This window comes from Tasmannia lanceolata, unplaced genomic scaffold, assembly GCF_043159265.1.
Source record: "Tasmannia lanceolata isolate RefF3 unplaced genomic scaffold, GAP_Taslan_0.1 ptg000012l, whole genome shotgun sequence".
Lineage (NCBI taxonomy): Eukaryota > Viridiplantae > Streptophyta > Magnoliopsida > Canellales > Winteraceae > Tasmannia > Tasmannia lanceolata.
The window spans coordinates 56,863,087-57,007,265 of record NW_027518689.1 but is presented as its reverse complement, the minus strand read 5'-3'; the positions used below and the strand labels follow the sequence as shown (position 1 = coordinate 57,007,265).

General features: G+C 39.8%; 2 protein-coding genes across 6 annotated transcripts; one reads left to right on the top strand and one right to left on the bottom strand.

The window, feature by feature from the left end:
* Positions 1–63,260: 63,260 nt before the first annotated feature.
* LOC143888469 (COP9 signalosome complex subunit 2-like) lies at positions 63,261–124,389 on the top strand. 5 transcript variants are annotated; one of them, XM_077392934.1, is made up of 13 exons: positions 63,262–63,474; positions 63,949–64,041; positions 73,576–73,654; positions 74,469–74,709; positions 74,819–74,893; positions 74,993–75,127; positions 121,767–121,954; positions 122,046–122,114; positions 122,455–122,545; positions 122,648–122,782; positions 123,221–123,333; positions 123,423–123,529; positions 124,085–124,389. In XM_077392934.1, the coding sequence occupies exons 1-12, from the start codon at positions 63,465–63,467 to the stop codon at positions 123,511–123,513; spliced, it is 1,320 nt and encodes a 439-aa protein (XP_077249049.1). In that variant the 5' UTR covers positions 63,262–63,464; the 3' UTR covers positions 123,514–123,529; positions 124,085–124,389. The 5 variants fall into 5 exon arrangements, with proteins under 5 accessions (XP_077249052.1, XP_077249051.1, XP_077249049.1 ...); XM_077392935.1 differs by lacking the exon at positions 124,085–124,389 and adding an exon at positions 123,637–123,930; XM_077392933.1 differs by lacking the exon at positions 124,085–124,389 and having other exon boundaries at positions 63,263–63,474; positions 123,423–123,930.
* Positions 124,390–133,400: 9,011 nt separating this feature from the next.
* Positions 133,401–134,617, bottom strand: LOC143888977 (uncharacterized). Its single transcript, XM_077393354.1, has 2 exons — positions 133,711–134,617; positions 133,401–133,627 (listed from the first exon to the last, which is right to left on the bottom strand). Exons 1-2 carry the CDS (start codon positions 134,615–134,617, stop codon positions 133,401–133,403), a joined length of 1,134 nt encoding a protein of 377 aa, XP_077249469.1.
* Between the last annotated feature and the right edge of the window lie 9,562 nt (positions 134,618–144,179).

The following is a 144,179-nucleotide window of genomic DNA, read 5'->3' as shown; positions in this document are numbered from 1 at the left end:
TCACAGCTATTGAGTGTAGAAATATGTAGGACAGAAGCTGTTTTTTTTAGATTTTTAGGGTTTCCTTCATTTTGACCCATTTTTGCACTACAGGGGTATTTTGGTTATTTTTGATGTGTCCCATTTGACCCCCGAGTTGTGTATGAGAAATCTTGAGCGATTCCATAAATTTTGAAAAAGCTGCTAAAAATAGAATTTCTTAGGAGTTTGACTTAAATTGAAAATTTTGTGAAACGACGGTGTTTCGGGCATTTCCATGGGATCCCATCTGACCCTGTTCAATTTCCCTTATCCAATGGAGCAAACTTAAAAAAGTTTCTATTTTCGAAGTTTGACCGCGAAGACTATCCATTTTTAACAATTCCCCCTTAAAGGCGATCCAATTTGAGAGTATTTTGGTCACTTTTCTGGTGCGAATTGGTCAAAAAGGTCATTTTGGTCCGAAAAATTATTAATTCCTAATGGGTATGGTTCAACCACATGCTAGGGATGCACCATAGAGGCTACATGGGTTTGGTACATTTATAAAAGTGTGAATTTAAAAGCATTTTTCTGAAGTCTTATCAAAAACCGTGTGAAAAGGCCCATTGGGCTAAAGTCCATGAAGCGGGGGGGCCCATGTGGGTCGACCACCATGGTGGGCGCCCCACATGAGTTGGGCTCCCATCCCTTTGGATAAGGTGGTGACATCATATTTGAAATATAAATAAATAAAAAGAAAAGAAGGAAAGAAGGAAAAGATGAATGGTTGCTTAAAAAGGGTTTTCCAAAGAAGAAATGTGGAATGGGAATAGCATGTCTTGTTTGACAAGAAATTAAGATTGGAATCAAATCCAATTTGGAAATAAGAAAAAAAGAAAGCAAGAAGGAAAAATTGGAAACAAGCCAAAGATGGGAGCTCTCACATTGGAAACTACTATTTCTCTCTTAATCCTAGCTTTTTGTATAAAAATCAAAACAAACAACCCTAGGAAGGATCCCAAAAAAATTCGTCCACCCCTCTCTCCTCTCTCTCCAAGAAAAGAAAAAACTCTCATCTCTCTTCAAGTGTGTTCATCTCTCTCTCAAGTGTTCTTCACAAAAGGGGTTCTTGAACTTCTTCTTCTTCTCCAAGGCATCATATAATCAAGGATTATGGGAGGACTCTTTGGGTCTTCTTGAGTGTATAAAAGGGTTGGACAAAGTGTATATCTCAGATCACCAACCCTAGAGACAAGGATCGCGATCAACGGTAAGGATTTCTCTTCTTTGCGAATTAGAAAAAGCATGCTACGGTTTTACTTTTGATAGATCAAATCAATGAGTTTTCTTTTGAAATTCCAGTATGTTATAGTATAGATTTTAAGTTTTCAAAATCTAAAATTAAAACAACAAATTAATTTTCCTCCATATAAATATTAATTTTCTTTCTTTTTCCTCCGATATGGATTTAAATTGGGTTTTCAAGGCAAGTATTTGAAAACATGGTCTTTTTCAAAAACCAAATTTTTTTTAGGTTAATAAAAATTTGAAAACTACTGGAAAATAAGATCTTGGACCATCAATTTTTGTTTTACTTTTCGAAAGATAACCCGACAAAGGGTTATTTCCTGAAGAATAAAATAGAAAATGGGTCAAATCAAGCCCAAATTTCATGAAAATTTGTTTCTAAGCCGCTATTTGGATTTTCAGTTCTCCCTAAAAAGTTTGGATTTTTTTGATTTTTTTATCCAAATTTAAATTATTTTAAATTCGGACTATTTTTAATAAATACCAAAAGGTTTTGAAAATTGATGGAAACTTCCCAGAATTAAAGTTTAAATATTAAGTGAATTTTTCATGGAAAAAAATTTAGAAAAAGATGTTCACTTTACTGTTTTCTAATCGATTCTCTGTTTTACGTGCCGTAATTCTTTTTCGTTTTAAATTAGTGAATTTTCAAAACTTTTCTTTACAAACCAGTAACTTGGATTACTAGAAGGTTAGAAAAAAAATTTCAATTGGTTTTGCAAAGTTTTAATATAGTTTTGTAATTTATTTTAATAAACGGGTTTCAATTCCTAGGAAACAAATTCACCTTTTTTATTTACAAATCGATTTTATGGAGGAGTTTTAATTTTTAGGTTTTAAAATTTTGATGGAAAATTTATTATATATCTGCTGGAATTTTTTTTTGATTTTTGGATACCATTAGGTTTGCCTTTTAATTAATTCTTTGATTTCATCCGATTTTTGTGTGAATTTTAATTGGCATCAAATCGTAATAAAAATCTTTGAAATTTTTACAGTAGCCTAATATCATTGAGGAGTCTTACGGCTTTTCCATGAAGGACTTCATCAACAATGTAAGGACCAGACCAGTTTGGCCTGAACTTTCCTCTGGGATCAAACACCGGTGCCCAGTAGGACTTCAAGACGAGATCTCCTGGCTTCAGGTCTCGGACCTTGACTTTCTTGTTGAATGCCCTTTCGATTCTTCTCTGATACCCTTGGATGTGGTATAAGACTCTCAACCTCTTTTCATCTATCATCTGTAATTCCTGATGTCTGGCTCTGGCCCACTCAGACTCTGGCATATTCGCTTCCATCATAACTCTTAAAGATAGGATTCTCAGCTCAACAGGCAGGACTGCTTCCATTCCATACACCAAAGAGTACTGAGTTACACCTGTAGAAGGCCGGATCGATGTCCTGTAAGCCCATAAAGCAAAAGGAAGCTTGTTCGACCAGCCCTTATAAGTCTCGGTCATCTCACTGATTATGACCTTGTTGTTCTTATTTGTTGTCTCTACAACCTCGTTTGTCTGAGGTCTGTAAGGAGATGACTTGTGATGCTTGATTTTGAACTCTTCACATAGGTGTACTACCTCTTTCTTGAAGTGAGATCCATTGTCAGAAATCAGTTCATGAGGTACTCCGTATCTACAAATGATATTTGCACGGATGAACTTCGCAATTGTATTCGAAGTTATGGAACCATATGAAGCAGCTTCTATCCACTTCGTGAAGTAGTCAATGGCTACTAGAATATACTCATGTCCACTTGACGACTTTGGATAAACTTTGCCAATGATATCAATCCCCCATACTGAAAATGGCCATTGTGAGGTCATAGAGTGTAACTCTGACGGAGGCAAATGAATGAGATTCGCATAGACTTGGCACTTATGACATTTCTTCACGAATGCAAAGCTGAAATAAACAAGAGGGGGGGTGAATTGATTTTAACAATAAATTATGCCTTTTGAAAATTTAAGTATTGAACTTAATTTGATTTATCTTCTCTTGATTAGATTTTTTGGTTAGTGCAAATAAGATTAAACAAAATGAAATGCCAAACCAAAAAAAAATTAAAATGCAAGAACAAGAAAGAACACACCGATATATAGTGGTTCGGGCAAAGCTCTACTCCACTCTTCTTAAGATCGTCCTTACCACTATTGGAGACCTCCACGATGCCCGGCTCCGAGGCGATTACACTTCCAAGGGATATTAAATAAGGATAGCCTTACACCTTTACACCGACTCTCCTTCTTCGCCGAGTTCTAAGCGAATGCTCTCTAGGGGATTAAGAAATGATGCCCTAGCCACCTTTACAATAATAGAAGATAAATAGCTTGGCTTCTTCTTGAAACTTGATGCTCTTTGAAGTCCCTTGCTTGCTCTTCAATAGTGATTGCAAGTGAAAGCTCTAAATCCAAACTTAATAGATTTGCAAGTGCAAGGCAAGTTTGGGAAAAATAAAATCTTAAGCTTGAAAGGGTTGCAAGTTTACTTGAATGCTTAAGGGGGTTTTTCAAATGTTCAAGAGAGAGGAAATAATCCTTTAGTATATGTATATATAGCCTCTTGCCAAAATATGACCGTTTGGGGGTGTTGTTATCAAAAACCAAGTTTTAATTTAAATCCCAACGGCTATATTCTCAGCTGTCGCGAGGTTCTCGGAGTTCCAAGAACCATTCTCGGAGTTCCGAGAAATATTCTCGGAGTTCCGAGAGAACGACCAGAAGATGAAAATTTCTACTGGACCATTTCTCGGAGTTTCGAGAAGCCTAAAAATCAGCAGATTTTGTGTTTTTATTGCTTGTTTTATTTTTGACTTTTGGAACTCAACTCCTATGATAATTTTGGAATGTTTATGAGGGTCCCAACATGTTGGTCCACCACACAACCATTCACTAAACCATTTTAAGTTCTTAAGTGTTTTTGAAAAATTCTTTTGAAAAACCTTGCCTTGACTTCTAAATCTAAAGAGAGATGATGTACAATGAGTTCTAGGTAAACCTCAACTTCTCTTTAGCCTTGGTCTTCAATTGGTCTTCCATCTTGTGTATGCTTGCTTGAGAGATGATGTGAGCTCCACTTAGCTCCTTTGACTCTTGTTGGGTACATCTTCAAGCACGACCATGTAGTGTGTTGGTTTCTTCAATGATCAATCCTATCTTAAACACAACACTTCAAGGCAAATTGATTAGTATTCAATAACATAATCAATTATGTTTAGAATCATCAAAATAAGATAGGAGAGTAGACCCTTGGGCTTACAATCTCCCCCTTTTTTATGATGAGAAACAAAATTGATTATGAGGGTGTGTGTGGAGTGACATAGTAAGCAAGTCAATGCAGGAACTCCCCCTCAATATATGCACAATGATAAATGATAACAATTAAAAGCATATGGTGCATATAGGCAATTGAATAGATAATCAATTTCAAACTTCTCCCCCTTTTGTCATCGACAGAAAGGGTGAACTAAAATGTAATGCAATTTAGGAGTAAATGAAGATTGAGTTAGGTACTCCCCCTAAATCAATGCTTATGGTATAAAAATATTTAGCCAAGTAATGCACATATACCTGTTCATGATCAAGATGTTGACATATGTCAAATTGTTAGGTATTTTAATTAAAGTGAAGGTACCTCTCCATCTTAGAGAACTAAGAAGGCTAAGAGTACCAATTGAGTGATTTTTAATATTAGTATTTGACATCTCATTCATTCAAGATACAACCAAACAATGATGATATATATATATACTATATAAATAAGCAGGTGAAAGGCACAAAGTATTTATTTGGCAATTTCTTTGACTTGATCCACACTCCAAATGTTCAAGGCACTTCGGATATAACATATTCTATCATCACTAAGGGGTTTTGTAAAGATATCCGGCAATTGATCCTCAGTATTGATATATTTTAAGCAAATATCATCTTTTTTGTGAGTGATCTCTAATGAAGTGGTGCCTAATCTCAATATGTTTTGTTCTTGAGTATTGTGTGGGGTTCTTTGTTAAGCTTATAGCACTAGTATTGTAACATTGGATGCGAATATTTTCCATTTTAATTCCATAGTCCATCAATGTGCTTTTCATCCATAGGATTTGTGCACAGCAAGCTCCAGCTGTCACATATTCTGCTTCTGTTGTGGACAGAGCTACTGAATTTTGTTTCTTGCTAAACCAAGAAATAAGTGATTTGCCCAAGAATTGACAAGTCCCACTAGTGCATTTCCTATCCACTCTACATCCAGCAAAGTCTGCATCTGAATATCCAATGAGAGTGAAGGCAATAGATCTTTCATACCATAGTCCCAGACTTTGGGTTCCTCTTAAGTATTTGAAGATTTTCTTGACTGCCGATAGGTGAGACTCTTTTGGATCCGATTGAAATCGAGCACAGAGACAGACAGTAAACATAATGTCTGGTCTGCTGGCTGTCAGATAGAGTAAGCTACCTATCATACCCCTATACATCTTTTGATCTATAGATTTGGCAAATTCATCATTTTCTAGCTTAGCAGTTATACTCATGGGAATTCTTGATGTCTTACTGCTATCCATGCCATACTTCTTTAATAACTCCTTTGTATATTTTTCTTGATTTAAAAATATCCCATTTTGGTATTGTTTAATTTGGAGTCCTAAGAAGTAGGTTAACTCACCCATCATGCTCATTTCAAATTCATTTTTCATTAGAGTTGCAAATTCATCACACATTCTTTGATTAGTTGAGCCACAGATGGTGTCATCCACATAGATCTGGACAAGGAGGATATCTTGATTTTCTCTTTTGATAAATAATGTTTTATCCACATTTCCCATCTCAAATCCTTTTTCCACTAGGAAAGTGCAAAGCCTCTCATACCAAGCTCTAGGAGCTTGCTTTAATCCATATAAAGCTTTATCAAGCCTGAAGACATGATTTGGATGTTTGAAGTCTTCAAAACCTGGAGGTTGCTCAACATACACTTCCTCTTGGATATAGCCATTTAGGAAGGCAATTTTGACATCCATTTGGTATAGTTTAAATCCTTTATGAGATGCATATGCCAAGAGTATCCTAATAGCTTCCATACGGGCAACAGGAGCAAATGTCTCATCATAGTCTATTCCCTCCTCCTGATTATACCCTTGGGCTACAAGCCTAGCTTTATTTCTAGTGATAATTCTATTTTCATCCAATTTATTTCTATACACCCATCTCGTGCCAATAACTCGATGATCACTAGGTCTAGGTACTAGCCTCCACACTTTGTTCCTTTCGAATTGACTCAACTCTTCTTGCATGGCCATCAACCAATATTCATCCTTTTCGGCTTCCTTGATGGATTTTGATTCTAATTCGGATAGGAACGCCAAGTTGTTACTCACACTACGATAGTATGATCTAGTTCTTACTGGCGATGTGGCATCACCCAAGATTTGGGATTCAGGATGATCTACCAATATTCTCCTATCCCTAGGTAATGAGTCATCATCTTCATTTTCTACTTCCTCACTAGGTGATGTATTACTTGTAGATGCATGGGGAGGAGCATTTGACTTAGGTAAGAGGTATTCAATAGGTCCATCCTCATCATGTGGCATTTCTTGAGGTGTTGGCTCTCTCATATCAAATGTCACATGCATGGATTCTTCTACAACTAGGGTTCTTCTATTAAATACTTGAAATTCCACTTAGCAACCCAAGAGGGGGTGAATTGGGTTTCTTTTCAAATTTTAAGAATTTTGAAAACTTAGATTGCACTAGTTTTAGATTGAATAGGAAATCAAAAATAGTATTCAAAGCAATAGTGAAAACTTACCACACAAGAAGAGGTGAAGAGGCAAAGAAGCTTTGACACAAAGATTTTTATAGTGGTTCGATCTTATCTCAAGACCTACTCCACTCTTCTCAAGTTACTCTCCTTGAGGATTCCACTATCTTCTCCAAGGAACTTAAATACGGCGTTCCTTCCGCCTTGTACAAATTGAGCTCTACGCTCCAAGGGTCTTCTACGGCGCCCTTTGTGCCAAATACAAAGAAGATGAAATGAAAAAGCTTGCTTGCCTCTAGATAGGCTAATTTAAGGTAAAGCTCACTCACTCTCACAAGAACAAGATTGAACAAATGAAGGTCCTAAGGTCTCTCAAGAATAATCTAAGGTAAATGGCACAAGAGAGAGATTAAGAGTGAAGATCTTCAAGAGAGGGAGAATAAATAGCTTTTAGTGCTCTTGAAATATTTGTAAAATCCTTAGGTAAAAAGCCCAAGAGTTCCTAGGTTCATATATATAGGGAGGGCAAGGAAAACATAAAATTTCGCTCCCCAACGGTCGTCTTGGACTCCGGGCTCGGAGCTCCGAGCGGCTATTATTTTTTAACCTGGAACCATTCTCGGAGCTCCGAGAATTTTCTCGGAGTTCCGAGCTCGGAGCTCCGAGAATTTTCTCGGAGTTCCGAGCTCGGAGCTCCGAGAATATTCTCGGAGTTCCGAGAAGCCTACGAACAGCAGAGTTTCCTTATATTTTTGCTGTTTTTGTTTGGGCTTTTGGAACTTTGATTTTTCAAGTGAAATGGAATGTCATGAGGGTCCAACAATGTTAGGACACCACTATGATCATTCACAAACCCATTAAGTTCAAATTTGTTTGGTTTTAGATCTCTTTTGTGCCATGGACCTAGATTAAACATAAGGACCATTTACATTCTAAATTTACTTGATCTTCGATCTTGTTGGCACCTTGTAGAGGCTTTGACATGTCTTCACTCAATTCCATCGATGCTTGAGCCAAGCTTTAACTTTTAAGATGATTTGCCATTCTTGTGCTTGAGTTGAGTTGCCATTCTTGTGCTTGAGTTCACCCTTGTCATGCACTCTTGAGGATGGTACACTGTGAACATCATAACTTTGCCAATGGAAATCATTAGTGTAAAAAGCCTTTCTTTTATAACAAATTTAGTTTGTTAATCATCAAAACAATTCAATGGGAGTACTTGTTGAACCCTTGGGCTAACAATCTCCCCCTTTTTGATGATGACAAACATAATTTGTTTTAGGGTAGGAGCTCCCCCTTTAGGGATGAATAAAACAATTTTGGGCTCCCCCTAAGAGTTTGATTTAATTGAACATGTAAGGCATTACTTTTAATGATTAAAATTTGATTGCAAAATTTTAAGCATAGAGCTTTGCTCCCCCTTAATATATGCATTGGGAGCTCAAATATTCTCCCCCTTTTGTCATCACCAAAAAGGTGGAACAAAAGAAGTGAGGGTAGGTGAGAGCAAAGGAACAAGTAACGTGTACTGCACAAAAAGAATGGAATATTAAAGCACACCGCACAGAAAACAAAAGAGATATATATATATAGAGAGAGGATGTGAAATGACATACAGAAAAGTGCATACAACCAGTCAGCGTATGACATATCATAATAGTGACAGATGGAGATAAACCTAATACATCCCAAAAAAAATCCATACAACCAACGTATAGTCCAAAGACTATTGATACAAAATAGAACAGATAGATATGTCGAATAGAAAGAGAAATCTGAGCAAAAACAAGAGTCAACATCAGAGAACGAGAGCCATCTAATGCTCCGGAGGAGGCGGTGGCTGATGAGAAAAGCTGCCCGGCGCTTGGCCCCACTTGTCACCGGAGAGATAGCGATAATAGGCGGCCCACTGCTCATCAACGTGGGTAGTCATGGTCTGGAAGCGAGCAGAAATCTCAGTGTCGACATGGGTAGACAGCTGTGCAAACTGTGAGGCCATGGATCGCTCAATAGCCTCCTGCATCTGAGCCAAATCCTGGCGGGTGCAGAATGGAGATGTATCCTGTGACGGCTGCGGTGCCGGTGCAGCCTGAGCCTCGGCTTCGTAGCCGCCTTCAGGGTCAGGAACAACGTCAACTGCTACTTGATTCAGAGCCATGCGGTTAAAGGTCTGCTCATCAAACGGGGCAATGGGTGTCATGGTCATTTCACCATCCAAGGTGATGCCAAAGTGGCGGAAGACACGAGTGAGAATCATGCCATAGGGCAACGAAGAGCGGTAGCGGCCAGGGGTCTGAAACATGTAGCGAAACATGATGTACGGCAGACAAAGCTGGCGGCCCTCGAGAATGCTGTAGATAAGATAGGCCTCTAAGGGTCTGAGGGCTTCACGCATCCCACCACGAGGGATGAAGATGTGGTACATAAAGTTGTGAAGCATACGCGCTACCGGAATGAGGTCGGCGGATTGGACGGGCATACCTGAGTGGTAGTGCCGCGTAATCCTACCATAGACCGTGTCATGATCGATATCATCAAGTGAATGGGTCCCATCTTCCGGCCAGAAATAGTGGGTGAGGCCATCAGAGCTAATCTCAAGAAGAGTGGCAAAGGTGTGATAGTTGAGTTTGATCACTGTTTTCTTGATTTTGGATTCAATTTTGAAGAAGGAAGGAGAAATTGTGAGATTGGCGTAGAAGAGACGCACCAATCGAGGGTATACTGGTTCATTGAGGTGTAGGATGGATGTCCAGTGAAGGGCATCAAATTGGGCCCGTAAGTCAAAATTTTGAAGGACAGGGGGATCAATGTACCTGCCGGTGAGGATGCCCCGAGTGCCGATGTCGGCCCAGAGTTTCTTGGCTTTATCCCCAGTAAAAAATGAGTTGGGCACAACCTCAGCCGCTACAGCCTTTGCCTTTGCCTTCTTCCGAGAAAGCCCTTCTTCCTCGGGAACTTCTTCAGGAAAGTATTCAGGGTCTGCAGCTTGGGAGGAGCCTCCAATGTTGAGATTTTTGGTTTTGGGAGGCATTGTGAGAAGAAATGGGAGTGGAGAGATAGCCCTAAAATGAAGGGAAATAAGAGAAATAGAGAGAAATAGAGAAAAATAGAGAAGGAGAATGGTGTAAAAAACAAGGAAATAGCCCTAGAATGGAAGAGAATAGAAGAAGGGGAGAAAGGAAGAAAGAAAAAAAACGAAAAAGGGAGAAATTCTAGGGTTTGAAGGAAAAGAAGGAAAAAAAAAAAGGTTTGTTAGGAAGAAGAGAGTGATTTTGAAGGGTGAAAAGGGTTGTGGAAGGAGAAAAAAGGAAGAAAAACAACGAAAATGGAGGTAGGGTTTTAGGAGAAAGGGAAGGAAGAGGGAAGGAGGAGAGAAAAAGAAGTAGAAATGAACCGGATCCAGGGGTTTTAACGCTCCTGGACCGATTCTCGTAGCTCCGAGAAATATTCTCGGAGTTCCGAGAACACACGCACTTTTTTATTTTTCTACTGTCCGATTCTCGGAGTTCCGAGAAATTTTCTCGGAGTTCCGAGAAGCCTGGAAGAAATCTCGGAGTTCCGAGAAACGCTCCAGAGCCCTCTGTTCATTTCCTCGGAGTTCCGAGACAAAATCTCGGAGTTCCCAGATTTTTTTTTTTTTTTTTTTTTGAATTGAATGGGAGGAGAACATAGTTACATGTGATATTTTGAATTGCAACTTAACCATGATCCAATGCATGAACACACAGATGACTTTCCGAGGGTTTTGATGATGGCGCAAGGCCAAAGTTTTAAGTATCTTAATTTAGGGTGATGGTACCGACTCCCCCTTGAAATGAAGTGGGCTATGGGTACCAATTGAGTGATTTTTAGAGTTAGGGTTGGATCATCTAAAACCATGTAGTCACAATTAAAATATGAGATATATATAGACATATACAAAGATAATTATGTCTTCTATTCATGCTTCATGTGCAAACTCTTTCATTTGATCTAGACTCCAAATGTTGAGTCCACTCCTAAGGTCACAAAATCGATCCTCATTAAGGGGTTTTGTGAAGATATCCGCCAATTGTTCATTGGTGTGGATGTACTTAATTTCAATATCCCCTTTTTGAGAATGATCTCTTAAGAAATGATGCCTTACCTCTATGTGCTTAGTCCTAGAATGTTGAATTGGATTTTTTGTCAAGTTGATGGCACTTGTATTATCACAATGGATTGGAACATTACTAAATGCAAGATTATAGTCCATGAGAGTGTTCTTCATCCATAGGATTTGTGCACAACAAGCGCCGGCCGCAATGTATTCTGCTTCGGTTGTAGACAAGGCAACCGAGTTTTGTTTTTTGCTAAACCAAGACACTAGAGACCTTCCTAGAAATTGACAAGTGCCACTTGTGCTTTTTCTATCAATTCTACAACCGGCAAAGTCGGCATCCGAAAATCCTACTAGATTGAATTCATTCGATCGTTCATACCATAATCCTAAAGAAGGAGTTCCTTTGAGATATTTGAATATCCTCTTAACGGCACTCAAATGAGACTCTTTAGGACCCGATTGAAACCTAGCACAAATGCACACGCTAAACATTATATCCGGCCGACTAACGGTCAAATATAATAGACTTCCTATCATTCCTCTAAACTTTTTCTCATCAACCGGTTTCCCACTTTCATCCTTTTCTAATTTGGTGGAAGTGCTCATAGGAGTTGGCTTGATTTGAGAGCTATCCATGCCAAATTTCTTAAGGAGTTCCTTAGTATACTTCTCTTGGTTGATGAAAATTCCATTTTGACATTGTTTGATTTGAAGTCCTAGGAAATAGGTAAGCTCTCCCATCATACTCATCTCAAACTCTTTTTGCATGGATTGTGCGAATTCTTCACACATCTTATCATTGGTAGCACCAAATATTGTATCATCTACATAGACTTGAACAATAAGCATATCTTTTCCTTTTCTTTTAATGAACAAGGTTTTGACAACCGTGCCCATTTGAAAGCAACTCTCTAATAGGAATGAGCTAAGCCTCTCATACCAAGCTCTAGGAGCTTGCTTTAGACCATACAAGGCTTTGTCCAACCTATATACGTGATTAGGGTATTTGAAATCCTCAAAACCGGGAGGTTGTTCAACATAAACTTCCTCCATAATATACCCATTTAGGAATGCACTCTTCACATCCATTTGATACAACTTAAAGTTTTTATGGGATGCAAATGCAAGTAGCATCCTTATGGCTTCCAATCTAGCAACCGGAGCAAAGGTCTCATCATAATCGATACCTTCCTCTTGGTTGTAACCTTGGGCTACCAATCTAGCTTTATTCCTTTGAATATCTCCATGCTCATCGAGTTTGTTTCTAAACATCCATTTAGTCCCAATAACCGGGTGATCACTAGGCCTAGGAACTAACCTCCATACTTGGTTTCTCTCAAATTGGTTTAGTTCCTCATTCATAGCAATCATCCAAAATTCATCCTTTTCAGCTTCTTTTATGGACTTGGGTTCTATTTGGGAGATAAAGGCCATGTTGGCACAAACATTCTTATAGTGAGATCTTGTCTTAACTCCTTGTGAGGTTTCACCTATGATTTGAGTAGAGGGGTGACTAGACATGATTCTACTATGTTTAGGAAGACTTTCTACTTCAAGTTCTTCTATAGGTTGACCTTCTAAATTAAGATTTTCTAAGGGTTGGACAATGGACTCTACTTGACTAAGAGGCTCTAGAAGATTGACACCATCATCATCTTCATTAATGACATTAGGAGGTTCAAATGACTCGTCAAATTTGACATGCACGGATTCTTCCACAATTTGAGTTCTTTTGTTATAGACTCTATAAGCTTTACTATGGGTTGAATAGCCTAAGAAGATACCTTCATCGGATTTTGAATCAAACTTATGCAAGGTGTCTTTCATGTTTAATATAAAACATTTACAACCAAAAACTTTAAAATAGCTAACTTTGGGGGGGGGTTCCACTCCATAGTTCATAAGGTGTTTTGTTAAGGTGAGGTCTAATGAGCACTCTATTTAAAATATAGCAAGCCGAGTGAACGGCTTCCGCCCAAAAGTTTCTTGGAACATTGTGCTCATTTAACATGGTTCTAGCTATTTCAATAATAGATCTATTTTTCCTTTCAACTACCCCATTTTGTTGGAGAGTTCTTGGAGCCGAGAAATTGTGCTTGATTCCATTTTCATTGCAAAAGGTATCAAACTCAAAGTTCTCAAACTCGGTTCCATGATCACTTCTAATTTCATTTATGAAAACCCCTTGTTCATTTTGAATTCGCTTGCACAAGTTGACAAATTTCTTGAAGGTTTCATCTTTACTAGTTAAAAATAACACCCAAGTGAATCTAGAGTAGTCATCAACAATCACATATACATATCTACTTCCTCCTCTACTACTAGTCTTCATGGGACCAAATAGGTCCATGTGAAGGAGTTGGAGAGGACAAGAGGTAGATAATACACTTATAGGTTTAAAAGAGTTTTTAGCATGTTTTCCATGAATGCAAGCACTACAAACTTTATCTCTAATGTATTTGAGTTTAGGTAACTCTCTCACAAGATTCTTAGAAGATAATCTTGAAATTAAATCCATATGAGCATGACCAAGTCTCCTATGCCATAACCAAGGGTTATCATCCATGGCGGAGAGACATTGGATGTTTTGATTTTCAAGGTCTTCTAATGCTAATGAATACATATTGCCATCTCTATATGCAACAAATTCAACTTCATTATTCTTGGAATTCAAAATTTTACATCTATCTTTTTCAAAAAGAACTTTGTGACCAAGATCACATAGTTGACTAATGCTTATCAAATTAAATGAAAGACCGTCAACGAGCAAAACATGTTCAACCTTAATGTCCTTAATTTTAATGGTACCTTCACCGAGGATTTTGCTTCTTGTATCATCCCCAAAGGTGACATTTCCTTGATGACTCATGGTGACAAAGGCGAACTTGCTTACATCTCCCGTCATGTGCCTTGAGCAACCGCTATCCAAAAATCATTTGTCCTTTGAGGGTTTTCCTTTCAAGCACACCTACAAGAATCAAAGCTCATGTTGAAGTTTTAGGTACCCACTTTTTCTTGGGTCCTTCAAGGTTAGCAACATCATAAAGCTCATTCTTTTTAACCCACATAAATTTTGTTGCTTTTGATTTCTTAACATTGCATGCAAACCTTAAGTGTCCTATTCTACCACAATAGTGACAAGTGGGAATAAAGGCACTAGTGTTAGCATGGATGTAGGAGAAATTTCCTATAGCTTTATTTTTGAATGAGGCTTTTCCTTTAGAAAAGGGTTGGTAACCAAGACCATTTTTTTCTAGAGAGACAAGCTTATTTTCAAGAATTTCATCTAGTTTATTTTTGCCACATGAGAATTTTTTAAATGTCAAATCAAGTTCTTTGCATTTCAAAATAAGTTTCTCATTTTCTTCTTTTAAGCTTTTGTTTTCAAAGATTAATTTGTCTACTTCTTCATTCAAAGCTTTGTTTTCCAAAAATAATTTTTCACTTGTATTGGTTTGCAAATCGAATTCCTTTTTCATGAACCCAAAATCCCTAGTGACATTTTGTAAGGACTTTTTCATTGTTTTGTTTTTGGCGAGTTGTAAATCCAAATTTTCATGAAGTTTTTCACAAGCAAAAATTAGTTCATCATTAGAGAATTCATGAGATATATCATCAACATCATTTACCTCGGATAAGGAGATGTCTTGTGTTACATCGGCGAGTCCCATGAAGCAATGGTCATCTTCATCCTTTCCGTTTGATTCATTTCCGGATGAAGCACTCCCTTCATCCCAAGCCGCCGCACACAAGGCCTTTTTGCCATGTCTTCTATTCTTCCTATCCTTGTCATTGTTGTTGATGAGTGGGCAATTTGGCCGAATATGACCAACCTTGTTGCACTTATAGCATCTCATCTCCTCTTTGTTTGAAGGCCTATTTCTTCCTTGGCTAGAGTTGCCTCCTTTCTTGAATTTTAGAAATTTCTTGAATCTCTTGGTGAAGAGAGCAAGATCATCTTGTGTGTCTTCTTCACTCTCTTCCTCTTCACTCTCAACTCTTGCTTTGAAAGCTATTCCTTTCATTTTTGTATCTTCCTTTTGTTTGTTTAAGGTTTCTCTTCCTTTTATAACCATTTCAAAAGTTATTAAGGAACCTATTAAGTCTTCTAAGCCCCTTTTTTATACGTCTTTTGCTTCTTCAATGGCGGTGACCTTGGGATCCCAATCTTTAGGTAAAGACCTAAGTATTTTGGTAACTAAGTCCTTGCTAGACAATTGTTTACCTAAGGATCTTAACCCATTTGTTATGTTTGTGAACCTAGTATGCATTTCGGCAATGGTTTCATTTGGGTCCATCATGAATAGCTCATACTCTCTAAAGAGAAGATTCATCTTGGACTCTTTCACTTGATTTGTCCCTTCATGAGCTATCTCTAGCATATCCCAAATCTCCTTAGCGGTTTCAAGAGTAGAAACTCGATTGAACTCCTCGGGAGATAAGGCACAAATCAAGGCATTCATTGCTTTTGCATTGATAGTGGATTCTCTTCTTTCATTTTCATCCCATAGTTCCATATCAATATTAGGTTCATTATATCCATTTTGGATGCTTCTCCAAACATCAAAATCCAAAGATTTTAAAAACACTCTCATTCTAGCTTTCCAATATGGATAGTTTGAGCCATTGAAGAAGGGAGGTCTAGTGGTGGATTGCCCCTCATTGCTATGAGAAAAGGTTGCCATTTGAATCTTTCCCTTGTAGGTTTTCAAAGAGAATTCCTATGTAAGAGCCTATGCTCTGATACCAAGTGAAATTCCACTTAGCAACCCAAGAGGGGGTGAATTGGGTTTCTTTTCAAATTTTAAGAATTTTGAAAACTTAGATTGCACTAGTTTTAGATTGAATAGGAAATCAAAAATAGTATTCAAAGCAATAGTGAAAACTTACCACACAAGAAGAGGTGAAGAGGCAAAGAAGCTTTGACACAAAGATTTTTATAGTAGTTCGGTCTTATCTCAAGACCTACTCCACTCTTCTCAAGTTACTCTCCTTGAGGATTCCACTATCTTCTCCAAGGAACTTAAATACGGCGTTCCTTCCGCCTTGTACAAATTGAGCTCTACGCTCCAAGGGTCTTCTACGGCGCCCTTTGTGCCAAATACAAAGAAGATGAAATGAAAAAGCTTGCTTGCCTCTAGATAGGCTAATTTAAGGTAAAGCTCACTCACTCTCACAAGAACAAGATTGAACAAATGAAGGTCCTAAGGTCTCTCAAGAATAATCTAAGGTAAATGGCACAAGAGAGAGATTAAGAGTGAAGATCTTCAAGAGAGGGAGAATAAATAGCTTTTAGTGCTCTTGAAATATTTGTAAAATCCTTAGGTAAAAAGCCCAAGAGTTCCTAGGTTCATATATATAGGGAGGGCAAGGAAAACATAAAATTTCGCTCCCCAACGGTCGTCTCGGACTCCGGGCTCGGAGCTCCGAGCGGCTATTATTTTTGAACCTGGAACCATTCTCGGAGTTCCGAGAAGCCTACGAACAGCAGAGTTTCCTTATATTTTTGCTGTTTTTGTTTGGGCTTTTGGAACTTTGATTTTTCAAGTGAAATGGAATGTCATGAGGGTCCAACAATGTTAGGACACCACTATGATCATTCACAAACTCATTAAGTTCAAATTTGTTTGGTTTTAGATCTCTTTTGTGCCATGGACCTAGATTAAACATAAGGACCATTTACATTCTAAATTTACTTGATCTTCGATCTTGTTGGCACCTTGTAGAGGCTTTGACATGTCTTCACTCAATTCCATCGATGCTTGAGCCAAGCTTTAACTTTTAAGATGATTTGCCATTCTTGTGCTTGAGTTGAGTTGCCATTCTTGTGCTTGAGTTCACCCTTGTCATGCACTCTTGAGGATGGTACACTGTGAACATCATAACTTTGCCAATGGAAATCATTAGTGTAAAAAGCCTTTCTTTTATAACAAATTTAGTTTGTTAATCATCAAAACAATTCAATGGGAGTACTTGTTGAACCCTTGGGCTAACAATACTCTATATGCCTTGCTATGTGTAGAATACCCTAAGAATATCCCATCATCCGACTTCTTATCAAATTTGTGTAGGTTATCTTTAATGTTCAAGATATAGCATTTACAACCAAACACTCTAAAATAGCTTATATTTGGTTTCAAGTTTTTCCAAAGCTCATAAGGTGTTTTCTTAGAAATTGGCCTTATATATACCCTATTTATGATATAGCAAGCGGTGCTAACCGCCTTTGCCCAAAAGTATTTAGGGAGATCATTTTCATGCAACATAGTTCTAGCCATTTCTTGGAGGGTTCGATTCTTTCTTTCTACAACCCCATTTTGTTGAGGTGTCCTAGGTGCCGAAAAATTGTGTTTGATGCCATGTTCATTACAGTAAGTGTCAAAATGTATATTTTCAAATTCCGTTCCATGGTCACTCTTAATGTAAGATATGGCAATACCTTTTTCATTTTGTATTTGATTACACAATTTAAGGAAATTTTCATAGGTTTCATCTTTATGTGCTAAAAATATGACCCATGTAAATCGTGAGTAGTCATCCACAACTACAAACACGTACCTCTTTCCACCTAGGCTACTTGTCTTCATTGGTCCAAAAAGATCCATATGAAGTAGTTGCAAGGGGTAAGTGGTAGAGATCATATTTTTAGGGGCAAATGAGCTCTTCAATTGTTTGCCTAATTGACAAGTTCTACAAATGTGATCTTTGGTGTATTTGAACTTAGGCAATCCTCTAACAATGTCTTTTGAGGAGAGGGTTGAAATGAGATCTATTCCGGCATGACCCAACCTCCTATGCCACAACCAAGAATCTTCACCAATGGCATTAAGCCAAGTCACATTTTGGAGTCTAAGGTCATCTAGTCCAATAGTGTATATATTATTGTCTCTAGAACCTATGGATTTTACTTTTCCATCTATCTTATTTTTAACAATGCATTTTTCAGGGTTGAAGACTACTTCAAAACCATTGTCACACAATTGACTAATGCTAATAAGATTATGGGATAAGCCATCAACAAAAAATACATCATGAATGGGAGAGGTAGAGTTACCTATGGTGCCTTCTCCTTTGACTTTTCCTTTCTTGTCATCTCCAAAGGTAACATCTCCACCATCCTTGACTGATAGGGATGCAAATTGAGTGAGGTCTCCGGTCATGTGTCTAGAGCATCCACTATCAAGGTACCATGTGTTCTTCTTGTTATGGCTTTTAAGGCATACCTACATATGAATAGGCAAATGAGATCCCTTAGGTACTCAAATCTTCCTAGTCTTGCTATGTTCATTTATTTTCACTTTAGAGTTCAATTTGATTTTATCTTGTTTAGCATGCATGCAAGCAACTTTATAATGACCTTCTAAACCACAATAAAAGCAAGTTTTGGTACTACTAGAAGAAGCCTTTAAAACTTTGTTTTTATAGTTGGATATTGTAGTATTCCATTTATGTCCAAGTCCACTTTTATCATGTGACATTCTTTTGAATATTAACAAGCCTATCCAATTTCAATGAACTATGTTCAAATTTTTCAAAAAGTTTCTTTAATTCATCATATTCAAAAGATAGTTTACTATTTTCATGCTTTAGCTTATTGTTTTCAATAGATAGTTCTTGTCGATTTTCATTTAAGATTTTGATAGTAGCATTTAAATCATGAATTTCAACTTTATATTTTTCATTTTCACCATCTAGAAATTCATGGTCTTTCTTTAGCCAACCAAATTCTTTTGTCATGTTAGCAAGAGAATTTTCAAGTGATGCATTTTTATCAAATTCAATCTCAAGTTCATCATGTGCATTTTCAAGGAATCTAAAACTTCTTTTAAAAAAATGACATCATTTAAAGTATTTACCTCTTTATTGTCGTTTGTTGAGGCCATGAAGCAAATGTTTTTTGCAATCAAGCAATCTTCGCCATCATTTTGTTCGCCTTCGCTTTCAATTTCTTCATCCCATGTGGCGGTCATTCCTTTCTTGCCTTCTCTTCTCTTGAAGCGATTATTTGAGGTAGGCTCATTGTTGAGTGGACAATCCGAGCGAATATGTCCAAGCTTCTTACAACCATAGCATCGGGGTTGAGAAGATCCGTCACCGAGCTCCTCTTTCTTCTTGAATGGAGGATTGGTTCTTCTATTTTTCATGCCTCCCATATTCCTTTGCAAGAACTTGATCCTTCTTGTTAGGAGGGCAACTTCATCTTCCATGTCTTCCTTCGCATCTTCATTCTCACCTACATTACAAGCAAAAGCAACACCTTTTCCTTTTTCAATTTTAGTTTCAATTTCGGGTGCTTTTGTTTGGAAAATCATCTCATGGGTTATCAAGGACCCTATTAGTTCATCTGGGTTCAATGTATTCATGTCCTTGGCTTCGGTGATTGCGAAGGTTTTGGATTCCCATGACAAAGGTAGGGATCTAAGGATTTTGGTCACTAAATCTCTATTTGAAAATTATTTTCCAAGTCCCCTTAGTCCATTTACAAGGTTAGTGAATCTAGTGTACATGTCGGCAATTGTTTCATCGGGTGTCATTTGAAAGAGTTCATATTGCCTAAATAGATGATTCATTTTAGATTCTTTGACTTGGTTGGTTCCCTCATGGGTGACTTCTAAGGTGTCCCAAATTTCCTTAGCCGAATTCAAATTTGACACTCTATTGAATTCTCCGGGAGACAAAGCACAAATTAGAGAATTCATGGCTTTGGCATTGTAGTTTGAGGCTTGTTGTTCGGCTTCGGTCCAATCATTTAGATTTCTAGTGGGTAATATATATTCATTATTAATGGCTCTCCACATTTGGTAATCTTGGGTTAAAAAGATTTTCATTTTGGTTTTCCAAAATCCATAGTTTGTTCCATCAAAGTAGGGTGGCCTAGTGTTTTAGTAACCTTCATGGTGTTGAGGGTAGTTTGCCATTTTTAGAATCTTTACTCTAGACCGGTTAGGGTTTAAAAATAAATTAGAGACTAGGCTCTGATACCAATTGAAATAAACAAGAGGGGGGTGAATTGATTTTAACAATAAATTATGCCTTTTGAAAATTTAAGTATTGAACTTAATTTGATTTATCTTCTCTTGATTAGATTTTTTGATTAGTGCAAATAAGATTAAACAAAATGAAATGCCAAACCAAAAAGAAATTAAAATGCAAGAACAAGAAAGAACACACCGATATATACTGGTTCGAACAAAGCCCTACTCCACTCTTCTTAAGATCGTCCTTAAGGTTTTCCACTATTGGAGACCTCCACGATGCCCGGCTCCGAGGCGATTACACTTCCAAGGGATATTAAATAAGAATGCCTTTACACCTTTACACCGACTCTCTTTCTTCGCCGAGTTCTAAGCGAATGCTCTCTAAGGGATTAAGAAAGGATGCCCTAGCCACCTTTACAATAGTAGAAGATAAATAGCTTGGCTTCTTCTTGAAAGCTTGATGCTCTTTGAAGTCCCTTGCTTGCTCTTCAATAGTGATTGCAAGTGAAAGCTCTAAATCCAAAGGGTTGCAAGTTTACTTGAATGCTTAAGGGGGTTTTTCAAATGTTCAAGAGAGAGGAAATAATCCTTTAGTATATGTATATATAGCCTCTTGCCAAAATATGACCGTTTGGGGGTGTTGTTATCAAAAACCAAGTTTTAATTTAAATCCCAACGGCTATATTCTCAGCTGTCGCGAGGTTCTCGGAGCTCCGAGAAATTCTCGGAGTTCCGAGAAATATTCTCGGAATTCCGAGAGAACGGCCAGAAGATGAAAATTTCTACTGGACCATTTCTCGGAGTTCCGAGAAAATGGCCAGAGTCTACTGGACCATTTCTCGGAGTTCCGAGGGAACTGTCGGAGTTCCGAGAAGCCTAAAAATCAGCAGATTTTGTGTTTTTATTGCTTGTTTGATTTTTGGCTTTTGGAACTCAACTCCTATGATAATTTTGGAATGTTTATGAGGGTCCCAACATGTTGGTCCACCACACAACCATTAACTAAACCATTTTAAGTTCTTAAGTGTTTTTGAAAAATTCTTTTGAAAAATCTTGCCTTGACTTATAAATCTAAAGAGAGAGGATGTACAATGAGTTCTAGGTAAACCTCAACTTCTCTTTAGCCTTGGTCTTCAATTGGTCTTCCATCTTGTGTATGCTTGCTTGAGAGATGATGTGAGCTCCACTTAGCTCCTTTGACTCTTGTTGGGTACATCTTCAAGCACGACCATGTAGTGTGTTGGTTTCTTCAATGATCAATCCTATCTTAAACACAACACTTCAAGGCAAATTGATTAGTATTCAATAACATAATCAATTATGTTTAGAATCATCAAAACAAGATAGGAGAGTAGACCCTTGGGCTTACAAAAGCAGTCTGCTTCCATTGTGGCCAATAGAATCTAAGTCTTAGGATTTTCCTTGACAGCATCTTACCATTCATGTGAGGGCCAGAAACACCTTCATGTGTTTGCTCTATGAGCTCTGCAGCCTTATCTTCATCCACACACAAAAGTTGTATCCCGTCAAATGACCTTCTGTACAATTCTTCACCACAAATGATGAAGTTGGCAGCAAACCTCTGAAGAGTTTTTCTCTCTTTGCTGGAAGCCTCAGGCGGATGCCCCTTGCCTGAAATGAGATTTCTAATGTCTGCGTACCACGGCTTTCCATCTGGACATCTAGCTGATATCTCAATTGCATTCACATATGCTGGAGCCCATTGCAACTTCACAGCTAAAGGTTGAACCTCCATTGTCGCAGAAATGTCTAACATTAAAGCCAGAGTAGCCAGAGCGTCAGCAAAGTGATTCCTTATCCTCGACAGATGAGTGAAGGTGACACTCCTGAACTTCTTGACCAGAGATTCTAAATATGTGTGATATGAGATCAACCTCGCCTCTTTTGTTTTCCAATCCCCATTTATTTGAAAAATGATCAGAATTGAATCTCTGAACACGTCTATGTCTTGAATTCGCAAAGCCAAAGCTGCCTCAAGTCCTGCGATGCATGCTTCATATTCAGCCATATTATTGGTGCATTCAAACTGCAACTTGATGGATATAGGGATATACTCCTTTGGAGATACCAAAACTGCCCCTATTCCTTGGCCATGGTTATTGACGGCTCCGTCAAAATACATTAACCACTTGGTACTCAGAATCTCTTCTTCGACATCCATGATCTCTTCATCAGAAAAGTCAGCCTTCAGAAAAGCATTCTCCTCAACAGGAGCATCAGCCAATTGCTCAGCGATAACCTGTCCCTTAATTGATTTCTGGGTGACATAAGTGATGTCAAACTCAGACAACAGTAAAAACCATCTGGCTGTTCTTCCTGTAAGAGCGAGTTTTTCGAACAAATACTTCAACGAATCCATCCGTGAGAGCAAAAGTATTTTATTCGATAACAATAATGTCTAAGCCTCTGAGTCGCCCAAACCAATGCTAGACAAGTCTTCTCTAAGATGGTGTACTTGATTTCATATTCTAGCATTTTCTTGCTAATATAATAGATAGGCTTTTCTTTCTTAGACCCTGCATCCTGCTGAGCAAGCATACAACCCATTGCCTATCTATGATAGATAAGTACAACAACAGCGGTTGGCCAGGAATGATTGGTGATAAGACAGGAGGCAAAGACAAACATTGCTTAACCTTTTCAAATGCTTCTTGACATTCATCATTCCACTTCGTGGAAGAATTCTTCTTTAATAACTTGAAGATGGGTTCACACGTCATAGTTAAATGAGATATGAATCTCCTCAAGTATAGCACTTTGCCAAGGAATCCACGAATTTGCTTTTCTGTCTTCGGTGGTTGCATTTCTTGGATAGCCTTGATCTTTTGAGGATCCACTTCGATTCCTCTCTCGCTGACCATGAATTCAAGCAAATTCCCTTATGTGACCCCAAATACACATTTATTAGGGTTCCAGCGAAGCTGATATTTTCGGATTCGCTCGAAGAACTTTTTCTCAAGGCGATTGTATGCTCTGGTCGAGTCTTTCCCTTGACAATCATGTCATCTACATAGACTTCGACCTCTTTATGAATCATGTCATGAAGAAGAGTAGTTGCAGCCCTTTGATAGGTGGCACCAGCATTCTTGAGTCCAAACAGCATCACTCTGTAGCAATATGTCCCCCACTGAGTAATAAATGCCGTCTTCATCATGTCTTCAGGCGCCATTTTAATTTGGTTGTACCCTGAGAATCCATCCATGAAAGATAAGAGTGCATGTCTCGCTGTATTGTCAACCAGGAGATCAATGTTCGGAAGCGGAAAATTGTCTTTCGGACTTGCTTTGTTCAAATCTCTGAAATCGACACACATCCTGACTTTTTCGTCCTTCTTGGGCACCGATACGATATTTTCAAGCCATTCGGGGTATTCAAGTACTTCGATGAATTTCACTTCCAGTAGTTTCTTAACTTCATCATGAACTTTCAACTCCCATTCTGTTTTAAGTTTCCGGAGTTTTTGCTTCTTCGGCTTGATGCCAGGGATTAGAGGTAATTTGTGTTGGACAATGTCCTCACTCAATCCTGGCATGTCATCGTAAGACCAAGCAAAAACCTCCTTAAATTCTTTTAGCAAGGTGATTAATTCTTCGCGCTCCTCAGGAGATAAAATTTTGCCAATCCGTATTTCCCGAATTAAGGCTTCATCACCTATATTTACGGTTTCAATTTCCTCTTCGAGTGGTTTTGCTCGGCGACTCTCATCTTGTTGAATCATGTGTTTGATTTCAAGGGGAGTTTCGTTGGCTTCCTCATTAGAGGGGGAGTCTTGATTATCATTATTAGTTACTTTGTCAGGTTTAGAAGCAGAATCAGTAGAAGAGACAGGTACAGGAATATACACAAAAGAGTCTTTTATTTTATCGGAATCAATGATTACATCAGATGACTCGCCCACATCAGGCTTTACAGACTCTGAAACTGAATGAAAAGACAAGTCGGCATCAATATCGACACAATCAGAAATATGTACAGGCGGAACATCAATGAGAACGTCCTCAAACTTGGACTCGACGCCACCAGGGACAGACTCGTCACCCATTCCAGAAGTAGACTCGACCTCTATAGTACCTGCATCAAAAGAAAAGTTAGAAATGACAGACTCTGGGACGGACTTAGAAACTGACACAAATTTTGAAACGACTGACTCTTTTGAAGGAACTGGACTATGCTGAAAGACTACTTGGGGTATAACCTGTGAGGTCCAGTTATCCAGAGGTCCCTCGGCTGGGGTAATGGAGTTTCTTAGGTTCATAAAGGGTGTGTCTCCTCCAATCATTGCCACGACTGGTGCCTCAACTTGGAACAAGGAGTCTAGGAGTTCAGATTCAAAGTTCTCAACCCAATCTGTCTCTGGCTCAGCTATCTCTGTAATCTGCTCAAAGAAAAAGTCCTCTGGCAGCTCATCAGCAAAGAAAATCTCAAGACCCGGCAGCTTCTTTCCAGTCCCATCATACCAAGGCTCAGAAAAACCATAAAACGGACAATCAGCCCCTTCCTTTCTGAATCTGCCATTCATCACCATGCTGAATGGTCCCATCGGAAACTCTAAGCCTCTGCGGCGGCAGTCAGCCCATTTCAGCATGTAGGCTTTCATTTCTTGGATTTCTTTTCGAGTCGGCTGATACCCTAACCCGAATAATCCATTCACCATCTTCATTTCTGGCCATTCAGTCAAGCCTTGCAGATTTCTTCCCAGGCCAGCTCCCGGGACATACCCATGTCGTCGCATTATTCTTGCTACATGGACATTAGTGCATGTTAAGAACATGATCTCCTCATTCATGGCCTCCTCCATAGTAATAGTTGAGACCTCCAGTGAAAACCCGGTCAAGCTAACATCCTTAACATTTTCGACAACTGATTCTGCAGTTATCTATCCAATTTCAGGCTCTGGATCTCCTCGCACTGTAATCACTCTGTTATTCCGGATGAATTTCAATTTCTGGAGTAGCGTTAAAGGAATAACTCCGACCTTATGCACCCAAGGTCGGCCTAGGAGAAGAAAGAAAGAGGTTTTGATATCGAGCACTTGGAATTCGACTTCAAAAGTCTCTCCCCCAATCTCGACTTCTGTGGCTAATGTCCCAATCACACCTCTTCTAGTGCCATCATACGCCAATATACCCTGTTCAGATGGTATGAAATCTTATGGTCCGAACCCTAGAGTAGTGGCAGTATTTAACGGCGAAACGTTCAAAGCTGACCCATTATCTATTAAGACTTCTGGCACTCTCTTTTTGTTGCAGATTATGGTGATCCGGAGAGGGCGAGCATGGTCTCTTCCTTCTGGAGGGAGGTCCTCATCAGTAAAAGACAGTTCCCGGGAAGCTCTTGTCACGGCCACTAAACTGACCAGCTCGTCAGGAGTGATTTCAACTGACACTTGAGACGCATTCAATTCACGGAGTACTACTTGTCTATGTTTCGGCGATGCCATTAGTAGACCCCATATGGAAACATTGGCTTGCGTCTTCTTCAATTATTTTAGCAAATTGTCTTCTTCTTCATCCAGACTCTGTTTCTGTTTTTGGTTCTCTGCAGCTCTTGCAACTTCGGCAGGATTTTCAACCCTCAGCTCTGCCGGTTTAAAGACTCGTCCACCACGTGTAACATGGCGGAGTTCATCACACTGGTTATTCAAGAGTAGCAAATCTTCATCTTCCAACCTTAAAATATAGGGGACTTCCTCGTCCACCTCTTCTTTTTCATCCTTGAAGACATATGAACATTCAGGAGATTCTGCAAATCCCTCATCTCGGGCAGACAGTACATAAGGCTTCTGGTTTTCGATATCTTCATCTCCTTCTTCCCATCTCAGAACATACGGTTCTTCAGAGATAACAGCACAGATACAGGAATGATCCAAAATGACTTCCTCTGTAAGGATTGCATAAACATTTGGCAGAGGGATTGCATGCGTCGGCAAAGGATTGCGAGTGACGTTTGGAGCTTCAATGGTAATTTTCTTCGCCTCGTTCATGTCCTGGATCTTATGCTTTAATGCCATACATCTAACAGTCAAATGTCTGACACTTTGATGATATTCACAATAGTAATCCTTCCTCCAGTACCTTGGGAGAGGATTCGGAATCTCTCTAGGCTCTAGCAGCTCAATCTTCTTGTCTCTCAACAGTTTCTTCTATGCCACTGAAAGGGAATATGGCAAAGGATCGAATCGTCTTTGATCTTTCCTCTCTGGGCGACCTTCACCAAAATTTACCCTCCTTGCCGGCGGAGCAGTATTCACATTGTGAAGCTCCTTAGGTGCTATCATAGGTCTTTTTCCTTCTCTTGAATCAGAAGAAATCATCGATCTCAGGCCCTTGGACAATGCATCTTCTATTTGAGTTCCCGTCTTGATGAGGTGATTGAAATCAAGAAAGCATTGGATAGCCATGTGATGATAATATTGTGGTGACAGATTCTTCACCACAATTTTAATTTGGTCTTCATCCAATAGACGATGAGTCATCTGTACAGCTTTCCTTCTCCATCTGCGAATGAAGGAAGTGAAGGTTTCATTATGGCCCTGTTTCAATGCTTTCAGATCTCTTTTAGTTACGTCGATTCCCTCCTCCATGGAGAACTGTTCGACGAACCTATTGGCGATATCGTCTAGGGTTCAGATCTCTTCAGACTTCAAGCTCAAGAACCACTTCTTAGCCACTCCAATCAGGGATCGAGGAAATAAGAGAGCAATCTGCTCTGGAGATAGACCGTGCTGCTGTAGAAGTGGAAGAACAGACATCAAATGACTTCTAGGACACCCTGTCCCATCGTATTTATCCATGTCTGGAACTTTGAATCTCGGAGGCAATGTGACTCCTGGATAAATCATAAAATTTGCCATGTTCAACTTTTTCGGGCCTTGGAATATTATGTTTTCCATCTTCTGGGTCAGCCTGTCCAGTCTGCCTGTTATCACTTTGCCCTTATTGGCTCTATCTAGATGAGGGTGACAATTCTCTTCTGCATAGTGCTCATCCTCAAAGTCATCCTCAACAGCGAACATTGCTGGTCTGTTCATCATAGGAGGTGGAGGAGGTATGACTGAAGGATGCTGGGGTGCATGCTCTTTAGAAGTAGAACTCCTATCATTTTTCAGGCGAGCAATTTCTTCATTGATGGTGCCCAATTGTGCTAGGATAGCCTTCATCATCTCATTGGTGTCAAGGGTATTATGTCCATTTTCCGCCATTGGTTCAGGTGCGGGTAAAATGGGTGAAAGAGCTTCCTGAAAGTTTGAAAGGGGTAACAGCGGGGAAGTAAAAGATGGTGGTGACAAAGACTGTCGACTCAGCCTGGAATCAGATGTCTGACGGGACCAGGTTGGTTTTGAAATATGAGTTTTCTGAGAAGCTATGATTGCTCTATATCAGAATCCTGAAATAGAAGTATAAAAACTAGATTAAAATGAATGATAAATGAGATAAGATATTCAATCAAATAGTGACGAGAGAAACGTAAACACACTTTCATTAATAGATTTCAAATTGTGATTACAACGGATGAAAATATTAATCTCTGATCACAACTGGATAAGCAGACTGACAATAAAGAGAAATGCAGAAATCATTATAATAAAACATAATATAGATCTTCAAGGCTCCTCAATTCGAGCTCTCCTGCTTGCGGGCTCTTCCGCTCCTGCTTGCGGGCTCTTCCGATATTTCTCCACGTCGGATTTTAGATACTAAAGAAAATCTCCTCTCCATATTTTTATTTCCCCAAGCAGCCATAATGGATCGAACAAGATCAGGAGTGAGATCTTCACAAAGAGGAGGGAGGGACTATGATTTCGAGAGAACATGAAATTCCCGTAATCTGATGGAGAAATCGCATGGGTGCATAAAAGGAAGATTTCTCGGTACCCATGAGGTATACAAACGGATGTGGGTAAGTGCTAGTGAAAACTTGAAAACATGAATGACTCACCCAACGAAACTGGCTCTCCTCTACATGCTGCAACCAATTGCGCCATTCATCAATGGACTGAGGTTGATTAGCCATTGGTTGCCATGCATGAAAATTCTTCAGGGTATACGAATTTTGGTTTTGTCGCTAAAGAACCTGAAGTTTTTCACCAAGCCAGACATATAACAATTTAACACACCCGCAGAAATTGTTTTTGACCTGTTGGGAAGCAATAAGGTCTAGTCCCAAGAATGTCTCTGCTAACATGGTGGGGACTGGATTCCTCCCTTCGTTAATTTGGTCTACCACGGCTAACAAGGTTAACGGGGCAACACGAGGGTTTTTCCGAATGACATATCGCGCAAAGACACTAAAAATCAAAGCGTTGCGTCGACAACTCTGAAAACGGGAGTTAGTAGGATCGACGTTTTCGGAAAAAAGTGTAATGAGGCTTTGAACTTGCACACATGTATCTATTAAGCATGGAAGAGCATCAACGGTTTGATTTTTGAATAGCTTGCAAAAAAGAGAATGAGAGGAATTTATATTCGAAGATTGTATCCAAAGTCCCTCTGTTGGGAGCTCTAATAATGCACACCAATCTTCAAATATAGAACAAAGTTCGAAGGATCCAAATCGGAAAACGTGAAGATTAAGATCCCAAATCCAGCAGCTGCTTAGAGAAACTTTCAATTTATATCAGAGACACTCAGGTGATTGAAGGTACATATGAACTGATCGGCCATACTCCTTTCTGAAGGTTCCCGCGGAAGAGCCCTAATAGTCTCACTTATCCAGCCTTTCAACACATTATTCGCCATGATTTGACCTAAACACAGAGAATATGATGGGATAATCAGGGAATGAAGATAATCTAGAATAGACAAAGAATAAGGATAAACTTAGCAATAAATCACAAAAAGGATACAATAGGCAACACTGAATGTTCCACTGATGATCAAAGATGATCAGAAACTCAGAAAAGAGACCACGGTCACAAAATGATGAAAGTAGATCTTAGACCAGGTCTAAATCTAGAAGATGGACATAAAAAATGTATGATCAAAAGATCGATAATGATAGACTATGACCATATAGACAGCGAACAAGCTATCAACCATATCTAAGACAAGACAAACAAAATAGAAGTATATGCAATAAGAATCTACGACACAACAAAAGAATGGATGAATGAGGTTTGAATTTGACGGATAACAACAAGCAGAATTTATCATCCCTGAATCAAGGAATAAACCACAGCTATGAGTGTGCCAAGTGGAAGTCACCAACTGGGTTTAACTTTGAATGATGAATTTACACGATTGATTGATTCAGACTACAAATTCCCACTAGAAAGTAGGTCCCGATCTTATAATCAAGGAAGGATACAGACGGATTTTCTAAGAACAAATCAAAATAGACCACGACCATGAGAGGGGCAAGTAAAGCCACTGATCGGGTCTAAATCTCGAAGATGGATTGATGGAATTGATCAAATTAGATAAGGAAGCATCACTAATGAGTAGGCCCTAATCTGATAATCAATATATATATATATATATATATACATATATATCCTAACCAGGGGCACTAGCCCTAAATATAATCCCGCAGAGTCAAGAAACTTGACTCAAAACAGACATGTGAGTGTACTGGGACCGCGTTGTAGCCAAATAAAGTGAACTACAATAATCTATAGACAGGACAAGGCTCCTAAATCTAGGCTCCACATGTGTAAGCAACACATGTTCGTCCCTATATGAATGCAATACATATATAAGCACATACGACTCCTAATTGGGTTTTACTAAGTCAACAAATATATCCATGTACATAATATATGTAAAATGAAAGTAGAGCTCCGGACTCAATATATCGGGCACTATGCATATGATCCATACTTTAAGTGTATAACACAAGTACACCGAGTGTTATACACAGTATGCTTCATTGCTCACCGGCTACTGTAAACACAAGTACATCGAGTGTTTACGACTGCAGCACTTGCGCATAGCTTGGAAATAGATACAATAGCACCATCAGGGTAATGACATCCCATCTAGCACGCACTGTATCTATCCCGTGGAGCCAATAATAATAAAATCAATAAAAGAAAATAAAAACATAATGATGTATGATGTGTAGTGTGTGAATCCCTTGTTTTAAACACCTATTTGGTGCCCCTGGATTCTAAACGACTAAGTTCCCATTTATAATGATTTTTGCTCAAAATTATTTAAAATTAATTTAAATGACATTATAACAGAGTTAGGCAATGTTCCAAGAACTCCCCAGCAGAGTCGCCAGCCTGTGGACTCCGATCCGAGAGAGACGGGGGACGAGCCCCCTGAAAGTCTCTGGATCATCCACGTGAATGGAGAGATCTACCAAGGAACTCTCAAAAGAATGCCGCGATGTAAGGTGAGATACCTCTCGATTCGGGGACTAGCCCGGATTCGAAACGTACCTTAAACAAAGAAGAGTCGTCATCCAAGGAAGTGGGCCCTGGATCCCATACTATGCTCTGTTGCAATGGATAACCAGAGATATGAAAGAAGGTTCGTGCCTGGTTACGAATTTGGAAGGTCCAAAGAGCACCTCATCCGCCCAAGTCCAAACACCTGGCCTCTTATGCCATTTACTTAATGATTTTGAAGAGTTTTGGGCAAAATTCATATGAAATGGGAACATATATCTCTAAGAAGACGTCTACCTAATCATGCATATCTCGGAGATGAAAATAATAATCACCTGTAAAAGAAATAAAATAAGTGTCACCTAAAAGTAGCTAGGTTATAAGTGTCATGCTTAATTGGTGTCTAAGTTCTGATGGGCAAACACATGCATACTACAGCTAAAGGTATAAGGTCTGTACATGAAAGTAAGAAAACATGTCAAAACACATAGCACAACTTGACTCGACATACAACTCGACACGACGAACCCTAAAACTCTAATGCAATACTTGACTCGGACCAAAATGGCCATCCATCCTCGCTGCTCTACGTATCCCGGCCTCGAGAAGAATCAGAATCAACGTAGTTCGATGACCTATTCTAAACTACGATGCCTAACCATCTAGAACCGCTATCCTGGGCTCGATCCACTAGACTTGACTGATTTTTAAAGCTTTTTAGCAATCAGCTTAAGTTCAAGTGCATTGTAATTTTTAGGACTCTCTATATGCCCTAACTAATGCAAGTTGATTAACCTTAAGCTAATGCAGGTGGGCCCTACATCCTATTTGTAACTAGGCTGTGCATCCTAAAGAAAACCATGGGCTGACTATATGCTTCCTAGTATAGCCATCGATTCGACTAAATGTCTAACCGACCAGGACTCGAGGCCTCCTAACTCTAGGGACACTCACACGACAAGACACAGCATATCAAGACGAACATGACAGACTCCTAACTCTAAAACATCACAAACATCTAGGACAGACTCCTAACTCTAAGGGAAGATCTTTTTGAAAAGATTTTGAAGAATTTTTATATTTTTTGAAGATTTGAAATGTTTATTTTGAAAGATTTTGCTGGACTTGGGATAAAGATCCCAAGCTGCACTACGTACCCTTTGGAAAGGGATCAAGCCAACGTAGTTCGGAACAGACTTTCCTAACTACTCGCCTGAGACTCAATTTTTAAAATTTTTAGTTTTTCAGATATTTTTTGAGTTTTGACTCAAGAGGACAGAATCCTATCATCATAAAGGTAGGACAGACTCCTGATATCCCGCAAAGGTTGGACAGCATCCTATGCTCTGCGGGGGAATTGGACAGAATCACGACTCTGCAAGGGTTGGACAGCATCCTATACTTTACAGGAGTGGATAAAATCACATGACTTGATGAGAGGATGGACAGAATCCTAACCCTTGTGATAATAGGACTGACTCCTGAAAGAATGACTGACTCTCTAGCTAAGGACAGACCCCTATGCTAATGGAAAAGACTTTGAGAAGGGCTCTAATGAGACATGACATGTCTCCTAAAACAAAAGGATAACTAGGGCCAATGAGACAAAGCCTGTCTCCAAAGGGTTTGAATTTTCCTACATGAGACACGGCCTGTCTCCTCAAAGGGGTGGGCTCAAGATGACTCTTTTATTACCTTTATAATGAAAAGGCTCATAATGCTTAAAGGTATCCAAAAGACTGGACAAGTCTTAAAAATAAACGAGGGGACGGCTACTTGGACTGTGCAAGTCCCCTAAGGATGGGCTTGGGCTATCACTTTCATCGCCTTTGCAATGAATGGAAAAAAAAAGGCAACTAATAAACCTAGTTGGTCTTCTACTAAATAGAGGAGTTCTAATAATGTTCAACTCTGATAAGTCAAACTTAGGATGGACAAGGTTATGATACTTCTCAATTGAACATAATAGACTATACAACCAAAGGTAGCCAAAACAAATGTCACATCACAACAATATGCTTTTAGACAAGGGTAATTATCTAAGTAAATAAGGTATACTGAGATAAATGTTAAGTTTTTTTTCATTTCACCAACAGTACTAGCACATACACTATATAGCATTTCATTTATCTTAATTATCTAATCAACAAAGGAATTAAAATTTAAGCATGTACCATCATCCAATCATCTCGGAAATATGTAGGTGAAACTATTTAAGAGTACTCATTAATTCAGATTCCATTATATATATATATATATATATATATATATATTCAAAGACCGGAAGAAATATATAAACTCTTGTACAAATGTCAAAACATGAGTGATATTGACAATGTCTTGTTCCAACCTTTGCATTATATCTATATTACTCCCCAAACTAAATGTACATACATGTGCTTTAATCATTCTTTATCTGACATTAAATGCTTCTATCATGTAACATGTATCCCATATCTACAGGCATTTAGACAAACAATTTATGCTCATTGAATGAAAACATTTGTCTGTTCATAATTCCTTTGACTAATAGCAAAGCCATTGAAAGATAAATATGTTCTATTACGAAGACATGGTGATAGGAACATTACATTTCTATGCTTCATTAAGATGGGCACTCACATGCAAACTATTTCTTTAGCTAATATATATATATATATATATATATATATATATATATATATATATATATAAATGATCATTTACAGCAGCCCACATACCAATTAAGCAAGTGATGGTAATAATGAAAATTCAGCACGATTCACTATTTCTCATTACATCATTTCCTTCTTCATTTCCTTTCCTGATGCGTAATCACTCCCAAGCAATTATGTACACATTAAGAGTGAATAGTTCAATTCCACCCAATCATCTACTCACCAATATGTGATCAGTTTTGTTATCATATATTTATAACACAGAGTTACTCAGATTATCCACTAAAATTTATTTTCACCTAGTATTAGTTATGTTAATCAAAGGATAATGACATTTCTAACCTTTTAGCAATCACAGAATTATGAAGGAATAAAAAAAAACTTTCATAAATAGGATAAAGAGACAATATGTCTACCCTTCCATGTTTTCTACAGTTCAATTCAAATGTCCTACTTTTTAAAATTTGAGGATCTTTTTTTAAAAAAAATGTGACTAAAGTCACAAAAGAATCTTATAACTTGAAAAAAAACAGAATAAGGGACATGCTAAAAAAATGAGGGCTGCCAATATCTAGTCAAGGATTGAAACAAAAATGCCCAAAATCTATCACTTTTCTATTTAGATTCATATATTAGAAACTACAAAATTTAACATAAATCCCTCTCTTTTAATCATTTGGATACACATTATAAGGCTAAAAGGATTCAAATAAGATTGAAACAAGAAACCAAGTTTTGTTCTGACTTCTTATATTACAAAATTCAACTTTATGATTAAAAAGACAGAATCATCTCTGCATAGGGAATGAGTGAGGGAAATGACGACAAATGTCTATCAAAACAACTAATTAACGAATTCAGTTTTGATCAAAATTTAATCCAGGTTGATTTAAAGAATCCACTTCTATAGGATGGAAATTGATAAAATATACAATTTGGTGCCTCTTCTAAAAAAATCTGCTGGGGACGATAAAGCCTACTAAAGCAAAATCAAATTAACTTAGTAAACACACAAGATGAGAAAATTCATCCCTCCCTGTGAAGGACGACTCATACAGAAGTGGATCTAAATAAATTCTATGATATAAACAAGCAGGCTTTATCGTCATGGATCTAGATGTAAACAAACAGGTCATGTTATTCCTGCTCAAATATTAATCTAAATGAGGTTAAAGTGAAACTAATTTGATAAAAAAATGCCATTAATTTCCACATGAGATAACTGGATTTAAGCATTGTCAATTCAAACAATAATGTTCGGGACATTGTTCATCAGTTTGTATATGAAAACAGCATTTTAAAGCATTATACAACAATTTTCATATAAAATACTAAATCTGTGACATTTTTCAACAAATTCCTTATTCATAACAAGATCTAACACATTATTCCTCAATTTCCATACAAACAAACAGATTCAAAGATATATCTTGAGATGTCAAAATTAAATTCATGAAGTAAAATAATAAAATACCTGAAACGAAGCTTCTATTCTTAACCTGGCGGCAAAAACTTGAGTAGATCTGAAACTTAGACAAGTTATTGATGAATAGACTTGATCGGAGCTTGATTCCTAACTCTTCCTTCTTCTTTGCACTGCTGAATGCTATTGCTTACTCGATCTCTCAGATTATGAGGAGCTTAAAAAAATCAGCTCAAATCTAACCTAATAAAGCCTAAAAATAACCTAAAATTGATAAGATCTAAGGAGAATATGATAGAGCGAAAGCTAGGGTTCAAGAAGTAAAAAAAAATATGACAGTAGGCTTATGATGATCAAAGCTTCAATAGATGATCGGAGAAGAGAAATTTCATGAGAAAGTTAGGGTTCCTGTTAAGGGAAACTAAAAAAATTCAAGGTTTCGAAATCAAATCTGAGGAAGCAAACTAAATCAATAGCTTGTGGAGAGGAAAATCTAAGAAAAGATTTCGGTCAGAGCTCCGGCAATCTCGCCGGAGAAGATGACCGAGATAGGGTTTGGATTGGGAATTTGGGGAGAAAATCTCTCTTGCTCTCTTTCTCTCTCTAAAAGGGGAAAAAGAAAAAAAAATTTTTAAAAGGCAGATCTGATTTGATATTTATAGGGAAATATGGATGTTGATAACGGCACTACTAAGTGGATAAGGGGCGCGGTTGATTGATAAAGCGTGCTCGCAACTTTTGTCTTATTAGACCCGGGCACGCCCTTCGCAAGATAAAATCGCCCCCCTTCCATTTACACTACAAATCTTATTCGCCTCGTCTTATTAGGCATTTTAGCTCGGATTTCGATGAAATTTTACGGGGACCTTGGGGGGACACTAAACTACCTTAGGGTGAAGTTTGGGGTCCTACCTCAATGATTTGATAGGCTTTTGCAAAAAAAATGAGGGATTAGGGCACGATCAAAATGGGGTGTCTACACTCTCCATACCTTCCATTCTCGTAATCAGGTAGCGAATCTAGATTTCTAGTCATTTACGGGTCCTAGATCCCTCATCTAGGTGGCGACTCTGTCATTCTCTTTTACGTGGAGTTCAGATTGCTTTAGTAATCCGAAGTTCACGGAAAAGATGAATTAAATCAATAGTAAAAAGCACATGTCAACCGCGTGGGTACGAGAGACCAAAAGAGAGGGAGGCGGCTCGCGGGTCATTCCCCTCTCGCGGGATCGGGTCCCACACATACACTTCATCTTGGATATAGCCATTTAGGAAGGCACTTTTGACATCCATTTGATACAATTTAAACCCTTTACGACATGCATATGCTAAAAATATCCTAATAACTTCCATACGGGCAACAGGAGTAAATGTCTCATCATAATCTATCATTTCCTCTTGATTGTACCCTTGGGCTACAAGCCTAGCCTTATTCCTAGTGATTATTCCATTTTCATCCATTTTATTTCTATACACCCATCTTGTGCCAATGACTAGGTGATCACTAGGCCTAGGCACTAGCCTCCACACCTTGTTCCTTTCGAATTGGCTCAACTCTTTTTGCATAATCATCAACCAATATTCAACCTTTTCGGCTTTCTTAATGGACTTAGGTTCCAATTCGGATAGGAATGCTAAATTGTTACTCACACTTCTATAGGATGATCTAGTTCTTACTAGCGATGTGGCATCACCTAAGATTTGGAATTCTGGATGATCAACCAATATTCTCTTATCCCTTGGTAATGAATTGTCCTCTACTTTTTCAACTTCCACAATAGGTAATGTATCACTTGTAGACTCTTGGGGAGGAACATTTGTCTTAGATGGAGGCCTTTCAATGTGTTCATCCTCACATGAGCATATCTTGAAGTATTGGCTCTCTTTCATCAAATGTAATATGCATAGATTCTTCTATAATTAGGGTTCTTCTATTAAACACTCTAAATGCTTTGCTATGTGTAGAATACCCAAAGAATATGCCATCATCCGATTTCTTATCAAATTTATGCAAATTATCTTTGATATTCAAGATGTAGCATCTACTACCAAACACCCTAGTAGCTTATATTGGGTTTCAAGTTTTTCCAAAGCTCATAAGGTATTTTCTTAGAAATTTGCCTCATATACACCCTATTTATGATATAGCAAGTATTGCTAACCGCCTCAGCCCAAAAATATCTAGGGAGATCATTCTCATGCAACATTGTTCTAGCAATTTCTTGGAGGGTTCGGTTCTTTCTTTCTACAACCCCATTTTATTGAGGTGTTCTAGGTGCTGAGAAGTTGTGTTTTATGCCATGATCATTACAATAAGTGTTAAAGTGTATATTTTCAAATTATGTTCCATGGTCACTTCTAATGTAAGATATGACTATACCCTTTTCATTTTGGACTTGATTACACAACTTAAAGAAATTTTCATAGGTTTCATCTTTATGTGCTAAAAATATGACCCATGTAAATCGTGTGTAGTCATCCACAACAACAAACATATACCTCTTTCCACCTAAACTACTTGTCTTCATTGGTCTAAAAAGATTCATTTGAAGTAGTTGCAAGGGGTAAGTGATAGAGATCATATTTTTATGGGAAAATGAACTCTTTAATTGTTTGCCTAATTGGCAAGTTCTACAAATGTGATCTTTAGTGTACTTAAGCTTAGGCAAACCTCTCACTATGTCTTTTGAGGAGAGGGTTGAAATGAGTTCCATTCCGGCATTACCCAACCTCCTATGCCATAACCAAGAATCTTCACTAATGGTATTGATACATGTTACATTTTAGAGTCTAAGATCATCTAGCCAAATTGTGTAAATGTTATTGTCTCTAGAACCTATGAATTTCACATTTCCATCTACCTTATTTTTAATAATGCATTTGTCAGGGTTGAAGACTACTTCAAACCCATTATCACATAGTTGACTAATGCTAATGAGATTATCAGATAAGTCATCAACATAAAATACATTATGAATTAGAGAGGTGGAGTTTCCTACGGTGCCTTCTTCTTTAACCTTTCCCTTCTTGTCATCTCCAAAGGTAACTTCTCTACCATCCTTGAGTGAGAGGGATGCAAATTGAGTGAGGTCTCCGGTCATGTGCCTAGAGCATCCACTATCAAGGTACCATGTGTTCTTCTTGTTGTGGCTTCTAAGACATACCTACGTATGGATAGACAAGTGATATCCTTTAAGTACCCAAATCTTCCTAATCTTGCTAAGTCCATTTGTTTTCACTTTTGCATTTAATTTAATTTTGTCTTGTTTAGCATACATGCAAGCAACCTTATAATGTCTTTCTAGTCAACAATAAAAATAAGTTTTAGTACCACTAGAAGAAGTTTTCACAAATTTATTTTTATAATTTGACATTATAGTATCCCATTTATATTCAAGTCCACTCTTATCATGTGACATTCTTTGAATCTTAAAAAGTTTATCCAATTTTAGTGAATCATTCTCAAACCTTTCAAATAGTTTCCTTAAATCATTATACTCGTGAGATAATTCACTATTTTCATGCTTTAGTTTGTTGTTTTCAATGGATAGCTCTTGTCTACTTTCATTCAAACTCTTGATGGTAGCATTCAATCCATGAATTTCAAGTTTAAATTTCTCATTTTCTTCTTCTAGAAAATCATGAATAACCTACCAAATTCTTTTGTCAATCTAGAAAGAGAGTTTTCAAGAGATGCATTTTTATCAAGTTCAATTTCTAGTTGATCATGTGCATTTTGTAAAGAATCAAGAACTTCTTTTAAAGTAATAGCATCATTTAAAGTATTCACCTCTTGATTGTCACTTATTGAAATCATGAAGCACACATTTCTTGCGATCATGCAATCTTCTCCATCATCCGGCTCACATTCGCTTTCATTATGTTCATCCCATGTGGCGGTTATTCTTTTCTTGCCTTCTCTCCTCTTGAATCGATTGTTTTGAGTAGGCTCATTGTTGAATGGGCAATCCGGACGAATGTGTCCAATTTTCTTGCATCCGTAGCATCGAGGTTGAGAGGATCTGTCACCAAGCTCTTCTTTCTTCTTGAATGGAGTAGTGGCCTTTCTATTTTTCATGTTTGTCATATTCCTTTGCAAGAACTTGATTCTTCTTGATAAGAAAGCTACCTCATCTTCCATTTCTCCTCTTACTTCTTCATCATCACCTACATTAGAAGTAAAAGCAACACATTTTCTTTTTTTCATTTTATTTTCAATTTCGAGTGCTTTTATTTTGAAAATTATTTCATGAGTTATCAATAACCCTATTAGTTCATCTAGATTTAATGTGTTCATGTCCTTGACTTTGGTGATTGTGGAGGTTTTGGATTCCCATGATAGAGGTAGGGATCTAAGGATTTTGGACACTAAATCTCGGTTTGAAAATTGTTTCCCAAGTCCCCTTAGCCCATTAACTAAGTTAGTGAATCTAGTGTACATATCGGCAATGGTTTCATCGGGTGTCATTTGAAAATGTTCAAATTGCCTAAATAGATTATTCATTTTAGATTCTTTAACTTGGTTAGTTCCCTCATGGGTAATTTCTAAGGTGTCCCAAATTTCTTTAGCCGAATTTAAATTTGAAACTCTATTGAATTATCCGGGAGACAAAGCACAAATTAAAGAGTTCATGGCTTTCGCATTATAGTTTGAAGCTTGTTGTTCGGCTTCGGTCCATTCGTTTAGATTTCTACTGGGCAAGGTATATCCATTTTGAACGGCTCTCCAAATTTGGTAGTCTTGAGTTAAAAAGATTTTGATTTTGGTTTTTTAATTTTCAAAATTTGTTCCATCAAAATAAGGTGGCCTAGTGTTTGAGTGACCTTCTTGGTGTTGAGGGTAGTTTACCATTTTAGGCTATTTTCTCTAGACCGATTAGGGTTTTGAAAAATAGAGACGGGGCTCTGAAACCAATTGAAATAAAGGTCTAGGGAAACAAGAGGGGGGTGAATTGGTTTTCTCAAAAATATTGCCCTTTTTTAAATCAAATTTTTAAACCTAATTCTAATTTTCTTTTCTTGCTTAGTTTTTGGTTAGCTCAAATAATATCAAAATACAAATGCTCAACCAAACACAAAAATGAAAGTGTTAAAGTAAGAAAAGAACACATCGATGTATAGTGGTTCGGGCAAAGCCCTTGCCACCTTTACACCGACTCTCCTACTCTGCCAAGTTTTAAGCGCTTCGCTCCAGGGTATTAAGAATAGGATGCCCTAGCCACCTTTACAAAAAAGAAAGCGAAGATTGCTATCCCTTCCTCCAAGGCTTGATGCACAATAAAGTTCCTTTGAATGCTCTCCAAGATAATACAAGTTGATATCCTAAATTCAAACTCAAAGATTTGCAAGTACAAGGCAAGTTTCGAGGAGAGAATAAAAGCTTAAGCCAAATGGGTTTTGCAAGTGTTAATGAATGCTTAGGAACGTTGGTAAATCATTCAAGAGTGTTAAATGAACCCCTTGAATGTGTATTTATAAGCCCAAAACAAGATATGACCGTTTGGGGGTAGTGGTAACAAAAACATCACAAAAAACAACTAGCCGTTTGAATTACAACGGATAAATTTTTTGTTGTCGCGACGTTCTTGGAGTTCCAAGAACCATTCTCGAAGTTCCGAGAAAACGACCAGAGTATAGAACTACTCCCTGGACCATTTCTCGGAGTTACGTGGGATTTCTCGGAGTTCCGAGCTCGGAGCTCCGAGAAAACTCTCAGAGTTCCGAGAAGCCTACTTTCTGCAGTTTTTTTTTATTTTTTGTTGCTGATTAATTTTAGGCTTTTTGGAACTCAATTTTAACAAGATAAATGGAATGTCATGAGGGTCCAAATATGTTGGTCCACCTCACGAACATTCACTTAACCATTTAAGTTCTTAAGGGGTTTTGGAAGCTGTTTTGAAAACCTTGCCTTGACTAAGAAATCCAAAGAGAGATGATGTACAAAAAGTCTAAGTATAGCTACTCCTTTCTTTGGTCTTGGTCTTCATTGATCTTTCATTGTGTGCTTGCTTGCTTGAGAGATAATGTGATCTCCACCTAGCTGTTTTGACTCTTGTGTGGTACATCTTCAAGCATCACCATGTGGTGTGTTGGTTCCTTCAATGATCAACATATCTTAACACAACACTTCAAGGCAAATTGATTAGTATAAAAAATGCATAATCAATTTAGTTTGAGAATCATCAAAACATAAGAGGATGGACCCTTGGGCTTACATCTTCTTTTGCTCCCTAATCAACCCCTTGCTAATGCATTTATGCCCATTATCTTTTATCGACCATGCAGAATTTTTTTTTAACACTTGTATGTAGGTTACCAACCAAAGCGAAAAGATATCTGGTGGGTAAAATTTTAGACCATTCAAGTGGATGCCAACCACTTAACTAGTTCCATCATCGTACACATAAATTCTATAAATGCAGATTGGGGTAACTGCTAAACCAAGTCTCTTTAAGTCAACAACTACACAAATTTTTACCTTATAAAATCAGTCTTTACAATCGCTTAGCAAACAAGTGTGGCAAAAAAACATGAAAACCTAATTCATACAACCTAACGAAAGAAACTTCTTAAAATCTCTTGAACATCCCAACACTTAAAAATACATTTAGATAAGGGAAAAAGATGTACAGATCTTATAATTTCAGGTTTAAATGGCATCAAATTGATCATAATTATATATTTTTCTTTCACACGCTTATACTTATAACCAAATTCAATCAATTGAAACAAGAGATAAAGCCACAACTACACATCACAAATCTACAAAAACTTCACACAAAATCAAAACTACATACAACATTTTTCAAAGAAAATCATAAAAAAAATCGAAATAGATCCTTCCCTGTATTGAAAATCCTTTGCTTCTTTGGTGCTATGTTGATCATAATTCCGATCTTTACAATCGGAGCTTGATTGACATGGTTTCAGTGATCGAAGCTCAGAAGAAGACGAAGTGTTAAATCAGATCTATATCTTAAGGTTTAGATAGAGTTAAACTAGGAAACAAGGAAGAAAATATAAGGAGCTTGACGATCAGAGAAGAAGATTGCTAGCCGGAGTTTGGCCGGAAATCTACCAGAGTTTAGTCGGAATTTGGCAATCCGATCAAGGAAGATGAAGAGAAAGCGTTTGGGTTTTTTTCGCTCTCTCTCTCTCTCTCTCTCTCTCTGTAAAAAATGAGAAAAATGAGATCCCCCCTTTTGATGCCATGTTCGGCTCCTTATATAGGGAGATAATAAATCCGCACCCCCTTTTTACAAGGACAACCCACTTAGTTTATTTTATGACTACTCTTTTCATTGTACAGGACGGTGGTCTTGGAAACAACATGGGTGAATGAAAAGACTAATACAATTATCTCCCTTTTCTCTCTATAGACGGCCCTTTGTAGATGATTCAGCCCCCTTCTTCTACACTAAACAGCCACACTCTAATGCCTTCTTCGGATGGGTTTTATTAATGAGGGGTGTGCTGATTTAACACTCCATAGCTTTAGTAGTTACACACCACTTGGCTAGATGATGGCTAGATGATCCACCCCCTACTACTTTGTACTATTCAAGAGATGGCACATGTCCTATTTCATCCAAATTCTCTACTCAGTTAAGGTTAAGGGTAAGGTGCCATTATCGAAAACAATTTTTTTTTCTAATTTTCACAAAAATGAAGGAGGGGACCGAGACAACTTAAATGAAGGGTTCTATTAGGAATCTAAGGTTTTCCTGGGCTTTGAGATTTTAAGCAAAGGCTATATGACAAGGAATCATCGGGTTTTTGGGCTCTTTTACACTCAGGATTTGGTTCTTCTGAGATTTCAAAATTATTTTGAGATTTTATTCGTCTTTGGGACTCTAATTATGAAATTCCAAGGGTGGTCCCGAGTACTTAGTCTAACGGCAACTTATGAGGAGTGAATACTTAGGTTCCTAACAAGTTTTAAACTTTTGAAAACTCCAACCCAAATTTGAAGATTAAGAGATCAAGAATGAAAAATAAGCACACAAGTCAAATCCTAAGTGCAATTTAAAATATAGAGCAAGAGATAAGAGAGAGTGCACCCGAGATTTAAAGTGGTTCGGTCCTCAAAACGCGAGGCCTTCTCCACTCCACCAACCAAAACCCGTTGATGGCTTCACTATTTGATCTTCTTAACTTCGGCGAAGATCGGTGCCGATTACAATTCCAATTGCTTTAACCTTGGTGCCAATCCTCACCACGGAGAGTGGGCTCCGCTTCTCCGAACACTCGCTCGAATATAATCTTCTTGATAAAGAAAGAAAGATCAAAAATCCCCCACAAGGGTTTACAAACTTTGTAGAAGATGTACAATTTGAGCCTAATGATCCAAATCCTAATTCTAGAAGATGAGAGGCATAAACAAGCTTTGATTCACTCTTAGGATTTTCCAATAGGTTTTTAGAGTGTTAGGATTGATAATTGGGAAGTTGGGAATACCCATATATATAGAAAGACCTAATATGACCGTTTGGTGGCATAGTGGTAATTCTAGCAAAAACACCAACGGCTCTTTTTTCTTACCGAAGTAGTAGTCTCGGAGTTCTGAGAATTTCTCTCGGAGTTCCGGGAATACAAACAGAAGTTGGAAAAATGCTACTAGACCATTTCTCGGAGCTCCGAGGAATCTCTCGGAGTTCCGAGCTCGGAGCTCCAAGAATTCTCTCGGAGTTCCGAGAAGCCTATGTCAAGCAGATTTTCAATTCTATTTTTGGGCTTCCAACTCTACACCAAGTTGGGATTGTTATGAGGGTTCCAAAGTGTTGGAACACCACAAGGTCAATCACTTAAACATTTAGGGTGTGTGAGATTACTTTAATTATGCCTCCAAACACCTAAACTAGGATTGGATCTTATACACTCTAAAATGACTTTGATCTTCATTTGATGCTTCAAGTCTTCATGCGTCTTGAATCTTCGATGTCTTTGGCCTTCTGAATGTGGTCCAATGAGAGCTTCTTGGCCTCAATCCAAGCAATCTTGTCTTAGCACAATTAAGATCTACAACTTAGACATTCAAACACATTAGTGATATAAAATCACTTGTGTATTGGAATCATCAAAAGAAGATAGGAATGCCAAGGTGGGAACCATTGGGCTTACAATCTCCCCCTTTTTTATGATGACAAGCACAAGAGATTTTCCAATAAAAGCACACATATATTTCCTTACACTAGATTTCTCTCCCCCCTTTGGCATCAATCAAAAAGATGGGGTAAAAGAAAATCAAAGGAATAAAAATTTTCAATTTTAAGCTTCCCCTTTTTCAAGGAAAAAGACAAACATAGAACTCCCCCTATTTAGAGTTTTTATTCAACACAAGAGGGGATATTTAAATAACCATAAAAAGATATTCAATTTTAAGAGATAACCCCCATATGAATAGAATCATATGGGGGCTTTGGGAACCCAAGATTTCTTGGTTCCACCACAATCCCTAATTTTAAATGTACATTGGAATTGGTAATGACCATTGATTCCACAATAATGGCATCTAACATGAGGGTTTGATAGACTAGTCCTATCATAAAATGCATGATTAGGTCTATGACTAGCCTTCTTCAAGATTATATCAATTATTTTATCACCATTTAAGAATCCATGGAGACATAATCTTAACCTTTCATTTTCATTATGAAGATGGGTTATTTGATTTAGAAAATCATTAGTGTCATCTTCATAAGATTTGGAAGAGCTTGCCACATCTTGAAGTTTAACAATTTGGCAAGTTTTCTCATCCAAACTACCCTTAAGGGTTTTAATCTCAAGTTTAAAATTTTCAAGTTGTGCTTGAGATTTAGATATGGAAGAAGATGACTCATTTTTCAAAGTATCAAGTTCATTTTCTAATTTTGAAATAGATTTTTTAAGAACTTTATTTTTTGAAATTTGAGAATGCAAGGTTATGCACAATTCATCATAAGATATGTTTCCACAATCACTACTTGATGAATTACAAGAGGGGTTAGAATTTACCTCATCTTCATGGGTGAGTGCCATGAAGCAAAGATCATCCTTATTAGCTTCCCCTTCACTTGGGTTCTTTCCCGAGGTGCTAGACGCATCCCAAGCGGCTACAAGACCATTGTTCTTCTTCCAATCCTTCTTTTCCTTGTACTTCGAGGAGGATGACTTGAGAAGTGGACACTCCGGCCTCTTGTGTCCCGTCTTCTTGCAATTGTAACACCTTAATCCTCCTTCTACTTCATTTTCTTCTTTCTTCTTCTTAGAGCTAAAGATCGACTTTCTTTTTCATTCTCTTTCGGCTTCTTCTCTTCTTGACGGCTAGTAAGGAGCATATCATGAGTGATAAGAGATCCTACAAGCTCCACCATAGTTAGTGTCTTGAGATCTTTTGATTCTTGGATGGCAGTGACCTTTGGATCCCAATAAGGAGGAAGTGACCTAAGCAACTTACCCACAAGCGCATCAGTAGGATAAGATTTACCAAGATTAGCTAATTCATTTGAAATTTTAGAAAATCGGGTATACATTTCGAAAATACTTTCATTTTGACCCATTCTAAACATTTCATATTTGCACTTTAACAAGTTTATTTTGGAATCCTTGACTTGTGATGTTCCCTCATGGGTAACGGCAAGAGTATCCCAAATAACCTTGGCGGAATAAAAAAGAGCTACTCTATTAAACTCCTCCGTAGATAAGGCACAAAACAAAGAGTTTATAGCTTTGTAATTTAAATTTGCATGCCTTTTCTCTACAACATTCCATTCTTCAAATGGCTTGGAAGGCAAAGTGTATCCATTTTCTACAATATGCCAAAGCTCCACATCTATCGAAAGAAGATAGAAGCGCATCCTTGTCTTCCAATGTCCATAGTTGGACCCATCAAAGAACTAGTTGTGGAATGGCCTTCCGGAAGTCCGGTTCCATTTATGTTTGTCATTTCACAATTAGAAAGTTGCCAATGATCTTATGATCTTTCCCTTGTTAAAATTTATAAAAATTTACCAAAGATTTTTAGAAAATAAAATCTTTTAAGAGCCAAGGCTCTGATACCAAGTGAAATTCCAAGGGTAGGCCCGAATACTATTCTAATGGCAACAAATGATGAGGTAAACTTAGGTTCCTAACAAGTTTTAATCTTTTGAAAACTTCTGACCCAATTTTGAAGATTAAGAGATCAACAATGAAAATTAAGCGCAAGCAAGTTAAATCTAAAGTACAATGCAAGAAAGGGGCAAGAGACAAGAAAGAGTGCACCCGAGATTTAAAGTGGTTCGGTCCTCCAACGTGAGGCCTACTCCACTCCACCAACCAAACCCGTTGATGGCTTCACTAAGGATTCCTTTAATGGCGAGGAATCAACCCAATTACAACTTGGTTCGGCTCCGCCTCGCAAGACTTGCCACGAACCGGAGAAAGCTCCACGTCTCCTCGCACTCGCTCTTGGGATGGCTCCGCGTCCCTTCGCACTCGCCCAAATACAATCTTCTTTGAATAAGAAAGAAAGAACAAAAAAATCCCTCACAAGGGTTTACAAACTTTGAATAAGATGTACAAATTTGAGCCTATGATCCAAATCCTAATTCTAGAGGATGAGAGGCATAAACAAGCTTGATTCACTCTTAGGGTATTCCAATAGGATTTTAGAGTGTTAGGATTGATAATTGGGAAGTTGGGAATACCTATATATATAGAAAAACCCAAATATGACCGTTTGGTGGCATAGTGGTAATTCTGGCAAAAACACCAAAGGCTCTTTTTTCTTCCCGAAGTAGTGGTCTCGGAGTTCCGAGAATTTCTCTCGGAGTTCCGGGAATACAAACAGAAGTTGGAAAAATGCTACTGGACCATTTCTCGAAGCTCGGAGGAATCTCTCGGAGTTCCGAGCTCGGAGCTCCGAGAATTCTCTCGGAGTTCCGAGAAGCCTATGTCAAGCAGATTTTCAATTCTGTTTTTGGGCTTCCAACTCTACACCAAGTTGGGATTGTTATGAGGGTTCCAAAGTGTTGGAACACCACAAGGTCAATCACTTAAACATTTAGGGTGTGTGAGATTACTTTAATTATGCCTCTAAACACCTAAACTAGGATTGGATCTTATACATTCTAAAATGACTTTGATCTTCAATTGATGCTTCAAGTCTTCATGTGTCTTGGATCTTCGATGTCTTTGGCCTTCCGAATGTGGTCCAATGAGAGATTCTTGGCCTCAATCCAAGCAATCTTGTCTTAGCACAATTAAGATCTATAACTTAGACATTCAAACACATTAGTGATATAAAATCACTTGTGTATTGGAATCATCAAAAGAAGATGGTAATGCCAAGGTGGGAACCATTGGGCTTACAAATTATTTTAATTTTGGGATTTTTACTCAAACAAGGCTTGTTTAGGGTTCGGTCAAAATGGCGTGTCTACAGATGCCTCTCTTTGGAAGAGTTTGCTTGTCATACGAATGGCAAAGCTCACAAGACAACACATTTTGACCGACCCGAGATTCCAGGTGAAACGAAAGGATATAGTGAAAGCGGTTCAAAGGAAAGGGTTACGGATGGCATTATTCTAGAGTCTAATTGGGAAGCTTTGGAGGGACATTGCTCTGGCATCCCTTGCAAAAATATCAAAGGGTTGATTTGGCTGCGAACGAGTTGGAATTATTGAAAGCATTGTTTTAGCTATGAGCGAGCTTGGAAATTGAAGAGAAATAGGCTGACTACGAGCGAGTCGAGGTTGAAAGGTAGTTTGGCTACGAGAGAGCTGGGAAGGATATTGGCTTGGTTTCGATTGAACCAGAATGCGGGAAATTGACTTGATTGCGAATGAACCAAAGAGTAGGAAGTTGGCCTAGCTGCGAATGAACTAGAATACCGGATAATTGACTTGACTGCGATTGAGTTGAAAAAGTCAGAAATTTGATTTTAGCTGCTAATGAGCTAAGAATTGGAAGATTGACTCGACTGCGAATGAGTCAAAGTCGAGGAGATTACCTTGATTACAAATGAATCAAGAAATAGACGAGAGACTTGGCAGTGAATGAGCCAAAGAGTCTAAGATTTTGGACCCGTTGTGAATGAACCAGAAAGGCCAGAATTATGATTTGGTTGCGAATGAACTGAAGAGGTAATAGTCTGACAGAATCAGAAGTTGAAAGATTGACTCGGTTACAGATTAACCGATAAGGTCAAGAGTAAAAGCTTGACTACAAATGAGTCAAAAGCTCAAAGATCAACTCGGTTACGAATGAACCAAAGAGTCGAGGATACGAGCTAGACAGCGAATGAGTCGAAGGCTCAAAGGATCGACCCGGTTGCGAATGAACCGAAAAGGTCGGAACGATGACTTGGTTGCGAATGAACCAAAGAGTCTAAGATTTTGAGTATAATAGATGTAATGAAATGATAAGATGGATTGGTGAAACAAGTTTTCACCGGGTTAATTGGGTGAATTGGAGAGACATACTCTCGACGGAATGCCGAGACACTCTCGACAGGATAGCAAGACAGACTCTCGATGAGATGGCGAGACAGACTCTCAATAGAATGGCGAGACAGACTCTCAATGGGATGGTGAGACAGACTCTCGATGGGATGGTGAGACAGACTCTCAATGGGATAGTGAGACAAACTCTCAATGGAATGGTGAGACAGACTCTCAATGGAATGGTAAGACAGACTCTCAATAGGATGTTGAGACAAACTTTCAATGGAAAGGAGAGACATACTCTCAATGGGATGTTGAGACAGACTCGCAATTGAATAGTGAGACAGACTCTCAAGGGATAGTGAGACAGACTATCAAAGGGATAATGAGATAGACTCTCGATGGAATAGTTACCTCTTGCCGAGAACAATGGGAGTGTAAGTTCTCTGCTGAGAACCGGACTCAGGTAACTTGCTGGGATTTGGGCATTTACCCTTTTATTTATTTTGTACCAAGAGAACTGTATTCGACTGAGGATTGAAGTCTGCGGGAGCAAATTCTAGACTCCACTAGGAAAATTAATTTTCTTAGAAAAATTGTCTCTTTTGAAGAGTGAACTCAACTGAGGAGTTTGGAGGTTTCGCTCGAGATGTACTCGTGCCTCTCTTATCTCAACTTGCTATAGACATTGGCACTGATTGCCTTTTGTGTGCTTGACATCTTTTATGACGCAAGTCATAAAAAATGCTCCTGGTATGTTATGCTTCATGACAGGAGTCTCAAGAAAGCGGAATGATGGTGATTTGGAAAAAGGTGATTCGCTTTGTGGAGGCTTAAGGTTGCACAGGTTCTTTTCTCTGGTTTTTGTTTTTTTGGTCACTGCTTGAGGCTTTGATGTCTCTGGCAGGTCTGAACAATATGTCCCATGCCCTCCTTTGATTCCTAAATCAGAATTTACTTTGAATTTTCTTCACATTTCAAAAGGTGTACTCTCGTTCTTTCCAGTGCCAAACAACTCTTAACTTTGAAATAAACGAATAAGAATGAGGAACAGACTTCCAAGGACTCAATCGAAGAAGATTTACATTATTCAAGAGACTTGACTCAATTTTGATTCAGCCTTAGATCAAATGTGTTATTTTTTATGGTAAGGCTAGCCGCCCTCAGAGTAATTTCGAAAACCATGTCAAGAGGTTCTAATTTTCTCCATCGGTATTTCCGTCATGGTTACTACCCCCTTCAAATTGTTCAGTTTTAATGCCCCTAATTTAAAAAGGCGTCAAAGTAAGTATTGCCGACACTACTCGGATTCCAGGATCCTACCCTGTTTGAAGACTGCTTCTCCATCTCGTTAACTTCTCTCTTTGCAGGGAATCAAAACCCTCATGACTATTGCTCTTTCAGGTTTTCGGTCTAGCGGACCACTTGTCTTAACTCTTACTTGGATTTCTCACTCTAAACTCAATTTCTAGAATTTTTCATAACTGAGGAGCTATCTCACCAACTTTATGTCAATGGGAAGTCTTTGCCCCTGACTCGATTTACTCTTCAGGTTTTTCAACCCAGTAGACCGCTACCCTCTCTTTGTATAAGCTAACTCTTGACTTAGCAAATACATGAATCACTTTTCTCTGGGCCGCCCTTTCGAGTTTTCAACCTAGCGGGTCTTCATACTCTCGTTCTTTTCTTTTATTTCTATTTTTATTTTTGTTTACTTTGAACCTTTGCTTGTTTTACCAGAAGGACTTTCTAAGTAGGCTTGGGTTCAAAGGGGTAAGATGTTTCTTAGGTTCAAACGATTTGGACCGAATCTAGTCTAGCGTATGTACCCAAGAAATGGAGGATCAGATCCGCATAGTTCACTTTTTGGGGTTTGATAAAGAATGGTTTAGCTTTTAGCTTCAAAATTTTGAAAAGGAATAATGTGACCTTTTCCCAAAGGTTGGTCGAACTCGAATTGATCAGGTTGCTTACGTACCCCTGAAGAACTGGGGATCAGGCCCGAAGTAGTTCGGGTACAAAAATGCCCCTAGTTTATTATGTGTTTGAAAGAAATGTTTGGCTTTAACTTTGTGGCTCAAAAGTTTGCAAATCGTTTTTGCCGGCATTAGGATTTTGGCTATAAAGGCTCAAACCTCCAAGGATGGCCTCCTGGTGTTTTAATGTACAAGCTTTTGACAAATAAGGTTACACGGCATTGAATGTTTTTGTCGAGTAGTCTGGCGGCTTTTGTAGGCAAGACTTAAACCATGATGCTCCACTCAAACTTATACTTTTCTCAAAGATCTTGACATTATGCTCAAAACTCTACAGCTCTCGTTAGTCTCCAAATGTTAAAGACAATTCTGATATTCAATCTATCTCATAGACTCCATCCTTGTGCCTTTGACATTCTTAAAGAATTGCCTTAGGGACACATTCCCTTCCCCTTGTTGTCTCTTTTTTGTCACGCTCTTTCCCTTCTTCCAAATGCTTTAGTCTCCAAATGCTAAAGACAATTCTGATATTCAATCTATCTCATAGACTCCATCCTTGGGCCTTTGACATTCTTAAAGAATTGTCTTACGGACACATTCCCTTCCCCTTGTTGTCTCTTTTTTTTCACGCTCTTTCCCTTCTTCCAAATGCTCCTTTTGAACCATGAAAATGTCCTCAATCTTGAAGTATTCCATCTCGGAATCACTTCGAAAATATGTAGCCCAAGTGTTCATTTTAGGGCTCAAATCTATGAATTTATTTTATGAAAGTCTTCTCTAAAATTCTCATCAACTCGACTGGATGTATGATCCTCACTCGCATTTCGGCAATGGTTTCATTAGGATCCATCATGAATAGTTCATACTCTCTAAAGAGAAGATTCATCTTGGACTCTTTCACTTGATTTGTCCCTTCATGAGCTATCTCTAACATATCCCAAATCTCCTTAGCGGTTTCAAGAGTAGAAACTCGATTGAACTCCTCGGGAGATAAGGCACAAATCAAAGCATTCATTGCTTTTGCATTGATAGTGGACTCTTTTCTTTCATTTTCATCCCATAGTTCCATATCAACACTAGGTTCTTTATATCCATTTTGGATACTTCTCCAAACATCAAAATCTAAAGATTTCAAAAACACTTTCATTTTAGCTTTCCAATATGGATAGTTTGAGCCATTGAAGAAGGGAGGTCTAGTAGTGGATCGCCCCTCATTGCTATGAGAAAATGTTGCCATTTGGATCTTTCCCTTGTAGGTTTTCAAAGAGAAATCCTATGTAAGAGCCTATGCTCTAATACCAAGTGAAATTCCACTTATCAACCCAAGAGGGGGTGAATTGGGTTTCTTTTCAAATTTTAAGGATTTTGAAAACTTAGATTGCACTAGTTTTAGATTGAATAGGAAATCAAAAATAGTATTTAAAGCAATAGTAAAAAGCTTACCACAAGAGAAGAGGTGAAGAGACAATGAAGCTTTGACACAAGGATTTTTATAGTGGTTCGGTCTTTGCTCAAGGCCTACTCCACTCTTCTCAAGTTACTCTCCTTGAGGATTCCACTATCTTCCAAGGAACTTAAATACGGCGTTCCTTTCGCCTTGTACAAATCGAGCATCAAGCTCCAAGGGTCTACTACGGCGCCCTTTGTGCCAAATACAAAGAAGATGAAAGGTTTTAGCTTGCTTGCCTCTAGATAGGCTAATTACAAGTAAAGCTCACTCACTCTCATAAGAAAATGATCAACAAATGAAAACCCAAAAGTCTCTCAAGAATAATCTAAGGTAAAGGCACAAGAGAGAGATGGAGAGTGAAGATCTTGAGGAGAAGGAGAATGAATGCCTTTTAGTACTCTTAAAATATTTATAAACTCCTTTGTTGCTTCCCCAAGAGTCCCAAGGTTCATATATATAGAGGGGAGAAAAATACACAATTTTTAAGCTCCCCAACGGTCTTCTCGGACTCCGGGCTCAGAGCTCCGAGTCCTTTTTTTTTAACCTGGAACCATTCTCGGAGCTCTGAGAATTTTCTCGGAGTTCCGAGAAGCCTACGAACAGCAGTTTTTTTTCTTATATTTTTGCTGTCTTTGTTTGGGCTTTTAGAACTTTAATTTATCAAGTTAAATGGAATGTCATGAAGGTCCAACAATGTTGGGACACCACTATGAACATTCACAAACCCAATAAGTTCTACTTAGGTTGATTTTAACTCTCCTTTGTGCCATAGACCTAGATTATACATGAAGGACCATTTACATTCTAAATTTACTTGGTCTTCAATCTTGTTGGCACCTTGTAGAGGCTTTGACATGTCTTCACTCAGCTCCATTGATGCTTGAGCCAAGCTTGAACTTTTGAGTTGATTACCATTCTTGTTAGGCTAGAGTTCAACCTTGTCTTTGAATACCTTTGAGATGGTGATGCCTTCTTCATGCCTTTGATATCACTTTGAGCTTGAATAATTTGCCATTTGTCATGCACTCTTGAGGATGCTACACTATCAACACCATAACTTTGCCAATGGAAATCATTAGTGTATAAAACATTTATTTTATAACAAATTGAGTTTGTTAATCATCAAAATATTTCAATGGGAGTACTTGTTGAACCTTTGGGCTAACAAAGACCAAGTTGGACGTTTTTTTCAGCCCTTTTCTAAGGTTGAATTGATTTTCTTTATACAAAAAGCTAGGGTTTGCAAAGAATAGGTAGTTTCCTTTGTGGGGAGTCTCACATTAGCTAGTTTCTTATTTTTCTTCCTTATCTTTCCTTCTTTTTAGTTTCCAAATCAACTTGAATTCTAATTGTGATTACTTGCAAACCAAGGCATACTATTTTGCAGAAGGTAGATCTTTCAAGACTCTTCTAGAAGCTCTCATACAATGGAAATAACATATATATGAAAGATTCCAGTCCAAAAAAGACTGCTTAATGTTAGAGCTCATTTTTACCTATTTAGGAGCAGAATTAAGAAAAGTCGTAAACTAAAAAGTTGTATATCTTTTCGAGACGTTCGAAACAAGTATAATTATAAAATTTTTAAACGAGAAAGTAAAAAGTTATGGCCATTTTACTAACATGACCATACTAGCACTTTCTAATTATAACTCTTCCTTCTTTTCATTCTTTTTTTTTCAAACACATCAAATATGACATCACAATCCGACCTCATCTATGTTGGATGCCCAACTAAGTGGGCCACCCATGTGGGGCGCCCACTTATGTGGCCGACCCCATGAGTGGGTCCACTTGGGCCCCTTCCTATGTGAGCTTGCCCAATGGGCCTTCTCACATGGGTTTTGGGTTTTTTTCATAAAAATTTGATAAAGTTCTTTTAAATTCAATATTTTATGGATGGACCTAATCCATGTGACCTTTATGGTGCACCTCTAACATATGGTTGAGCCATCTCTTTTGGAAAAAATAATTTATTGGACCAAACGCTCTCATTTGACCAATATGCACTCGAAAAGGGACCAAAGTGCATTCAAATCAAGTTGCCCTTAAAGGAGGAGTTAAAAATGAAAAGTCTTCGTGGTCAAACTTCAAAAATAGAAACTTTTTAAGATGGCTCTTTTTGATGGGTGATATCAAACATGATTACTTGGGATTCCCTGAAAATGCCCAAAATGCCCTCGTTTTACAAAATTTCCAATTCAAGTCAAACCCCTAAGAGTTTCTAAATTTAGCAGGTTTTCAAAAACTCATGAAATCATTTAAGACTCCTTAGACACATTCTAAAGGTCAAGTAAAACACATTGGAAATGACCAAATTACCCCCGAGGTGCAAAATAGGTGAAAATAGGGAAAATCTTGAGAAATTCTAAAAATAACAGGTGTTTTCACTTGATTGGAAACTTAAATTCTCATCTTTCGGAGACCATTGGAACATCCTAGAAATCTTTAGGATTGCGAATCAAATTCAAAACACCTAAAATGAGATGAAATCTACCATAAAATGCATGGATGCCTAATCTAATGCGGAATACAGACTCGAGACTTGACAAATCAACTAAATCTTTCGCTCTTTAAAGTGTAGCAAAATGGGGGGTGTCTACGCGTACCGGTGTCGTTCCCGGTAGCGTAAATTTAGATTCCAGTGGCACATTGAACTTCTAGATAGCTTCTGTTGAAGCTCCGCATTATATTTCTTTGTGGTTGCATTGGCTCTTTACCCTATTCCCGTGTAACAAGCTAAAGAGGGAATTTGTTGAATTTGCGTTCGAAATTTTCCATCACCTCTTTGCAATGAATTCTACCCAACAACCTACCAATGTAAAATGGAGTGAAATTTACTAACTTAATTGACATGTGCCTTTTCATTAGGGTTGGTGAGATTGGTGGGGAATATACTGCTAATCTATAGGAGTCATAGTTGTCTGCAATGTGGTTACTCTATAGCAATTTATTTCCCTCTATAGTATCGCAGCAAGAAGCGACTAATATCTTCTGGACCCGTAACATTAATCAATATCTTATTTAAATGAATTCGTAGGAAGAAAGGGGTGGGGAAACATGAGTCTAAATTAGTAGGAAGAAGGGATTATAATATAATCAGTAGTTTAAATTATCAACCATTACATCTTACAATGTCATTTCTCACTAATATTTTCCCCACAGTTACATTGTCATTCCCTCGAATTGTTTGTTGTTAGTATAACGATATTGGGAGTGAGGAGGCGAGTCGATTCCCTTCGGGCAGAGAGGCAATACCATTTACTCTAAAGGTGCAGCTTTAGTTTTTGGTTGACCTAAAGTTGGGCGGTTGAAAGAATTAGTAGGAAGAAGGGATGAGGAAGCAGTAGTAGAGAGTGTATAGCTACTTATAACGTTAGTCATAACTCGCTTCAAACAAGTGGAAATAGTAACCTTATAAGGAGCCGTACAGATTCTACTACTACTTCTCCACCCCCTCTTCCTACTAATACTTTCAACCCTCCAACAGTACGCCACCAAAAACTTCGTCTGCACATTAGGAGTAAATGATACTACTTCCCTGCCTGGAGGGAATCACCATGCCTCCTCACCCCGACATCACTTATACTAACAACAAATTTGCTACAATAAGTGATAACAACACTAGAAGAAGCAGCGCCAGAAGAGTAATGACAGATGTAGGTGTAGGTTGGACGTTCACATGATCCTCTACTTCCCCTCTTTCTGACAATGGCACTTGCCGAAGCGTGTACTCACTTAATTGTTCTTCAGCCTCCTCCAGCGCGGTATAAGAATAATGTACGACGCCACTGTAGCCTATACATGGCGCTCACACTCAGGCCATGAAGTGAAGATTTCTTGTTGCCTTCCCCTGAAAACTACATTGTACTTCTTCCTCTCCATAATTTTCCAAGGTTTTTGGTGAGAATGTATGTAAGCCCAAGGGTTCCCATGGGTTCAATCATTCACCTTACCTTCTTATTTTGATTCTAGTAAACCCAAATTGATTAGCATTTATGGACTAACGTGTTGCTTTGAGACGTGCTTTATACAGGAATTAGATGTCATATCACCATTACACAACTCAACACAACACATGGCATGCGGATCCACGTACACAATGATCAAGGAGCTTGCACTCACATTGGAGACATCGCCATTTGGAGATGTTCAAGTCAAGAAGATCGAGATGAAGATCCCACAAGTTACCTAGCAAGTGTCAAGAAGAAGCTTGGAGATGAACCAACATGGTGACACATCATGCACCTTTCAACATGCATTGAAGATTGGAGGAAGTCACAAGAGCCAAATCAAGTTCAAGATGTTCACTCGCAAGTTGAAGAAGTCCAACGAAGTGCGAAGGAGCCGATACATTCCAAGAAGACTCAATGGTAGTATTTTTAGAATGTATTTAGAGTTCTCTTGATTTTATGTTAAATTCACTTTCAAAGGTTTTGTAAGCCCAATGGTTTCCACCTTGGCATTCCCATCTTATTTTGATGATTCCATTACACAAGTGATTTATGATCACTAATGTGTTTGAGTGTCTAAGTTGTAGATCGCATTGGTGCTAAGTCAAGATTGCTTGGATAAAGGTCAAAGAAGCTCTCATTGGACCACATCATGACGGCCAAAGACATCGAAGTCCAAGACAAATGAAGACTTGAAGAATCCATTGAAGACCAAAGTCATATTTAGATTGTAAAAGATCCAATCTTAGTTTTAGATTTTAGAGGCATAATTAAGTAAATAAACAAACACCCTAAATATATAAGTGATTGTCTTTGTGGAGTTCCAACACCTTGGAACCCTCATAGCAATCCCAACTTAGTGTTAAGTTGGAAGCCTAAAAACAAGAAATGAAAATCTGCATGAAATAGGCTTCTCGGAACTCCGAGAGAAATTCTCGAAACTCCGAGAAATATTCTCGGAACTCCGAGAAATGGTCCAGTAGACTTTTTTCCAACTTGTGTTTGTATTCCCGGAACTTCGAGATTTTTTCTCGGAACTCCGAGAATACTACAACAGTCGGATTTTTAGCCGTTGCGAATTTTCCAGGAATTACAACAATGCCATTGAACGGTCATATTTGGCTTTTCCTATATATATGGGCATTTCAAACATTCCAATGATCAATCCTAACACTCCTAAAACTTCATTTGAACATCCAAAGAGTGAATCAAACTTGATTATGTCTCTCATCCTCTAAAGCTTAGGATTTGGATCATAGGCTAAATTTGTACATCTTCTACAATTCCTGTAAACCCTTGTGAGGGATTTTTTGTTCTTTCTTTCTTATCAAGAATGTTGTATCGGGCGAGTGTTCGGAGAAGCATAGCCTACTCTCTGTGGTGAAGATTGCCACCAAGGTTAAAGGTAATCGGAATTTGTAATCGGCACCGATCTTCGCCGAAGTTAAGAAGATCACATAGTGAAGCCATCAACGGGTTTGGTTGGTGGAGTGGAATAGGCCTCGTGTTTAGAGGACCGAACCACTTTAAATCTTGGGTGCAATCTCTCTTACTCTTGCTCTTTATTTGCATTTGCACTTTAGATTTAACTTGTGTGCTTGAATTTCTTGTTGATCTCTTAATTTCCAAAATTGAGTTTGAGTTTTCAAAAGAGTTAAAACTTGTTAGAAACCTAATTCTTCCCTCCTCATTTGTTGCCAATTCGGGACCACCCTTGGAATTTCACTTGGTATCAAAGCAAAGGCTCTTAAAAGATTTTATTTTCTATAAATCTTTGGTAAATTTTTCTTTAAAAATTTCAAAAAGGGAAAGATCATAAGATCTTTGGCAACTTTCTAATTGTGAAATGGCGGATAGAAATGGAACCGGACTTCCGGAGGGCCATTCCACAACTAGACCTCCCTTCTTTGATGGGTCCAACTATGGACATTGGAAGACAAGGATGCGCATCTATCTTCTTTCGATAGATGTGGAACTTTGGCACATTGTTGAAAATGGATACATGTTGCCTTCCAAACCATTTGAAGAATGGAATGTCGTAGAAAAAATGCATGCAAATTTAAATTACAAAGCCATAAATTCTTTGTTTTGCGCCCTATCTACTGAGGAGTTTAATCGAGTTGCTCTTTTTGATTCCGCCAAGGTTATTTGGGATACACTTGCCGTTACCCATGAGGGAACATCTCAAGTTAAGGATTCCAAAATAAACTTGTTAAAGAGCAAATATGAAATGTTTAGAATTGATCAAAACGAAAGCATTTTCAAAATGTATACCCGCTTTTCTAAAATTTCTAATGAACTAGCAAATCTTGGTAAATCTTATCCTACTGATGAGCTTGTGAGTAAGTTGCTTAGGTCTCTTCCTCCATATTGGGATCCAAAGGTAACCGCCATACAAGAATCAAAGAATCTCAAGACGCTAACCATGGAGGAGCTTGTAGGATCTCTCATCACCCATGAGATGCTCCTCACTAGCCGACAAGAGGAGAAGAAGCCGAAAGAGAAAGCAAAAGAGAGTCGATCTCTAGCTCTAAAAGCCTCCAAAGCGAACTCATCATCCTCTAGCGAGGCGGATAGCGATGAAGAGAAGCTTTAAGAAAATTTAAAAGCTTATGGAGAAAGAAGCATAAAAAGGATAAAAAAAAAGAAGAAAGAAGAAGGTGATGTTGAGGGAGCCTTAAGATGCTTCAATTGTAAGAAGATTGGACACAAAAGACCGGATTGTCCACTTCTCAAGTCATCTTCCTCAAAATACAAGGAAAAGAAGGAATGGAAGAAGCACAAGGCTCTTGCCGCCGGTTGGGATGCTTTGAGCACCTCGGGCAAAAGCTCAAGCGAAGGGGAAGAAAATAAAAAGGATGATCTTTGCTTCATGGCACTCACCCATGAAGATGAGGTAAATTCAAACCCCTCTTGTAATTCATCAAGTAGTGATAGTGAAAAAATATCTTATGATGAATTGTGCAATACCTTGCATTCTCAAATTTCTAAAAATAAAGTTCAAAAGAAATCTATTTCAAAATTAGAAAGTGAACTTAATTTTTTGAGGAATGAATCTTCTTCCAAATCTCAAGTTCAACTTGAAAATTTTAAACTTGAGATTGAAACCCTTAAGGGTTGTTTGGATGAGAAAACTTGCCAAATTGCAAAACTCCAAGATGTGGCAAGCTCTTCCAAATCTTATGAAGATGAATTTAATGATTTTCTAAATCAAATAATCCATCTTCATAATGAAAATAAAAGGTTAAGATTATGTCTCCATGGATTCTTAAATGGTGACAAAATTATTGACATAATCTTAAAGAAGACTAGTCAAAGACCTAAACATGCATATGATAGGACTAGCGTATCTAACCCTCATGTTAGATGCCATTATTGTGGAATAAATGGTCATTATCAATTCCAATGTGCATCTAAAATTAGGGATAGTGTTGGAACCAAGAAATCTTGGGTTCCCAAAGCCCCCATATAATTTTCATCGTATGTGCTTAGATTAGGGGCTTGCTCTAAAATTGAATATCTTTTTATGGTTAAATACACCCTCTTGTATTGAATTTGTTTTACAAATAGGGGGAGTTCTAGGTTTGTCTTTAAATTAAATATTGCATCCCTCTGTTTCTCTTTTACCTCAATCTTTTTGATTGATGCCAAAGGGGGAGAGAATTCTAGTGTAAGGAAAATATGAATGCTTTTATTGGAAAATCCCTTGTGCTTGTCATCATAAAAAAGGGGGAGATTGTAAGCCCAATGGTTTCCACCTTGGCATTCCCATCTTATATTGATGATTCCATTACACAAGTGATTTATGATCACTAATGTGTTTGAGTGTCTAAGTTGCAGATCGCATTGGTGCTAAGTCAAGATTGCTTGGATAAAGGTCAAAGAAGCTCTCATTGGACCACATCATGAAGGCCAAAGACATCGAAGTCCAAGACAAATGAAGACTTGAAGAATCCATTGGAGACCAAAGTCATATTTAGATTGTAAAAGATCCAATCTTAGTTTTAGATTTTAGAGGCATAATTAAGTAAATAAACAAACACCCTAAATATATAAGTGATTGTCTTTGTGGAGTTCCAACACCTTGGAACCCTCATAGCATTCCCAACTTGGTGTTAAGTTGGAAGCCTAAAAACAAGAAATGAAAATCTGCATGAAATAAGCTTCTCGGAACTCCGAGAAATATTCTCGGAACTCCGAGAAATTGTCCAGTAGACTTTTTTCCAACTTGTGTTTGTATTCCCGGAACTCCGAGATTTTTTCTCAGAACTCCGAGAATTTTTCTCGGAACTCCGAGAATACTACAACAGTCGGATTTTTAGCCGTTGCGAATTTTCCAGGAATTACAACAATGCCATTGAACGGTCATATTTGGCTTTTCCTATATATATGGGCATTTCAAACATTCCAATGATCAATCCTAACACTCCTAAAACTTCATTTGAACATCCAAAGAGTGAATCAAACTTGATTATGCCTCTCATCCTCTAAAGCTTAGGATTTGGATCATAGGCTAAATTTGTACATCTTCTACAATTCCTGTAAACCCTTGTGAGGAATTTTTTGTTCTTTCTTTCTTATCAAGAACGTTGTATCGGGCGAGTGTTCGGAGAAGCATAGCCCACTCTCCGTGGTGAAGATTGCCACCAAGGTTAAAGGTAATCGGAATTTGTAATCGGCACCGATCTTCGCCGAAGTTAAGAAGATCACATAGTGAAGCCATCAACGGGTTTGGTTGGTGGAGTGGAGTAGGCCTCGCGTTTGGAGGACCGAACCACTTTAAATCTCGGGTGCAATCTCTCTTAGTCTTGCTCTTTATTTGCATTTGCACTTTAGATTTAACTTGTGTGCTTGAATTTCTTGTTGATCTCTTAATTTCCAAAATTGGGTTTGAGTTTTCAAGAGTTAAAACTTGTTAGAAACCTAATTCTTCCCTCCTCATTTGTTGCCAATTCGGGATCACCCTTGGAATTTCAGGTTTTCAAATGGTTTTCACACTTAATTTTTATATCCTTGAAAACCATACACAGACCCAAAAATGTGTTTGAAAACCTAGGACTAAAGACCAAAGACCATGGCCCAAAGCCCATGAATTTTAAATGTTAAAAAGGAATTTCAAGTAGAGCCGGTCTACCGAGGTGTCCCAGGCGACCGCGGAAGCAAGGTTGGAAATCCAACACGTGGTTTCAAATAGCGGGTCAGTCGACCGGGGTGATCCGGGCGACCGCGAAAATTTCCAGCATGGTTTGGGCGGGCGACCGCCATGGGCCGATCGACTGTGGATAGGTTTTTAAGCGAAAATTTTAATCGAACAGGTAGCCCGATAAGGACGGGCGACCGTATAGCTCGCTCGACCGTGCCAGTCTGAAAAACTAGCTGTTGGAGCTTGCGGGGCTTGACTTTTTCAACCCAGTTATTTACAGTTTTACCCCCTAACAGTCATATTTTCAAATGCGCTATATATACACTATCAAAACCTATCTAAACAACCTTTTGCAAGATAAAATCCTATCCTTTTGAGCTTAAAATTTCATAACAAAGGTTTTACCTCTTTGAACTTGTATTTTTACATTCTATCAAAAGGAACTCCATAGGCTTTACATTTGTATCTTTTCTTGGAGTGTTTGTGAGCTTAAGAGTTTGTAATCCGTCTATCAAGAAGCAAAACGAGAGTTTTATTTTTTGTTCTTCATTTGTATTGAGAGTCTTCGATTCGGCCCGGTAATAAAGGTGAATTCGTTGTAAGAGGGAGTGTACCCTAATAAGGCTTCGTGCAGAAAGGGTTTGTTCCCTTTGGAGTTGGAAAAGGAGTTTTTACGGCGTGGAGATTCGCCATTGAAGAATCTCAACTTTAGTGGAGCACCCAAGGAGAAAAACTTGGAAGAGTGGAGTAGGTCTTATGATAGACCGAATCACTATAAAAATTGTGTGTTCTTGTGGTGTGCTTTCTCTCCTTCTTCTCTTGCACTTGTGGTGATTGGTAATCTCTAACCCTAGCTTGTATTTATGTTTTAATAGAACAGGGGTTAGTGAATACATGATAAAGTAATGTGTAAGCCCTAGCCTTCATTATTATGGTTATTTGAGCAAGGTTTAGACTAATAATTGCTTAATTAGTAAACCAACTTTAATAATCCACCCAATTAAGCCAAGAATTTTTAAATAGCCAATTCACCCCATCTTGGGTTGTCACACTTGCATTTCAATGTATTTGTGCAAAAAAATCAACAAAGAAAAAGAAGATCGAACAAACCCTAAATGCAACGCATATCTTAGTGATCGAGAAGAAGGAGATCAGTTACCCATGTACTATTGACAATATAACGAAATCAGGATAGGAAGAGCTGCGGTAGCAATACTGCGCTAGGGTTTCCTTAAGGAGTGATATATATATATATATGGAGAGAGAGAGAGAGAGAGAGAGAGAGAGAGAACGAACCGACAAAGGGTTAGGGTTACGGGTTGAATACAAAATGACATCGCCATTTCTATAATAAGTCACCGACACATTATGTACAAACTTCAGCAACATCATCCAAAAAAAAAAACCACGCCTAGCCGGTACGCCACCAATTCTCCACCGGATTTACCCACTTTGTGTTCGGTGGGTGTTTTTAGCCCAACTACGTGAGAGCGCAATTTTGAGAATAACCCACCTGACGTACCAAGGAAAGGCACCAGAATTCTTACTGAAATTTACCCAGTTACCAAGTTGGGAATCCTGAAGTTATACATCTGGATAGAATTCATTGCTTCTCTTGGATGAATTACGAGGAAGAAAACTGACAATGAAATGAGTATTGTACATACTCACGAATAAAAAGGTGGTTGCCCAACTATTCTTGACATGGAATCAACCAGAGAAAGGATATCACATTATTGGATTACAAGCAATACTAAGTTATACTGTTTTCAAAAATTCATGGTGTAGATTTTACCTACCTAACGGCCGTGAATGTAGGAGGCGGTTAACATCAACTGTAGGTCTCCTGATCGGATCATTCGCGCACCTTCGTTTGTTGTGGCCAAGTTGACCACAATTACTACATCTATTATGTACTCCAGAACTAAAGGCTGATTCTTTTCTCTTTTTCTTTGGCCTTCCAAGAAGTCTTTCAAATTTTGGCGGATCGATGGGATCAATTGAGCTTCAGGTTGTTGCCACTGCAACATGTCTAGTGTTGTGTCAATCACTTCTCTATACGTATCACGCAGAGTTTCCGACCGGTACCATTCCTCAGTGAAGTCAAACACATCGACTTTTCTGAAACCAATGGCTGCCATTGCATGAGCACATGGTATTCCGAAAGTTTGAAACGCACGACATGAATATGTCTTCTCTCGTAAGTCAACTTTGTCTTGGTGATACTTCGAGGACACCTGAAAGAGAAGCGAATCGAGAGTACTAACATTCATTCTCACTCCCTTCTCATTATCCAATTATGTAAGCCCAAGGGTGCAACCCATTCATATTTTGATGGTAGATTACTAATGGTTGCTCTAGTGTTGTGATTAAGATAGGAATCATTGAAGTCATCACTAGAAGCAAAGGGAAGAAGGGCTCAACTTGGAGCTAGTCAAGCCGTGGTGGTCATCCTACAAGTATTGAAGACTTAAGGAAATCACATGCACCCCTGTTTACATGTTTAGATCCCGTTCATTAATGTTCGGATTCGGACGCTCCATCAGAAGGTCTGATCCATTGACACCCCTAAACATCAGCCTACATTCCGTACTTTTCTCTAAGTGAGGGAGTAGTGCGGAGGAATTTGCTAGGGAATTTCTCGAAAACGTATTTTGCAGCTGACTGTCTCACGCCAGAACTGCCACCTCAAATGAACAACAAATAAGACAAAATCTGCTGACAAAGTGAGCCTATGTAGGCTGTTCTCTCATGCAACAGTCAGCCGCAAAATGCCATTTGGAGAATTCTCTAGCAAATCCCTTCCAAGAAACAACTCGCTCTATTCCGAACCTTCTCATGTTGTGCATTTTCTGGCTCTCACCCTCTCTCCATCCTTCCTTGAGAGAGTGAAGGGAGAGTGGGGCTTTCTTCTCAAACCCTCGCGAAAGAAACCCTAGAAAGCTTTAATCCACTCTGTACCATCTTCAACTGTTTCCGCACATCGAGTTCTTCAAAGCTCGTAACCTCCTCTGCTGTTGCTTGGAAATCATGGGTTCAGGTAATAGTTTCTCGTAGTCTCCATGTTTTTCTCCAATTTTTTCGTCGAATTTAGGGTTTTTAGGTTATTCTGTATGTTGTTTTTGTGCTGATTTATGCGAGTGGAAAGGGCCTTTTAGGTCGATTTATCATACTTTGGATTCTCTTTTTTCTTTTTTCAGGAGTGGATGAATCCTTTTTGTTGTTCTACGATTACACTGTTTTGCTTTTGTTTGAATTCTGGTTTAACATGTCTCAAACCTTTTTCGTCTTTTAATGAATGATTGATGGTTGTTTGGCATTAAGCGTGCAATATACCTAGTTTTTTTTCTTCTAGATATTTACTTTCAGGAATGCTTAGAGCGTTTGGCTTATAGGAAAATACCTTTGGTTAATCTGTGAGAAAATACAATGGTTTCAGCATCTAGGTTTTTAATTTCTCGATATCAATTCAAATGTTTGTTCTTGATTTGGAAATTTGTTGACGGTATCTTAGATGCGGACATGGAGGATTATGGATTTGAGTACTCTGATGAGGAACCTGAGGAGCAGGATGTGGATATTGAGAATCAGTACTACAACTCAAAAGGTACCTACTGAAATAGCAAAAAAAAAACATTTATTCTGTGGCATTGTTTGGGCTTTAGTAATTTTTGCTTTCTCCCACTTCAAGTGAAGGCATTATTGATATACATTATAAGCACAACGAGAAGGCGTTCTGTACTAATTGATCCTTGCATGGATTCGCTCTTGTATGCTAATTGTTCACATTTTACTAATGAGCAATACAATTACAAGAATGGTTGCATGCTAGGAGCCTTAGACAATGCCAGTCGTTGTTATACGTTAGACATGTAATGCTGTCAGTACTGGTGCTAAAAGATTGGTCCTTCACTTGTTGATCATTTGCCAGTCAAAATTGCTCTCTTTGATGGCTTTCACTTAATCACACATTATATGCAAATGCTTTGTATAGGGTTCTTTGGATCTTGGTGGTTGATATAGTGATATGTTCTCGAAGTAAAAGCAAATTTATTTTGAGCTTTCATAGGTAGTATGAGTTATGTTGGAATCATAGCGTATTGATTACGATCTATGAGTCGGGATCTTTCCATCGTATTCCTGATATGCATATCTTTTGTTGTGTGCATGATATAACAGATCTGTTAGGTGCGGAGGTAGTTGACAGGGTTGGTTTGTACCTTGGGCTGGTGTTTTCTCTTATATATATATGAGGAAAAAGAATGCCCTCGAGTGCATATCACTTATATGCGCTTGAGTTATAAGTCCTATTCCTATTGGCTTCTATATGTGGGCCCAAACGTCATATGAGGAAATGAAAAAGTTATCGAAACGCGTCTTGAAAGGAGAAAAAAGTTATCGAGGTGCATCTTCTTCCACATACCTCGCGAGGAAAAAACCCTAGAATTTCTCTCCTCTCTGCCTCGAGCTCTCTCTTCTCTAGCGCATTCGAAGGGGAGAAATACACTTTCTAGCCTCTCTCTCTCTCTCTCTCTCTCTCTCTCTCCTTTGACTCTCTCAGTTTCAACTATCTGTCTCTCTTTCGAATCTCTCACTTTCGAATCTCTCTCTCCTTCGACATCAGAGAAGCCCTAAATCAAATCTTGAGGATCTCTCCCTCGCGCTCGACATTCTCTCGAGGGTTTGAAAGTAAATGTTAGTTTTTTTCCCTTTTCTTTCTTTCATTTACATCGAGGGTTTGAATCAGATTCTTCGATTTATATTTAGGGCAGCCATTGTCTATGTTTTTTCCTTTTTTTGTATTAATTCATCTATTGTCCAGTCCACACACAAAAAGTGGAATAGTTCTCTCCAGTTCTGTCTCAAGCCCTAATCATTGTTCTGTCCAACTATTCATTTTTTTTTGTATTCCACAACCCTTAATACAGATTAACTTATCTATTCATCAATATGTTTTAGAACTCATAGTTCTATCCAATTTTGTTCAGTTTTAATCTGCATTAAAGCAAATCAGATTCTCATATTTTAGAACACATCAAAGTAAACTATTAAGTCCACTTTGATGAACTGGACATAATTATTCTTTTTTTTTTTGTATTGAAAAACCCTTAATACAGATTAATTCATCAATATATTTTAGAACAATGGTTAGGGCTTGAGATAGAACTGGAAGCATATTTCTGCACTTGAATTTGATTTTGGGTGCAATTTCTTTGTGGACCGGCAATCTAAATTTATTTTGTAGAAAGTGAAGACAACTGCTATAAGATCATCCCCTAAGATTGTTGTTGATTTCAAATCAGCATTTGTTGGTTGTGGAATCAATGATTTGTCAAAATTTTAAAGATCTATCTTATTTTTAATGATCTGTCAAATTTTTAATCCTGATTCTTGTTTTCTAGATTAATTAACGATCTGTCAAATTTTTATTCCAGACAATTTGTTCTTACGTGGTATTTGTAGTATTGAAGCTGGTTAAAAAGGTAGAGGCATGCTCATATTTTGGGTAGTAAACTACAATAGTAATACTTATAGTGTATAGATTTGAATTTGTCTTTGTTGGACCCTTTGTGATGAATCTAATGATATTGGTTGCACCTGTTTTGGTGTTCAAGAATTTCGATTCAGTTATCTTGCAGTTCATATTGAAACGTAATGACATGCTGAAGCAATAATAGTGCTACCTCACGCGTACGACCAAACTCGAAGTTCTGTTTTTGTGACCATCTAGCAGTTCGGAGAATTACTCTGGGCGACATAAACAATAACCAAGGGCGGTCGTATTGGGCGTGCGCTGGTTACAATGTGAGTAAACGTTCGATACTTGTTATCTTTTTTTCTTTTTTTTTTTGCAAACTTGTAAGAATCTAATGTTATAAAACATGCAGTGCTACACTTGAAAATATTTTTGTTGGGGTGACGAGGCCGACACAGGCAGGGAGGTAAGTTTTCACAACGGATGCGCAGATAGTGGCGAGAAGGGGACAATCGAAGAACGCATCAAAGCACTTGAGAATGTGATCACCTTGCTAAAGAATGAAAACATGTTGGTTAAAGTCTTAGGAATTATAGGGTTTTTGTTTTTGTTTTATTTTGTTCATGTTGGAAAATAATTTTTTTTTTTTTGAATGGTAATGTTGGAAAATAATTGGCAACAGAAAAATTATATCTTTTGAATTTGAAAGAAACTCTCCCCTTTTCCTCCAAATTTGTATTTCTTTACCTAGTATCAGATATAGAGAAACAACTCAGAGAAACAACTCACTTCATTTAAGTAATCTCAATCAATAAATCCTTCTTATGTTACAAGAAAAGAACCAAAAAAAAAAAAGTGTGTGTGTGTGTGTGTATATATATCCAAGAGTGATGAAATTTTTGTTCACGTTCCTTTCTCTATGTTTGTGTTACTTCAATTATCAAGGGGTGGCCCGGAGATGTGCTGTAAGGTATTGTGATCTAGACGAAGGATTATCAGCATATGATGAAGCCAATGGCTTAAATGAAAGAGATAAGCTTGATTCCACATTTCCTGGTTCTAGACCTGAACATAGGGCAATGGACTTGTTAGAAACTGTTGGGACAACCCTCTCTAGTGTAAAAGAGAAGTCATATATAAATACACTAAAGGAGGCGGTCGCAAGTAAAAAAGTGGGGTGACTATATCACTTCCCATAGATAAAATGTTAATTTGTGGCCCACCCCTTAGATTTAAAAGAGTAGTAATTAATGCCTTATAACTTGCATGTCTCAAGCCCAACTAGGTCTATACGTCATGTGACACTGTTATGGTGGATCTCTCAAAGCAATTGTATGCTGAATTCGAGAACAAAACAAAATGACATGTAATTGTATGCGAAGGTTTTGCTAGAGGTTAGTGCATCAAGGGGAAATCATGTAGGTTTTTTCATCAAAAAGTTGGTGTAGACATTGATAGCCAGTCGAGTGAAGCAGACATGGCTGTGGCAACCGGGAAACAAGAACTCAAGGGTGTTACAGGTACATCAAGAACTTCTCTTGTGGAGCATGCATGTCGAAGAACACTTCTACAATAAAAGTTTCTTACAGGTCCGTTGCCTTATATTCAGGTCTAGAACTAGGAAATGTGGGATCAACCTTGTCTGCTTCATTTGAGCCATTGGCTTCATCATATGCTGATAATCCTTCGTCTAAATTACAATACCTTGCAGCACATGTAGGGGCCACCCCTTGATCATTGAAGTAACACAAACTTAGAGAAAAGAACATGAACATAACTTTCATGACTCTTTGATATATATTTTTTTGTTTCTTTTCTTATAAAATAAGAAGGTTTTATTGATTAAGATCACTTAAATGAACTGAGTTGTTTCTCTATTTCTGATACTAGGTAAAGAAATACAAGTTTGAAGGAAAAGATGATAGGTTCTTTCAAATTCAAAAGATACAATTTTTCCATAGCGATTGTTTTCCAACATGAACAAGATACAAGAGAAACAAAAACCCTATAATTCATACGACTTTAACCAACATGTTTTCATTCTTTAGCAAGGTGATCCTATTCTCAAGTGCATTGATGCGTTCTTCGATTGTCCCCTGCTCGCCACTATTTGCGCATCCGTTGTGAAACTTTACCTCCCTGCCTGCCTCGGCCTCGTCATCCCCATGAAAATATTTGCAAGTGTAGCCCTGCATGTTTTATAAACATTAAAGTCTACAAGTTTGCAAATAAAAAAAATAGATAACAAGTATGGAACGTTTACTCACATTGTAACTAGCGCACGCCCAATACGACCGGCCTTGGTTATTGTTTCTGTTGCTCAGAGTAATTCTCCGAACTGCTGGGTGGTCACAAAAACAGAACTTGAAGTTTGATTGTACGTGCGAGGTAGCACTATTATTGCTTGAGGATGCCATTACGTTTGAATAGGAACTGCAAGATAACTGAATCAAAATTCTTGAATACCAAAACAGGTGCAACCAATAGCATTAGATTTATCACAAAGGGTCCAACAAAGACAATTCAAATCTATACACTATAAGCATTTCTACTGTAGTTTACTACCCAAAACATGAGCATGCCTCTACCTCTTTAACCAGCTTCAATGCTACGAACACCACGTAAGAACAAATTCTTTGGAATAAAAATTTGACAGATCATTAAAAATAAGACAAATCATTAAAAATTTGATAGATCCTTAATTTCACAACCAACATAAGCTTATTTAAAATCAACAACAATCTTAGGGAATGATCTTATAACAGTTGCCTTCACTTTCTACAACACAAATTTAGATTGCCAGTCCACACAGAAATTGCACCCAAAATCAAATTCAAGCGCATAAATGTGGCTGCCACTTCTGTCCCAAGCCCTAACTATTGTTCTTAAATATATTAATGAATGGATGAGTTAATCTATATTAAGGGTTGTGAAATACAAAAAAAAGGAATAGTTGGACAGTTCATCAAACTGGACTTAATAGTTCACTTTGATGAGTTCTAAGAATCTGATTTGCTTTAATACAGATTAAAACTGGACAGAACTATGAGTTCTAAAATATATTGATGAATGGATGAGTTAATCTGTATTAAGGATTGCAGAATACAAAAAAAGGAATAGTTGGACAGAACAATGGTTAGGGCTTGGGTCAGAACTGGAGATAACTATTCCACTTTTTGTGTGTGTACTGAGGATGAATTAATACAAAAAGGAAAAAAACATAGACAATGGATTCCCTAAACATAAATCGAAGAATCTGATTCAAACCCTAGATGTAAATGAAAGAAAGAGAAGGAAAAACCATCGAGAGAATGTCGAGCGAGAGGGAGAGATCGTTAGGGGTGTGCATTACTCGGGTAAAACCGAAATAACCAAACCGACCGAACCGAAATGGTTAATTCGGTTCGGGTGTTTTTCTATTCGGTTCAGTTTTGGTCTTTGGTTGACAGAAATTTCGGTTTTTGGCTTTGGTTTCGGTTAGCTCGAACAAAAAATTCGGTTTACCCGAAAACCGAACTTTGTGTTCATTTATCACCATTTCTGTTTTGTACATCGGTTTTGTAGAACCAATTTATTTAGAGAAGTGATATTTACGCCCCTTTTCATTACTAGGGACACCCTTTGTCAGTGTATCAATGACTAAAGAGGGACTGATGTACTTTCTTTTTTTGGGTAGGTAGGGCTGATGTACTTTAGTCAAGAAGAACCCAGTGGATTTGATTGCCAGGATTGACTAAAGAGGGGCTGATGTACTCTTTTCTTTGGGTAGGTAGGGCTGATGTACTTTAGTCAGGAGAACCCAGTGGATTTGATTGCCACGATGGGTGTCCCTATTAATGAAAACATTGAAAAGGGGCGTAAATATATATATCACTTCCCTTTATTAAGTGGGAAAAGGTAAGACGTTAAATGCATATTTACCTGTTCTTTTTACTTGGGACAACCCTCATTCAATCAGTTAATCGAGTAAGACTAAAAGTAGGTTCTCATGGGTAAAAGAAGGGGGTGAATAATATATGAGGAAGTAAATAAGTAATGACAAAAATCAATTAAAAGAAAGTTAGGGTTCTCTTTTCTACAGTGGTCTTTGCCCTTTGCTCATTTGCTGTGAAGTGTGAACTTGGAGAAGAGAGGAAGAAGACCGCCGACTAGCGATCACCGTCACTGGCCACCCTGACTCCATGACCCTCCGTAAATCATGCCGAGGTATGCCACTATGCCATATGCCTGCTGCCGACATGAAAGGAACCCATTCTCTCTGAAATTTCTGGAATTTTAAGGGTTTTTTTTTAAGCCCTTTCAGTTTCAGCCTTTCTCTTCTGAAATTTCACGAATTTAGGGTTTGATTCTTCTATAATGTTCCGTTCTTTCACTTCTTTGTGTTCAATTTGAGAAGATAAAGGGTTTCATTGTTGGGGAATGATATTTCCCCCCCTTGATGGATAAAATCCCACCATTTGTTTTTCTGGTTTAGATTTGTGCTTCCCATTTTCAGTTATAACCGAAGTAACTGAAAACCCGAAATAGAAATTTGGTTTTGGTTATTTCAGATATCAAAATATTCGGTTGTGGTTTCGGTTAGTGTGTCCACATAACTGAAATATTTCGGTTCGGTTTAAACCGAATGAACACCCCTAGAGATCGTCAAGATTTGATCTAAGGCTTCTCTGATGTCGAAGGAGAGAGAGCGAGATTCAGAACTGAGAGAGTCGGAGGAGGGAGCGATAGTGGAAACTGAGAGAGTCGAAGGAGAGAGATTAGCTCGAAAGTTTATTTCTCCCCTTCGAATACGCTTCAGGCAGAGAAGAGAGAGCTCGAGGTAGAGAGGAGAGAACTTCTAGTGTTTTTTCCTCGCGAGGTATGTGGAAGAAGACGCACCTCGATAACTTTTTTCTCCTTTCAAGAGACGTTGCGATAACTTTTTCATTTCCTCAAATGACGTTTGGGCCCACATACACAATCCAATAGGAAGAGGACTTATAACTCGAGCGCATAAAATTGATATGCGCTCGAGCGCACTCTTTTTCCTCTAGATATAATTAAATATATATTTACTTTTCGCCTATCCACTCCCACTTTTTGTATCTTTTCTTTATATCTTGAATGTTATTTTTGTGTTTGTTCTTTTTCTATTGAATTCCATTATTATTTCTCAAATAAATACATAAAAGCCTATAACTCTAACTTTCAGTTCCACATTTTGTAATTTACCCACGGGGGATATACCTCAAGGTTATCTCATTAGATGTCTATTCAGCTGGCAGAGAAAGCAAGGGTGCAGAAATCAACCATCATGGAGTGTGAGTGTTTCCATTAGGCTACCTAATGATGAATCTTTTCTCGGCATAAATACAGCACTTCGAGAAATACATTGATCAAATTTTACAATGCCAAATCCCTTGCCTCAATTGCATTTCTGCCCTTAATCGTTCAATAAAAGTGATTGTTGAGGCCTTCAAAATCAGCTTTCCTTGGATTTCCTTACTGCATAGTTAGAAAGACGGTTTTGGGGGAAAAAATAGGGAGGCAATTATCTGTTATTTGGCAAATGTGGAATATAATTTGGGAAAAATGGCGTGATTTAGGATAAAATAATAAAAGTTAGGAAAATATAAGAAAAGTTATGGTGCAAACCTGGGGTTCACGATTAATTTCTAAAACTCTAGGAGCTCAATGGGGAGTATTCTTCTCGATGAAATTAGTTAATCCATATCCCAAACAGAGAGACAAACCAGATTTAAATAAAAGTCAGTAGAGAAAATTCTTTCACCTTAGTCAATTTGAGCCGGGTAGATTCTTTCACCTTCTTCATGAGAATTTTCTAAAGGATTCATTAGCTGACCCCAACTAGTTTGGGACAAAGGCTTAGCTGAGTTGAGTTGAGAGAAAATTCATGGGGTTAGTTTTTAAAGATAATCCATCAAAGAAAGATTCAACATGAGGCAGCCAATGCATAAAATCAATCCCCAATAAGAAAAGACATAATCTAGTAGGTCCCATTTAATAAAATAAACTCTGCATACAATCTGTCCGGAAATAAAAGATTATATCGAGGGCCCAAAAACCTAATCTAATGTGAGGAAAATAATCCTAAACAGGTGGAACAAGATGGGGATCAATCCTAGGATGAATGGGTGGCTAAAACATGAGAATAGGGCTGAAAATAACAAGGGGAAATCTCACCCAATGGCGCAACAGTCCCTATGCCTCGGATATGCATGAATGAGGTCCCAAGAGTATGTTGGAGAAGCTCGTCGGCGCTAACATGCGAAATAGAGGGGGAAAAGAAGGGAAGAGCAAGAAAGAGAGAAGGCGAATATAGTGCGAGCGAAAGAATAAGAAATTAATAATCCAAAAACCAAATATAATTTTCCACCTTTGATCTATGGTTCTTATAAAACCATAACCCAAAAGAGAAGAAGAATGGCTCACAGCCTATTTTGCAAAGCAATAATTCTTTATTCCATAAAAAAAACGTCTCTCCCATCTTCACACATTCACATATAAAAAGATAAAAGCCCTACTCCTTCAAGACTCTAGAAAATAGAAAGCATCCAATAATAAACTACCTTATCAAAATTCCTAACAAAAGAAAACTCTCAAGAGATAACTTCTAGGATTTCTAACTATGAGATAAGAGGATAATTAGAAATAAATCTCTAAGATAAGTTTGTTTCCTAAGATATCTCTTAGGCTTTATTTTCAAATCCGAACTGTCCAACAATGCGCCTGCATCTGACTCCCCTGGTTGGAGAAAATCCGTCCTCGGATTTGAATCTTCGAAGAGCGCACGTCTTGACTAATTTTCATCCCATGATTCAGAAAAACTCGCCCACGAGTTTTGAAGTGTTGAAGAATGCTAAACATCTGAAACTTTAGAGTATCAAACTCTTCTGCATAATCTCTAGGACAAAAAGATAATTTTTCTCGATCTTGATCCGGCTTGAATTCATAAAGATCCAGTGGAGGCTTCAATGTATAATCTCATAAAAATGGATCGACATAATTTGATGAAGAAATCAAATTAATATTTCGCCATCTACCTTCCACTTGGATCTCCACGCCGACAGATCCAATTTCATATGCTCCTTCATTCGTCGTTTCATAGCACACAATAGCCATCTCATCCTCGGAACTCCCACTTTCAATGATAGAAAATCCTTTTAACTCAATGTGTGATAGCTGGGGTAGGCCATTTGGGTTGTGGCTTTGTTTTGGAGGCTTACTCAAAGCTATAGATTCCTAGTTACAAAGAAAGAGATTGATGGGGCTGCCTTCAGAGTCAAGTTTATTTAATGCACAACAAGTTATGTTGATTTTAGTTTCGGATATTCTTTTGCCTATTCGTTAGAATTAGTTGGTTATTAAGTGTACAATATTATTTTGTAAATTCTTTTTTTTTTCAATTGTTTATATTCTTCAGCAATTACTTGCTAAATATTGGATTGCAGGGCTACTGATTTTAATATTGCTGGATTCTTTTTGTTGTTTTTTGTGTCAAAATTGTCATGTTTGTTGTACCAGTAAGTATAAATCCATCTTTAACATTATCCTTTTGTCAAGTTTACCTGGATACTGTGATGTTTTTCATTTGCAAATTCCATATACATGATTAATCCTTGATTTCAATTCCTTGTATTGACACTAGAACACAATTTTTTACAGGTTTGGTGGAAACTGATCCAGAGGAAGCACTTGCTGGTTTTGCTGAAGTTGTTTGCATGGAACCTGAAAAGGCAGAGTGGTGCGTCGCTTAGATTGATCTACTTTGTCATAGAGTGAGGCAAAGCCTTGAATGGCTTGAAAGGAAGTCTGAAATTGTATATCAATGGTTTATTTACTTTTGCAGTGGTTGCCTCTTTTTTTTTGCTTGTTCATTCTTAACAGTTTTTGTTCATATGACTTCCTTTGAGGGTGAGGTAATTTATGTTCGACAAGTGAAACATGAAGTTGATTTTTCTTTATCAAGTCTTTTAGTTTTTTGTTTCAATGGAACTTCTATAATCTATTGGACTTCTAAATCTTGTGCACATCTAAGTTCTAAGGTTAATCATGGGCCTTTTTGTGAGTTATCAAACAAAAGTTCCTTTTTATTAACTGAACCTTTTAATGCTAATTAGATTAAATTTGTCTGGTTTGAGAAACCCTCGTGTTATTGTTAGAAACATGGAGCAAACTTTATTCTGGACCAAAGGCAATGAATTTTGCGCATGTACATATTTTTACTGTGCATGTATGTACATGTGTATGCACAATTACTACCATTCATTCATACATGCACATAAACTACATGCTGTACCCAAACATGACCACGACAGTCTGGTTGGGATTATATGGTACAAATTTTAACCTGAAAAATTTCTGTATTTTATTGCTTCAATTGTCCTGCTTAAAATTTAGACCTCATTTTTCTTTAAACCAATTTCCTTTTAGATTCATCATTCTTCCAATTTTTCTTCGGGGCACTTACTGTACAAGCAATCTGGCCTAAAAAATTCAATTTGTTTGGTATTTGTTGTCATTTGCCTAAACGATCGCCATTTTTTCCTTTTATTCAGGGGATTCAAAGCTCTAAAGCAAACTGTTAAGATTTATTATCGGTTAGGGAAGTATAAAGAGATGATGGATGCTTATAGAGTGATGTTGACTTACATTAAGTCAGCTGTAACACGAAATTACAGTGAGAAATGTTTAAACAACATAATGGATTATGTTTCTGGGTCTGCAAGTCAGAACTTTGGCCTCCTGCAAGAGTTCTATCAGACAACACTACAGGCCCTTGAAGAGGCAAATAATGAGGTTAGAAGTTAGATTCAGTACTTAAAAAAAAAGTAGATTCAGTATCCAATGGTAGCGCCTCTAATGTCAAGGGTGGATGTATTAACAACCTTTCTTTTATTTTCTGCAGAGACTGTGGTTTAAGACAAATCTTAAGCTTTGCAAGATTTTGTTTGACATGGCGGAATACGGTTGTATGAATAAGGTATATTGTACGATCAGATAATTAAGTTCCGGTTAATTCTTGAATTATTGTATGCCTTTAGTTAGTGTAAATGTTTATTTATTCCTTTGGGCTCTTCAGATCTTGAAGGAACTTCACAAATCTTGTCGAAGAGAAGATGGTACCGATGATCAGAAGAAAGGGACACAACTTTTAGAGGTCTACGCAATTGAAATCCAAATGTACACAGTAACCAAGAATAACAAAAAGCTCAAGGTTCGGCACCTCTTACTAGTTGCTGCATATTATCACTTGTAAATTAGGTTGACACATTGCTTCTCATCATGGCACAATAAGTGACTGGAATTCAGTTAGTATTGTAGTATTTGTTTTTTTTTTTTTGAACGGTGAAATTTATCAAAAACAATCAAAAGCTCCCTGACTCAGATGGTCAAGCTACACCAAAACAAACAAAGGGAAAAAAAGAGACCTTCAAGGGGGAAGATGATCAAACATCTATAGTGTTACTCTCTCCATTCCCAAATGAGTGAGATGATCTGCCTCACTATTAGCCGATCGCAGAACATGCTGAAAAACTGTGTTATGATCATCGACCAAGTCCAAGATGTCCTCATTAGCATCGACGAATCTCGGAGCATATGTAACTCCATCTGTTATCCATCAAGTAACATTTTGGGAGTCCTCTCAACAATGATGAAGTCTAACTGAGACTGATCCATAAGTCTGATCCTACTCCGTATAGCCTCAACCTCTACCTCATTATCCGTCTTGCCAATTGGCTCGGAGTAAGTCATTTGATCTCATTCTTTGCATTGCAGAGAATGCCACATGTTCATGTCAGCACCAGATTTCCTATGCTCAAGCCATCAAATTTGCTTTAGAAATCCCGGGATGCGCTCCAGTAATCCTACTTAGCCCAATCTCCTCCCAAGATCTCCTCAATAGCATCAACAAACCATTGCTGTAGTTCTTCTCTCAATTCGTTCTTGTGACTCCCTAAGAGTGTTCATTTCGTCCCCTAATGATTTAACGCGGTCTTCCATTTTGGTTTGTGAACGTGTTTGTATGCTCATGAACTACGAGTAAGGAAAGAATGGGATTTTGGCTGATATACCACGCAAATAACTAAAAGTAATGCAACTAAACTATGCTAATGTAATGCAAGGAAACAGGTATGTAATAAAGGAAACTACTTAAGGTTGGTATAAAAATAGGGTTCGAAAAATCAAGGTAAAAGGGGTTTTTACGTGGAGGAAATAAGGGTTTGATGAAAACAAGGTGAATATGGGCCCTATGTGCAAATTTAACGACTATCTATTGATAGGAATATTAAGTCTTGATTTCAGTAAAGAAGATGCGTACCTCGGAAGCCTACGAATAGCCTAAGAAGTCCGGGTGGTCTTCTTGACAGCAGATCTGTCACGGATCGTCGATCGGATGTGTGAAAACTGATGATCGGATGAAGGAACGTGATCGACGGCTGTGATTGCTTCTGAAACTGTGCTGAAAATCACTGTGCTGCTGAAAATAGGCTGGATGTATTCTAGAAGTTGTCACGAAAAACTTCTGTGTTGAGGTCGAGGGCCAATTTTGAGCGGAAATAGCTCGGGTGAGGAGAGAAAATGCGATGGGGTAGAGAGAGAAAGTAGAGAGAGGGAGCGAGAAAAGAAAATTCTATTTTTTTTTTCTTTTTTTTTTGAGGGGGGTGCCTAAAGATAAACTAGGGGGTCAAATTGGGTTGAAAAAAGGAGTGGGGGTGCCCAAGGGAAGAATGTAGGGGATAGGAAATTAACTTTAAAAGTAACTAAGATAGGGGTGTCCCGGAGGAAAAGGCGTAAAACTTATCTTAGTGTATAAGATAAGTAATGATTTAAATAAAGGGGTGTCCAAGGAGAAAGTGGGGTTGGGAAATATGTATTTGTTAATGGAAGGGGAGTGTGCAAGGGAAAGAGGGGTATAAGGTATTAGGTAGCTTATCTTTTGCTAGAAGAAACCAAGTTACGTGGGAACAACAACAATAAAGTGTTGTATGAATGATAACTTGCTTCACAAGTTATTGTGGAATCGGTGGATTGAAATGGGCAATAGAAAAGTGGGTTGCCTTTATTGGTTGGCAACAGCTGGACCCACTTTGTTGCTTCCTTACATGAGAAGGTAACTTTCCTTTTACTGATCCTTTCCTTCTTTATAGTTCTCAGGCTATTGAAAATAACTTCCAAACCCTTTTTATTTCAGATTTGGGGATCTCCTCCTGCCCAAAATATAAGTTCAATAGAAGAAACTTACCAGTTCAATGGACACGACAAGAGAGGGTTCCTCTTGTATCCTGGTGGAATACGGCAACGGAAACTCCCCAAAATCTGGTTCTTGCGGAAATTGGCCGTGGCTTGCGGCTGGGTTGCGTGTTGCAATCGGAAAATCCAAGAGGATGTTGACTCAAACTCAATGATGGTCGGTTAGTTATGCAGGTTTTGTGAAAGGGCAGTTTTGGATTAATGGCATATGCAGGTTTTGAACAACAAGGGTGGTGGCTGGGAGATGAAGTAAGGGTTAGGTTGGGTATTGGGTTAAAGAGATGAAGGTTAGGGTTTTAAGAGGTTGAAGACAACCGAGTTGATTGGGTGAGTCAACTCAGCAGCACGAAAAACACCTTCGCAGATTTTCTTTGCAGATTTTCGGTGAAACACGAGAATCTTTGGATTGAGAAGACTTGGAAAAAAAAAATCGCTAGAACTCTTGGATCTTTTGGCTTTGATACCAAATTGATGTGGGCTGTAAAGAGAAAATTAGAAGAAGAAGAAGAAAGAAGAATTAGGGGGAGAATAGAGAGAAGAATAGGGGAAGAGAAAGAGACGAACACAAGAGGGGAAGAAGAATTCCCAATACTTAATCAATATTCATCCAAAATACCAATAACGTTGGTTTATGGCTTTAAATAGCCAAATACAACCCACAAAAATAGAATCATACTAAAACTAGAACTTTAATAATTAGAAACCTACTAAAATAGAACTCTAAGAGATAAAAGACTAAAATATCCCTAACAAAACTAATAATAACAAAAAGGTCCATGTGGGGCCTAAATAATAACAAAAACAACTCTATGGGCATTTCGGAGGGCGGGCCCGTCTCGAATAGACGCGCAAAGGGCGCCGATCTTCATCACTAGGCTCCCTGGGTTGTTCGTGGTGCAAAGAAATTCCTGATCCCTCATGTGCTTCCGTTCTTCCTTTTTGTACTACTCGGTTCTATAAGAACTTCCTTACCCCTTCGCTGAGGCAATGGTGTGCCAATGTCTTCTTCATCATCCTGCTTTTCTTTTTCGTCTGGTGTGCCATAAAAACCTCCAACCTCTGCTCTGGATACGCTCATCCTAGCCCTTTCTTTTCTCTTTGCATCTAAAAGTTGCTTCATTCGATATTTTACATCTTCAGTCACTTTTTTGCATGATGCTACTTCACCAGGAACAGTCGCTAAATGTTCTTTCAAGCGGGTTATACCTCCATCCAATATGACTTTGCCACAGAATATGCAAGTTACTTAATTTTTTTTACCAGGAACCAATGTACCGTAAGCCCATGCCGGGTCATCCGATCTAGCGGGTGCCGAACCAGTAGAGGATACTCCTGCAGAAGGTCCCGACCCACTCATTCTGAAATGAAGAAGAAGAAAGGGAAAAATGAATTAGAAGAAAGGAAATGGAAACAAATTACAAAAAAAATGAAGTAGAAGGTTGAACTTGAGGTTGAACTTGAGTTGAAGAGAACCTTGAGGTTGAACTTGAGTTGAAGAGAATGAGATAATATTAGCCTTTACTCACTTGAAATTTGTAGTGTAACTTGTAATCCTTCACTTGAAATTTGTAGTGTAACTTGTAATTTGCAAGCCTTTGGAAATAGTTCTTGTAGTTGTAAGTTGAAGGTAGGCCTTCCCTTTGCTCCAAAATGGACTTGGATTGAGTTGAAGAAGAGTGTAGACTTGTAGGAAATTTAATAGAATAGATAGTGTAAGTGAAAGTAGAAAAGAGAAGGAGAATCACTTATGTGAAGGTGGATGAGAAGAAGGTAGGGGAAAGGTTATTTATAGAGTTTTTTATTGTTTGTGCAAGTAAAAATGACTAAAATACCCTTCCCAACAGCTATAAACGGTCACATTTTGAGGCTAAAATGGTTAAAAATCCAAAAGAGCCGTTACAGGGGCATTGAGGTAATTTCTGTGAAAAACAGTCAAACTAGCCGTTATAGGCTATTTAGGACGAAATTCAAAATTTCGTCCATTTCGGACGAAATCCAAAATTTCGGACGAAATGATCGAAATTTCGGTAAATTTCAGACAAAACGAAATTTTGAGGATTTCGTTCCGTTTTCGGAATGAAAACGAAACGTTTCATCCATTTCGGACGAAACGAAACGTATTTTATAACATTGGTTGTGCGTGAAAAAAGGCCAAGAAAAATGATAGGAAAAAAAATACAGATGAAAAAGGAAAGGTCACCGTCAAGTGGAGAAATTGCAGAGGCTTACCTAGACCTTCAGTGGAAATTTTTTTTGGAGGAGGCAAAGGGTAAATAGGCCAAAATAGAAACCCTGACAGGCAAAAGAAACATAACAGATATATGTGTTCCAATGCACCATATTCCGTTCTTCAGAAAGCAGCTAGAGGAGGAAAAGAAAGTTTTGGAGGAGGAATATGAGTCGACATCGGAGGGCGAGGAGGGCATGGCTGAATCCAACGTGGTTCCTCCACGAGAACCGGCTTTTTCTTGAAACTCCATGGATGCTGAACTCAGTGGGAATATAAAAGAATGCATGGAAAGGGCTGTTGGCAAAGAACCTGTCGAAGGGGATGAAGAGGCTTCTGTGGAGGAAGACAAGGTTTTTTCTGAGGAATTTGAGAGGATGCCAAAGATGGGGACTGCTTTCGGGATCGGCTTTGAGGAAAATGTGGAAAAGACAAAGGAAATGCTGTTGGAATTTGAGAGGCGGGATAGGGCGGAGAAGGTGAAAACTCTAGGCAGGGGACTTAGAGAGCTCAAAGCTCTACAAAATTCCAAAAATGATGAGGGGTTCCTCATTCTGTGAAAAGTTTTTTGGGAAAGAGTTCTTGGTTATGGGATTGGGTATAATCTTTTTGGATGTAATGGAGTCAGACATTGAGACTCTGGATGGGAAGGTTTCTTTTCAAGATCTATGAGGAAGATCGCAAAAGGTTGTTCTTATGTTTTGAAGTTGTTCTTATGCTTTGAGGAAGATCGCAAAAGTCTCTGGGGAGTTTTCTTATGGGTGTTCTATTCAAGATCTCCGAGGAAGATCGCAAAGTTCATTTGGAAGTTTCATATGTTTTTTTTTTTGGTTTGGATTGGGAATGTAAATGGAGATAGTTTTTGGATAGTTTTTTTCTTATCTTTTAGGGCTATGGAGTTCTCTCCTTAGCCGCCTTACGATGTAATAATGGGGGACTCCTGGTCCCTTCTTCATGTATCTTTCGTATGAATTATCAATATAAATGACAAATATATATATATATATATATATATATATATATATATATATATTTGTCATTTTTCAAAAAAGAAAAGAAAAAAGAAACCCCCGATTTGGCTAGATGATCAGCTAGATCATTGGCTCTTCTAGGAATAAGCGAAAACGATATAGCTCTAAACAAACTCAGGTCTCTAGTCTCATCAATGAACTTGGCAAGTCTCCATGGGCCGTTGCTACTCCCTTTTTGCCCACCGTAAAGAATAGGACGAGTCACTAGCCATTTCTAGGTTATGCCTCATCTGACTAATGAAAATGCACAAATCGTATTGTAGAGCACATATCTCCATTTTAGTGCAATCATTATAACCTATTGGTCCAGCAAAAGAGTTGGATGTTTTCGCTATCATAGTTCCTAAAAACGCCTCCAATCCCTTCCATGCCTGGCTTGACAGGGGAGACACCACCGGCATTGAGTTTGAAGACATTCCTAGGAGGGGGTTTCCACCTAGCTACCACTTTTGTTTTGGGGATGCTTCCAGTAAAAATCGAATCCCAATTCCAAATGATGCTTTCCGTTGAATAACCCTTGGAGAGCTGATGAACAGCCCAAGATGCCTCTGTCAATCTAACTTTCCATACCAACCATCTTAAGCTACAGTCTTTATCATCAAATATTCGAGAATTCCTATCCATCCAAATGATCCATGAAACTGCAAAAGGTGTGAGTTGCTTAAGTATCAGACCCAAGGAGCCCAAACTTATTACTCTCCAATTTGAAATCATATCTTGGATCATATTGTGAAAAACCTAGCTCACCCATACCATGAAACTGCAAAAGGTGTGAGTTGCTTGAGTATCAGACCCAAGGAGCCCAAACTTATTACTCTCCAATTTGAAATCATATCTTGGATCATATTGTGAAAAACCTAGCTCACCCATACCATATGAGCACCTGTTTCCAAATAAAGGTCATATGGCAATGAATGAAGAGATGAGAGATGGATTCTTCCTCCGTTGTGCAAAGATAGCATTTGTTTGTCAAATGAAAATGTAGATATTGTAGCATGTCCCAAGTGTTAATCTTGCTGAGAGTTGTCATCCAGCAAAAATACTTTTTAACTGTAGGGGGGACTAAGGGTCTCAATTCTCTGCCAAGGAAAAGTAGCCGTGGGGTGGCCCAAGAATATGAAAAATAATTTGACAGAGAAGATGCCACTAATTCGGAGTCCATACCCTCCTATCTAGTTGATCTCTTGGGATGTAATATACCTCCAATCTACAAAGAAGCTTAGTATAGCTAATGGATTCAGGGTCTGATAGATACCTATACAACTCTACATCCCCAAACCATCCTTTCCCCACTCTTGGAAACACTATGAGTCACACACATTTATTCTTGGCAATACTAAAGAGGCTCGGGAATTTGTAGGATAATGAGACAATACCTGACAGTCTTGCTAAAAAAACCTACTCTCTTCCCATCCCTGACCCTAAATATAATCCCTTGGGTAAAACTCTCAGAAAAAGAAAATGGATTTCCTCGCACCCGGGCCTCGACTCCTACCTAACGCACCTGCCTCTCACCCATCCCTTGCTTCCCCAGATAACTTTTCTCCAAAGGGCATCATTTTCGTTTCCGAAAGACTAAAGCCATTTTCCCAAATGGCCATTGTTCGTCTAACCAAATTTCCTATTCTCAAACCCCCTTCTTTCCTTGACCAGCACACCTAATCCCCATTTACGATGTGCCTCAGCTTCTTACCTTCTTCCTTGCCTTCCCATAGAAAATTCCTTCGAAGTTTCTCCACTTTCTTCGCAACTGATGCCAAAATCCCAAATAAAAGCATGAACTAGTCTAGAAGATTGGTTAGGGCTGCTCTTATAAGAGTGATGTGTCCTCTCAAGGAAAGAAAGATTTTTCCCAACTGGTCAGCCTTTTCTCCATTCTCTGTCTAATAGGATTCCTTAATGTTATTGAGGGAATGCCCAATCCTAACGGTAAACCTAGGTAAACAAGGAGAAGAGAAATGAAGCTGTCAATCAACCCTAGACTTCATCCCATATTTGCCCACGACTTTGATCCACATTGCACCTTGCTATGGGGCTTTCTCCAAATTAACTTTCTATCCTGAAGCCACTTCAAATCATCTCAAGACGATCTATATGTTCTCAATCTATTCTTGAGATGCTTTGCAAGAAATGATCATGTCATCTGCAAATTGGAGGTGGGAGACAGCTCCCAAGGCTGACTAGATTCCTAACCACTTCAATCTGATTAGATTCCTTAGCTTTCACTAACATCCTGAGTTAAGTCTTTTTGAACAATCGTGAACAAGAAGGGGTAGAGCGGATCTCCTTGTCTTAAGCCTCTTAAGATATGAAAAAGTCTCATTTGGGCTTCCATTGATGATCACCGAGAAAGATGGATTTGAGATGTGTTCTTTCATCCACTTCTTCCAAGTAAACCCAAAGCCCAATCTTTCCAATATATGGTATGTTAAAACCCAATTTATGTGATCGTAGGCTTTTTCATATCAATTTTACAACCAACCCCGGGAGTTTTGTCCTTGTGTCACAACTCGAAACATTCGTTTGCGATAGCACCCCATGTAGAATCTGTATGCATTCCAGAAAATTTCTTGATACGAGGAGATGATACAAGCCACAACATCTTTGAGCCGGTCTGCTAAAACTTTGGCTAAAATCTTCTAAATGCTATTGATGAGGCTAATGATTTTAAAATCGTTTATCTCCTTCGCCTCCATCCTTCTTGGGTATAAGGGAAATGAAGGTAGACTTGAAATAGTAATTCTGTTTGCACCTCATGTGGAATTCTTCAAACATCATCATTATATCTCCCTTTAAACTATCCCACATTCTGGAAAAGGCCATACTGAATCCTTCTGGTCTAGGCTTTTTATCACCATTCACAACAAAGATCTAATGGAGACCATCCTAGGATACATATTCTAATTTTTAAAGTATCCTTTATGTTTTTTTTAAATCCTTTTAAGTTATAGGAGGGGTAGAGCAGTATTTTCCCACCAATATCACTTGGTCTCTTTAAGTTGTAGGTGCTTAAAATAGGGTCCACATTTTTATAACAAAAACCCTAATTTATATGGGCATTTAAGTCATTTGTAATTGATAACTTAAGTTATTAAGTGACCACAAGGGCCTGCATGATAAAATAGGTGAGTCCTTGTAAATTGTTGGACTTGAAATGGGTTACATTAAATGATGAGTTAGGAGTGCTAGTGGGTTGGAAGCATAGTTGCCAAAGTGGAAGCAAGTGTGATAAGCTATGCTGGAAGCAAAAGCAGGAACCGAGAGGTTTAGAAAAGAGAAAATGCAGAAAGCGAAAAGTTTTAAAGAAAATTTAGAGAAAATGTGTGGGAGGCGTCATTGAAAGTCAACATGAAGCATATAATTAGCCTCATTGGAAGCATGGTTTTAAATTTCAGTTTTAGCTGCGACCGAAACGAAATTTACATGAAGTCGTTTCTTTACAAGATTTCGGCGAAATTTCACTGAAATTTCGAAATTTCGCCAATGAAATTTCATTTTTAGCCTTTTTTACAAAATTTCCACCGAAATTTTAAATAGATCCACCGAAATGTTATAATTCCCATCGAAATTTATGAAATTTCCGAAATAGCTGAAATTTCTATTGAAATCGCCGAAATTTACACCAAAATTTTAGACATTTCGGTTGAAATTATAAAAAAAAAAAAAAAATGAAATCATAACCATATTTTTACATGATTTCGGCCGAAATTTCGGCCCGAAACCGAAACGTTTCGGTTTTGGTGGCGACTGAAACCGACACCGAAACCGAAATTTAAAACCTTGTTGGAAGCAAACAAGAAGTACATAGAAAGAGTATGATTGTAGAAGATTAGGGAAGAATGGTTAATATAAGTAAGGATTACTAGAATTAATGATTGCAGGGGTCAGTCTCTGCGTTAGGTAACTCCAAATCCTAAATGAGTTGATAAAAGATTTAGCTCCTCAATAGCTTGAGAGACCATGGTCTTTCGCTAGCCTAGGCACTTTGGTCTGGGAGTCCTTCTTACTATGATTAGTCAAGAAAGGAGTAGACAAAGGAATAGAGGAAAGGATTATGTGCAGATTAGAATTAGGTGTAGTTCAAGAACTGTGTGCAGTACAATAGAGGAAAGGAATAGTTGGTTTTTTGTAATTTGTTCTGCCTACTTTTGCTAGAATGAATGATTGCAGGATTACTAGGTTGGGTGTAAGGTAATTTGCTAGAATGAATGATTGCAGGGGTCAATCTCTGCGCTAGGTAACTCCAGATCCTAGATGAGTGGAGAAAAGATTTCCTCAATAGCTTGAGAGACCATGGTCTTTCGCTAGCCGTGGCAGTTTGGTCTGGGAGTCCTTACTGTGATTAGTCAAGAAAGGAGTAGACAAAGGAATAGAGGAAAGGATTATGTGCAGATTAGAATTAGGTGTAGTTCAAGAACTATGTGCAGCACAAAAGAGGAAAGAAATAGCTGGTTTTTTGTAATTTATTCTGCCTACTTTTAAAATGGCTTCGGGTATGATTGTGCCAATTCATCTTAATATTTTGTATTGCAGGATGGGACTCCTAGTCCCGAATGCTTTTTGAATATTAATGAAATTTGTCATCTTTCAAAAAAAGAAGTAAGGATTACAAGTAGAAAAGAGAACTTCTTGACTAATTATTATTATTATTTTTAGGAATTTACAACTTAACATGTTTTATTCATATTTATCTAATGATAAATTTTTAGAAAAAGATCCACATAATTTTCATTTGAAACTTAAGATGAGTTTTCAAGTTTTAAATGCGCTCAATTTTAATATGATCCTTCATCATTACCAAAAGGAGAAAATATCCATCCATCTCCGTTTCAGCCGTACACAGCGACTTTCATCACAATTTCAGAAGCAATCTCAGCCGTCGATCACGTTCCATCTTCTGATCAGCAGCTTCCCGACTTTCGATTGACGATCTGTGACAGAGCAGTTGTCAGGAAGACCACAAGGACTTCTTCGGCTATTAGTTGGCTGTTAAATTTGCAAAAGGGCCTACATCAACCTTGCTTTCATCAAACCCTTATTAGCATACCCTTTTATCTTGAATCCTTTTTTGCAAACCCTTTTTTGTTGCACCATCTTTAAGTAGTTACTTTTACTACTTTCTTGTTCCCTCGCATTACATTAGCATAGTTTAGTTGCATTACTTTTAGTAATTTGCGTCATATATCAGCAAAAACCCCATTCTTTCTTTACCCGTAGTCCATGAGCATACAAGCACATTCACAAACCAAAATGGAAGAAAGAGTCAACACCTTGGAAGATGTTGTGAACACTCTTAGGGGAACAGTACAACAAATGGTGGGACAAATAGAACAACTCGAAGAGAACCTTAGGCAATTTTCCACATCGATGGGCAAACGCCCTGTTGAGAGTCAATTGGGTGACAGGTCTACCACTCACGTGGATGGACTTGGGCTACAGGCAGGCCGATCTGGTAATGCTCTTGGACATCCTGTCGGTCCAGGAGGCCTTCTCCCCACGCCTCAGAGACTTCGTCCCATTGCTAGAGAAACCCCTGCTAGGGAAAGTCATATGCAGGGCAATGATAGGAGAAATAACCATGTTGGCCAACCCTATCACGAGGGTTTTGTTGACAAGGAACAATTTCAGGAAGACGACCCAGAGAATTATGTCCAGTCACCTACGCATGATAGGTAGCCAGAGAGGTGTTTTGCTACTCGACCTCAGAGACAGGGTCCAGATCGTCACCATACTGGTCATATGGATATAACTAAAAGGTCAAACTTGAGGTTCCTAGTTTTGATGGAAAGTTGGATTCTAATGCTTTCCTCGATTGGTTAGCAGACTTGGAAGCCTACTTTGCGTGATATAAAATGGATGATTTTCATCGGGTGCAGTTTTCTAGGTTAAGTTAGTGGGATCTGCCAAGCGGCATTGGCAAACTGTTCAAAAGAACTTAGTGTGTTTAGGACAGCCATACGAATTCACCTGGGATGAGATGAAGATCAGGTTAACGAATAAGTACGTGGCCACCTTATATAAACATCTGAAAATCCAAGGGTAGGCCCGAGTACTTATCCTAATGGCAACATATGAGGAGGGAAAATTAGGTTACTAACAAGTTTTAAGCTTTTGAAAACTCTAACCCAATTTTGAAGATTTAAGAGATCAAAATGGCAATCAAGCACACAAGTTAAATCCTAAGTGCAATGCAAATATAAAGCAAGAGATAAGAGAGAGTGCACCCGAGATTTAAAGTGGTTCGGTCATCAAAACGCGAGGCCTACTCCACTCCACCAACCAAACCCGTTGATTGCTTCACTACGTTGATCTTCTTAACTTCGGCGAAGATCAGTGCCAATTACAATTCCAATTGTCTTTAACCTTGGTGGCAATCCTCACCACGGAGAGTGGGCTCCGCTTCTCCGAACACTCGCAATACAATCTTTTGAATAAGAAAGAAAGAACAAAAAATCCTTCACAAGGGTTTACAAGGTTTGTAGAAGATGTACAAATTTGAGCCTAATGATCCAAATCCTAATTCTAGAGGATGAGAGGCATAAACAAGCTTTATTCACTCTTAGGATGTTCAAATAGAGTTTTAGAGTGTTAGGATTGATAATTGGGAACTTTAGAATACCCACATATATAGAAAAACCAAATATGACCGTTTGAGGGGCATAGTGGTAAATATGGCAAAATCCCCAACGGTCCTAATTTCTTCCCGAACAAGTGGTCTCGGAGTTCCGAGAGATTTTCTCGGAGTTTCGAGAAATTCTCGAAGTTCCGAGAATTTCTCCCGGAGTTCCGGGAATACAAACAGAAGTTGGAAAAATGTTACTGAACCATTTCTCGGAGCTCCAAGGAATCTCTCGGAGTTCCGAGCTCGGAGTTCCGAGAAGCCTATTTCCAGCAGATTTTCAATTCATGTTTCTTATTTATTTGGGCTTCCAACTCTACACCAAGTTGGGATTGTTATGAGGGTTCCAAAGTGTTGGAACACCACAAGGACAATCTCTTAAACATTTTAGGGTGTGAGATTACTTTATTTATGCCTCTAAACACCTAAACTAGGATTGGATCTTTACATTCTAAAACGACTTCGATCTTCAATTGCGATGCTTCAAGTCTTCATGCGTCTTGGATCTCCGATGTCTTGGCCTTCCGAATGTGGTCCAATGAGAGCTTCTTGGCCTCAATCCAAGCAATCTTGTCCTTATACAATCATGATCTACAACTTAGACAATCAAACACATTAGTGATATAAAATCACTTGTGTATTGGAATCATCAAAAGAAGATGGGAATGCCAAGGTGGGAACCATTGGCTTACAATCTCCCCCTTTTTTATGATGACAAGCACAAGAGATTTTCCAATAAAAGCATACATATATTTCCTTACACTAGGTTTTTCTCGCCCTTTGGCATCAATAAAAAAGATGGGGTAATAGAAAATCAAAGGGATAAAATTTTCAATTTTAAGCTCCCCATTTTTCAAGGAAAAAGACAAACATAGAACTCCCCCTATTTAGAGTTTTTATTCAACACAAGAGGGGATATTTAAATAACCATACAAAGATATTCAATTTTTAAGTGCAAGCCCCTAATCTAAAAACACATATGAAGAAAATCATATGAGGGCTTTAAGAACCCAAGATTTCTTGGTTCCACCACAATCCCTAATCTTAGATGCACATTGGAATTGGTAGTGACCATTGATTCCACAATAATGGCATCTAACATGAGGGTTAGATAGACTAGTCCTATCATAAAATACATGATTAGGTCTATGACTAGCATTCTTGAAGATTATGTAAATAATTTTATCACCATTTAGGAATCCATGAAGACATAATCTTAACCTTTCATTTTCATTATGAAGATGGGTTATTTGATTTAGAAAATCATTAGTGTCATCTTCATAAGATTTGGGAGAGCTTGCCACATTTTGGAGTTTAGCAATTTGGCAAGATTTCTCATCCAAACAACCCTTAAGGGTTTCAATCTCAAGTTTAAAATTTTCAATTTTTACTTTAGCTTGAGATTTGGAAGAAGATTCATTTATCAAAACATCAAGTTCATTTTCTAATTTTGAAATAGATTTTTTTTAACTTTATTTTTTGAAATTTGAGAATGCAAGGTAATGCACAATTCATCATAAGATATGTTTCCACTATCACTACTTGATGAATTACAAGAGGGGTTAGAATTTGCCTCATCTTAATAGGTGAGTGTCATGAAGCAAAGATCATCCTTATTAGCTTCCCCTTCACTTTGAGCTTTTTCCCGAGGTGCTAAAAGCATCCCAAGCGGCTACAAGACCCTTGTTCTTCTTCCAATCCTTCTTCTTTCCCTTGTACTTTGAGGAAGATGAGTTGAGAAGAGGGCACTCCGGTCTTTTGTGTCCCGTCTTCTTACAATTATAGCATCTTATTCCTCCTTCTATTTCACTTTCTTTTTTCTTCTTCTTTTTATCCTTTTTGTGCTTCTTTCTGCATAAGCTTTTGAATTTTCTCAAGGCTTCTTCTTCATCACTATCCGCCTCACTTGAGGAAGATGAGTCCGCTTTCACCATGAGTGCTAAGGATCTACTCTCTTTCTCTTTCTCTTTTGGCTTCTTCTCCTCTTGTCGGCTAGTGAGGAGTATCTCATGAGTGATAAGAGATCCTACAAGCTCCTCTATAGTTAGCGTCTTGAGATCCTTTGATTCTTGTATGGCGGTGATCTTTGGATCCCAATGTGGAGAAAGTGACCTAAGCAACTTACCCACAAGCTCATCAGTAGGATAAGATTTACCAAGATTAGCTAATTTATTTGATATTTTAGAAAATCGGGTATACATTTCGGAAATACTTTCATTTTGACCCATTCTAAACATTTCATATTTGCTCTTTAACAAGTTTATTTTGGAATCCTTGACTTGTGATGTTCCCTCATGGGTAACGGCAAGAGTATCCCAAATAACCTTGGCGGAATAAAAAAGAGTTACTCTATTAAACTCCTCTGCAGATAAGGCGCAAAACAAAGAGTTTATAACTTTGTAATTTAAATTTGCATGCCTTTTCTCTACAACATTCCATTCTTCAAATGGCTTGGAAGGCAAAGTGTATCCATTTTCTACAATATGCCAAAGCTCCACATCTATCGAAAGAAGATAGAAGCGCATCCTTGTCTTCCAATGTCCATAGTTGGACCCATCAAAGAAAGGAGGTCTAGTTGTGGAATGGCCTTCCGGAAGTCCGGTTCCATTTATGTTTGCCATTTCACAATTAGAAAGTTCCCAATGATCTTATGATCTTTCCCTTGTTAAAATTTAAAACAATTTACCAAAGATTTTAAGAAAAGAAAATCTTTTAAGAGCCAAGGCTCTGATACCAAGTGAAAATCCAAGGGTAGGCCCGAGTACTTATCCTAATGGCAACATATGAGGAGGAAAAATTAGGTTACTAACAAGTTTTAAGCTTTTGAAAACTCTAACCCAATTTTGAAGATTTAAGATATCAAAATGGCAATAAAGCACACAAGTTAAATCCTAAGCGCAATGCAAATATAAAGCAAGAGATAAGAGAGAGTGCACCCGAGATTTAAAGTGGTTCAGTCCTCAAAACGCGAGGCCTACTCCACTCCACCAACCAAACCCGTTGATGGCTTCACTATGTTGATCTTCTTAACTTCGGCGAAGATCGGTGCCAATTACAATTCCAATTGCCTTTAACCTTGGTGGCAATCCTCACCACGGAGAGTGGGCTCCGCTTCTCCGAACACTCGCCCGAATACAATCTTTTGAATAAGAAAGAAAGAACAAAAAATCCCTCACAAGGGTTTACAAGGTTTGTAGAAGATGTACAAATTTGAGCCTAATGATCCAAATCCTAATTCTAGAGGATGAGAGGCATAAACAAGCTTTATTCACTCTTAGGATGTTCAAATAGAGTTTTAGAGTGTTAGGATTGATAATTGGGAAGTTTGGAATACCCATATATATAGAAAAACCAAATATGACCGTTTGAGGGGCATAGTGGTAAATCTGGCAAAATCTCCAACGGTCATAATTTCTTCCCGAACAAGTGGTCTCGGAGTTCCGAGAGATTTTCTCGGAGTTCCGAGAATTTCTCTCGGAGTTCTGGGAATACAAACAGAAGTTGGAAAAATGTTACTGGACCATTTCTCGGAGCTCCGAGGAATCTTTCGGAGTTCCGAGAAGCCTATTTTCAGCAGATTTTCAATTCATATTTCTTATTCATTTGGGCTTCCAACTCTACACCAAGTTGGGATTGTTATGAGGGTTCCAAAGTGTTGGAACACCACAAGGACAATCTCTTAAACATTTTAGGGTGTGTGAGATTACTTTATTTATGCCTCTAAACACCTAAACTAGGATTTGATCTTTACATTCTAAAACGACTTCGATCTTCAATTGCGATGCTTCAAGTCTTCATGCGTCTTGGATCTCCGATGTCTTGGCCTTCCGAATGTGGTCCAATGAGAGCTTCTTGGCCTCAATCCAAGCAATCTTATCTTTATACAATCATGATCTACAACTTAGACAATCAAACACATTAGTGATATAAAATCACTTGTGTATTGGAATCATCAAAAGAAGATGGGAATGCCAAGGTGGGAACCATTGGACTTACAACATCAACTGCGGGAAGAATTGCTAAATTTGACGCAGTCGAACTTTACGGTCACTCAGTACTTGTCCAAGTTTGAAGAGCTTTCGCTGAGATGTGATGTAACCGAAGAGCTTTCCATGACTATCCAGAAGTTCATACATGGGTTGCGACCTGAGATTAAGGGAGAAGTTGAACCCCATTCTCCTGAGACCATGGAGGAAGCCTATCATAAGGCTCTTGCATTTGAAAAATATCTCAAGTACCCCAACCGTAGAGGTGGAACGTCCCAAATGAGAGAGACCCAAACGACTAGATCGTGGTCATCACAGCAGACTGGTAAAGTTCTCCAGTCAGGCCCAGTTGCTTCATGAAACACCACCAATGTTTCTAGTAGAAGCAACAACTTTGGTCCAGCAGTTAGCACTAATCGGGGTAAATGACCAATAACTTCTTGTCAAGGACCGTTAACTTCAAATTAGGTCCGGAGTGTTTTAACTGCCACCGGAAAGGTCACATTGCCTCACGTTGTCCACATCGCACCCTTACTATAGAAGAGGAGCATGGTGATCCCTTCGAGGACCAAGATGACGAGCAAGAAGTCGAGTCGCTTGATCCTGTCGACTTTGCAGATGAAGATGACTTCGATGGAGCACTTGATGGCACGCGTGTTGGTGTAGTGCATTGCATTTTGTTTACACCTGCAGCAAAAGATGATTGTCAGCGCACTAACATTTTTCACACTTATCTTGACTGCGGAGGCACAGTGTGCAAAATTGTCATCGACGGTGGGAGTTCTATGAATGTTGTCTCCCAAGCGGGTGTTTCTAAAATGAAGCTTAAACCCGAACCACACTTGCAAACGTACAAGGTCACTTGGGTTGATAAGACATCCCTCGTTTCACAAAGGTGTCTTGTCCCCATAAAAAATGGGAGATTACTCAGATAAGATATGGTGTGATGTCCTCATGTTTTACTTGGTCGCCCTTGAATTTATGATATGGACGTAGTTCATTATGGGCGAGAAAATACCTATGTTTTTAAACATCGTGGTAAAACAATTAAGTTGAAGCTTGCACAGCCTACGGATAAAGCTAAGGGTTCCAAGCTTAATTCATCTTCAAAGCCAACTAAACAAAAGGGTCGTCATATCCTGAATCGCAAAGAAATTGAAGGAGCCAGTCAAGGGACAGGCCATATGTTGGCATTAGTGGATGAAGGAGCTCTTCAGCTCTCATCGGAGCAGCCAGTTGACCTACCACCTAAGGTCATCAGTTATTACAGGAATTTAACGATGTGATTCCTGATGAACTTCCTGCAGAATTACCACCCATGAGGATGTTCAACGTGCGATTGACCTGATCCCAGGTTCTCAATCGCCCAACCTTCCACACTACCGCATGAATCCTCTTGAGCGCACTGAGTTACGCCTACAGGTCGAGGAATTACTACAGTGGGGTGTGATCCGAGACAGTCTTAGCCCTTGTGTTGTACCCGCGTTGTTACAATCAAAGAAAGACAGGTCATGGAGAATGTGTGTTGACAGTCGCGCCATAAATAAACTCACAATCAAGTATAGATTTCCAATACCCTGTCTTAAGGATATGTTAGATCTTTTAGCAGGGTCTCGTTGGTACAGTATGATCGGCTTACGAAGTGGATACCACCAGATACGAATTTGTCCAGGTGACGAATGGAAAACCGCCTTTAAAACATCGGACGGTTTGTTCGAATGGTTAGTCATGCCCTTCGGGTTATCTAACGCGCCGAGCACATTCATGAGGGTAATGGCTCAAATCCTACGTCTGTTTTTAGGCAAATTTGTGGTGGTATACTTTGACGATATTTTGATCTTTAGTCGCTCAAAGGGAGTACATCTGGATCACCTTAGGCAAGTTCTTGAGATCCTTTGAGAAGCCAAATTTTATGCCAATCTCAAGAAGTGCTCGTTTATGCAGACATAGGTGATATTCCTTGGTTTTATTGTCTCGGAAAAGGGTGTTTCTGTTGACCCTGAAAATGTAAGAGCGATTCATGAGTGGCCGATTCCTAAGACACTTTCTGAGGTTTGAAGTTTTCATGGATTTGTCACATTTTATCGCCGTTTTGTTAAGGGTTTCGCTACCCTTATGGCTCCAATAACGGAATTGATGAAAAAAGGAGAGTTCCATTGGAAACCTGCTGCCACTCGAGCTTTCCATAATATCAAGCAGAAGATGATTGAGGCTCCTGTCCTAGTTCACCCTGACTTTTCTAAAGTCTTTGAGGTTTCCTGCAATGCGTCAGGAGTGGGGATAGGAGGTGTATTAAGTCAAGAAGGAGACCCTATAGCCTATTTTAGCGAGAAACTTAATGAGGCTAAACAATGATATTCTACATATGATATAGAGTTGTACGCTGTTATACAAACGTTGTTCCATTGGAGGTATTACTTATTACCGAAGGAGTTTGTCTTGTATTCTGACCACGAAGAGTTGAAATACGTTCATTCCCAAAAGAAATTAAATCAAAGGCACGCTAAGTGGATAGAATTTCTACAAGAATATACGTTCGTCCTCAATCATCGGATCGGAGTCGAAAATAAAGTTGCTGATGCCCTTAGTCGTGTGGTTATGGTGTTACAGTCTGTGAGTGTTAAGGTCAGAGGATTTGATAGACTGAAGAATGAGTATGCCACGTGTCCCGATTTTGGCCTCATCTTTCAAGATGTTCATGAGGGTAACCGTCGAGACCATGTTGATTTTTTAATACAAGACGGTTATCTATTTCGAGGAACTAGGCTATGTATTCCCTGTACTTCACTTCATGATTTCTTAGTTTGGGAATTGCATGCTGAAGGCCTAGCAGGACACTTTGGCAGGGATAAGACAATCACGTTAGTCGAGGATCGCTTTTACTGGCCATCTTTAAAGAAAGAAGTAGCGTGAATTGTGTCCCAATTTCGTACCTATCAATTGGGAAAGGCTAAGAAGCAAAACACTAGCTTTATACACGCCATTGCATATTCCCCACTCTCCATGGCAAGATGTCAGCATGGATATTGTCCTTGGACTGCCTAGGACAGCTAAAGGAAATGACTGTCCTCGTTGTGGTAGATTGATTCTCACGGATGGCTCACTTTATTCCGTGTAGCAAGACAGCTGACACCGTGCAGGTTGCTAAGCTGTTCTTTAAGGAGGTTGTCAAACTTCACGGGCTACCAATTTCCATTGTGTTTGATAGAGATGTTGAGTTCGTTGGCTATTTTTGGAGGACACTTTGGAAACTCTTTGGAGCACAATTGAAGTTTTCATCAGCATTTCATCCACAGACTGATGGTCAGACTGAGGTCGTTAATCGTAGTTTGGGTGATTTGTTAAGATATTTGGTCGGAGACCGTCCAGGTACATGGGATCTTTTGTTACCGACTGCCGAGTTCGCGTACAATAGTTCCGTTAATAGGACCACTGGAAAGAGCCCCTTTGAGAGTGTTCATGGCGTCAACCCTCGTCAGCCTGTTGATCTTATACCATTACCCCCTGATGCCCGTCCCTCTCAGTTAACCGATTCTTTTGCCCAGCACATCCGTGACCTACATGCTGATATACGCCGTAGGATTGCTACGAGTAATGTTGACTACAAACTAGCCGCTGATGTATATCGTTGGAATCTTGAATTTAATGAAGGCGACTATGTAATGGTTCGTGTTAGTCCTGAGCGTTTCCCTCATCATTCTTTCAAAAAATTACATGCTCGAGTCATTGGACCTTTTCGTATCCTTCGTAAGTATGGCCCTAATGTATATTTAATAGACTTACCTGCTGATATGAATATTAGTCCTGTATTCAATATTGAAAATCTTATGACATATCGAGGTACCTTCGAGCCTCCTACTATGCCGACAGATGTTTCTACAGGTTGGACTGCCAGCTCTTCTATTCCGGCCCCAGTACCAGTGGTTCCACCAGTTCCACCACTTCCTGCCGACCAGATTGATGCTGTACTTGCCAATGAGATCGTTTCCTCACACTGTGGTGGTTTTCAACGCTATCTTGTCAAGTGGCGTCGTCGACCAGATTCTGATGCCGGGATATTTTTGAGATTATTTGACATTAGTTGGGTTATTTTAGAATTTATTGCTTTTAAGGTAGTTTACTCTTTTAGGGATTCTTAATTTAGCAAATTTCTTTCTTTTAGGGTTGTTAAAAGCCTATATATAGGCTAAGCTACAACTCTTTTAGTTACCTTTGATGAATTATTGAATAATTAAGTGAGATTTCTTTCCCCTCTTGAATTCTTCGTCTTCTACTTCACCCTAAATCCTTCCCTTTTACTTCTTCTAATTTCTCCTCCCAGCCTACATCACCTCCCCTCTCCAGTACGTAACTCCCCCTCCTCCCCTCTTCCGTCCGTACACCCCCCTCTCCAGTACGTATCCCCCCTCCCCACTCTGTATCTACGTACACCCCCCTCCCGTACGTAGATCCCCCCTCTCCAGTCCGTATCCCCCCCGCCTCTCCAGTATGTAAACCCCCCTCGCCCCCCTCCGTACGTACGGCCCTCCCTCCCCCCCTCCCGTCCGTATATCCCCTCTGTCCCGTCGGTATCCTCTGCCCCCCTCCATACGTATATCCCTCCCCCCTCCATACGTATATCCCTCCCCTTAAAAGGAGAATTTATTGCTTTTAAGGTAGTTTACTCTTTTAGGGATTCTTAATTTAGCAAGTTTCTTTCTTTTAGGGTTGTTAAAAGCCTATATATAGGCTAAGCTACAGCTCTTTTAGTTACCTTTGATGAATTATTGAATAATTAAGTGAGATTTCTTTCCCCTCTTGAATTCTTCTTCTTCTACTTCACCCTAAATCCTTCCCTTTTACTTCTTCTTCTAATTTCTCCTCTCAGCCTACATCACCTCCCCTCTCCAGTACGTAACTCCCCCTCCTCCCCTCTTCCGTCCGTACACCCCCCTCTCCAGTACGTATCCCCACTCCCCACTCTGTATCTACGTACACCCCCCTCCCGTACGTATATCCCCCCTCTCCAGTCCGTATCCCCCGCCCCCGCCTCTCCAGTACGTAAACCCCCCTCGCCCCCCTCCGTACGTATGGCCCTCCCTCCCCCCCTCCTGTTCGTATATCCCCTCTGTCCCGTCGGTATCCTCTGCCCCCCTCCATACGTATATCCCTCCCCTTCCCATCTCCCGTAATCTCTCTCCACCATAAACTCTGCAACCCCCTTCCGTACCCCATCTACCCACGCCCCCCCCCCCCCGAGCACTCTTTCTCTTTCCCTCCCTCCAATACCTATTCTTAGTCTCATACCTCTAGTTCCCTCTCTCTACTACTACTCTTCGTCTTTTTATTTTTTTTGAAAAATGACAGCTTCATTAATATTAAGATAGCAATCGGGACCAGTAGTCCCATCTCGCTTTACAGAATATTAATGGATAAGGGAACGGGCATCCCCGAGACCGAATCGAAGATGTACAAAGTAAGAGACGCACAATAAGCAAAAATAGGCCTTACTACCATTGAGCGATCTAATTTCCTGTCATTTCCTGTATCATTCTTGATGCACCTCTCAAAACACCGGTCAAACTTGCATTCTAAAATTCTAGAACTTTGGAGAGTGTAACACTTATATTAAACAATATCTAATTTGGGCAGCGTCAACTGGATTTATGACAATAAACCTGCCACCAGAAAACTATTCTTCCCAAAACAAACTACTAAAATTCAACTGAAATTCAATCGGCTAAAGCCTCCAAACTTATAGTGACAAAATTCTTCATTATGTCGTCCAGACGGATTCTTCGATTCTTCCCCAGGAATACTCCGTCTTCCCCAAGAATACTTACAGAACCAGGTCTGATTAGAACATAGCAAATCCTTGGGTGCAACTCGGGTCGGGTTGGCCTCAACCCGAACCCGACCTGACCCGACCCGAGTTCCAACCCGATGAGGTTCGACCCGACCCGACCCGAGGAACCCTTTTTGCCAACCCGACCCGAGTTCAACCCTACCCAACCCTAGATTTTAAGCTTAAAAACTAAAAAAATTATTAAAAATATCGGGTTGAACTCGGGTCGGGTTGCCCAAGCCCTCAACTCGAACCCGAACTCAACCCAATCCGTCTTTTTCCCAGGTTGAACCTGACGGGTTCGGGTTGAGCCCGCCCAAGTTGCACCCCTAAAGAGGATTGGCAAATGTGTCCCATATGGCGAATAGCTCTATCGAGCTTATCAAATTTCTTTCATGCTAAATTGTTCCTATGATCTCTGATACGGGTTTTAAAAAAGACTCGTTGAACTACCAGCTAATTAACAAGAATTCCTCCTCCAGTCATTCCTCAGCCCGTCTCAGAGGAGCGTACGGGCTAATTGCTTAAATCCCTTCCCCAATCTTCTTATCGGCTTCTTTTTTTCTTGCCTCCTCTATCTTATCTCTTGCCGCCATTGCAAGAATCATGTCTTTGGTTGCCCCCAAGTCTTCCTCGTATTCAATACCAAATACATCCCCTATTGTTAACAAATCATCAAACTCTTCGGAAAACATTCCAGGACTCCTTAATTCTTTTGACCTATTATCAACCCATTTTGCCTTACCTTTAAGGTCTTCATTAGGCCCTTGGGGCTCCTCGGCATGCATAATCCGGATTGTCCCGATTGTTCTCCAAATCCCTAATAACATTCTTCCTTTCGTCTTCCCTAAGGCGCCGCCTGGTACGTCTTTCCTTTTCTAGAATTTTGCTGAACATGGGAAGTTCAAGGAGAGGTAGATGCAATTCCTTGTCACTCATCGATTCGTAGGAATTAAGTACGATGCTGGTATTATTAGTAGAAGCTTTCCCTAACTGAGCCCAGCGCTTCTTTAGCGGGCTGAGTGAAGCCTCACAAGGGGTGGGTGACTCCTTCCTAGCTAGCTTTTCATTGTATCGAAGGTCTTTTAATAGCTCGATGTCTCCAGCCACAAACGAAAAGTCTTGGGTGGCCAATGAGTTTCCACCCTGAGCCGCTTCCTTTCCTGACATGTCCGTTGGAGAGGAGCTGTCAAAGTTTCGAAGGAATTTCTTGGAATCAACTGCCAATCTCCTCCTGCAATCCTCTTTCCTAAATATACCTTTAAGTTTTCTTGTAAAGACTGAGAGACCACCCCGAGTAGTTAATACCCGTACTTCCAAATTTCTACGGGGTATATTACCTCTTCCTGTACGAGGGAGCTTTTCCTTTGGCCCTTTACTTTCGTTATTATTAAATCTGTTTTTCATTTTTAGGGCTTTTTCTCCTTAGCTGAATTCAATACACAACTGTCAGCAATATCTCTACGGAAGGCTTTCCTTTTTTCACCTCGTGCTGCAGCAATTAATGATTTCCAGGTCAATCCAACAAAGGTTGCCAGAGCGGGAATCGAAGGCTCCCGGAATAGTCGGAAGCGGGAATCGTGAAGTCACCGGAGAGTCGCCGGGAAGTCACTGGGAAGTCGCTGGGGAATTGTCTGGGAATCGCTGGAGAGTTGGACATCGCCAGGGAATCGCCGCGAAATCGCGTTTCACATAATATTAAACCGCAGTTCCCAAAAGTAGGAATCGGGTTTCCGGAGAATCATAAACCGCAATTCCCAAAAGTGAGAATCGGGTTACCGGCGAATTTGAACCGGATTCCCAGTTTTTTGGGGATTCGAGAAGATTCCCGTTTCGGATTCGAGAACCCGGGAATCGAGGTTCTCCACTCATAAGGAAGAATCCTGCTTCCTTGGATCCAACTCCAGTCTGACCCCGCTTCCCAAGCATGACAGCTTTTCCGTCTTCTGACTTTCTAGGTGGGTGGTGGCGGTAGGGCCAGCTAAAGACATGGAAGATTCAAAATTCAAACAAGGGCCCACCAACGGCTCCCTAGCGCTTACATAGACCTCGGGATTAGCGTCTGTCCCTCTCTCTGGAGGACCAGCCATCGTCGGCGAGTGTTTGTCAGATTTCTGCTCAGGGCCCTCACAAGCAGCCAAAATATTCTTACTGCTTGATTCACCCATTATCGACATCTCCAAACTTTTAATACTGTCCTCAGAGATCATCTTAACTCCAACGGAGTAAATGATGTAGTCTACTCTTAAATTGATGGATGAGGGGATAGATTTCCAAAATGGAGTTATAACCAAGGCTGAAGCGAAGGTCATACAGTGGTCATGATTTCCAAAAAGCTGAGTCTGGACCACCTGGCCCCTAGAAAGCACGGGTACTCTCCCGGGCCTCCCGTACCCGTACCTGACACGTATGGGGTGCGGGTACGCCCTGGGTACGTCCCGGGTACGTACCCCTATAATTGAAAAAATAAAAAGCCTTTTCCTTGTACTGGGTGCATGTCGGGTGCGTTAGGGGTCGCACCCACGCGTACCCGACACGTCCTGCTTCTCTTACATGGTTTGTAAACCCTTCTTGCTTCTTCTCTTTCCTCTCATGTACTTAGTATTTACATGTAAACCATTTAGGTAAATGAGTTTCAAGACCCAAATCTAAAAAAAAAAGAGTCAACTCTCCTGTTCTAGGACAAAATTCGCAGAAAAATGGTCATGTCAAAATTTTAACTTTCTTAACTTCCAAACGGTGGGGTATTTTTCAAATTTTAAAAATTCATAAAATCTATCATGTCCAGACACTATTAAATCCCAAAAGTCCAGTAAAAAAAATCTCATAATTTGGTCTCTAAAAATTATTTATCTTGTCAGGCACTGGTCAACACATTGGCGACAGACTTTTTTTCAAATGAATAAAGTATTGATGCCTCATGTTATGAAATATGGAACTTAATCACTTATGAAATGAAGAGTAATATTAGAATTTTCCATTTTGGTGATATTATTGTTATTTGATTGCTCTCCAATTATTATTTTTAATTTTTATAAATAGATAATAAAATATTAAAATATATTATTATATTCGGCGTGCCCGAACGTACCCGTGCTTCATAGCCTGGCCCAGGTGTTGCCCAAGGGCCTCCACTGTTGACGTTGACCATACATGGAGGGGGATATCATAAAATCTGAGCCTGTTGGTTCTAGCACCTGTGTTATATGCTGGAAACCACGGCTTAAGGGAAGAGAGATATCCACCCAAAGCCTCACCCCCTCGCCTGAGAGTAGCAGTCGCTTGGGATTCTGATTCAAAGCGAAATAGAACGTCCGTTGAGTTAATGGAGTTAGGCTTTTGCAATTCCGGCAGGCCCAGCACCTTTTAACCCACTCCCATACGTCCTCCAGCAGACTCCCGATGGGGCAGCTCTTCAAGCTCTTCTTTCTTTCCTCCACCAAGGAAATCGGAACCTCAAGGGCCATGGGATCAGCAGGAAGTCGGCCTGACGGGGACCAACTTTAGGCCTCCAGACCCTGGGTGGGGCCATCTTGGTCTTCATCTCGGAACATTTTCTGCAGACGCTACACGCTCCAAAATTTTTGTAGTGACATTTTGAGCACATCCAATCGCTGCGATTAGAGGCCAATCGTCGGTTGGCTTCAGTGGCTCTTCGACCAGGGATTCTTCTGGCACCAAACTCCAATCGTCTTGCTCTAGTGTCTCGATCCTCAATACTTCCCAAGGACTCCGAATGGGATCTGGGAGGAGCCCACTGAGGCTTAACTAGGTTGTCACCTTGCCCGAACAATCTTAGAGTCCTGCGGCAACAAATATTAAGGACCCCCAAGGATTCAAAAACTTCCAGAGCATGGTATCCTGCTTAAAGGAAGTTTTGGAAGTGATCTACAGTATGATCGAGATTAAATCCGCACGAGCAGATAAAAGGGTCCATCGGGAAGCCCGAGACGGTGGCCACCGGGGCAAGAGTTCGACGACTTCTGAAAACATCCCTAATAGTCATCTTTTTTACTTATGTGGTATTTCTGAAACTAACCCATTATCAGTTTCTTGTAAGCCGATTAGGTTGAAAGGTGAACTGTACTCTTCGTTTTTTCCCTGACCTTTATTTGGAGACCCTACATCTTCGGTCCAACCCCGTCGTTTCTCAGCCACATGTGTTGATTTTCTTTTCATTGCCTTGATCTCTTTTTCGCGGCTTCGTCTCACTCTTTCGATGGCCTCCTCTTGCTGCTTGTTCCTGGCTCGCGAAGCCACGTTCTGAGCCACTTGTTTGTCTGTTGGTCCTTCAATATCTTTGGTCGATTGTTGTGTGGGGTTTCTCTGTTAGTCGCTTGTTCTCACTATGGAGCCACTTGTCATTGTGGATCCATCTCTGGGCATCACTACTGAGGTTCGTGCCCAACAATCCCTATCGACGGCCTCTTCTTCTGCTACCTTGGCACCTGTGGAGAGTTCCTACCCACAGCTGACTACTGGCAAGCTTGATGGGACCAACTATTTGTCATGGAAAGTTGCGGTTGAGACATATCTTCTAGGGCGAGGCAAGGCTAGTTTTCTTCGTCAGGAGCCTCCCTCCCCTAAAGACCCATGTATGCCCGTTGGGAATAGAAGGATGCACTGATTCCTACTCTCCTGTGGTAGAGCATGTCACCATCTATCTCGTTTACCCTGATTCTCCTACCGACAGCGAAGGAGATATGGGATCACACTGCCTTGATGCATTTTGGGGTTGAGAACCTCACCCGTATTTGCAACACGTACTCTGAGTGGATGAAACTGCACCGTAATGATATGTCTCTTGAGCTCACTATGGCCAGTTTGTCTCTTTGTGTTAGCAGCGTGACGTATTCATGCCCCCAACCCCTTACCTCTGATGTTGCTGTTCTTCGCCGGCAGCGGGAACAGATTCGAGTGGAGCACTATCTTGAGATCCTAGGCCCTAAGTTCCCGCACGTGCATAACAGTGTCTAGGCGAGACTCCATCACGGCCTCCTGTTGACAGCTCTGCTCTAGCTGCGTATGATGGTGGCAGTCGTCCTGTCAGGGGCGGTGGTTCCTTTCCACAAGCTCATGGCAGTGGCCGTGGTGGTGGGCGTGTTGGTGGTGGACGTGGTCGCCCTTATTGTACCCACTGTCAGCGCGATGGTCACCAGATTGAGACTTGCTACACACTTTACCCTGAGCTTCGTTCGCCTCGCTCAACACATCTCATGACAGCTTGCCCATCCGACGCCGTTGCTTCCAACTCTGTACCTGCACCCGTTGATGATTCCTTCAGCTTTGCTAGGGCAAACTATGAAGAGTTACATCGGTTCCGTCAGAGTGCTCACCATCCCACCACAGGCTTTGCTCAGCCAGGTAGCTCACCCGCGACCTACTCTCTAGCTCCGGATCCTGGATTATTGACTCGGGAGCCTCCAATCACATGACTGGTAACGCCTCTCAGCTTTCTTCGGTTCGCTCATTTTCCTCTGACAATCATACCATTACTCTAGCTGATGGGTCCACTACTCTACCCTAGCATTTCGTTATCTTCTATATTATACTATTATGTGTTCCTAAATCACCTTTCAGTTTACTTTCTGTTAGTCAACTTACGAAAACTCTTTAGTGCTCCATCTCATTTTATCCCTCTTATTGTTTATTTCAGGATCTTTCGACTGGGAAGACGATTGGATTGGGATGTGAGGTGGATGGTATTTACCGTCTTGATTGCAAACCTCTTACTGTGCTGCATAGCTCTGTGGATGCCTTTCAATGGCACTATCGTCTAGGTCACCCATCTCTTCAGTGGCTCCAACAGACGTCTTTAGTTCGTAGCTCTGTTTCTTCATTCCAGTGCGAGTCTTGTGAACTTGGGAAGCATCACCGGGTGTCATTCGCTTCCCGAGTCGTTAGACGAGTGATAGTCCTTTTCTTTTAGTTCATTCAGACGTATGGGGACCTTCTAGGGTTACGTCAAATAATGGATTCAAGTATATTATAGTGTTTATCGATGATTATTCACGTATGACTTGGGTGTATTTGCTGAAAGACCGTTCTAAGGTCTTCGCTTTTCAAATCTTTCATGCTGAAATAAAGAATCAGTTTAGTTGCAATATCAAATGTCTTCGCACTGATAATGCTAGGAGGTTTTTCTCTGGTACCCATGGCTTTCAGGATTATCTTTCTTCTCACGACATGCTTCACCAATCCTCTTGTGCCTACACTTCTCAGCAGAATGGTGTGGCCGAGAGGAAACTGCGTTATTTAGTTGAGGTTACTCGTACCATAATGTTTCAGATGAGAGTCCCTAAGTCTTTTTGGGGTGAGGCAATTTTTGACTTCTTGCTTTCTTGCCAATCGCCTACCGTCATTTGTCTTTGGTGGTGGCTCTCCATTTCAGGTTTTATACCCTGAGCAGGACCCTTTTCCTCTCACCCCTCGTGTCTTTGGGTGTGTCTGCTTTGTTCATCATTTGGGTCCTGATTGGGACAAACTCGATCCTTGGTCGGAACGTTGTGTCTTTCTGGGTTACTCTCGCACTCATAAAGGCTACCGTTGTTATAGTCCCCATCTTCATCAGTGGTTTGTGTCAGCCGATGTTACATTTTTTGAGTCTAAATCCTTCTTTAGTCTTTCTGTACCTAGTTCCGATTTTCTGGATCTTGAGGTTTCTATATCCCTTTGATTCCTGACTCGGTCCCGGTTCAGGAACCTCTAACCATTGAGCCTCCTTCTCAACCTGCTCCTATTCCAGGTGATTCTTCTGTCGCACCATCTGCTCCAACTAGGGGTGTTAATTAGGTTATAACCGAACCGAATAGACCGAAATTTGATAACCGAAATAATTTTAGTTATCAAATTTCGATAACCGAAACCGAACCGAAATTTCTAAAAACCGAACTGATTAAAAGTTCAGTTATAACCGAATAACCGAATAGTGGGAGAAAAAGAGGAAAAAAAGCAAAGCCTTGGTTTGGATCGGAAGGCTAAGATCATCTTATCGAAATGATTTTTTGAGCACAACTTAATTAAGTTGTGATCAATCAAATGGACGGTTTTGATCATCCTATGGAGTGCCCATATAGCACTTTGTTTTGGAAAAATAATGGCTTTTATCCATAATTTCGGTTATTCGGTTAACAGAATTTTTTTTTTGAGATAACCGAACCTGAACCCGAATAACCGAATTTCCAAAAAAAATAATAACCAAAACCGAACCTAAAAGGAAAAAAACCAAACCGACCAAACCAATTCGGTTCGGTTATTCGGTTATAACCGAATAATGAACACCCCTAGCTCCACCACCTACTAAGAAGCACTACGAAAGGCGTCAGCGCAATGACGTGCTTCCACCTACTCCACTCGAGACATTGTCTTTGCAGGTCGAGATCCTAGTCACATCTACCCAGGTAACTTCTCTACCCTCTTCTGTAGTTGCTTCTGACTCGCCTATTGCCTCGTACTTGGTCTCACTCCACTGCACATCCTATTTCTAACTTTGTCTCTCATGACCGTCTGACCTCTACTTTCAAAAGCTTTGTTTCCTCCTTGTCTGCTGTCGTGTTACCACAGTCCTTACAAAAGGCTCTCATTCACCTAGGATGGCGTGCTGCCATGGACCTTGAGATGGGTGCACTACATTCTAACCATACCTGGGATCTGGTTCATCTTCCATCTGGTGCTCGGCCGGTTGGCTCCATTAAGTATTTGCCAGATGGAATTATTGAGAGGTTGAAGGCACGCCTAGTTGCTAAATGATATACTCAAACCTTTGGGGTCGATTACAATGAGACCTTCAGCCCAGTTGCCAAGATCCCTTTAGTCCGTGTTCTCTCTCTTGCAGTCAATAATGGTTGGACTATTCATCAGTTAGATGTTACGAATTCTCTTTTACATGGCGACCTCCATGAGGAGGTTTATATGGAGCAACCTCCAGGGTATGCTGCTTAAGGGGAGATGTCCTCATCTGTCTGTCGCCTGAAGAAATCTCTGTATGGTTTGAAACACTCTCCACAAGCTTGGTTTGGGGGATTCAGTGAGGCCATTATGCTGTTTGACCTGAGGCAGTGTGCAGTAGATCACTCGGTATTCAGTCATCAGTCCTTAGCAGGGTGCATCCTATTGATTGTGTATGTTGACAACATCATCATTACAGGTAGTAATTCAGCGGGAATACAGAAGCTGAAGACCTTCTTACAAAAAGAGTTTGCTACAAAAGACTTGGGACGTCTCAGATATTTTCTTAGGATAGAGGTGGCATACTGCTCTCGTGACTTGTCTCTATCACAGAGGAAGTATGTTCTGGATCCGTTGGAAGAGACATGGAGTCTTTGAGTAAAACATGTATCCGTGTGTATGGATCCCAATGTAAAACTAGTTCCAGAAGAAGGAAATCTGTTGGAAGACCTTGACAGGTATAGAAGACTAGTGGGTAAGCTCATATACCTTACAGTCACTCGTCCTGATGTATCTTATGTTGTAGGGGTGGTCAGCCAGTACATGAGTCCCCGCACCTCACACTGAAGTGCAGTGGTTCAGATCCTGAAATACCTGAAGGGTGCACCTGGAAAGTGCCTACTATTCAAGAGACATGGTCATATGCAAATTGAGGGATTCTCTGATCCTGATTGGGATCTCCTGCAGATAGGAGATCAACTACCGGGCATTGTGCTTTTGTAAGAGGTAACCTGGTATCATGGAAAAGCAAAAAGCAAGATGTCATTGCAAAGTCAAGTGCTAAGGCCGAATACAGAGCGATGGCACACACGAGTACAGAGATTATCTGGTTGAGATCACTTTTATCTGAGATTGAGATTGTTTCTTCATCACCCTCACAGTTGTATTGTGACAACAAAGCTGCCATCTACATTGCAACTAATCCAGTCTTTCATGAGCGTACAAAGCACATTGAAGTCGATTGTCACTTCATTCGTCAGAGGATTCAGAAAGGGGAGATATGTATTTACTCGTTCTGCAGATCAGTTAGCCAATATGTTCACAAAGCCATTGAATAAAGCAAAGTTGAGCGATGTTTGTAACAAGCTAGGAATGTATAATTTATACATTCCAGCTTGAGGGGGACTGTTCGAATAAGCCTAGTAGGGGCGTTCTTGTCGTTGTAGCCTTCTTTGATTATATAAATACTTCAGTGAGGGGGAGCTTAGCCCTAACTCTCCATTCTCCTTTTCTTCTCATGTAACAAAGTTAATAGGACCATTAACAAAATAGTTACGTATAATTGGAGTCTTTTATTTACGTTTTCGTATGACTTGCATATCTAATAATTATAAAAGACTTGCTGGCTCTGAACATAGTTGAATATGAATAAAAATTAATATTTTTCTGATGTTAATGGGGTGTAATGCTTCATGTTAGGCCAGTTTTCTATCCCTGAACTCCTCTTTCCCTTTCGTTCTCTCTCTTATGGTAATTTTTCTCTTTTCTTTTCTCCCTTCACCCCCACCTCCCACCTCCCCAACACACACACACACACACACACACACACACACACACACACCTTTGTCCTGTTCTTTGTAGTTCCATTTATTTCGCTTTTCTCTTCTTTCCCCCTCACCCCTTCCATTTCTCTTTTCATCTTCACCCCTTACCGATCATATTCTAATTTTTTGTATCCTTTATGTGTGCTATTTTTATGCATCTTTTATGTTTCTTTTAAGTCCCTTAAGTTATAGGAGTGGTACCACAATCCTTTCCCAGCAATATCACTTCGTTTCTTTAAGTTGTAAGTTCTTAAAATGAGTTCCACATGTTTATTACGGAAAGCTTTAGTGATAGGGGCATTTAAGTCATATGTAATTAATCACTTAAGTTGTTAAGTGACCATAAGGGTGCACATTGCAACGTAAGAGAGTCCTTGTACGGGACTTGAAATGTGTTAGTTTCCATGATGACTTCTAGAGGGTTTCAAGAGTCATAGTTTACTTGTAGTAGGAAGACGCCATGTAATAGGAGTTTTATTTTAATGAGTTAGTAGTTAAGTATACTAGGAGTTGCTTTACAAAAAAGATTATTAATCTTTTTTAAAGTTTTCGTTTGGCTTGTATTTCATATAAATATAAAATGCCTATTGTCCCTAGAAATAGTTGAATATGAATATCAATTAAATATTTCTTATAATGATGGGATGCGATGCCTTTTTTGAAGTTGCTTCATATTAGGTCAGTTTTTTTGCCTATAAACCCCCCTACTACTTTTTCTTTTCTCCTCTTCCCTCTTTCTTATGGTTCCTTTCTCTTTTTCCTTTCTCTCCTCACCTTCACTCTCCCTCTTACTTATCTGTCCAATTCTTTGTAGTCCCATTTCTCTTTCCCCCTACCTAACCCTTCTCGATTGGATTAATAAACCTCCCCCCTTGGTTGGGTTCATAAATTGCTTAAACTGCTCCCCTTTTCCACTCATATCACCCATCATCTTTCTTGATTTAGATCTTTCTTGATCTTGATTATCTATGTGTACTCTCTTTCTTGGTTGTCATGGATTCACATCAATTTGGTATCAGAGCCACAAGTCCTAGATTCACATGAAGACCGCCCTTCAAACTTCTTCCTCAAAATCTTTTTCTAATCTAGCGTGATCTTCTATGGAAATCATCCTTAAAGTAATGCCATCAAGATTGGGATGTCAACTTCCACAACCTTGAAATCGATCTTTAGATCCCTTCGATCTCGATCGCCTTTCATATCCTCCATCTTATATCTTCAAGAAAAGAGTCTGCATCCGAGTCCACCTCATCAGATGTTTGAATCTCCCGGCTTTCGGTACAAGAGGGGATGATATCTGTCCCTTCCTCACTGTAGGTGTTTTGGCTGCTCTGCATTCTACCCCCTCTGGGATGATCATATCCTTTCTATTTTTTTAAAATCTGGAGCTGATTATATCTAGTTTCCTTAAATGGTTCCTCGAGCCTTCAATCGTCACAGCTGACGAGGATTGATTGCTCTTACCTTGACCTTTCCCTCAGTAGAATGAATCGATAGCAGAGTCTCCCGTTGTTACAACATCATCCTTAAAATCCATGACCATTTGCTTCATGGATTTGATATAATCTTCCATGATGCGATCTATATCCCCTCTATTTGGCGAAATCGTTGTTTCAGTCTTCATTTTGGGTAGTCAAAGGCTTTGGATATTGGATACCATCTCCTCGCCTCTCAAACCCTGCCTTACTTCCAAGCTGGTTGAGTTAAGTTGTTTTTTGATTTTCTCTATATCCACCAATCCCTCCTTGCTGTAGACCATTTCCTTTTAAAAATTGAAATTCAAATCCTTTGGTTCCAGCACCCTGGGTCCTCCACGATGTGAGACATCTGTGTAGTGATTCTCGTTTTTGTCATTCATTATCTACCCTCGATCTGATCCCTGAATCAGAGCTCTTAATTGTGGGTCCACCCCCAAGGTGCCAATGCATTAATCATCCCTTCTTCAGTCATTTTGGAATATATTCTCCCCCCAACTATCTCCCTGAGCCGATCTAAGATTGGATTACTCTTGTACTTCTCTGCTTTTGCAAACTTTATATCCTGTTTGTCCACCGTTGATGGCTTGGATGAATCAATCTTCTGCACTGTGGCCTGCCTCTCTGTCCTTAGATGTTTGGAGACCTGAGTATTATTCTCCTCTGTTCCGTTTCTGTTTCTTCTTTCCCTTTCAACAAACCTGCAATCACTTCAAGTCCTGGCTCCCTTCAGCCATGATCGACATGAGTATTATTCTTGTCCGTTCTGTTTCTGTTTCTTCTTTTCCTTTTCTGAAGCTCCCATACCTCATCATAGGACCTTCACTGTCTTGTCTTGGTGGACGTGTGAGTGTGCTGTATTATTTATTTTTATTTTTTTTTGGGGGGGGGGGGATTCCAGAAAAAAATATTTTCTTACTGATTTTTTTTTTTTTTGGAGCTTTTTTGTACGGGACTTGGGGTTTGGTTTCCTTTTTCAATTCTAAAAAAATCTTTAGGAAAGCTATGCTCGGGACTGATTTGAAATTGGATACAATAAAAGTTGGTGGAGTGGGACTCAATGCAAGAGTTATAAAGAATTCTATACTTGGTTTCTATAGAGAAGGTTATCCTTTCATTAAATGTAGTGCTTATGCATGAATGCTCTTGTATGAAGGAAACCACAATCTTAGTATAGCTAGCTAATAAATGTATGTATATGTTTAAGTGCAAATTTATACATTCATGACCGTTTGTTAACATGTCATTTACCAAATTTTCTAGCCCTTTCAAATACTAGGCAAATATCTTGCAAGCAAGGAAAAATTGCATTTCAACCTTTTAACCTTCTCATGAAACTTACCATAAAACTATTTTTACAGGAGGCTAATGATGCACACATTTCTTATCGAAAGCACACACATGGTCTAGGAAAGAAAAACTCTCAATTTCCATCATCTACGGGAGAAAATGAAAAACACCATAGGCATATGAGGTAGCGGATACTGTTAAAATAGAGCATCCAGCTTCGTGAAGCCAATCCAGGAAACAGAACGTCACTATTCTCAAGATCTTCAAAGGACGGTGGGAGAAAATGACGGCACGTGATTTTTTCAGCCACCGGCGGGAGAGATCCCCGGGAGTGATCTGCCTGTGCAGTACTATCGGAAGAGGAGTTTGTAGGTGTGGCTACAAAATTGAGTGCCTGAAAGAGGTTTATCTTGATCTTATAGATGGAGGCTACTTTGTTTTATGCTCTTCAAGCGTTGAAGATTCATAGAGACTGTTGTAGAAAAAATCTCATTTTAGTAAGAGAGGCCAGCTCTCCATCGAAGATTCTGGCCGAATGAGAAGAGAGATGGGTGATGGGTTGATGGTTGTAAATCAAACATTAAGCCTTCAGAAAGATTGTCAAGGGTTTTTGAAGAAGACTGGAAATGTATAAACTGCGGTTATTTTGACTTTGGGAAAAGAAGTTGTTGGCGGGTAAACCTTAGTTGTAAATTTCGTTTCATTTCGGTCAATTTTGTTCGAAACTTTTTGGTCGAAGGAAAATATGGTAAAAAATATGAGAAAATCCCAAAAAATAAAAAATTGATAGAAAGAGATAAAAACAAGTAAATGAATCAAAATATGTAAAACAAAAGGCATTTTTATTACTTAAACACGAAATTTTCTTGCACAGGTGCAAGGGGATACATAGAAAAGCATAAAAAGGAAATACATGATATCATCTCTCTCAAGTCACATGTTTCAAGAGCATCATTCATAACCTGAATGATCATAATCAATGTCTTCGCCGTCGCCGCCGCCACCACCACCACCAGTAGGAGGAGCATCTTCTTCAAAAGGTATGTCATCATCGTTGGCCCTAACAATAGTAGGTGCTTCAAGATTTTCCCAACCAATATCTTCCGGCGTGAAACTAACATCTTCATCTTCCGCAGCCCAATTCGTCATAACATCCCGATGATCTATACTCAAAGGCTCGCTAGTTGTGGAAGATTTCTTCATCAAGTCCGTACCGTAAAAACATTATGATTAACATATGTTTAAGTTTAAACTTAACTTAAAGTTTTAAGTTATGAGGTGAGAGTTGAAAATATTAAATTAAGTTATATAACTTTGCCGGAACTTGATGTTGTAATGGACAAACACCAGGTCATTCAATCTCTGGTGCTCCAACCTGTTTCTTTTTGCAGAGTGGATGAGTTCGAAGGTGCTCCAGTTCCTTTCACATCCAGTCGCACTATAGGTCTGACTGAGGATTCTAATGGCAAAGCTCTATAATTTCTCCACGTCACTTCCGAACTAATTCCACCATGCGACTGTAAAGTAAGCAATAACCATGCATTTATTTGTTGAGAATTGAAAGTTAAAATGAAATAAACTTAATTAAACCAACAAATCAAATATACCTGGTCCCAACTTCGATCGGTTGCGGATTGCAAGCTTTATTCCAAACATACTGGTAGTTTCTCGATAAGTCTCAATTTGATTGCTGATGAGGTCCTGTGTAGCTTCATCAGGTACTAATCGAGTGACGCATTCCAACAAGCCTTGGGTGACTTCACTATGCTTGGAGAAGGTTGGAGTAAAAAAGAGGGGGGTTAAGAAAGTATCTTGCTGCATGGAGGGGACTGTGGAGTTGTCTATCCCATCTTTGGTCGATAACCCTCCAGATGGGCATATAATATGATTTTTTCTTCTTCCTCTCCTTCATGTTCTCTTTGGCCCTATTCATGGCCTCATATAGGTAACCCATCGTCGGCTTGTCCTGCCGATCTACCAAGCACTCTTACTAAAGGCTCGTTGACGTTTAAAATGTACTTGCAATTGTCCCAAAAAGATTTGTCCAACACAATACTAACATTATACTAATATTATACTCTTCGCTCAGTGAGTGTTGGACAAACCTACTAATATTATACTTGTCAGACACGAACATTTGTTGAAGTTCTTTTCGATTCAACACCAGACTTTGTATGCTTATAAATTTTGTAGCAGATCTGGTCCCACTTGTGAACTTCTTTCTCATCAAATTCAAGAGGCCTCCGTAGTTGTAGATAAACTTTATAATCGCTCGAACCCTCTCAATTGTGCTTGCTATGTGAGGAAATGCACTCGGTTTGCTGAAGTGCCTCAAGATTAGATCTAAGCAATGGACTGCACACGGAGTCCAGAAGAATGTACCATATTTTGCTTCTAATATTTTTCCGGCAGCTTTAAAAATTGACTCACTGTCACTTACAAATTGCACTACATTTTCTGGATTAACTTCTGTGACAATCCGATCAAAGATATTGAATAATTCATCGACATTCTTCACTATGCCAGATGCATCAACGGATTTTAGGAATATTACTCATTTAGCGCATTACACAAAAAAGTTGATTAGGGAACGTTGTTTGGTGTCTGTCCATCCATTAGCCATAATGCTACAGCCAGTGGATCTCGATGACATTCTAATCTCCTCCAAGTAGCTATTTACTTCATCCACTGTATTCTTTAAAATGGTCCCTCTTAAATTATGATAAGCAGGTGCCTTATAACCCAAACCCACGGCATTCACAACATCGAAAATAGGTTGCCAAAAAGGTGAATTGGCAACATTGAAAGGGAGGTTGGCATCATAGCAAAGCATGCCAACCGCCGTGTTTGCCCTATCTATGGTTTCTTTGGTTGCGAAAGCACTTTTAATGCTTGGCTGGGCTCGGGGGTTCGTGGCACAAAAAAATTCCTGACCCCCCCGTGATACCCTTTTGCATCCTCTTTGTACCACTTGGTTCTACAACAACTTCCTTTCCCTTTCGCCAAATCATTGGTATAGTTCCAATGTCTTCTTTCTCATCATCCTCTTCTTCCTCTGCTTCTTCTGGTGTGCCATAAAAACCACCAACCTCTGCCCTGGATACGTTATTCCTAGCCCTTTGTTTTTTCTTTGAATCTAAGAGTTGCTTCATTCGGTATTTACATCTTCAGACACTTTTACATGCTGCTACCTCACCAGGAACAGCTGTTAGATGTTCTTTTAAGCAGGTTATACCTCCACCTGATATGACTTTCCCACAAAATATGCAACTTTGTTTTTCTGACTCGGAACCAATGTCCGTAAGCCCATGCCAGGTCATCCGATCTAGCAGGTTCCGAACCAATAGAGGATGCTCCTCCAAAAGGTCTTGAACCACTCATTTTGTAATGAAAGAAGAGTAGAAGGGGAGAAATGAAGTTTGAAATGAAACTGAAATGAAAGAAAGGAAATGGAAACAAAAGCTTTAACTTTCCTGAAACTTGAAACTTGAAGCCTGTTAACAGAGAGATTTGAGAATGAATATTGTGTGTTAGCCTCCTTGCCCTAACACACACATATATATTTATTATGAAAAGAATATGAAAAGACTATAATGCCCTTAGGCTACATAAGCTTATTCTAACACTCCCCCTCAAGCTGGAGTATGAATGTCATACATGCCCAGGTTGTTACATAAATCACTCAATCGAACTCCATTCAACGGCTTGGTAAACATGTCTGCAATCTGATCATTCGTTCGAGTGAACTCGGTTTGAATTTGGCCTGTCTGAATCCTGTGACGAATAAAGTGACAATCCACTTCTATATGCTTAGTTCGTTCGTGAAATACCGGATTCATAGCTATGTGAATGGCTGACTTGTTGTCACAGTAGAGGGATCCAGGTGAGGAGTATGAGAATCCAATCTCTGACATAAACGACCGTAGCCAAATTAATTCACAGCTTGTGTAAGCCATGACCCTGTATTCTGCTTCTGCACTGGATCGTGACACAACGTCCTGCTCTTACTCTTCCAAGATACTAGATTTCCACCTATGAAGGTACAATAGCCATTAGTAGATCGCCGGTCAGCAGGAGATCCGGCCTAGTCTGCATCAGAGTATCCCTCAATCCTCAAATGGTTATGCTTCCTGAAGAGAAGACCTTTCCTGGGAGCTTTCTTCAGATACTTCGCTATCTGAATCACAGCTGACCAATGTGATGTCCGAGGCGCACTCATATACTGGCTAACCACACCAGCAGCATATGCAATGTCCGGACGAGTGACTGTGAGATAGATCAACCGTCCTACTAACCGTCTGTATCGACCAGGATCTTCTAGTGGCTCCCCCTGATCAGGTGAAAGCTTGACATTCGGATTCATAGGAGTCTGTGCAGGTTTTGCCCCCAGAAGACCTGTTTCTTCCAAAATATCAAGAGCATACTTCCTTTGGGACAAGATAGCCCCCTTTGTGAATGTGCCACTTCAATGCCTAAGAAGTATCTCAGAACACCAAGGTCTTTTGTGCTGAATTCATTCTGAAGGAAATCTTTGAGGCGTTGTATTCCTGCTTTGTCATTCCCTGTAATAACAATATCATCAACATATACAACCAGGAGAATCAAACCATCCTTGCTTCGAGAGCTAAACACAGAATGGTCTACAGGACATTGTTTCATACCAAATCGTAGGATGGCCTCACTGAATCTCCCAAACCAAGCACGGGGAGACTGTTTAAGACCATAAATCGCCTTTCTAAGCTTACAGACGGTATGCTGCAACTCCCCCTAAGCAACAAACCCTGTTGGTTGCTCCATATACACCTCCTCCTGGGAGGAACTCATTCTTGATATCCAACTGATATAGTGGCCAAGACTGATTCACGGCCAAAGAAATCAATACACGGATGGATGGAATCTTTGCCACCGGAGAGAATGTCTCAACATAATCAATCCCATAAGTCTGAGTAAAGCCCTTAGCAACAAGACGGGCTTTTAACCTCTCAATAGAGCCATCAGGTAGGTATTTGACGGTGAACACCCACTTACATCCGACTACCTGAGCACCAGGAGGAAGAGAAGCCAACTGCCATGTCTGGTTTTTGGCCAAAGCATCCATCTCAGCCTCCATAGCTGCTCGCCATCCCGAATCAAGCATAGCCTCTTGAGCAGAGCGGGGAATAGAAATCGATGACAAAGATGATATAAATGCGGTATACGATGGAGATAACCGAGTATAACTTACCGCATCAGAAATAGGGTGATGAGTGGTACGAGAACGAGTACGGCTCGCAATGGGGGCATCAAGAGATTCATCAACCTGAGTAGCATCATCAGAGGATGAGGGTAAAGGACTCGCTTGCTGAGAAGTGATGGCAGGGTATGAAGGCTTAACTGAAGTAGTAAAACGCTTGCGAGTATATACCTGGAAGGGACGCTGAACCGGATCCGGTGGCAAACTGGGAACCGGAGCCGGCAATGCCAACGGAGGAGGAGATACCAGTAAAGAAGAGGAAGCAAGAAAGTAGGGAGTATCCTCAAAAAATGAGACATCAGCACTGATAAATTTGCGGCGAAGCTGAGGACTGTAGCATCGATAACCCTTCTGGGTTCGTGAATAACCCAGGAAAACACACTTGATTGCCCTTGGGGCCAATTTATCAAGTCCTGGGGTGAGATCCTGAACAAAGCAAACACACCCAAACGCCTTGGGAGGTAACGGAAACGGATCCCCAGAAGGGTGTAACACCGAAAAAGGGGACCGATTGCGAAGAACTGAAGATGGTAGACGATTAGCCAGAAAGCAGGCTGTAAGCATAGCATCAGCCCAAAAAGATTTGGGAACATGCATCTGAACAGAATGGTGCGAGCTATATCTATAAGATACCGTATTTTTCGCTCGGCAACACCATTCTGTTGTGAAGTGTGAGCACAAGACGACTAATGAATAATTCTACGACTAGAAAGAAACTCCTAAAAACCGTGCCGATCAGAAAAATACTCACGGGCATTATCAGTACGTAAATATTTAAGGGAACATGAGTATTGATTTGTAATTTCAGCATAAAATAAACAAAATGTAGAAAACACCTCAGAACGATCCTTTATTATATAAAGCCATGTCATCCTGGAAAAATCATCAACAAAAATAACAAAGTACTTCCCACCAAATATAGAAGGAGTACGACATGGACCCCAAACATCAGAATGCACTAACTCAAAAGGACTACTGACACGACTAACAAAACGAGACGGGTAGGAAACACGATAGTGTTTTCCATACTGACAGGACTCACAATGAAAATGACTAATAACACCAGAAACAACGGAAGAACGCTGCAGACGCTCAGGAGAAGGATGACCTAGCCGGCAGTGCCACATAAAGGAATCTGCTGAGGTACTAAACGTCGTGGGAGTGATAGCATCATCCAGGTAGTATAGGCCATCTGTCTCATGCCCCGAGCCAATCATCTTCCCAGTCGCAAGGTTCTGAAAAACACAATAAGACGGAAAGAATGTTACTGAACAATTAAGGCGATTAGTAAGCTGACCAACAGAAAGAAGATTGCAGGGAAAAGTAGGAACACAGAGTACAGATGATAAGGATAAGTGGGATGTGGCTATAACAGTCCCAGTGCCTGAAGTAGGACATCGAGTCCCATTGGCCAAGGTGACCATCTTAGTAGGAGCACAAGAAGTAAAGGAACTAAGAAGTGTATTGTTACCGGTCATATGATGAGAGGCACCAGAATCAACAAGCCAGGAAGCGAAGTGGCTAAGGGAGCAAGATGGGTTGCTACCTTCTGTGGCAAGTTGAGCAGCCGGTTGTTTCCCTTTCTCCTGTAGGCACAAAAGTGACTCATACTCAGTCCGAGAGACGAGCATGGTGTCTGAGGGAGCAGGATTAGGTGCAGCAGGTGTCTCAGAAGCGAAGTGGGCAGCTCGAGCGGGACGAAGCTCAGGATGGAGATCGTAACAGAAATCAATAGTGACCCTCCATGTCACAATGACTGCAATAACGTGAGCCACGACCCCCATAAGTACGGCCTCCCCCTGAATCTCGGCCAAAGCCACGGCCCTGTCCGCGATGACTGCGACCACGACCCCTAGCACGAGTGCCCCGAAAGGAACCAGACTGGGCAGCAAAGGCAGACTGGTCACCAGCAACAGAGATAACCGGATCGAGACGTAGAGCGCGTTGAACGAGAGAAAAGATCTCATCCAAAGATGGGAGCGTGCCTAACCCAAGGATCTGCTGCCGAAGAGGGACAAACTCAGGCCCTAAGCCATCCAAAAACCGAGTAGTACGGAGCTCATTCTTCTGTTGAGCCAAGACCTTAAGGTCGGTGAATGAGGAATGATAAATATCAATCTGCTCACAAAGACCAACAAAATCCGAATAATACTCAGCAACAGTCTTATCTCCATGCGAGATACGAAGAAGTCACTGTAAACATCAGTAATCCGCGTGAGATTGTTGCTGCCGGAATAGAGTGTCTCAGCACGCAACCAGACTGCCCGTGATGTATCCAGAAATAGCATGTGGCTCGCAATCTTTGGTTCCATACTCTGACAGAGAAGAGACTGAAGCTGGGCATCCTCCTAACTCCACTTATCATACCCAGCATCTTTAGGATCCGGAGGATCCGTCGTGATGAAACGTAACTTGCCCTGACCTCGCAAATAGAGGTGAACAGAACGAGTCCAGGCAGGGTAATTAGCACCATCCAATTTAATGGATGTCATAGAGGTCACCGGCACCGGAAATGAACCGGATGAAGAAGCTGATGGCAAGGCCATAATAAACTCAAATGGGATGTGGGTGAAGCAGACCAGACAAGACACACCACAACAATCACAGACAACCACAGAAAAGGGCAGCCAAATATAGGCAAGCAAATCACCACGAAAAATAAACAATCAGAAGGAAAAACCACAAACATCTGCCGGAAGGACCCCGAAAAAAACAAGCACGAAGCCTCATACTTGTGGAACTACAACGAAACATAGAGACAAAGCTTAAGTCATCAAGTAGGAAGCAAAGAAAAATGTAACAAAGCGGAGCCTCGACAAAAAAAAAGGTGAGAAATGTAACGGGAAGATTTAGGGCATGAACACCTGACGGCTAAAAGAGAAGAACACTATCCTTATAGGTCAAAGAAGATGGGGAAAGATGTTACAAAAGAAAAAGGGAAAACGCGCAGGGGGGGCAAACAGGGAAAAGTAGGGTTTTTCAGGGGGGCAAACAAGGACAGTTGGGTTTGTCCAGGGGGCAAAACAGGGAAAGTTGGGTTTTCAGGGGGGCGCACATGGCAAACAGGGGAAATTGGGTTTTCCAGGGGGGGCGCGCAAGCCAACCAGTGAAGAGTTGGGTTTTCCAAGGGGGCAAATAGGGAAAGTTGGGTTTCCCAGGGGGGGCGCGCAGGGGGGCAACCAGTGAAGATGGAGGAAGAAAAAGAAGAAGAAGAAGAAGTTAGGGCATGGGCATGAGCTTCAATGGAGGAAGACAAGAGGTCTTCAATGGAAGTCCCTAGGGCATCGAGAAACCCTAGGGCTCTTCTGATACCATGTTAACAGAGAGATTTGAGAATGAATATTGTGTGTTAGCCTCCTTGCCCTAACACACATATATATTTATTATGAAAAGACTATAATGCCCTTAGGCTACATAAGCTTATTCTAACAAAGCCTTTAGAGGAGAATCGAAGCCCTTGAACTTGAACTTGAGTTGAAGAAAGTAGCCTTCGCTTGAAGTTTGAAGCCTTTGGAAATTTGTAGAGTGGTGTTGTAGTTGTAAACCTTCCCTTTACTCCAAAATAGGCTTTAGATTAAACATTATAATAGTTGAAGAAGACTTAGTAGAAGAGTGTAAATGAGTGTAAAAGAGAAGGAATGAGAGATGTATGCGAAGGTGGAGGAGAAGTTGGTGGGGAAAGGGTATTTATAGAGGTTTAATGGTTTGTATAAGTGGAAATGACGAAAATACCATTCCCAACAGCTATAAAACGGCTATAAACGGTCACATTTTGGGGCTAAAACAGTAAAAAAGCCAAAATAGCCGTTACAGGGGCATTGTGGTAATTTTTGTGAAAAAGTCAAAACTAGCCGTTATGGGCAATTTCAGACGAAATCTGGAATTTCGTCAATTTCGGACGAAATTCCAGATTTCGGAAAATTTAGTCCGAAATCACCTAAATTTACCGAAATTTAAACCGAAACGAAATTTTGAGGATTTCGTTTCGTTTTCGGAACGAAACCGAAACGTTTCATCCGAAACGAAATTTACAACAAAGGGGTAAATAGAGTCAAAGAAATAACTTCTAGTGATTCTAATGGAGTGGTACTCGGCAACAGATGGGAGTAGGAGTTTAGAGATTCAGGTCTTGATGGGAGATTCCCGGAGATTAATTTGTTGGACAAGAGATAGAGGATCGCAGGGAACTGCTTAAAATGTTCCTTGTGGGGTGCATAGAAAGGGGAGGCTGGAAACTTGAGGAAATCTGGGAATGGGCTAAGAAATTATAGAAAATGCCAGGCCTTGCAAAACCTATTGCAATCAGTGACAAGGAGATTTTATTTTGGTTTGAATCGGAGGGGGAGATGCGCTGGGTCTCATCCTTGCATCCATGGAACCTGAATTTTGATACTGGTTCTAAGGCTATCTAGATTAGGTTCTATGATATTCCACTTGATGCTTGGTCGGTGACAACGATTGAGGCTCTAGGCAGGTTTTTTGGCTTCGTCCTCCAAGTCAAATTATCATGTCATCATGACCATTGTGTGGCCTTTGTCTCGGCGAAGGTTCTCATCTCGAAATGGAAATTCTAAGTCCATTTATTAGAGTGAACATTGAGAATAAATGCTATTTAATAGGTGTGGTGGGTGTTTCAGATGAAGGAATTTCTTATGGATTTAGTAAATATTGTCATTCTAATATGGGGGTTCCGAGTTCAATTGATGCTAAAACGGCTATTGAGAACTCTGAGGATGATTCGAGTTCTCAATCGTTGAAAGTTTCCTCCGCCGATAAATTATTGCCGGAAACGGGGAAAGTTTCTGATGAGGCGGGGATAGGGAAACCAGTCCTTCTGAGGCCCCAGAGTGGGGGGGGGGGGGGGGGGGGGGGAGGGGTCGACCGTTGAGGAAACCTAAATTCAAATTTGAAATGGGGTCTAATCAGGCGGTGTGTTCTTTAGCAGGTACGTTGAGGCTGGCAAATACTAGAGGTGGAGGTGATTGGCTCAATGAGAAGGCGAGGAGACCTGGATTAAATGCTAAGACATGTGGTCAGAGGCGAATGGGTAAGCGGTTGATGGGAGAGGAGGGAGGTCCTGCAGAGAATGATGAAAATATGCTTTCTTCCTGGACAAAGAAAAAGGTTGCCAGACACCAAATCGATGAAGATAAACTTGGGAAAAAGAAACATGGTGTGTTGGACACACGTCTGGCTAGAAAACGTGTCAAGTTTGTGCCTGCGCTATTGTGGGACCCAATGCAGGGCTAAAAAGGTTATCGGTTAAGGGATGACTTCAACAGGCATAAAGTTTTTGGGAAGAAGGAAAATAATAAATTAAAGCTAAAACCAGTGATCAAAAGAGGCGGTTTGTTCTCTTATAAAAAGAATAGTAGCGGTGGACCTCTCTTCAGATGAGAAAGAAAAATGTCAGTGTCGAGTTTACTCCCTCTACTTAAAAGGTTCGTCCTCGTTGGGGATAACTCAGTTGATGAGTTTCAGAACCCTAATTTTGAGGAACCCTTCAATCGTAATCATAGGATGAGAGTGGGTGCTTCATCGAGATTCAAGCGGCTAGGGCAGGGTGGGTAGTGAAAGGAAGATGAAACGTCAAGAGCTTTTCATAAAGGAGGTAGTGGTGCTGGAATACCTTAAAGCTCCAATGGAAGAGGCTTCAAGAGGAGGCGAAAGGAAAGGAGGAAAAAATAATGGATATGATAGGGAAGAAAAGCCTGGAAAAGGCTTGTGTTCCGCTCTATGAACTGCCTTTTTTGTAACAAGATTTGGATGGCAGGTGAAAATCAGAAGGGAGAGAATACCGAAGACTTGCAAGTGCAGACGTAAGGGACTCATGGGGTCGTCTTACAAGGAGAAATTGGGATATCTCGAGACTCAATGGATTTGGATCTTAGTGCCAAGATCAAAGCATGTCTTCAAAGTGATGATGAAGAGTCGGGGGAAGCGGTTTTGGAGAGTGTGGAGGAAGAAAACAATGAGCTGTTGGAAGAATTTAAGGAGATGAAGAAGATGTGAAGTTTTTTTGGGGATTGGTTATGAGGAGTATGTGGACGTCTGGACGAGACAAAGAGGATGTTCTTAGATATTGAGAGCCGTGATGCTGTGAAAGGGAAGAAAGGGAAGACTCCTAGTAAAGGAGGCAGGCATCTGAAATCCCTGTCAAGTTAATTAGAACGTTTTGATGGCTGTACATACAGTTTTTGGGGACCTTTGACGGGCTGCCTCTTTGGATGTGTTTGGGAAGGTGCTTCTTTGATTTGCTACCATGTGATGGTGTAGATGGAAAGGTTGAAGGGATGTTTTGTTTTGATTCTTGAGTGGGCTTGAGGGACGTTGGTCCTTTCGCTGCTTGGGTTCTTCTGTCCTCTGGTCGGTCAACGTTTTGTTGTGTTCTTTGGTGGGGTTGCATATATGAGGGTGGATGAAGATAAGGTGTTGGAAGACTCGTCTGGTTGAGAGTCTTGGTTTCAATGTTTGTTATGAGTGGTAGTATTTTGCACTTTCGGGGAGTAGGGTGGAAGGCTATCTGGGGTTTATGGGGTTTATCTGTTGATGTTTTTATCCTTTTGGGCCATTGGAGAATGCTCCTATGGTATTTTATGATGTAATCTAATGTGGTGGGACAACTTGTCCCCATCACTTCTTACATCTTATCCAATATGAATATACTCAACTCAACTCAACTCAACTAAGCCTTCGTCCCAAACTAGTTGGGGTTGGCTAATGAATCCTTTAGAATATTTTCATGAAGAAGGTGAAAGGATCTATCCAATATGAATATATATGTCATTTTTCAAAAAAAATATATATATATTATACATTCGTTTGAAATTGCTCATTGTTAACAAGATTCCACCTTGTCCTTCAGGGTTTTCAAAGTGATATTTCTATGTTGAGCAAAGGGCACAGTTACAACTTTTCACATTCTATCACCTATTTATAAAATCCTTTATAAGAGGAGATTAGTTGTGTGACTTTGGAAGTGATATTTGTATGTTGAGCAAAGGGCACAGTGAAATTTAAGATACAACTTTATATTCTATTTATAAAATATTTTATGAGAAGATTAGTTGTGTGACATCAGTGAGTTGAGCAATGTAATTATTTTCTTTTTCTTTTTCCTGGTAATGTTAATATCAATAATCTAATACTAGGGGATGAGCCTCTAGCTCAGTTGGTCAAGGCTTTGTTTTACAACCTCGAGGTCACAGGTTCAATCCAGCTTACCTATCAAATAAATAAACAAATAAAAATCTAATTCTGGGGAAGTCAAAATTTCAGTTGTGTTTTTTTTTTTTTGAAATGAAAATTTCAGTTGTGTTTAATCTTCATTTGTATCTGATTTCAGTTTCTCTTTCATATATGTATTTTGCATTTCCATACTTACCATATTAATTGAACTTGTTCAACAAATGCAATCATGGCAGCAACTGTACCACAAAGCCCTTTCAATAAAATCAGCAATACCCCATCCACGTATCATGGGAATAATTCATGAGTGCGGTGGTAAAATGCATATGGCCGAGCGCCAATGGGCAGATGCAGCCACTGATTTCTTTGAAGCTTTTAAAAACTACGATGAAGCCGGCAATCAGAGGCGTATTCAATGCCTTAAGTATGAATCTACAGATATTTTATTTACTATATTTCCACTGGTTGCCATCCTTCACTCATGTTCTCTTGATCTCTGTTTCATTACCGAACAGATATTTGGTTCTGGCTAACATGTTAATGGAATCTGAAGTCAATCCTTTTGATGGGCAAGAGGCAAAGCCGTAAGTTCGTCTTTCATTGATGAAAAATGTTCTTGTGCTCAAGGTTTAAAATTTCGGTTTCGGTGTCGGTTTTGGCGGTGGCAGAAACGGAAATTTCGGCCTAAATCATGTAAATTTTCTTAAAATAATTTTGGTATTTTACAGGATTTCGGTTGAAATTTTCCGAAATTTCGGCAATTTTAATGGAAATCTTAAAATTTTGGTGGAAATTTTAAAATTTAGTTGAAATTCCGGATTTAGGTACTTTCGGAGTCCGTCCTTTTCTGCCGAAATTTCAATCCATGCTTGGTGCTGGACTTGGTTTTGCATCTATTGGTTACTAATTTTGGCCTTCTCGCAGATACAAAAACGACCCTGAAATCTTAGCAATGACAAATTTGATAGCCGCGTATCAACGAAATGAGATACTGGAGTTTGAAAAAATTTTGAAGGTTGAAATTTTCTTATGCATGATATTCTGATATGCATATTCCTCATGTTATGCTTTCCGTATTCTTTTTCTCAAGTGGTTGCTGTGCAAAATTTTGGTCTAGACTAATCGGAGAACGATCATGGATGATCCATTCATCTGGATTTATATTGAGGATCTGTTGAAGAATATCAGAACCCAAGTACTGCTAAAGCTCATCAAACCGTATACAAGAATCCGAATTCTGTTCATTTCGAAGGTGATGGTTGTAATTTGCTGAATGCTGCCAAGATTTACTTTGTGACCGTTGTTTTTATTAATTTTGTAAACTGGTTCCACTGTATTGAAACAAAATGTAGGTAGTAATAAATCAGGAAAATCCCTTTTTTTTTTTTGGGGGTGGGGGGGGGGGGGGGGGGGGGTTTGAATCAAATACTAATCTTTCTAACCTAAAAATGAGAAAAAAACTGTTTTTTTTTTATATCTTTACTTCAATTAAATTAACTTTTCTCATTATCTTGGTTACTTGGCCTTCAGTTTCTTTCATTCTGTTTCCAAACAAGTGCCCATCCATCTTTTAGAAGATATGATTTTGTATCATTCTTTTCTGCTTTGTGAATCTCGTGTAGTTCTTGTTGCCATTAAAAGCTCAGGTTCTTATCTCTAGCTACTGGTGAACTGTGGTGTTAACGTATAGGAGCTCAATGTCCCTGAAAAAGATGTCGAGTCTCTTCTTGTCTCCCTAATATTGGATAATCGTGTTCACGGGCATATTGATCAAATGAACCGGCTCTTGGAGTGTGGCAACAGGTGAAAATTCAATTCTCTCTTATACATCTCATCTTCATTCCACTAAAGGAGCTCATGTGTAAGACATACTGAAAAAGCCCGTCTTGCAGGTCGAAGGGGATGAAAAAATACGCCGCCATGGACAAATGGAACACACAGCTTAAGTCCCTTTACCAAACCATCTCAAATAGACTAGGATGAGATCCAAGAAGTACAGGTACATTCTCTGTTTAAGAGCTCCAGTTTTGCTGTATCCCATTGTAGTTTGAAATGGGGAGTGGACTTTATATTGATTCCCAGATCCCATATTATACATCATTGCAGAGTTACACAAGCTGTGAATAACAAGAGGAATTTCTATTATAAGGGAATTTGTGCAAGTTTACGTGCAGTTGGATTCTGTTTTGATTGCGAATTTGATGTAGGTGTGTATAATGTAAACAGAGTCTGTCGCTCAATGGAAGTCAGATATTTTAGTAGGTGTTTAGTCCAAAAATAGCTTATTTTCTACTGTTTGTTAGTCCTAGATGAGGGGCCATTTTTAGAAACAAGTATTATTCTGTTTTCATGAAATTGTCAATCAAAGTCCATCGACATGATCTCCATGCTTTTTGTCAATGGTCCATTTGATTTGTGCCTATTTGATAGAAAATTCAAGTAGGCTTGTGGGTATTTTTGGTTCCTGAAAACACAGTAAATGTAGACGGGGTAAGTGGACAGCACTCACTGCAAGCTTTGATTGAAATTTGATCACTGCTCTTTTATGATTCAGCTACTATGGGGCCCACCAGTTGAATGATCCGGATTGCTGTGCATGACTTATGTTCAGCCATATTTAGAGGAACGAGGGGGGGGGAATGATGTGTGGGTCCTGCAGACACCTCAATCAGTGCACATGGATGCTTATTTATTTTAGGGAAATTTTATCAGCACAACCATATTTTGATATTTGCACAGACCCAGCTGTCTTTTCTTGTTTAATTGGCTCCTGAGAGTTCTCTGAGAAATGTAATAACCTTTTGACAGCTCTTTTAATAGTAAAAGACAAGATTGTTTGTGAAAATATCAAAATATGATTGTGCTGATATCATTTCCCTTATTTTATTACTTACAAGCCATATCACTCTGGGCAGGTCCCATACCTTACCCAAGGTTAGTTGTCTCCTTGGTAATGGTGTCAATGCCGGATTTTGATCTAATTACAGCATGTCCAGGTGGTCGTGATCCACTCGGATCTTTATAGGAGAATTCCTCGGGCCATATCTTGGTTGCACAAAAGCCGGGGTGGCTTATGGGGTTTTGCTTGGCATTTGAGTGCCACATCAACAAAATTCCTTGTTTGGTTGCCAATATAGTATTGAAATTCCTGGGATGTCTCCTGGTAAATCATTGCTTATTTGCTGAAGTGTCACTCCTTTCTCCTCTCAATAAAATTCAAGCTAAAAAGACATAAAATGGTGGTTTTTACTCTCTTAGGAATGATGTTTTTTCTCTCTTTCTCATTCTCCAACACACACAACCACCCCCCCCCTCCCTGTTGGTAATGATACTCCCTCCCGCTACTCATAACTCCCGCTACTTTATGAGGCTGACAACCAAAAACACTGCTTACCACTATTCTATGACGTAAGCTCCAGGTAAATACAATGCCTGTCTCCTTTATGTTGACTACTTACACCACTGTTGTATGAGGTAAATGCTTGAAACCAAACAGAGCCACGGTGTTTGAATCCAGTCATTCGGATTTGGACCATGATCTAAGAACACAAGAAAAAACATTTTATCAACATTATAAAATTTATAAAAAGGTTTTTGGTCACCATCACAAAAATTATATTACGTGTTACGCATTTAGTTCCATGAATAATTTTTGAAATGGTTAGTTCCATGAATATTACCCACCTGATTCAGATTTTATGCTGATAGATACTTTACTTGAATAGTGATTTAAAGTCATGGATATTTCACTCTAATGGGGATAACTAGCTCATTTTAAGACAATTTGATATTATAATTCGATGTAAAATTTATGTTAATAGATGTTTTATTCCATGGGAAGAAAGAAACTCAAATTTAAACAGATTGATATTTTGATTTCAAGTCGATAAATATTTTACTCCAATACTTGAGTTATCTATAGAAATTTTACTCTAATAAGGATTTTACACCCATGGATATTTTACTCGGATGAGCTGATGATCTTTCATCATTTCAATTGCTGATTGATCATATCATTTCTATTTGTTGATTGACCATCATTAAAACTGAGTGAATGATGGATTCGTTATGATGGAGGCTATTGGGTAATGTAAGGGGTAGTACGAGGGGTAATATGCTTTTTTTTTGGGCCAAGGAGAATGCTCCTGGGCAAGGTCCCCATGTAAATTTTGCTAGTATGAAAATATTTGTCAATTTAAAAAAAAAAAAAAAAAAAAAAAAACTGAGTCAATGATAGTTCATCATTTCATTATTGATTGATCATCACTAAAGGTCCTGAACCATTGAGTGATCTTTCGTGATTTTCAGTTGTTATCTTTCATCATTTCATTGTTATTTATGGCCTTGGGCTGATGATCTTTTCATCATCTCTTCTTTGCAATATACTACTTTTATCTCATGTACATGGTTTTCAAGACACAAATATGGCCTCCAATAGAGTAACATGACAGCAGTCATATATCAAGGACCCATGTATTTCTAGCAAAGTCCTTGGTGTGATCAAAGTCTCAAAAAGCCAGAATTTTTCCCAACACTTTTCAGACTTCAACCTTGCTGTTAGGTCAAGTATCAAGTACCCATGATTTTTTCTTACTTCTCCATTTTTTCTTACTTCTCCATTTTTTTCTCAAACTTCTTCTCATGGTAAGAGAAAAGTCTATGTGGCCCATGACTCCCAACGAAGTTGTATGGTGAGAGCAAAGTCTCTAGGACCCATCCTCTTACTTTTCCAGCATGCCGAGGATAGAAAGAGATCAATCATTTTAAACTTTCAAGAGCCTTCTTCTTGGATTGTAATTCAACCTCCATTTCATTTGGAGCCGTCCCACCTCAGTGCCCCAATCTTCGCCTTTCATCTAGTCAATATAGAAAGAGGAATGGGACAGTCATAGGAGGCATACATAATCAAAGCCGTGCGATAGCAAAGTAACCTTATCATCTTCCATCTAGGGGGGCAAGAGCAGTGAACTCAGAACCAATCCAAGTTTCATAGCCACTCAATCCATCCTTAGGAGAGTAAATGGGTGCACAAAATCGATCCAATGATCTCAAAATATGGGAAATTCTGAGGGTTTAGCCATGCTTGCAAGATAGTACATTGAATGGCCTCAGCTTGTTGATCAACACCAAGAATAGTGGAACGACAGAGGTAGTAGTCAGATTGGAAGAGATGTAAAATATGCAGCCTAGGAGAGTATAAGACCATATTTGGCTGCCATGAATATTTTTGCCATGGAATTTTAGTTCATCATGTGGTGAGAGAGGCTAAGATAGGATGGGAGATGGAGAGAGAATAGAGGGCACGAATGTGGGAGAGAGTGAGAAAAGGCTGGAAAACAAGGGAAAGAAAAACTCTAATCCAGATCCAACGTCTTTTTTTTCCTGTTTTGTAGCCATAACTTACTATCTCCTTGGTCATGTGATCTCAAGTCTCCTCATCCCCCATCCTCCCTAGCCCTAACTCACCCCTTGACAAACAAAATTTCAAGGGTAAAAAATCCTCGGTTGCCAAACATGGACTTAATAGAGTGGCTGCTTAGAGCTTTTTGGGAGCAGCCAAGCTCTAATGATAAAAGAAGCTTGAGAAAAAAATGCCCTACGTATGCGTGCCAAGATAAATAGCTTTCCATATTCTATCTTATAGCATGGATTAAAACGATATGACATATCAATGATTAGACAAAGTTTACTAAATCTTATGGTGGTTTGATTGTAGGTTAGATTTTCTAGGATAACATCCATCCACGGATACAAGCCTCGTCCATTACTATCGAGGATAAATTCAACCCTAGAAAGCACTTCCATGCAAACGGTTCAGATAATTAAACAGATAAATGGTTTGGATCATTTAACAATTGGGCCCACCATGCAGACAAAATCCGAAGGTGTGAAAAATAAGACTGGCCCTACCACATCGTCGTCAATAGCGACACTTGTGTCCATAGGGCCCCGGAGGATCTAGAATGTCGACATTATATTCATTATGTTATAATTTTGGCTACTAAATTGTCACTGATGATTACACAAATCCAGCTTCTCTTTTTCTTCTTTCCATTGGCTTGTGAGAGCTTTTCCGAACTGTAATTGCCTTTTGACAGCTGCTTAAAAAATAAAAGACCAGAAGAGTTGGTGCAATTCTAGAGTCTCTACAAGACTGTAGAATGTCGACATTATATTCATTATGTTATAATTTTGGCTACTGATATTGTCACTATCATGTTTTAATAATTGCACCAACTCTTCTGGTCTTTTATTTTTTTAAGCAGCTGTCAAAAGGCCATTACAGTTCCGAAAAGCTCTCACAAGCCGATGAAAGAAGAAAAAGACAAGCTGGATTTGTGTAATCATTAGTGACGATATCTAGCCAAAATTATAACATAATGAATATAATCCAAACTATTTATCCAAAAGGCCTAGGTATGGATAGGTCATGCATCAAAATCAACTCTCCCTGGTCGACTCTAACCTTTCAAGTTGTGCATGTGAATACATATGGTGGATTCTTTATTTTCTTGCCATCCATTTAACGATCACAAATTGAAGGGCTAGAATCACTTGATAGGAGGGGACTTAAATTAGGGTTGCAGCTCGGTTGGGGCAGGTCGGGTTACCGTACCCTACGCAAGAAATTATCTCGGGTTGGTCAGGGTTTAATTTTTATGAGAAATCCCGATATTCATAAACCCGATCCTATCTCGGGTCAGGTCGCGTCCGGCCAAGTTTTTATTTTTTAGCGTAAGATAATGACTAATTTCAAAGAAGGTAGAAAACAATAAATCTCCACACCAAAAATCTCTAAATTTATGTCATCAAGTGTATAAATTTAACAAAGAAAGTTTGGTCGAGTTTTTCAACCTAAATCCCGACCCAACCCAAGACCCATGATTTCTAAACCAAACCCATGTTATTTTCAGGTCAGGTCGATGTGGCTCTGGTAAAATCCTACCCAAGTTGCAACCTTAATTTTGGTATATGACCAATCCATAGCAAGACCTAACATATAAATGGTTTTAATAATACAACAAGTGGGCCCAGTGTAAACTTCTAGCCCTAATATCCTTGAAAATATATGTGTATCAAATCTCCATATGAGATTTTATATGATGTGTGTCCGTATAAACCCGTATTTTTCAAAAAGTACGGCACGGCCCAATCCATAGGATGATCTAATGTACCTGTGGTGTGGGCCATACCATACTTTTTGAAAAATACGGATTTATACGACCACTCATTATTAGCTACACTCATTTTGGGGTTTAATCGGTCATAAACGACTGAATTATCAAGTGGCAGTCCATTTGGACTGAGTTAATGAGTTTGTGGGACCTCGATCTCGAGGTGGGACGGCGGGATGAGACCCCGCAGGCCTCTCGATCTTCCACACGAGTAGGAGAGCTCCGTTGCGGCTCTCTCAAAGTAGTGCCCTCACAGCATGAGACTATGGCGTGTGCGATACCTTTTGATTCGAAGTAAGAACTCGGAACCAAGATGTACCTAATTATAAAGAAGAGTCGTCATCCAAGAAGTAGGCCTGGAACCCATAAAGTACTATGTGCAACGGATAACTAGAGAAGAAAAGGTTCGTGCCTGGTTACGAGTAGGGTTCCTAGGCACGTAACATTTTCTTCTCTGGTTATCCGTTGCACAGAGTACTTTATGGGTTCCAGGCCTACTTCCTGGGTGGCGACTCTTCTTTATATTTAGGTACGTCTTGGTTCCGAGTTCTTACTCCGAATCAAGAGGTATCTCACACGCCATAGACTCATGCCGTGAGGGCACTACTTTGAGAGAACCGCATTAGAGCTCTCCAACTCGTGTGGAAGATCGAGAGGCCAGCCGGGTCTCATCCCGCCGTCCCACCTCGAAATCGGGGTCCCACAGAGTTATACGCCATGTTGGCATCTGGTGGACATGTGGAACAATGTGCATATACTAGAGCCAAGAAGGACCGACAGTTATTGAAGATTTTTCTTCAGAGCACGTTTATTTCTAAAGAGCCATCGATCAAATGTGGCCGACTTATCAAGACACCATCTAGTTGGATTGATTCAAGGATGTGGCACAACAGTTGCCAATCGTGGGAAGGTGAATGATAACCACCTATACAAGGGAGGACATAAGAATAAGGGAACCTAGCATGGGTAGTTACCAAAAAGTTCCCTCCAAGAGAACTTGAAATAATGAGGAGCAGTTACTTCAATAAAGCTATATAAGTAGGCATCTGTCTCTAAGGAAGAGGTCCCATAACCAAATTCAAACATGTATTAGCTTTTTTTATGTCTACTTTTCTAGCACTTGTATCTTTACTTTTCTGTGGCTGTAGCTTTTTCTGGATTAAGGAAGCAATGCATTCATCTTCCAAGGTGAGTCTGTCCCTTTAATTCAACTATCCTTCGCACTGGCGTCTCATTTGTGCCGGACGGTCTGTCGACCCTGAGAGTCGTTTGCGTTCTAAGAGCATCGACTAGTCGCAAGTCGTTCACATTTAGCGTGTGTCAACACCCTTGCATTTAGCGTCGTGCATGTACCAAAAAAGTCCTTTCCATCTGTGCAAAGGCAGAGGAGACCAAGGAAGAAGTGTTGTTCCCCTCTTCTCAATCGCCTGAAATCCAATCCCAGGGGATGGAAACATTTCGATCGTCGAACCCCTCGAATTGAGTTTCAGGTTTCTTGCTTCAAGAAAGGCTGGCATGACCGCACACACACGTATCACACGCTCCACATGCCCCACACACACCACAATCGCACTGATCGATTGTGCTGGAGCACCCTTTTAGACCGAATGCCACCAAATTTTTGTGGCACATCTGCTGGGACCCTGACTTCTTTGAGATCCAATCCCAATTGAATTCTCTTTGGCTTGTTCTTCCAAAGAACTAAAAGAGAGAGTGAAACGAACTTGAGGGAGAGCTTGGACGTTTTGTTCAAGTCAAAATGAGAGAGTCTAGAGTGAAAACCGTCCAGCCCTTGATGCCGTTTTTATAGAACTCCAATGAGGAATTCGTTTCCACCTAGAATCCTTGATGGTTTTGGAAACCTTTTAAAATAAAACTCTTTTGTTTCTACATACAAAAACACAGACATAGTGAAAAACAATTTTTCCATATTTATTAGTTTCCAAATCCAAATAGGATTCTATGAAATTAGAAATCCTTTTCCAATTAGAATTCTCCCTCCTTTTTAAATTCTAACCAATAGGAAACAAGATAAAACTAGCCAATAGAATTTCACTTAACTCCCAACCGATAGGATTTAAGCATCAATTAAGAACATGTTAATTAAAACATGTACACACCATAAGTATGGTGTATCTCCTCTAATAAACAAGTACGCACCCTATGTTTGGTGTTTGGTACACCTTCTCCTTGTATCTCAAAAAGTGGATCCAATCCATTCCATGGGTATTATCAAATTTGGAACTCGGATCGTCCCACAATCCTTAATTGTCAAGCAAGTCATGAGTGGAATCGATGCAGGGATCCGATGGTCGATCTTGAACACAATGGCCCTCACAGTAATCTCATGCAAGTAGTCCAACTGCGATTGCATTAGGCAAGTGGTCCCTACCAAGACATTATCTGGAAGATGACAAGTAGATCAAAATACCCCTAATCACATCTATTTTTTACATCCGTCCTCCAATCCTCATTTACCTAGTTGAGTCATACGGGGGGTGAACATCAATTACCCCCGGGCCAACTCAAAGGTATACCTTTCTTTCAATCAGCTCAAGCTCGCAAATGCATTTTCAAACACCTTGAAAAAAACCATTTCTTTTAAGCAAATCTTTTTATTAACAACTTATCAAACCAGCTGGTCAGCCATTATTTAAAGGCCTAGCTGAGGTCAAAAGTGTAAATGAATTTTGTCTATGAGAGAGGTGGAGGATTCCTTATTAGGCATCATTATTGATCTCACGGGTTACCCGATGACCAAGCACTACCCGTAAGCAATCTCAAACTAGGACCTACTCTGAGATAGACCAAAGCCATAATGCGTGTCCACAGACCAAAACGACCTCTCAGGTCTAAGGACATAATAAAGGGTTTTAACTGACAGAATAACCTTATACATATCCTCATCCACATCTATTCTATAAAGTGATCCATTCAATGCGTGAACCATTCATTGCATACATTCTACCTGCTTAGGGTCCACTACACCAGTGACCAAGATAAGCCACCCCAATGCATGTATGGAGGCAGGTCTGATGCAGATTGTGTATAGGTACGAGATGCCCAATCTCAACCCCAACAGGAACTTCTAGGTCTGTAAAGAACCGGAAGGTCATGTCTCCCCACCACATAAGCTTTATGTGCATGGCCAATCCTACAATGTTGCCTAAGGACAAACGTACGTCAAGAAGCACATCAAACACTCCTTTATAGTACCCAATAGATGTCATGAAACAATATATAGTCTCATTAAAATAATAGTTTTAATACAACAACTTGCTTTTACGGCATACACTTTAATAGAGGAGGTGATAGAGTTTAAGTATATCACCGATGATCAAGTGCTCCCTTTGATTACCACACACCTTAGGGGGTGCGCCGCTGCATGGTAGTAACAAATAAAGTTAACCAGGCACAAGTAAGGAAAGGAAAAGTTTGCTTCATTGGTTAAGCTGAAGAAGAAGATGAAGTTGGAATTTCTTCCTTGCAACTATACTCGTCTATTGTTCCAGCAGCTACAAAATCTCATGCAAGGGAACAATATTGTGTAGGAATATAAGAAGAAGTTCTATCATATAATTGCACGTAATGATCTCTCCAAACAACAATATACAACTGAATTCAGTACAAAATTGTAAAAACATCCATAATTACTGTTAACACACCTACATATAAAAAACACACTCTAGATTCATAATCTGACTTAAATAATTTTAATTACTTTGATTACCGCTAAAACACACATTCAATAAAAACACTCTAAAGTAAAATCTAATTGCTTGTCAAAAAATAATGCCTAAATGCTGACTAAATATCTAAAATATGATACAAACTAATAAGCATAAAAGACTTTCCTCGAACTTGGCCTAGAATTGGCCGAACACAAGGTCATCTTGGTCTGACTCAGGGTCATCTCGATTTTTTCTCGAGTTCATCTCGGATGGACCGGAACAACCCCGAGTTAGATCAAGATGACCCAGGTTAGACTGAGATGACACCAAGTTCGGCCGAAACGAGCATGAGTTTTCCTGAATGACCCTGAGTTCACCGAAATGACCTCAAGATCTGTCGGAACGACCCTGAGTTCACCGAAATGACCTCAAGAACTGCCGGAACGACCACGAGTTCGATCGAATTTATGCTAACTTTCACCGAAACAAACAAAAAAGGGATTTGCTAGCGTCCATTGCAAAAGGCATTTCGCAGATGGTCAGTCGCATGTCAGACCAGCCACAGAGGCTCACTTTTTAGCAGATTTTGTCGTCATTCACGAGGTGGCTGGTTTGACATGAGATAGACCATCTACGAAATGCCTTCTGCGATGGATGCTAGCAAATCCCCAAACCGTTGGGCAGAAAATGATTCACTTATCATTATTCGAGGAGATGGGACGCCGATGTCAAACTGCTCGCTGAAGCTAGTGATTCGAGGAGATGGGACGCCGATGTCAACGGGGATTACTGCCTCAGTTTCGAAAGTCAAATTGAAGGGTGATTCTCCCGTTGCAATGCGCAGAGTGGTACAGTACACCCACAGGGCGTGGTACAGTTCATCTGCCCACCACCCTGCTTTCTCAGCCAATCTCTTCTTGATCCCTTGGAGGAGGGTCTAATTTGTGACCTCTATCTGCCCATTGATTTGGGGATGTGCTACAGACGTAAACCGTTGTTCGATTCTCAGATCTGAACAAAATCTTCAGAAGCTCCGGTTTCCGAACTGCTTACCATTGTCTGTTATCAGGACGCGGGGTATCCCAAATTTGCAAATCACTAACTTCCAGAAGAAGGTATGTATGTTCTGCTCCGTGATCTTGGCCAGAAGTTCATCCCCCACCCACTTGGTAAAGTATTCTATAGCGACTACGACGAATTCACGTCCTCCGGAGGCTGGTGGGAAAGGTCCCAAAATGTCCATCCCCCATACTGCAAAAGGGAGTGAAGTGACAATTAGAGCCATAGGTACAGCTGGCTGGTGGATGGAGGAGAGATTTTTGACATTTTTTCACATCTTTTAACGAGGTCCAACGCGTCTTGCATCAAGGTCGGCCAATACAAGCCTCTCAAAAGCATCTTGATGGTCAGGGCCTTGCCCCCCAAGTGTTCCCCACAGATTCCCTCGTGAGTCTCTTGTAAGGCATATGATGCATCACTCGGCCGGAGGCATTTCATGTATGGGAGGGTGTACGACCGTTTGTATAGGTTCTCACCATCAAGGGAAAACCTGGTTGCTCTCTGGATTACTTTGCGTGCTTCTTTCTTTTCTTCAGGAAGTTTCCCTTCACGCAAGTAATTCATGATTTCGTCCATCCAGCATGGCTCATCATCGACCTGCATTATTTCGACGATCTCGTTCTCAATGCTGGACTTCTTCAGAAATTCCATGCATATGCTCCCGAGAGCGGTGTAACCGGAGGCTGCTAATTTGGAAAGCACATCTGCCTTTGTATTCTCCATTCTTGGGATCTTAACGACCTTGAAGCTTCTGAATTTGTCAGCCATGCGGCGGACTTTTGCCAGGTATTTGATCATTCGCTCATCGCGGGCCTCGTACGTTCCTTGAATTTGGTTGACGACCAGTTGGGAATCGCAGTATGCTTTCAGTCTTTGGGCACGAGTCTGGATTGCCAGGTTTATTCCGGCGATGAGAGCTTCGTATTCCGCCTTGTTTTTAGATGTGTGAGATCCAAACCTTACCACATAGTCCATGACGAAGTTTTCGAGCCCGGTAAGAATCAGGCCAGCTCCACTGCCTAGCTTGTTTGAAGACCCGTTCACATACAACTTCCAGAGTGGTTCCTTATCTGATTGACTTCCCCTTTCAGGCTCTTTCAACTCGTCTTTGTTGAGGTGAGTTTCTTCCTGTTCTTGCTCCCCAGGTGTAATTATGAGTTCTGCATTCGAAGGTTGATCCATATCTTCATGACTCTGCCCCTCAATGGGGTCAGGACTTCCCTGTCCAAGGGTCGACTTGATCTTTCTTGGGATCGGGCCATTGGGGTAGTCGTATCCTTTTCACTCAGAGATTGGTTTGCTTCTGTACTTTGGGTCACAATTTGCATCGGCAAGGTGCATTCTGTGACAAAATCTGCCAGCATTTGAGCTTTTATCGCTGGCCTCGGTAGATACCGGATATAAAAACTCGTTGACCTCCACTACCCACTTGACAAGCCACCCTGAAGTGTACACCTGTGGATGATCTGTCTGAGTGGTTGATCCGTCATGACCTTTATTGTGTGTGCTTGAAAATACGGCCTCAGCTTTCTGGCCGCCATAATGAGAGCATATGCCAACTTTTCTACCCGCTTGTACCTTACTTCAGCCTCGTGCAGGACCTTACTGACGTAATAGATTGGTTTGTGTTGGTTGTGCTCTTCTCGAATAAGTACCGCTGCCAATGCCATCGGGCTCACCGACAGGTATAGTACCAATTCTTCTCCCGGCTCCGGCTTGGTTAACAGCGGCGGGGAGGCTAGGTACTGCTTCAACTCCTCAAACGTTGCCTGACACTCTGGTGTCCAGAGGGGCCGTTTTGATCCCTTTGATTGTATTGAAGAAGGGTAGACATCTTTCCACGGATTCCGAGATGAAGCACCCCAATGCAGCCACCATTCCGGTAAGCCATTGTACTTCCCTTATGGTGGTTGGTGGATTCAGTTCCACTACCGCCCTGATTTTCTCTGGGTTTGCTTCTATTCCTCTTTGGCTTACCATGAACCCCAAGAATTTCCCAGCGGCAACACTGAACGTGCATTTTGTTGGGTTGAGTTTCATGTTATGCTCTCTTAGGACCTGGAACGCTTCCTTCAGGTCGAACACATGATCCGGCGCATTCTGGCTCTTAACTAACATGTCGTCTACATAGACTTCCATGTTTCGCCCGATATGTTATCTAAAAGGTTTATTAACCAGCCTCTGATATGTCGCCCCAGCATTTTTTAGACCAAAGGGCATCACACGATAACAGTATATTCCTTGATCTGTTACGAAGGATGTCTTTGGTATGTCTGCTTCATACATTCGGATCTGGTTATGCCCCAAAAAGGCATCCATGAAACTTAACAGTTCGTGACCCGAGGTGGCATCTACAGCTGGTAGATTTTTGGGAGCGGGTAACTATCCTTCGGGCAGGCTTTGTTCAAGTCGATGAAGTCTATGCAGATTCTCCACTTCCCATTGGCCTTTTTTACCATGACGACATTCGCCAACCAGTCAGGGTATTGGATCTCTTAAATGAAGTCAGCTCTCAACATCTTCTCGACCTCCTCTTTGATTGCTTGTCGCCTTTCTAGGGCAAAATGTCTTCTCTTTTGCTTTACCGGCCTGCAAGTAGGATCAATAATGAGCTTGTGCATGGTAACTTCAGGATCTATCCCGGGCATGTCAGCGGGAGTCCACGCGAAGACATCTGCGTTCTTTCTCAAAAACTGGATGAGCTCTTCCTGAATGCTACCGTTTAAAGATGTACCGATTCTGACCAGCTTTTCCTCACTATCATCATACAAGGGAATGGAGACAAGGTCTTCAGCAAGCTGTTTTGCAATTATTTGGGCCTCATCTCTTAGATCGAGCAACTCAATCGGTAGTGCCTCTGATGTGCTCTTCCCCTTTAGTGCCATCGCGTAGCACTCTCTTGATTGCGGTTGGTCTCCTTTGGTTTCTCCTAAGTCGTTCGGTGTTAGAAACTTCATTTTTAGGTGATAAGATGAAGCAATGGCTCGGAGGCGGTTTTGTTCGGGTCTTCCCAGGATAGCGTTATATGCCGAAGTGGCCTTCACTACTATGAAATTGACCATTACGAAGGCCTGGTGAGGTGGTTCTCCCACAAGAACGGGGAGTTCGATCTGCCCTTCGACCTTGACTACTTCTCCAGAGAATCCGAACAAATCAAAGTTCGCAGGCTTTAGGCGGTCGTCTCTTATCAGCATCTGTTTGAAGGCGTGATAATATAGAACATCTGCGGAGCTCCCGTTGTCTATCAGGATCTTCTTCAACTCCCAATTGGCGACGAGCATGGTGATGATCAAGGCGTCGTCATGGGGAAGTATTAAGTTATCAAGGTCTGCGTCCGAGAACGAGATATTGTTTCCCATTTTCATCTTCTTGTTGCAGGTATGGATGGCATTGACTTGGCGGGCATAAGCTTTACGGGCTGCCGAGGAGGTTCCCCCCGCTGCTAGTCCACCAATGATCGCATTTATGACCCCCGTAGGTTGGGATTGCTGCATTTCCAAGCGCGGGCTGAGAGGGGCAATGGATTCATGGCGCACCGGAGGCAACTGTGGCAGCCGCGGGCTGTTTCTGTCCTAAGGGCTCCTGTCCCTGTGCTCTCTTCTGTCGCCGCCGTGCTCTACATACTTCTTGAGGTAACCCCTCTTAATTAATAGTTCTATTTCTTCTTTACGATGCCTACACTCATCGGTGTCATGCCCATGGTCCCTATGGAACCGGCAGTACTTCGACTTGTCTCTCTTATTTCCCTTCGAGATCATTTTGGCCGGCCATCTCACGAAGTCTTCTTCCTTTATCGCAGCCAGTATGCGTCTTCGAGAAGTGTTAAGGGGAGTGTAACTATCCTATTTCCTCTGGGGGGCTCCTTTCGCTCCTTGGAGTTTTATCGTCCCTACGCTGCTTTGTAGGGTTCTTTTCTTCTTCAGAGGTTCTCCTCCGGTTCAGGTCCAGGACAGCCAGTGTCTCCTCCACGGATATGTACTCTTCAGCCCCAGCCATTAGATCCGTCAGCGATTGCGGATTTCGGCAAGCTACTGATCGTCGAAAATCGTTAGACCTGACACCTGCGAGGAGTGCATTCCTGGCAGTAGAGGGATCTAAGTTCGGCACCTGAAGAGCCTCTCTATTGAAACGGCTCACGAATGCCTTCAGAGGTTCGTTGTCTTCCTGTCTCAAGGCCATTAACGGCGCTGCTGTTTTTCTTGGCCTTTGACTACTCATGAAGTGTAAGACCAGATCATCTCCGAAATCTTCAAAATTGTCGATGGAGTTTGGTTTAATTCGTGAGTACCAATCTCTGGATGCTCCTGTTAGAGTGGTTGGGAAGGCCCTGCAAAGGAACCCATCAGAAGCACCGTGGAGGAGCATCATAGTTTTGAATGTCTTCAAATGGTCCACGGGATCAATGGTTCCATCATATTGCGGGACCGGTGGCATCTTGAACCCTTTGGGTGCTGGTGCACGTAGTACATCATCTGTGAAGGGCGGTCTACTTGAGAATGTCTTTGAGGTAGGCCGACCATGATATTTCGTCAGTTCTTTGATTCGGTGGTCTATCTCCTCAATCCTTCGTAACATCAGGTCAGCCCTTTTTTCTACTCGGCCCGCCGATCTGTTCCTCTCCTCCACAGTAGGACTCACGGCTGAGTCGGAATGACTTTCTGTGCTCCTTCGACGATGCCGAGATTTCTCCTGCTGTGCATGATCCCCCTGGCTCGGTGTCTTTGCATTGAACGAGACCGCAACCGGTGACAGTGATGGGGCTCTGTTTGTGCATGCCTTGTTCGGGAGTGATGGACTCACCTTGAGGAGTGATGGGTATGATCACGGCGGGGAGGTATAGGTTCTTCCCTTCGACGGGCTCACCCTTTCCTATACGAGTTAGGAGACTTCTGGGAAATGCTACTAAGGCGCTTGTTGGATCATGTTTTGTACTGATCAACAAGGGTTGTCATTTGTTGAAAAGATTTTGGATTTGTTCGGGGGTGGGAGCAGGATTCAGATGCTCCGAGTGAGCCGGGCTTTGTTCTGTAGCTGCCAAAGGAACCACGACCTGTGAGGCGATTCGTTCACTTCTAGTCATGCGGTGCGTCTCGGGCCTGGCCGCCTGCGCACGGGGTATCCAAATAGTCCTCCGCCCTGTCATTTTTCTTGAGACCTAGAATGACTTTTAGTTCAGAGTCCCACGAATGGCGCCAATCTGTTACTTTCAAAATCGGTAACAGATGCGGCAGTGATGAAAAAGCTGATCTGGTGAGTTCTTGTTGTCCGAACTGGCTAAGGAACTGTGTCCTGCGCAAGGAAGCATCCGCTCAGAAGACCAACCCGGAGTCGTAGCTCCAGATGGGTCCTTCGACAGTCAAGTCAGTAATGGGCACAGAAAAGGAAAAAACCAAAGCTATGGATTCTCTGTTTGGTTGCCGGGTTTTTTTTGTTCCTGGGAGTTATGTGGGAGAAAAAATACCCTGGGAGATAGGTGGGGAAAAAAAGTCCTAGAAGTATCCTGGTAAAATAAAAATCCCATGTTTGGTTGACCGGATTATATATGGTGGGAAAAAAAAAACCTTTGTTTGGTTGCTTGAACTGTGGGGTAGAAAAAAATTCTTCTCAAGCTTATTTTTGGTTCCTGAGTTTATTTTTGTTCCTGGGGTTATTTTGGGATGGGATGAAAAGGCAATCATTACAAAAGTGGGATTAAAAAATTCACCACACAAGCAATCATTACAAGAGTGGGATTAAAAAAAACCTAGTGCTAAAAGGCAACCAAACATGGGATGGGACCAAAATTTAACTAACTCTTCCTGGGACAAAAATTTAACTGGCAACCAAACGGAGCCGGGATTTGATCCCTCTCTTGGCAATTGTGAAAGCTATTTATAGTGAGGGCTTTGAGTATTAGGTTACCTGCCCCCCCCCAGGGACAGGTGTCGGCCTGTGAGTGGCCCAACTTCATCTCTCCCTATGAGATTAACTCTTTGCCCTTGGGGCAGATGTCAGTTTGTTATGGGCCATCCTCTGGGCCACGTGTCGGCATTGGATTGGGGGTTACTTTTCATACCCCATCACAAACCATTCATTTGTTGCGACCCAACGTAAATAGGCCTTGCCCCAAAAAGCATCTCCCTATGATGATCCTAACTCTTCGATCCATGGAGATGCATATACGGTCTCGTCGTATTCGATGGAGGTTTAGGATCATTGGAATGATTTTTGGGGCACAACCTATTTACATTGAAGCTCAACAAATGAACAATTTAAATCTTTGAACAAAGTGGTGAATTTTCTAAAAATACATGTTATATTGTATGCACATAGGTGAATTGGGCCCCAATATGTTGTGCATGTTTGTCGATGAGCATATAATTTGAAAAATATAATGAAGCCCACCTTGTTCCAAGATCCAAATTATTCACTGGTTGGACCTTAATGTTACTAGATTGTGCCCCAAAAATTAGCTCCATTGGATGATCCTAACCCTCTACGGCTCTACTCTATAGAGAAACTACATCATACAGAAATCTGTATTGATCAAAGAGGTAGATCATTCCATGGGGATGATTTTCTTGGTTCAACATTTTTCTATTAGGGCCTACCAACTGAATTGTTTAGATCTTTGAACAAGTTGGGCCCCACTCACTTTCAAAATATACGTGTAGCTCAGTACATACACCATACAACACATATTTATTAGAAAATTCATTGCTGTCCTTATTCCAATATCCAAACCATGTAAATAGGCCTTTCCCTGAAAATAATCTCCATATGATGATCTTAACACTCCGATCTATAGAAGTGGTTGTACTGAGGGTTTGGATAATCCTATGGAGATGATCTTATGTGCAAGGCCTATTTACATTGGGGCCCATTAAATGAACGGTTTGGATCTTTAAATCAGGTGGGGCCAAGTGATTTTATTTTAAAAAAATACACTTTTATGATGTAATGTGGGCCACAGAGAGAAGTGGGTAGGTAGTGTTGTACAAGTGTTGTACTGGAGGTGGCTTCGGTTGCAACTTGGGTCGATTTTTGGGAATTTGGGTTGAGCTTTTACCTTAAGATTGGGTCGGGGTTGGGGTTGGGTTCGGGTTGATTCCAATTCACTTTTAGCTAGAGCTCAACCCGACCCGACCCAAGTTGCACCCATTTGTAAGTTGTAACCGGTACAGGGGTGAATACAGCCTACTGGGGGTGAATTTAGAACCGTCCTTATATTTATGAAAGTCCCTAAAATTAGACTCACGCTATGCCAAAGTGGCAATCATGTTGACGCGCTTTGATGCAATTGACAGACAGCACTAAAGGCACCAATCGTGTCAGTGTCATGTTAATATGATTGGCAAGTGGGCGTACTATTACACCTTCCGCACATCATGTAAGTTCACATGAGGTGTGCTGGGCAAGTGAACGTACTAACTCCTAAATATTTGGACTTTCTATCTCATATTTACAAAACACTGTTTCAAACGTAGTTTCACCGTTTTAAACGTGGTTTCTTTTATAAAACAAGTTTTGTAGGGTTGTCGTTTACTACTACTCCGTGTAAAACGGTTACAATAAAAAAAATTTGAGGAAAAAGTTTAAATACATTTTAAGCTTGTCAAATGTGTTTAAACATTCCAACTTTACCCCCACAATATTAGTAAGGGCAGTGATAAATCGACTCCCCAAATGGATAGATTGACTCCCCATGTGTCTATCTCTCTCCTCTTTCTCTCTCTAACCTGGAGGAGAGAGAAAGACACATGGGGAGTCGATTTATCACTCCCCTATTAGTAAATGACAAAATTTAAGGCATATAGTCACATTTTTTGTGTTCCCGTTTAATTGGCAGTTTTTACTACGGTTTTTAAACCTGAATGTGTTCCTTTCCGTTTTTTCTTCAAATCACGTTGTGCTAACTATGGTCTGTCTGTGTGTTTCACCTTGGATTTCACCAATGCTTTAAAAAAAATTGCTCTAATTGAACGATACTAACATAATGAACCCTATATTAACCTTTGTACAACCAACACGACCCAATCACCCTCTGTGATATTGTACAAACCGACTCCTTGGGATCCTTATGCTCCAATGTAATGTCTTTCTTTAATTAATACACTGGTAGGGTTCTTGCCAAACCCCAGCTTACCTATTAAAAAAAAACACACACACACATGGCCCAATCATAGAAGAAAACAAAAAAATAAAGAGTAGTGCAGAAACTTTTGCTAGCGGTTTTGAGAAAAAGGTGAAGAAGGACAATATCTAGAGTACGAAACAACTGGTCGGCTGATTTTTGGGGTGATGGTTCTGAACTTTTTTCTCTTTTTTTAACTAATAGATCGATATGCTTTCAAAAAGAGGTGAGCAAAAGATAATTAGATGTAACTTGTGAAAGAACACAAAGTTACCAGAGTACCATACCATTAAAGAAGGGAAAAGGAAATAAAAAGATAGAGTTCGTGTATAATTTGAAGTTGGTACAAAGAGATGGGAAGAAAAACAGTAGCCAAGAGAGTGAAATTCTTGGGGGAATTAAATATATAGGTAACTTTGTTAGATTAAATTCAGGGAAATGTTATCAGCACTACTGTATTTTGATGATCGCACTCCTCACTTAATTAAATGCCCACACCATAGGATGATCCAAACCGTCCATTAGATGGGCCACAGCCTATTTAGGGGTTGCACCAAAAATCACTTCCATAGGTTGAACCTAACTCTCCGATCTGAATGTAGAGGGTTGATCTTAACCCTCTATAGATCAGAGGATTAGGATCAACCTATGGAAATAATTTTTGGGGCACAACCTATTTAGGCTGTGGCCCATCTAATGGACGGTTTGGATCATCCTATGTTGCGGGCCATACCGTACTTTTAATAAAGTGAGGAGTCCGATCATCAAAATACAGTAGTGCATATAACATTTCCTTAAATTCAATCTTAAGCCCCATTTTAAAAAAACCACCGATTCAAGGGAAAATGTAGGCCACCCTGAAGACTTTTCTAACAACTTTAGCATTAGTTACTTCATCATCTATCATAGGATAGAAAACTAAGAATTAACATAGAGAAACAAAAGAAAAAAGAAAAAGAAGCCAACAAAAAACACAACTAGAGGTTGGAATAATAAAATCTGCCCCAACAGGCAGTGTGAAAATCTCAGTCAATGCTTACCAACTAAACAAGTCACTGATTTTGGACAAATTAAGAACACTTTTAGTCAGTTAACAAAGATTCTTAGTAGACCAATAAAAATAATATTTAAACAATCAAGAATTTAATGCAGTAGATCAATAGAAAAATCACATATTTGGTAAACTGTCTACCGTCCAACATAAATGAAGCGAACAAAAAAAACAAAGGACAAAACTAATGGAACATTGTTACATGTCACAAGTGGAATGCAAACCCACATACAAATGTAAAAAATATAATAGACATTGTTCAATTAGATGCTTTGAATTGTTCAATTGCCGTTTATGGCTAATCCACAAGTTTAACGGACGTCACCACTTGCATCTAGGGGTGGCAATGGTTCGGTTTCGGTTCGGTTTGACCCCCAAATCGAACCGAACCGAAATTTGAATCGGTTTGGTTTTACCAAACCAAAACCGAACCAAAACTGAATTTTCGGTTCGGTTTCGGTTCGGTTCCGCCAATTTTGCCACCCCTTACTCATAATAATTACAAATATTCGGTTTCGGTTCGGTTTGATCCCCTAACCGAACCAAACCGAAATTTGAATCGGTTTGGTTTAACCAAACCGAAACCGAAACCGAATTTTCGGTTCGGTTTCGGCTTGGTTCGGTTCGGTTCGGCCAATTTTGCCACCCCTACTTGCATCAACTACTCCAATCATGTAGGATTTAATCATTTAAAATAACACCACTTGCATCAGCTATTCCAATAATGAGTGGTGGTCTCATCGTTCAAAATAATTGTAAAAGGAAATCACGAGTGGGACTAGTCTCATAGTTTATTAATCAAGAATCATATTAATAGTAGTTTTTTACCAACTAAATACATAAAGTTTCGGAAACTACCGAATATTTTATCACAGGCAATTGACACACTGAAAAAGTGAAAATCATCTCTCTCTCTCTCTCTCTCTCTCTCTCTCTCTCTCTCTCGCAAAGAACCTTCATCCAAGCTATTTTCATCCAAACAGCCCATAAAGAACCATTACAAGACCGTCTATTTTCTCTATGTCATGAGAAGACTTAACAATTACCATTGTAACCCTACCAAAGCCTAGAATTGTCAGTGAAGAACCTTCGCGTCCAAGATCCTATCTGTTGGGAGTAAATTTTGGCATCTAATCAGAAGCCGATAAGTGGCACCTAAAAAGACAAAGGCCGGAGAAGGGTAAAAGGGTAAAAGGGTGATTTCGTAGCTTTTCAAGAAACCCTAGAAATTGTTGGGTATATAGTATAACCCTAGATATGTTAATATAAGCCCAATAAGATAATGGACCGGTGTAGTGGGCCTACATTGGGCTAGAGTCCATTAACCAGTCAATAACCCTAGTGTGTGTGTGTGTGTGTGTGTGTGTGTGTGTGTATATATATATATATATATATATATATATATATATATATATATATATATATATATATATATATAAGGGCTGGAGGCAGCTGTCTAGGTATTCCAATCTAGATACCTAAAGTGTAATGCTTCAAGCAATCCTTGCTTGACCTAACAATCTTGAAGCATTACACCTTAGAACTTTGGTTTTCAGACTAGTCACTCAGATAAATGCCTT

Bases quoted from the DNA above. Each gene is read 5' to 3' on its own strand.
- LOC143888469 (XM_077392934.1), top strand. The intron at 74,710-74,818 runs GTTAGAAGTTAG...TATTTTCTGCAG, and splicing joins TTGAAGAGGCAAATAATGAG to AGACTGTGGTTTAAGACAAA. The intron at 122,115-122,454 runs GTAAGTTCGTCT...GCCTTCTCGCAG, and splicing joins GATGGGCAAGAGGCAAAGCC to ATACAAAAACGACCCTGAAA.
- LOC143888977 (XM_077393354.1), bottom strand. From the start codon at position 134,617: ATGGATCAACCTTCGAATGCAGAACTCATAATTACACCTGGGGAGCAA. The intron at 133,628-133,710 runs GTGAAAAAATGT...TCCCTTTTGCAG, and splicing joins GTTGGACCTCGTTAAAAGAT to TATGGGGGATGGACATTTTG.